Source organism: Ascaphus truei, chromosome 2, assembly GCF_040206685.1.
Source record: "Ascaphus truei isolate aAscTru1 chromosome 2, aAscTru1.hap1, whole genome shotgun sequence".
NCBI lineage: Eukaryota > Metazoa > Chordata > Amphibia > Anura > Ascaphidae > Ascaphus > Ascaphus truei.
In genome coordinates, this window is record NC_134484.1 from 128155461 (window position 1) to 128299639 (window position 144179).

Genomic DNA, 144179 nt, shown 5'->3' on the forward strand with positions numbered 1-144179 from the left:
GAGGAGAGGAAAACTCTCAAAAGCTTGTCCTATTACATACATTGTTAGTCCAAATAAAAAAGGTATCACCTAATACTGAAGAACTCATTTATTCTGCACTATCGCAACTGGACTAACACGGCTATTTCTGTTATATATATATCGGTATATATACTCACACACCTTAGTATATACATGTATCTTTTAAAAACACATACACACAGTCTCTGCAAGTTCCAAACACAAACCGACTGTACAACATACTGTATATACGGGTGGCATTATCTGAGAAATGGCCTACATTCCCGAAACGTAATAATTCTGTTTGCTTGAAGCATGGAGTAAAAGTTCAGCATCTTTTTGGAAACTAAATCTATGTGCCTTTATCTTTTCTTGCTATACTGTATATTTGCATCAATAGGAGTGCTATTGCAAGTATACAACAAAAGACAAAGAATTCCCAATGCTACATCCAACATGACACATTATTAAGTTAATAATTAAGTTAACAACAACAGATAGTATTTAACGTAATAATTTGTCATATTGGATGTAGCATTGGGGCTTCTTTTTCATTCGTTGTAACAAGAGTTTTAATACTTAAGGGTCTATGCACTAAGCAGCGATGAGCCACATATCACCAGCTTATCGCCAAAAAAGCTACAGCGATTCAGTAAGCCCTGATAAGTCGGCAATAATAGAGCTTTTCATCCAATTTTTTTGCCAAAGGAAATCGAAAAATGCGTGGCGATAAACCACGTATCGCCAGCTTGTCAAACTTGTGCTATTCTAGTAGCCCCGATTAGCTTATCGAGGCTAATCTCCGCTCTAGAATTGCGATTTCTTCTCCAAATTGTCTTGCCAGGAAAAGTTGGCAAGAGGGTAGTGAGAAGCTGCCGATAAGCAGCGAGAGAGGGACATAGAAAAAAAATGATTTTTTCCTGCATCGATTTGATGCAGAGAGACTCAGGAGCTGATATCCATTAATATCCACACTGGAGACCCCTGGCATAAATCCGATACAATAAAAATGCATTTATAGGCAACTTCATTACCTTAGCGGCTAGCCGCTAAGGCAATGAACGGGATAAGGGACAACAGCAGCTTTATTGGGGGAGAGGGGTGAGTGAAGGGGGTACTTGGCCTTTCACTCACCCCCTCTCCCCCCAATAAAAATTACAATATGTAATAAGAACCAATACATAACCCACCTCCTGTACCTCCACCTAAAACCATTTGTATTTATTTTAACACAGGATTGATAACATAGGCCAGCGAGTATCCCAGGGTGGTCCCCACGGATGGCTGGGGGTCTTCAGGTGGTCCCCACGGGTGTCTGTAGGCCACGAGTGGTCCCCAAGGAGGTGCGGTGGTCCTCTGGAAGTCCCTGTGGGTGTCTGTGGGCCCTCGGGTGTCCGAGGTGTCCGAGGGCCCCACAAGATGACATACATTTCAATAAATATAACCCCCCCCCCAAACACATACAGTACAGTAATGGGCAAAATATCTATTATCCAGATATGAATAATAGCTAATTTGCCCATTATTAAATCAAACATTAGCCAGGCAGCATAAATAAAGTAAATTAGTGCAGAGAAGAGCCACCAAATTAATAAATGGGATGGATAATCTCATTTATGAGGAGAGGCTAGCTAAATTAGATTTGTTTACATTAGAAAAGAGGCATCTAAGATGGGATATGATAACTATATAGAAATATATTCAGGGATAATACAAGGAGTTTTCAAAAGATCTATTCAGCCCATGGGCAGTACAAAAAACACAGGGTCATACCTTCAGGTTGGAGGAAAGGAGATTTCGCCAGCAACGAAGGAAAGGGTTCTTTACAGTAAGGGCAGTTAAAATGTGGAATTCATTGCCCATGTAGACTGTGATGGCAGATACAATTGATATGTTAAAAAAAAGTTGATAATTTTTTAGAAAGAAAAGGTATACAGGGATTTACTGTACCAAGTGATAAACATGGGAAGGATGTTGATCCAGGGTGTAATCTGATTGCCAATATTTAGAGTCAGGAAGGATTTTATTTTTACCTTAATGAGATATCATTAGATGATATTTCACTGGGGTTTATGTTTGCCTTCCTCTGGATCAAAATACAGTAAGTACAAATATAGGATAAAGTATATCTTGTCTAAATTTGGCATAGGTTGAACTTGATGTACGTATGTCTTTTTTCAACTTCCTCTACCATGCATGTACAGTATACAGTAATTTACCTACAGTTGGTAGCTACAGTACATTGTAACTTGATCATGGCAACACACAATGCATTGATGAAGTTACATATAATGATAAACAATGTTATTGTAACGGTGTTTGCCCGGGCCAATCTCATATTGCCCCCCCCCCCCCCCCTATGTGGACATTGACCCCTGTTACATGAAGTGTAGTGTGGTGCACCTGCTGGCTTACAGAATCCCTGAGTCTCCTGCGGTGGTATGGGGGATGGCATCAGGACTGGCTTATGAGGTAATGCTGAGTTATACTCACTCATGGGACAGCGCCTCCATCTCTTCCAGACCCCTAGCGTAGTAGGGAGGAGTCTCTGAAAGAGAGGAGTCTCTATGTGCACCTTCTTCCCAAGTGACTCCACAATCAGGACAGAAGCGATCTCTTTCTTTGGCATCCTTTAATGTCACCATACATGGACAGCCGCCCATCATAGCGGCCGGTCTCCTAGCCGCTCATCTCAGGTTGCCAACCAAAAGGAAGTCCCTGACCATACACTCCCAGGAAAGGGCACTGAAAGCAGGTCTAGCTCTTTCCTTACTCCCTGGTGGAGTAAGAGGAATACTGTAGTCTTCCACACCACTCCTTGAGGGAGGGCCACAAACACTGCCAGAGCCCTGACAGGTTGCTGGACAGACTCACCTCACTCAGGTGGTGAGGCACACTGACTAAATTCAGGAAGTTCTTCATAATATATAGATTCAGTAGGCACCACCCCTGTGTCACTGTAAGTGGACACAGAGCCTGATGTCACTTCCTTCACTGAATAATACACAGCACAGGAGGTGAGGGCAAACCCCATGATTACTCCTTGCAAACCTGCCCTTAACAGGGATTATTGCACAGGAGGAGTGTAGACGGACGTTCACAGAGGTACACAATTAGGAGGCTTTATAATGTGAAATTATAATAGGCTTTATTGTGCCTGTTCCTTTTCATCAGGAAATTATCCAAACACAGGGGGGGGACAAAGCTTCCATTCACTTGGGAGTATTTCTAGTGAAATCCTATGCAATTAGTTCACATCTCCATTAGTTAAGCATTTCTCCCAACCCCAAACACATAGCATGAAAATAAGCAGATATAAGCAGTCTCTTAATAATGAAAGTCTTATCTGTTAGCTTCTGTAGATTAAGCTTCTCTGCTCTCCTGGAACAGCACCCGTGCGTGCACAGAAAATATCAGCATCCAGGTTTAGAAGTCTTATTTGGTGTCTTGCAATCAGCTATGCTGGGCAGAGCTCAAGATATGTGCTGTCTCCAAAGGTCAGCTCTCAGTCAGAGCTATAGAGTCACTTCCTGTCTCAAAGGCAGGCTTGTGTAAGCAATCTAATCAGGCAGGTGGTGTTTAGTAATTAACTACCACACTACTAGATTAAAGGCACATTACTGAACATGGATAAGTCCCCTGTTACATACCTTTTTGTTTGTGGGAAGCTCGGGCTTACCACGGCCAAAGCCCATCCTTCCACTCTCATTCTAGATATCTCTGTGACTTGAATGAGAGTGGATGGAGGAAGAGAACCCTCTGTCCCGCTGGGATTGGAGCCCTTTCTCCAGTTTATTTTTGTCTCCCCCCGAAGATGCTTGAGATCAGCACTCCTCAGTCGCTCGAGGAGGACTTTTTCCACGTAAAGTCTTTTTATCGCGTGCGCGGTCTTGAGATTTCTGTTGCGTCGGGCACTCCTCTTTTTGTAGACAAAGTGTATGGCAACAGTTGTAGAGCAGTTAGGACTAGCCCTTAGAGTTTTCTGCTCTTGAAGTGGTCTTTCTGCAGCTTCTCCATACCACGGAGTCGCCAGTTCAGCTTCTTCAGCTAAGGATTCTTCTGGCTTTGATTCTGCACTCCTACCTCTGTTTGTTGCCTGTTGGGCAGCTGTAGGTTTGGCTACTGCTTTCTTTGGTGGCTCAAACTTCGTAATTTTGTTTTGAAGTTGCGTGGAGTCCCCAACTCTCACTGTACCCTTGTCCTTACGGGCATTAGTTACTGTGGGATACGGGTGCTTGGGCAGAGCCAATACTTTTTTCCGTATTGGAGGAATCTGTATCAGAGTCTCCTTCATATTCTGGAGCTCTGTAATTTTTGTCGTCAAGGTTGCCTCTACGTCTGTTTTCTCCTTGGTGTACTGACTCAAGGGAATGGAACAGTCTCTCTGTCTCTCCAGCTCTTGCTCCAGTTTCTGAGCCTTCTCACGCTCCCTCTCATACAGAGTCACCTGGTATCGAAGCTCTGCTTCCAACGATGCTCTGAAGACATGCAGCGTGGCCTTTAGCTCCTCATACTGCTCTGTGGGGACGTACTGGGTATTCAGACGTTCCTGCAGCGCTTGTACCTCTTTAGCAGGCTGCAGTTTTTCTTCCTGCAGCGTTTGCTGCTTCTCCTCAGCATACTGGAGGTGTGTACGCAGACCTTGCAGTTGGTTCTGCAGTCGGTGCTCTGCATCAAACTTTTCCTTGACTTCTTCTGTTAACTGAAAATTTTCTTCTTTCAGTTTTAAGTTTTCTCTTTTTAATCTTGAATTTTCTCCTTTTTCAGTCTCTGTATTCTTCAGGGCCTCTTTGCAGTCCTCCTTCCATTTACGCACATCTGCTTTTAGAATGACAATCTCCTGGCGTGAGACTTCCTTCTCTAGTTTGAGGGTCTGAAGCTCCTTCTGAGAGACTTTGAGATCTGTTTCAAGATTACCAATAGTTTCTTTAGCAATGTCCAGCTCCTCAGTGAGACTGTGTAGCTCCTTTCTGGAAACTTCCAGGTCTGTGCGGCAGCTGTTGGTCTCATGATGTGAGTCATCCAGTGCTCTGGGGAGTGTCTGAACCTCTTTCTGAGATATGTCCACCTCTCCGGACACTGTTGACCTCCTGTTGGGAGGCATTCAGCTCTATGCGAAGAGTGTGAACCTCTTGCTGGAAGACTGTCATCTGCTTCAGTGCCTCCTCATACTTCCGCTTTAGCGTAGCCACCATTTTATCAGATTGGCTCTGCTATTCCTCCATGGTGGAAATAGTAGCCTTTGCAGTATCTAACTCAGTCTTGAGATCCTCCAATTCGGTCTTGGCCACAGAGTAAATTGCGAGCACAGTCTTCTGTAGCTCAGCATTATTTTTTCTCTCCCTTTCCAATTCTTCACAGAGTAGATCACAGTCATGCCTGGCAGCTTGCAGTGCATCTTCAGGGCTGGTCAAGGGATCGTCACTCACTGGCTCCGACTCCACTTCCCTGGGATGGTTGGCCGAGGGTTCCTCACTGTTGGCACCGGACAGTCACTTCTTAGGGGTACACGACTTCTGCCTTGGGCCCTCTGGATATTCGGTTACCCGCGGGACGAATTCTTCATTTTCTCTAGGCTGCAGGGCAACTCGGTCCCCCTTTTCTTACGCAGGATCTGTGGACGTGTCTGTTCCTTCCATGTTAAGTGAAGAACTGCTTTTCTTTTTCTTTTTCCGCCTTTTTGATTTGGATGACACCGTCCCTTCAGGGATATTGGGGTCTCCATCTTCATTTGAAATTTTAGCAGCTTCATTATATACGCCAGGCTTTTCTTGCAGCTGCTTTAGTTGACAGAAATATTCAGTGATCCACTGCTCCCGCTCTGTCTCCTGCTGATCATATTCGTCATCAAAGGGAGCGTTTTTTTCTGTTCGTGCCGAGTTCAGGCACCCCCACCATTCTTGGGGTGTTTTGTGGGTGTGACACGGTTCGGGTTCCCCGTAAGAGATGTCTTCTTCTTTATTGGACTGGAAGGGCCACTCTTCCGTGGGGTAGGGTTCATTACAGGAACGCTGCATCTTGTCCTCCATTTTTAGGCTATCAGGTGTAATTTTCTTCCTGACCTCAGGAGGCGCTATTGCAGCTGTTGCCACTTTATTTGCTAGAACCCCCAATTGTGGTAGTCCTATAGATGGGCACATTTTGCTTGTAGAGGTCGTAGCTCTCACAGGCATCTCTGTAGACTTTTCTTTCTTGGGTAATTTTTTTTTTCAATATCAGCAGTACTGTGCATGCATTTTCTTTTATCAGGTATACAAGATGTGCAGTTGCTAGGTAAAAAAGTATATTTGCTATACACCATTTACTTGCTAGGTGAAATGCCTCCGCTTCAGCAACAGAATTTGGTTTTCTGCCTGAGTTCAGTAATTTTCAGTCTCATCTTTGGGTATTATGGCATTCACACTTCACCCTTTGGGTGTCTGTTTTGCTCCCAAGATAATAGGCATACTTTTTTACTTGCAGAAAAAAAAATATTCTTTGCAGTGGACTCAACACTCAGCAATTGGCTTTGAAAAACCTTTTCCTTTATAGGGCAATTTTACACTCAGCATTGGTTTGCTAAAAATTCCCCTGCTTCAGCACAGTCTTGTATCAATTTTCACACTTTTCTGCATATACTCCATTCACAGCTGGTAGCCCTATGCGGTGTGGCAACCTTTATTTGCAAAATCATTACCACTCGTGGGTCACCATCTGTATTCACTGCTTCAGCGAAGCTTTTGAAAACAACAAACACCTATCCCTTTTAAGGGCTGACTCACTTCTTGAACCCTGACTATGGCTGGAAGACAACACCCCTATTTCAATGACCATATCACGCTTTGTGATAGGCAAATAAAGTTTTAGCTGCTTCAGCAGTCTCTCTCCTTTTGGGATTGGGGCAAAGAGTCCATCTGTGGTTTTGTAAGTTTCAATGCAGTGTAAGTTTCAGTGGTGTGTCCCTTTAACTCTGATCTCTGCTGCATGAGGTTTTTTTTTTTTTTTCTCAGACTGTTTGTAGGTAAAAAGCATCAAAAAAAAAATTTCACATAAAAATCTCCGGTCCTTTTTAACTACAAGGACACCTCTTGTCCCACCTCGGACACCATATGTAGACGGACGTTCACAGAGGTACACAATTAGGAGGCTATATAATGTGAAATTATGATAGGCTTTATTGTGCCTGTTCCTTTTCATCAGGAAATTATCCAAACACAGGGGGGGAGGGGGGGGACAAAGCTTCCATTCACTTGGGAGTATTTCTAGTGAAATCCTATGCAATTAGTTCACATCTCCATTAGTTAAGCATTTCTCCCAACCCCAAACACATAGCATGAAAATAAGCAGATATAAGCAGTCTCTTAATAATGAAAGTCTTATCTGTTAGCTTCTGTAGAGTAAGCTTCTCTGCTCTCCTGGAACAGCACCCGTGCATGCACAGAAAATATCAGCATCCAGGTTTAGAAGTCTTATTTGGTGTCTTGCAATCAGCTATGCTGGGCAGAGCTCAAGACATGTGCTGTCTCCAAAGGTCAGTTCTCAGTAAGAGCTAAGGAGTCACTTCCTGTCTCAAAGGCAGGCTTTTGAAAGCAATCTAATCAGGCAGGTGTGTTTAGTAATTAACTACCACACTGCTAGATTAAAGGCACATTACTGAACAGGGATAAGTCCCCTGTTACAAGGAGAAAGACATGTAACCCCAAAACTACACAAGGCTACAATCTCCCTCTGGTGGATCCAATGGTCCCCACTTGATTCTAAATTTGCTGGCTCTTCCTTGAAATGAACAACCTGCAAACATCTCAATACAACAATACAAAATTACATCAATACAAAATACAGATACATTACAAGTGCATTACTGTACACAGAACATCCTTTAATGCAACCCTCCCATCGCTAGGACTACTCCCTAGGAGAATCACTTTAGTAATAGGTCAGGGGTCAGGTTTCTTTACTTTTCGCCCATTGTGATCGATAATAGTAATACAATATGATCTGGACGGCCCGCTCTCTGGTCTGTATTCTAACTTGTGCTTGTAAGTGTTCCAGCCTACACTCCAAATACGCATAAGATAACACACCCTCTCCTCTGTGCGGTACTCAGAGCGACTAGACTTGGATTTAAGATAGTCTTCCACCGCTTCTCTTAACCAGTTATCCTGATTGTCCTCAATTTCCTGCATTATGGGTTCAGGAACATATGTGTACTCAAATCCGTGAGATTGTTTATATCTAGCCACTATGGCTCTCACAGCCCTGCTTACTCTCACCAGCTTTTTGTTCCCTGCTTTACCTGGCATTACCCAGGACAGTGGTTCTACAGGGGCAATGACGTTGTACAATATAGAGTACCCTTTCGGTGTATCCACCTTTGGATCTCATCCCACCTCCTCACGAGCTCCTCTTGGCCTTCCTCAGCTGAGTACTCACCCACATCCCACCAGTGGTCAACCACATCTCCTCGCATCAGGAATAATCTAGTACGGTCAAACCAATCTGAATAACCCTCATATAACGGAGCCCACCACTTGGTACTATGCCCCCGTAATTGGTTTCGCACCACCAGGGCAGTCTCATGCCCTTCTGAGTCCCCTCCTGACGAGACCCCAGATGTGACACTAGAATGGGTAGAGGTCCCATAACGCTTAGGCCTCCCTCTAACAATGTGGGTATAAATGGTAGGATTCATCTTGGGTGGTTTTACATATGGTATTACCTCCTTCCCCGATCCCTCATCCAAAGGAAAACAGTCCCCCCAGTCCATGGCCAACACAGGCCGCTCCTCCGATGTGTCCCGTGACTCCCCAGACCACCCTTGGCTCGAACGTGACCCCACAGGTGACTTGGCAGAGATAGGGGCAGGAGCATTGGCCTTGGCACTGGGCAAGGGGAATGGGGAAGTGTTCTTACTCTTTGGCAGGTAAATCAGCAGTTTGGCGATGCCACGACCCGTCGTACAGAGGCGGCACACTTTATTAGCACTTGGCTAGTGCCGCAAGCCGGGAGGTGTCCCGGCTTGCTTGTTGCTTTCCCTCAGCATGCTGCGCGTCATCGATGCGTGGTCACACTTCATCAGGAGCGTGCGCGCACGGCGTGCATGCCCAGGGCTCCCAGAGGGAGCCCTGGGTTGCTCCTAATGTGGGGGATGGGGTGGGGGGCTACGGGGGACCCGGCGGACCCGGAGAGGGGAAGGGGAAAGCCACGATCGGAGGGCCGATCCTCCGAGGCTCCGGCGCGCACCCGGGACACCTCGGTGCGCGCCCGGTTTCTGTTGCGGCCGAGACCGGGAAAAGGTCATAATAAACTCGGCCGCAACAGTAGCTCTGGGTGTAGCCGAATCACCAACCCGCTGTCCTCCATGGCCTCACATAGCCTGCCGATATCTATCCACATCCTGTTGTTATAGACGGTTGCTGCTCAGCGCCGCTGCCGGATGCTCCCGGTCGGTTCCGCTGCTAAACCCGGAAGTGATGTCATCTTCTTCTTGCGAGGTGGCGCCATCTTGGGTGGAGTCGTACCACCCCGGGACTTCCTCCTCTATCTCGACATCCGGCACTGGATGTCCCGCGATGCTTCTTGGCTCCGCTTAGGCCTTGTTTGGGGCCTTCACTACGGCTGCCTCCATTGGAGCCTGTGGGGAGTAAGGAGGTTCCTCACCCCTCCGCCAGCTTGCAATGGTCTCCTCTTCCTCCGGTTCTGTCTCCGGATGTCCCTCCGCCGCACTGTGAGTTGTCACGGACGTGCTCCGGTCGCACCAGCGCTTGTTGTCGAGGGGTGTCGATTTGTAGCGGGCCCAAATCACAGGTGAGCCGCTCTTCCTCCACAGCACCGCTGCAGTGGTCCGCCGGTAGGCGCATCACCACCAATGTACTGCTCCCATGATCATCGTCCGATGAGGGTAATGGTACCCCCATATGGGGATCGACAGCGAGGCTCTGGTTTCCCACCACGGTCACAGGTCTCTGTGCCCACTTTCTCTAAGCCACCCTCAGTAGCGATCCCCATTCTCCGGGATCACTCTTCTCTTTCTTGATTTTTGGCATTTCTACTGCTGTCAGCATGGCTGCAGTTCCTCCTGCCTCTGCGTGCTCAGGTACGAATGGCTCCACGGCCCACCATTAGTGGATTCCGCATTGAGGGCATCTTGCCGTCGTACTGGCTTCTACACTGCATGCATAGACACCGGAGGACTTCTCGATCACCCATCTTCACTATCAGGAAGCCTCCTGGAAGTTGGTAGGGGTGGATATCCAAGTCCGCCATGGCACAGTCAGTAGTTGCGCTGGCTAAGGGAGACACACGACACAACAGTCTCTCTTGCTCACCAGCTCTTCGCAACTGAAGGAGAGGAAGCTCACATCGGCTCCTCCTTCACTCAGGTTAACTTTCCATTGGTGGGTGCAGTGACTCCTCCCTCTGGTGGAGATTAGAGGAGGGTCGCTCAGCTGCACGTCATGACTCAGAATCGGCTCTGAGCCTATCACAGTATAGAGGGGCATGGCCACAGCTTTCGCGCCACTTCCCGGCCAAGTCCCTGCAGAATTTCTCTCTGCACACTGCGGTTTCCCAGGTTGGCGTGAACCGCCATCTTGGATTACTCTGCAGTCCACACTCACTGCAGCTTTGACTTGCGTGGTAATCACCGACTGGCAATCAGGTATGTCATTCGACATTTCACACGTAATTGCAATGTCCTCACTGATCTCCTCCTCTGATGCACCCAGAGAATTCAGGAAGAACAAAAAGGCCATTGCTTTTGCGCCACTCCACAGCCTACTCATTATAGGCATCTCCGCACACGATTCCCCCGTTGTCCACACAGCACGTGCGCTTCTCAAACCTGGCGCGGACCACCATTTTGGGTTCTCTGCACCGCGCGGGACCATATCACATAAAGCCGCCATCTTTACTTCTTTGCTGAAATCGCACATGGTGCTCCTCTGCTGGGCAGCCGCCATGCTGGTGCAATAAAGTAAGTCAGCTTGCACATCTACATGAATCTCAAGTGTATATATGCCTCAGTTGTAATGCAATACCTCAGGCTAGGCTAAACTCTTCCTTGTGTATGCTGCCCACAGTTTTAGTCCAGTGTAAGTGCTCTGTGGTGTATAATCTGGTTACTGGCTAGAAGTAGCAAGAAAATAACCAGGGTTGGCACTCAAGAGGAGATAGTGCCACAAAGAAATAATCCAAATTAAAACAGTGAAATAGTGATACCCACTACAAGAAATGAACCCAAAAAAGTGCGATAAACATAAATAATAAAACTAAAATGAATAAACAAAGTATACCCACTCAACCTAGACAAGATGGGAAAGTCTTCGTTTCCCCTGGGACGCAGTGGGTGGAGGTGACAAGGGAGCGGCACACCATGCACATGTAAATGAGGAGAGATCACAAAAATAGTACAATACAGTACTGTAAAGCACAAAAATGATATTCCTATGAAATTCTGCAAAGATTACAGTGGCGGCCGCCTTCAGCCTCGTGCGGCCGTTTCAGCACGACTTTTAAAACCGTGGCAGATGCAGTGTTTGATGCGGCATGTTCCGGTATTTCTAGGCGCCGTGGGCGGTTTCATTGTATTGGCGCTATTAGCGCTGTCTCGCCATGAACGCGGCAAAGTGCGTGACATTCGGAAAACATCCCCGAAAAAATTCGGGGATGTAGGAGAATAAAAGGGGGCGCAACAGCATACTCACAAGCAGACAGTGAGTAAAGGCATTTTGCACATAAAGTGTACACGAACAGTAGTCCCACGTAGAGGGGCGTCTGGGGACCAGGATGGAATGGATAGGGTGCACTACAGCAGAGGACAAGAACTGTGCAACAATTTAATGAATTAAAAAACACTTCACAAGTGCTCACTTACAAAGTATAAGAAAATATCAGGCAATAAGGAATCAGAGGTACAGGCATATGATGATCTCACCGCCCCTTCCTCTCCAGGAATCGCGATTAGGTTTGGAATGGAGACGCTCCGCCACAGGTCACTGTAAGTGGACACAGAGCCTGATGTCCCTTCCTTCACTGAATAATACACAGCACAGGAGGTGAGGGCAAACCCCATGATTACTCCTGGCAAACCTGCCCTTAACAGGGATTATTGCACAGGAGGAGAAAGACATGTAACCCCAAAACTACACAGAGCTACATTATCAAAATAAAAATGTTTCTATAGCTACTGTAAATTGATGGGTTATTTCCTTTGCATTGCAAATGTAATAAGAGCAACTTGTATGTTGACATTTGTTTCACACATTTTCTCAAGTCTGGAAAACTACTCTTCAAATAGCTTAAAACAAATCCCTGCATGTTGCCAACATTATGTGCTATCCAATACACATTTCTTTTGGCTAGAACACTTTTGAACCATATATTACAAAAAAAATCAAAAAATCACACCTTGTCAGATTATTTTAGCACATTTGGTGTTTTCAAGCTGCTACATGTGTTAAATATGGTAATCCCACATAACCTCTTTCATTTGCCTTTTCCATGTCTTCTCACTCTTTGGAGACACTATAAATATGTCTCAGCTCTTTATCTCAAAAGCTGAACAGTCTTCGTGCCATCTGTCTTGTGTTTGAACACATTCTTAGAATACAAAAATGGTACAATTTTGGTTATGCATTTTGAGACCTACACACACAAAACTATATGACATAGGAAACTAAGGTCCGGATTCATCAAATTTTGATAACCTAATGCAAATGTATCTAAAAAAAAGTTAGTTATTTTTATGGTGCAATACATCAATGTTGTATCACCAACAATATTGCACTTTATTTTGGGTGCGTTAAAAAATATATATATATATATATTTTAAAAACTAGACAAAATATCGCACATTTAAGTAAACATTATAGATTTATTTTTTTTAAACAGGGAGAATACAGCAAGTTTATGTAAAAAATAGTAATCATCAAATCTTGATATTCTTAGGAACGCTATTAATACTTGTTTTGGATTCACTTTTTAATCACTTACTTATGGCTGGTGGTCAACAGACCTTTCCTATGTATATAATGTAGAATCAATTTTAAAATGTATACATAGCAATTATAATTAAAAACAGCATGGAGTAGGCTATGAAGCAAGTTGTGCGGCTCCGCGGCATGCGATACTTGCTCCGTCTGAATGTATTTAGTGGTCAGACGGAATTATTATTTGTGTTGTTGCAATTTAGTGCGTGTCCAGCAGATGGCACACTGAATATCTTTGCCTATGGGACTCTGAATGTGACAGTGCATTTCGATGTCTGAAGCAGGTGAATGTATGTATGTGTCTTTGTTTAATGACCTTGTACTGTCATTACTGTATCTAATGTCCATGTTTCACATTGTATTAAAAAGCAGTGTGTATTTAATTAAATCTGTGTCAGACATTAACTTAAGTTCTGAGTGTGGCATGATGGCAACTAAGAGCAGCAAAAGACCAGCTTGTAGCTATGCATAAATTATATATTTCGCAATTGAAGTCAGACAGATAAGATAAGAGAGCAACTCTGTCTGAGATCTATGAGTATATCATTGATAAGTACGCATACTTAAAAAATTCACCACAAGGGGGGAAGAATGCTATAAGACACAACTTAAGTTTCAATGATTGCTTTATTTGACCCCCTCTTTGTCCCAGCAAGAAAAGAGGTTGCTGGTCGCTGCACCCGTTTTGGGCAGTTATATGTTGGATCATGACAACTTCCGAAGGAGAAAGATGTTGATCGGAACCAAGAGATTGAATAATTGAACTTCCCGAGCCGGTCCTTCCAATGGGCCACCACCCGCTAATTAGCTCCAGCCTGATTGTCTGCCTCAAAACCAATACAAGTATGGGCCAAACAACACTGACAACCAGATGAACCTACATCCCAGATACCTGCCCCAACCTGAGTACCTGCCTCAACCTGATTATATGTCTCCATCTGTCTACCTGTCCCAATATCATTATCAGAAGGACCAAACAACTCCACCAATGAGATAAACCTGCATCCCAACTACATGATCAACTCGAGCATCTATGCACATCAAACCCCTTGATATCAACATTATAATTAAGGTAAATATACTGTAACTGTGTAAGGAATTGGGGAAAACGTACTTTGCGACGTGTTCCCTCCTTACCTAGTGCTGCTGCTGCCTCTACTCCACTTTCCACTCATGCGCACTACCCCGCTCTGATTACAGAGCGCGCGCACCCTCAGCCCCCGCCACGGAGCTTGGCTCTGCCACCCAGATGCGCGACGTGATGACATGCAACGATCCCCAGCTGCTTGTCAAGCATCATTTGTGCCTCCTGTCTCCGGCAGCCTATCCCAGCTTCCGCTGGGGCCGCGCCTCCACTCCACCCCCGGTTCCATTGGTTCTGTCTGCCTACTTATACCCTGTTCCTGCTCTCAGTCAGTGCTCAGCATAATTTGGAGTAGCCTTGCTGCTTCCTACAGTTGTGCCTTGCCTTGTTCCAGTCTTGTCTTTCAGATTAACCTCTTGTGTACCGACCCGGCTTGTAAGTGAACCCCTCTGGATATTGACCTCGGCTTACCCTCGACTACGGCGACTTCTCCAATCCCTGATCACGGCTAGCAGACCTGGACTATCCTACCATCTATAATCCCAGACAACGGCTAACGGACTTCTACGATTCTACTCTCTCCAATCCCAGGACCTGCAAGTATACTGATTAACCCTCTCTCTCCAACCCAGAGCAGGCAACGCTAGACAATCCGCATTCCAGGCACGCTTCTGCTGCTGTGGGTGCGTACCTTTCCACCTCATTACTGGGGACTTATCTTGTTTGTGGGTAGCGCGAGCATTACAAACTGTCATTCCCAATGACATGCATACTGTATGCGTGCCATAGCCTGTAGATACATTCACGCATGCACATATATTCATGCTTTCACGCATGCATAATGTACTTAAAGCAGCTCATTTTTGTTTATTCATACTGTAGTAAATTATTTACAAATTAGTTTACAGAAAGAAAACGTCAAATTGTCAGCCAGAAGATGTCGATGGAAGTCTAAATCCATTACAATGTGGACACTTTTATACTATGTTTGTTACTTTAATTTGCTTTCATTTTCTAGTTTTATACTACCATTTTTTGTAGAGAAATCATATATAAATAACAAAGGCATATACTGTACATTATTTACACACTTTTCTACTCAGAGAAAATTCACTGACTTAAAGGTGCCACCCAACATGCCACTGTATGCATGTTTGGCTAATATTTTTTTACTTGTGTACATAAGTTTGACTATATCATGAACATTTAATTACCTGCTCCCTCATCAGGCATTGGTAGGCCAGTGTCTCTGAGCCCTGGGATTCCACGATAATTTTGGGGTGCATTATTGCCTTGAAGCCATTTTCATAGGAGGTGTAGAGAATATTCAGAGTCTGTCCTTCACCCGTTTCCCGTGAATGTTTGCTTTCCAGTGACATTTTTATTTTATTTGGCCTTAATGTCGGTGTAATGTTTTGGATTATTCGTGGGATGCTGTCAATGCTGTTACGGCAGCTGTGATACGCTTCCATTTCTAATTTTTAATGGACATGGACGTTTTAGATGCCATTTTGACCAATATGATGTCATACGACACAACAATTTTCTCTATTGAACATAAAATTCTTCTCATCAGAGAATTATAAATTGTACAGACGCTGCCTCTCTGCTGCATCATTGCCATGTTCAGGTTTGGGAGGTTGTACAATTGCCTCCCCTGTGCCTTGGTGCTGTGCTCTCCAGCACTAATCCTCCTGCAGCCTTCTGATCTGTATCTCTCTCCTCTCCCCTCCTCCCCCATCCTCCTTACCTGATCTCCTGCTACAATCACCTCTGTATCAGACCTTCCAGTTTCCTCCCCACCACTCCTCCGCCGCTCCTCAATCCACACTCCCTCCTCTCCTCCTCACATTCCTTCAGCTCCTCACTCCTCCTGACCCTCCCTCAGCGCCTCCTCACACTCCCTCTGCACACTCCCTCCACTTACAACTCCTCCTCACAATCCCTCCACTCATCACTCCTCCTCACACTCCCTCCACATACTCACACTAAACCGAACTTAATACAATCACATAAATATAAATACACAGACAAAAGACAAACTAATTGCAAACTACAGCACAAAATCATACAGTCAATCACAGAAGCACCCACACAGACAGACAGTCAAGAAAATGCACAGGACAACTGAAGAAGATTTCAAAAGCACAATAAGATTCACAAAAACCTCCAACTCCCTGCAGCAAATTAGTCTTCCCTACCTCCCAACAGCACTGGCAACGTGTAGCATGGAATCCGTGGTTTATATAGGCTGCAGCTCAGGAGAGTCTGGCGATGCCTCTCTGCCATTTTAGTTAAGGTCCACGACTTTGTCTCCATTTTACCATTATCGCAACTTTATAGACAAAATAAGTCAACTTAAAATTCCACTTCGTGCCTTATTTAGGATGAAATAAATATTAGTTATTCACAACTTATTCTTTGGCTATTAACGCACCCTAAAGATATTTCTACCAATTCGATAATATCTGCACTTTATGGAAATTTGATGAATCTAGCCCTGAAAGCACAAAAACAGAGTTACAGTACACACCAGGTTTATTTGCACAAAGAAGGTTTTGTTTATTCATCCATCTTCCAAGATGTATAAGACCTTATCAAGGTCCACCTTTTGAACAAAATGTTTGATGATGTATGAATAAACCAACCTTTGTGCAAGTAAACCTGGTGTGCAACTCTGTTTTTGTGGTATATTGCCCTTTTGTCATCTGATCAGTAGTGGTGAGTTTTCTGCACCCACTATTTAGTTATTTTGCATATCTTAATTATACTGTGTGTGTGGATGTATCTTATTCATTTTGCTCAAAGTATACTGCAGAATACTGGGAAGTTTGGTTCTCAAGAGAAAAAGAGCGAGTATAGAGATGGGACTTTGGTGCTTTTAAAAGTCTGTGCTGCCAATCAGGAGTAAGATTCATCATGCAGTAGAAAGATTCATCGTGCGGGACAAAGATTATAACAAACTCCAGAAATCTGGAATAGGGAAGCATGCTTTAAACTGGTTTCAGTCCTACCTATCAGGTAGATCCCAACATGTGTCCACCTCAGGCTCTAAATCCAACCCCCTGGATATCACCTGTTGTGTCCCGTAAGGCTCTGTTCTGTGGCCACTACTCTTCTCAGTGTTCATCAATGATCTTCCCACAGCTTGTAAGGAAGCTTCAATACACATGTATGCAGATGACACAATCCTATATGCACACAGCCCTAGCCTCTCTGACCTTGAACACATACTTCAGTCTGACGTTTTGAGACGCGAAAACTCGATATCCCAAAACAAACTGTTTTTAAACACTGACAAGACTGTAACAATGGTATTTGGGACCAAGACTGCATTTTTAAAGCTTCCAGGGACTGAGCTCCAGATCAGAACCAACGCTAACACCACCCTAACTCCTGTTACTAGTTTTAAATACCTGGGCATATGGTTTGACATCCACTTAACATTCGGGATGCACATTGATACCCTGACATCCAAAACCTATGCCAAACTAGGTGTACTTTACAGGAACAAATCACCCCTATGTCTGCTGGTCAGAAAGCGTATCGCACAGCAGATGCTAATGCCAATTATCGACTATGGAGACATAGTATATGGCTCGGCACCCCAAACCCACCATAGCAAACTGGACACCCTCTACAATTCAATATGCCGTTTTGTTCTCCAATGCAACTAGAACACACATCACTGCGAAATACTCAAAGAACTAGATTGGTCATCCCTTGAGTCTAGGCGCAAAGTTCATCTTTTATGTCTTGCCTTCAAATACTCCTACCACATGAAGCACTTATCATCTGAGATCTGACTGCAAAAGACTGTTCATGGTCCCAAGGCTCAACAAAGTATCCGTCCACTCCTCCTTCTCTTACAGTGCACCACAAAACTGGAACAACCTACCGGAGACTCTCACATCCACCACCAGTTTAAGTTCTTTCAAAAATAAGGCTGTCTCACATTTTAAACTGGTCTGTAACTGTTACATACGCCTATAATATATATTTTCCTTAACTGTGCATGCAATGTCTTGTATATAATGTATACCTTAAAAGAAAGCACAGGAGCGCACCAAGTTAAGAATATAATAATGTGTATTAAACAACAAAAAATGTAGAAACTTACATATAATTAAAAGTTAGTACGTGTCCAGGTCAAGCGAAATCCTCATCACATCGGCTTCACTGCTCATCAGGCAAAGGGGCGATTTGAAATCCTCTCATGTGGCTGTCCCGCTCGCTGGGACTAGCTCTGTGGCACTCACTGCAGGGTTGCCTCCGCGTGTATGCGGCTGTTGGAGTGGTGTGCAGTCTAAGTGCGCATGTGTGGAAAAAGGCCCCCTAAAGCCGTCTGCAGATGCCAGTTAGGTTTGGGAATCACGACCGGAATAGGTACACAAGAGTGTATGCAGCCCCCAAGGGATAGGGAAGCTGGTTACACAATTTGCGACGCATTTCGTATAATCAATATACTTCATCAGGCACCTCTCACATCCACCACCAGTTTAAGTTCCTTCAAAACTAAGGCTGTCTCATATTTTAATCTGGTCTGTAACTGTTACATACGCCTATAATATATATTTTCTTTAACTCTGCATGCAATGTCTTGTATATAATGTATACCTTGTTCACTTATGCAACTGTATTTGTAACCATGTATTATTTGTCTTAACTCTATGCCCAGGACATACTTGAAAACGAGAGGTAACTCTCAATGTATTACTTCCTGGTGAAATATTTGATAAATAATACTAAACATATACTTTGTGCTTCTTTTAAGCCTTTTTGATGCATTTTAATGTTATTTTAGCATTTTTTTACCTTATTGTGAATGTTTCCATATTTTTCGTAAAATAATAAAACTAATACATTAGTTACAGAAAAAACAAAACACTAAAACATTTTAGGACCAAAACATTGGTGACAATGAAGAACCAACCTTTACTTATTTTAGACAATTTGCCATAGATTTATATTGACATAACATAAAATCCATCAATCACATAAGCTTGTAAAAAAGATTTTAAAAAAGCCATAAAAGAAGGAAAGAAACATTCTCAAATATAGAAGTAAATTTGGCTAGTCTTATTGAGCATACTTGTAGAAAAATACCTTTTCCTCTGCTCAGCAGTTAATAAAAATAAGGATCATGTAAAATGTTCCAATCATTGACAACTTGCTAAAATCTCATTACAACTGGTCTATAATTAGAGATAGGAGAAACTGTCAAATTCTGTTTCGGGGAATTTCTCTAGCTTTCCATTCAAAATCTTTTACGCCGTGCAAAATCCATTAACAGATTGTTCCCATTTCAATTTGTGCAGATTAATTTAAAAACTATTGGATACAATACGCTGGTGGATTTTACCAATACACAGATTTCGCAATCCGCGGGTGGTTTTTAACAATCCTATCCTCGGATTTAATAATACATAAAGGTCCAGCCGCTCAACCTTATTATCGACAATGAATAAAGTTAATGAAAAACTGGAGGTGCATAAGGGAATAGGAGACATATACAAAACATAATGTGAATCCCCACAGAGGGTCACAAAAAGAGTGCCCAATTGTTTTCACTCACACAGTGATATTGTATAGTGGGTATAATTGACCCAGAGTAAATAACTCAATACTGGGTGTTCATAAGAGCTATATAAACACAGAAAATGACTAACCGCTCAACCTTAATAAACAAGTAACAGTGAAGTATCTAAATCTATGGAGTGAATGGGGTAATAGAATACTGATATTTACACAGGGATCCAAGAGGGATCAAAAAATATTACCCATATCTGCACACAAAAACTACAGTATGTGGTCACAACAAAATGTCTAAATACATTTAAAAAAATGTTATTAACCAAATGGACTCACTAAGTGCAACATATATACACGCAGTGTCAATTGTTAAAAAATCTCAGGTTGTGGGGTAGAAAGATATATTGAAACAATGTCAGTATACAGATATATACATGGAAATCATCTGTTTTGTTACAATATTCCCTGTGAGTAATTGTCACAAACTGATTGGTTTGTATCAAGGTAAGCAGATAAATAATCTTATGAATCCAAATGATGTCAGTATGGATGTCTCAAATAGAGCAAAATATGATGTCATAGCAGTGATTAGTAGCATATTCAGTGTTCGTAACCATTAGTTATTGGAAATATATCCTTATGTCCCTGGTTGTTACCGAAGGGGGTTAATCACAATAGACTGTAGTGATTAATTCAGCTATGTCAGCATACATCTCTAACATAGCAGAGCAGATCGATACAATATGGTATAATTCCAAACTCTTTTTACACCCTAGGTGTTTTCTATATTCAGCATGTGTAATGTCTGATCAGAAGGTACAATTTAACCCACAAAAAATCCCCTGTATTTATTAAAACAGGGATAAAACGCATGTCACAATATAGTACTTAGATATATTTTCAGTTGCATAGTATTTGCGCAAATATGAATGAATTAATTAGAGGGGAGGAATGATGACCAGTTCAGGTATCTAACCTTAAATAGCCCTGTTTGTAGGGGTAGGAGTGTGTCTAGAAGCTTAATTGCTCAGTCTTGCATAAACCCACTCCCTGCAAGATTCATGTTTAGTATCAAAACGTTGAAGAGGTGATTATTAGTACAGTATAACATTTCTTTAGTTTGAAACAGAACAATATATATCCCCTCCATATGTACATGGGTATTGTGTGTTGTGTGTTATTCACATCATATGTGTGTATATCACATAATTACTGTATATGCATTAATCTAACAAGAGGAGATGAGGAGATGAGGAATATAGATATGTAGCCGAGCTCCCCGCTAACCTCCGCTATGGGCGGGGGAGCTGCGGCTCCCGGCTTGCCAGGGAGCCGCTCCATGGCCGACGCCGGCACAGGGCACTGCCTTTTTGGAATATCGTGCATTCGCGATAGGACTCTCACAAATGCGCAGAGGTAACATGCAGCGACCATCTTACCCACGGCTCCACTACAAGTCTCCTGAGCCTTAAGGGTGCATGCAGGGAACAGGCAGATAGATACATTTCGGCACAAAGGACAAAGTCAGAAGAGGGACAACAACGGAGCAGGTAGTGTCCAGGGAGCATTGCCTGTAACTCGGAAAGTAGGGGGTCCCTGGACCTGAAATTTAATGCAGTTAAGCTCTGAAGACCCCCTGCTACAATACTGTAGCGCTAAAATTTAAATAAAACCCCTGTGATCGCCTGTTAGAGGCACGCAGGTAGAGTGACTGATTCAGCCTCTCTCCTACTCTGCGTCTCTTACAGACAGGTAGACCCTGGTAGGGTTAAAACAGCAGGGTCACCTGCAGTGTTAATCTGATGGGCCATTTATTCTGCAGAGGACCATCTAAGACCATGATGCACTACAGTGCATCATTCAAACTGATTAATGGTCGGATAACGGCCGCTTCATCTGTAAACAGATAAATAATCTTATGTATCCAAATTATGTCAGTATGGATGGCTCAAATAGTGTAAAATATGTTGTCATAGTGTTGATTAGTAGCATATTCAGTGTTGGTAACCATTTAGTGTTGGAAATATATCCTTATGTCCCTGGTTGTTATCTTACCTTAGAAGCACATATTGCTCATACGCCATAATCTTTACCTCACTGTGGGGATTTTATTCACATATGTATATAGTATTTAAAAGAACAAAAAGCGCTACAATCTACAATCACTCACAATGTGTTATTACAAAATAATTATACACAATATGCAAAATACACAATATAATGGAGAGAGGTGATCTCTGTGATATAGATACTTTCCCTGTTCTGTGCTGAGAGAATTCACACGATGTAGGAAATGACCTAGGCACACAAGAAAGGAGAAAAAAGAGGGCGGGGGGGGAGCACACATAGAGTAGTGTAGCCATGTGTAAAATTGATGTACATATCTCTTTCATGCTAGCAGTAATCCTGGTAAGTATGCATGGTTGCCAGTAACAATCATGGAGGTTTGCCCTCAAACCCTGGTGAGTTGTCATATGTCCCAAAGGAAGTGACAACATGCTGTGTGTCCACGATTAGTGACACAGAGGGTGTCTGTTTTCTGGAGGTGATATAAGACACAGTACTGCCAAAAGTTAGCAGTTCAGTTCAGTTCAGTTGGTGTTTTGACTCTGTTCAGGAGAGTCATGTGGAGGTGTGCAACAGTGTTGCAGAGGCTGATGCAATAGCTGTTTGTCTGGGCATCTCAAGAGAGACAAGCTGGTGAATGTCCCTGAGGGGAGAGGTGGAAAGCAACTCCATTAGGAGAAGGAGGAACCTTCCAGATTGAGTGCAGCAGAGAGATGAGCGGCTGAGCTGTCTGCTGCGAGGGGCAGTCTGCCTATACCATCATCAATAAAGATGCCCTGTTTCACAAGAATCCCAATGTGTGAGTGTGAAGTTACTCCACAGCGGAAGGCACCACCAAGAAGGAGTTCCTCATCAGATCCATCTCCTTGCGGACGCAGAGATCCTGATGAGGTGGAGGCGCTGAACTGTATGTAGGTAGGACTCTAACACACTACCTCAGCTGCCTGTCTGGGTTGACATTCCCCACACAACATCATGCGGGAGACTCAGGAGTCCTGTTGCCAACAGGTGCACCACCAGACACGACCATGTAATGGGGACTGGTTAGACCACAGGGGCCAATGTGAGATTGGGTGGGTCAGGTGGGTCCAGAAACTCCGTTACAGTAGTAGGTCTGTGTAATTGAGAATAGGAGGCTTAGATTGCACTTACACAAGGATGAGGATATTAGAACATTTATCCAACATTTACCGACTGAAAGTTTTCTTACTTAGGAGTACACAAATACACAGGTATACATTGAGAGCAGAGGCTCAGAATGAGCAACGGGCATGCTGACCACGCTGACCACGCTGACCACAAGTGAAACAACGGACACAATCTCCCCCAGGATCGCAGGTAACTACCCCTCAGAGAAAACCAAATTGGTGAGATTACACCAGCTTCCCTATATGGGATTGCTGCATAACTTTACGAACTGTTTGTGAAGCTCTAGTTAACACACCCAACACGAGTTAGGAGTGTCAAATAACCAATAAGAGATTCCGGGACATCCTCCAATTGCAATTGTTCAATAATATATAACTGTGTTACTTAAGGGTAAATTCAATGTGTTACATTTACCTTGCTTCGTTTCATATTCACTGAATAGTGAGTTTTTTATTATATCTATATAGGTGTTTTTTATTATATTAAATAGTATGAAACTATCCATTTTGTCCATTAATCTAATTGGAAGACTTATTAAGACTAGGAAGATTTAAAAAGTACCAGTACTTTAAGGATCCAGACCAACCCTGTGGAAGATTCAGGAGAAGGAGATTGGGCATATAAAGACCTTTAGGAATAATATTCCTGAGTGTTCCTGATCCTAAATGTAAGATAAATGTTCTAATATCCTCATCCTTGTGTAAGTGCAATCTAAGCATCCTATTCTCAATTACACAGACATACTACTCTATGTGTGTCCCCCCTCCCCTCTTTTTTCTCCTTTCTTGTGTGGTAGGTCATTTTCTACATCACATGTATGTAGTAGTTCACAATTTGTCTTTCATTTTTAATATATGTTAATAAAATGTTATTGTTTTATTTTCTGTGAGCCACTGGTAGCTCTTATGAACAACCAGTTTTGAGTTATTTACTCTGGGCCAATTGTACCCACTATCCAATATCACCATCATTGCGTGAGTGCAAACAAGAGGGCACTCTTTTTGTGACCCCCTGTGAGGATTCAAATTATGTTTTGTGTATCCACGGATTTAGCAATCTGCACGCGGATTGCTGAATTCGTGGATTGGATTGTTAAAACGGATTGCAGAAACCATGAATTGGATTATTAATGGGGGGAAAAAAACAGAGAAGGCGAATCACCCTTTTTAAATGTGATCCGCGGAAAACCATTGACTAAAAGGAACCACCAAAGGAACCAAACTTTAGTTAATTTAGAGGGTTATTCTCTTTTTCGGAAGGATCAAACAAATAGAAGGGGAGGTGGAGTATGTTTATATGTTAAACCGAATCTAAAACCTATTATAAGGGATGATGTCTATGAAGGGAATGATGAAAATGTAGAGACTTTTTGGATAGAAATTAGCAGTGGAGATAAAAGTATAAAGAAAATGTTTGTGGGAATATGCTATAAACTACCAAATATCTGTGAGATTGAGGAAGCTAAAATAATTTTGCAAATGGAGAAGGCATCAAAACTGAGTCATGTTTGCATAATGGGGGATTTTAATTATCCAGACATAGACTGGGGCAATGAGATTAGCATTACAACAAAAGGAAACAGTTTTTCTGGGGTGCTTAAAGACAATTATATGACCCAAATTATTGAGGAACCAACCAAGAGAGGGTCAGTTCTGGATTTGGTCATATCAAACAATGTAGAAGTAATAACAAATATTCAAGTCCTCGAACATTTGGGTAACAGTGATCATAACATGGTCTCATTTGAAATAAATTATCAAAAAACAGATTACTTGGGTTCATCAAAGACCTTAAACTTTAGAAAGGCAGATTTTAATAAACTGAGGTCTAATCTAGTAGTAATACAATGGGATGAGGTTTTTGCAGGGAAAAATGTAGAAGAAAAATGGGCAGTCTTTAAAACATTGTTCGAAAAGCACACTTATCAGTGTATACCCTTTGGTAATAAGTATAAAAGAAATAAGTCAAAACCAATGTGGCTAAATAAACAGGTAGGGGAGGAAATGGACAAGAAGAGGAAGGCATTTAGATTCTTTAAGTCAGAAGGGACAGAGACATCGTATCAGAATGATAAGGAATGTTACAAAAATTGCAAAAGGGCAATAAAATTAGCAAAAATGGATAATGAAAAAAGGATTGCAATAGAAAGTAAGGTCAACCCTAAAAAGTTCTTTAAGTACCTTAATAACAAAAAAATGAGAAAAGAAAATATAGGACCCTTTCAGTGTGAGATGGGTAGGCAGCTTATTGGAGATAAGGAAAAAGCTGAGGTATTAAACAAATTCTTTGCCTCTGTGTTTACCAGGGAAGAATCAAGTTAAATAGTAGTGCCGTAGGAGGAAGCCACAACCTCCATATTAATGAACAATTGGTTAACTGAGGAAGAAGTTCATAAGCGACTTGAAAAAATTAAAGTAAATAAGGCACCTGGCCCCGATGGCATACATCCAAGAGTTCTCAAGGAGTTAAGCTCAGTAATAGCAAAACCATTATATTTAATATTCAAGGACTCCATTTCCACAGGCTCAATACCACAAGATTGGCGTAAAGCAGATGTGGTGCCTATATTTAAAAAGGGAGCTAGATCACAACCGGGAAATTACAAACCTGTAAGCCTGACTTCAATAGTAGGGAAACTACTGGAAGGTTTAATACGGGATAATATTCAGGAATACCTAATGGAAAACAAAATTATTAGTAATGGTCAGCATGGATTTATGAAGGATAGATCTTGCCAGACTAACCTTATTTGTTTCTTTGAGGAGTTAAGGTGGAATTTAGACCAGGGTAATGCAGTTGATGTGGTCTACTTAGATTTGCAAAGGCTTTTGATACGGTTTCACACAAGAGGTTGGTGTACAAAATAAAGAAAATTTGACTCAGTAATAATATATGCACCTGGATTGAAAACTGGTTAAAGGACAGACAACAGAGGGATGTCATAAATGGAACTTTTTCAGGTTGGGCTAAAGTCGTGAGTGGAGTACCTCAGGGATCAGTACTGGGACCTCTGCTTTTTAACTTGTTTATTAATGACCTTGAGGTTTGGATCGAGAGCAAAGTCTCCAACTTTGCTGATGATACTAAATTGTGTAAGTTAATAGAATCAGAGCAGGATGTAATTTCTCTTCAGAAGGACTTGGAGAGACTGGAAACGTGGGCAGGTAAATGGCAGATGAGGTTTAATACAGATAAATGTAAGGTTATGAATTTGGGATGACAGAATAAAAAGGCGACTTACAAATTAAATAGAGATATATTGGGGGAATCCTTGATAGAGAAGGATTTAGGAGTGCTTGTAGACAGCAGGCTTAGCAATAGTGCCCAATGTCATGCAGTAGCTGCAAAGGCAAACATGATCTTATCTTGCATCAAACGGGCAATGGATGGAAGGGAAGTAAACATAATTATGCCCCTTTACAAAGCATTAGTAAGACCACACCTTGAATATGGAGTACAATTTTGGGCACCAATCCTAAGAAAAGACATTATGGAACTAGAGAGAGTGCAGAGAAGAGCCACCAACTTAATAAAGGGGATGGACATTCTAACTTATGAGGAGAGGCTAGCTAAATTAGATTTATTTACATTAGAAAAGTGGCATCTAAGAGGGCATATGATAACTATATACAAATATATTCAGGGACAATACAAGGAGCTTTCAAAAAAACTATTCATCCCACGGGCAGTACAAAGGACTCGGGGCCATCCCTTAAGGTTGGAGGAAAGGAAATTTCAGCAGCAACAAAGGAAAGGGTTCTTTACAGTAAGGGCAGTTAAAATGTGGAATTCATTACCCATGGAGACTGTGATGGCAGATACAATAGATTTGTTCAAAAAAAGGTTGGACATGTTTTTAGATAGGAAAGGTATACAGGGATATACCAAATAAGTATACATGGAAAGGATGTTGATCCAGGGATTAATCCGATTGCCAATTCTTGGAGTAATTAAGGAATTAATTTTTCCCCTTAAATGGGGTTTTTGTTTGCCTTCCTCTGGATCAATAAGTAAGTATAGATATAGGATAAAGTATCTGTTGTCTAAATTTAGCATAGGTTGAACTTGATGACCTATGTCTTTTTTCAACCTCATCTACTATGTAACTTTGTAACTATGTAACTGATCTGCACCGGATCCAAATTTGCCCCTCTCTACCTATAATAAGAAAGATTTAGCTCAACAAGAAGCAGAAATGATAGTTTGGCATAACAGTCCAGTCTAAGATATGACTTTTGCCTGGACTATCACATCTCTAATATATTAAACAAGAGTGATATCGAGGGCGCATGCGCGAGGACTAGGTGCATGGAAGCCTAGAGTGTGAGCTCCGCACCCCTCGACGACTATTTAAACACTCAAACGCGTTAATATCAGTCAAATCCACGCAAAACACAGAGATTGCAGCAGGGGAAGCACTCGCAATGCCAACCAAACCAAAATCAGGCCGTACATCCACGGTACTCACCAAGTACTTCAATAAACCTGATGGCCCGCAAAGATGGAACGGTTTCCCCGACGCCACCCACAGGCTCAGACTCCGAGGAAGATCAGGTACCGGAGGACTGCACGACCCCAAAAGATACAGAATCGATCACCCGCAGAGTGATGTGAGAATTCTGCAACGAAATGAAGACATATATGCACAATGAACTTGCAGAGCTGCGACGCGATATTAACAACATTGGCGCCAGAACAGACGAAATGGAGACAAAATTAGATTCCACAATAAAAGCTGTGCGCAGACAAGATAAAACCTCGGCCAATCTCCAAGAGCAAATAAACGAGATAGCCAGTAGGCAAGAGGACGCCGAGAACAGAGACCGTCGTAATAACATAAGGATACGAGGTGTCCCTGAGGAGATTGCAGACCACGAGGAGTTTGTCACAAAATGGCTGACCAGCATCTTCCCGGACAAATCTGAAGCAGAGTTACATTTGGACAGGTGCCATAGAGCCCTGAGGTCTAAGCCGCAGCCTAATGATCCCCCACGAGACATTATCACCCGTCTTCATTATTTTCGAATAAAATAATCGGTTTGTCAAATAGCCAGAGCAGCAGGCACAGTGGAATTCGAGGGAATTAAAATGTTAATATTTCAGGATCTGGCCCCCACTACCCTGGCGAAGCGAAGGACCCTTCTGCCTATAACCAGGATGCTGAAAACAAAGGGGTACGTTATCGTTGGATTTTCCCTTTGGTATAATGGTCCTCAGGAATGGTGCTGCCGTTACCCTGCGATCGATTGAAGAAAAGGGCCAATTTCTGAAAAAATTGGGCCTACGGGGCGAAAACACTGAACTGGAGGGAGCTGCTGCGTCCACGTCCTCCCCTGAGCTGGAGCAAATTGACAACTTCGGCGTGAAAAGCCCAAGAAATGACACACAATTGATACCAATTAAGGATCAATTAAGGCTTAAAAGGGCAATACCTGTAGACTGTCCGTTTGTTCGCAAAATGGTGGAATAAAGTTGGTCAATTCAAGCTGACACCCAGACGCGGCGGCCATCTTGGTACACCCAGCCGGATTTCCTGATACCAGCTATAAGCCACGTAGACTTACCCCAGGAGGCAGGAGAGCCTACAGCATAACGAAGATAAGATACAAGAGCACCCCCTCATCCCCCTCAGCTAACAGCCGAGAATATGTTGGTGGATCGTCGGAAAGCTGCGTTACAGACCGAAACCCAGCAGGACAGATACCGCGTCATTGAAATATGGACAATCAGACAATAAAATATAGCAAAGATATACAGGTCCCCCAATTCAGGACTATAATGTGAATGTAGCTGTTATATATAGATTCCTATTTTGTCAGGGTAATAAAAAGGTAGGAGTTGAAGATAATGCAGATTTAGGCCCCGCAGTCAAATGTATTATGATTTATAAGTAATGTGGGAAGACACATAGAGGAAAGAGGGATTATGCCCCAACTTTGATACCACTTCTACTTCTTATTATAAAGCTATGGGGTAATACTTGTAGGTAATAGCCGAACGGAGGCCAGGATACATAGTGCTAGCCCTGTAACCTGGATGATCAGAGCTGACCAAGACAGTCTACAATAAGGGACATACCTGTTTTAGGGACACATTCTGCCACGTATATAGCCTTAGTTATGTTATGTTAGTAAAGTTAACCATGTTGGTTTCAAAATAGTCTTACCCACCTAGAAAGTTATTAATAATGAGGTAACTATTTCTCTGTGAATGTTCTATGAGTGTTATTTAATGTTTTTAAATTAAGCAAAGTCGAGGGAGGCCGGCTCCCATCCCCGGCCCTCGCTATGTTGCCGAAAGAGAATGTCCTGGATAGGAACAGGACACTCAACAAAGTCCTTTGTGGTGAAAAAAACTGGACCTTCCCGGTCACCCTTGCGCCAGTTATAGGAATCGGGGCTGCAAACTTTCACCCAAAGGCAAGAGATCCGACGGGGACGTTGATCCCAAAAGGATCTCCCAAGTTTTTGTATTTTTTGTCTTACCTTGTGTTTTCTTTCCCTACCCCTCCCTATCCCAGTTGGCCATGTGACTCACAATACTACAAAGGACACCTCAGCCGTCCATCTCCAAATCGGTGGGTCGACGAGAAGGTAATACATAAACACCCACCCCTCACACTCAAAGATATGGTTAGGACAGTTCAGACAGAGATATTAGAATGGGACTGATAATCTTATCACATAACGTAAAGGGACTAAGTAGCCCCGGAAAAGTCACATTGCTTTTGCCGACTATCAACGTAAACAAGCAGATATTGTACTCCTACAGGAGACTCATTTTAGTTCCACTAGCGCCCCAAAATTCTTAGATTAAAGATTGCACCAATTCTATCTCTCATCATCCACAAAAAAGACAAAGGGCGTAGCAATTATGTTTCATAATAAATGTCCATTTAAAGCAGATAAAATAGTCAGAGACACAGAAGGCAGATACATAATCTTAATCGGTTCGATAAATGGACAGATGCTTACAATAGCATCCATATATGCACCGGGAGATACTGAACCTAAATTCTTCACTTTAGTATTCAACAAATTGAGCAAAGTCGCTAAAGGTCCACTGATAGTAGCAGGAGACTTTAATACAACCCTCAATCCCAAGCTAGACAGATCGGGCTCACAGCTTCGCAATACGAAAACCGCCTCCCGCACACTTTGCTCGGGCCTAAAAGAGAACAGTCTCATAGATATATGGCGGGAACAACATCCCTATGAAAGAGATTATACCTTTTACTCGCACCCTCATTCTTCCTATAGCAGAATCGATTACTTCTTTGTTTCTAGTAGACTGGTCCCGAAGATCTCCCATACTGGGATCCATGATATTTCATGGTCGGATCACGCGCCTATAGAGCTAAGGTGCTCCCAGCTAACCCTAGACAGACCTAGAGCAAATTGGAAACTAAATGAATCCCTAATAAAAAACCCTGAGACAGCCCAGGTAGTAGCCGAGGAAATTGATCAGTAATTCAGCCTAAACAAGGGTTCTGTTAACTCCAGCCTCTCATTGTGGGAAGCCCATAAGGCAACGCTAAGGGGCGTTTTAATTAGTATCGCCTCAAGACGGAAAAAGGAACGAGAGGCAAAGATCAAGCTCCTACAATCCAAGTTAAAAAACCTCTCGGACTCCCACAAACAGTCTAACGACCCGGGCTTACTCAAACCAATTAAAGACGCCACAATTGAACTTAACTTACTGTTGACCTCCCAGGCTGATATCTCAATGAGTTGGTCAAAGAGGAAATTTTTTGATAAAGCAAACAAGCCAGATACTATGCTCGCAAACAAATTAAGAAATAGACCCCCTAATTATAGCATACAAGCCATCAGAAGATCATCTGGAGTCATTTCCGGTAATCCTTCCGTAATTGTCGAGGAGTTTAAGGCATATTACGAGAAATTATATAATGAGATAAAACATTACAAAATAAGGCTACGGAGCAAGCACGTGCCTCCTTTCTCGCGAGCTCAAATTTACCAAGGTTGACGAGGTAAGAGAGAGAGGGATTGAACTGCGATTTCTCCATGGAGGAACTTACTAGCGTCATCGATAATCTAAAACCCTCAAAGGCCCCAGGTTCAGACGGCTTTACAGGCCTTTACTATAAGAAATTTAGCGAATCCTTGGCCCCACACCTGCTTACCATGTTTAACGCGGTATTAGCAGGAGATCCATTCCCAGAAAACATGCTCCAAGCGTCGATCTCTATAATTCACAAACCTGGCAAAGACCCATTAGATTGTAAAAGTTACAGACCCATCTCGCTTATTAACACAGACATAAAGATCTACGCTAAATTGATTGCCAATAGATTAAGTCGGATCCTACCTAGACTGATACACCCAGATCAAGTCGGTTTTATTAAAGATAGACAAGCGGGAGACAACATCTGACGAATCATTGATCTGCTAGAAATAGCCAATTCACAAAAAGTACAAATTATGGTGTTAAGTCTAGATGCAGAAAAAGCTTTCGATAGGATCGACTGGGCATACCTACGGGCCACACTTGGAGCATTTGGTTTCGAGAATAAACTACTGCACCGACACACTTTATTCGAGCAAATACCCAGTATGTACCTGGCAGATACCTGGAATGCGCCGCTCCTCACCTCTGACAAGCCCCGTTGCATTTGCCTTCCCAGCCTGGGTTCATGCCTGGCTGACGGGCGGCTAATCTGTTAAATGATAATGATAAGGATTTAATAGGCTGCAATGCTTCGCGTGTCTACCAGATGGCATAAATTCATGAATTGTAATGCAGTATATATATATATATATACTGTGCAGTATTGCAGCCAGCGGGAATAAAATGCTTAAATCCCTGCATGGAAAATACCTCAATGCACTCGGGCAGAAAACAGTCACAAACCTCAATACACCCGGGTATACCCGAATTCGTGGGACTAGCCAAGCTCGAATAAAGTGTGTCGCCAGTGTAATACACGCTATCATGGCGCTGTATGCAGGGCCGACAGCCAAAGTCATACACCAAGGCTTTCCTTCAGAGCTATTTAAGTTTAAGAGTGGGACGAGACAGGGCTGCCCCCTCTCGCCCCTACTCTTTGCCATGTGCATGGAGCCGTTAGCAACCAAAGTTAGGGACAATCCTGATATTTCAGGACTCCAAATTGATAACCAATCACATAAAATAGCATTATACGCGGACGACGTCCTGCTGGTTTTGTCGAGGCCACTCACCTCTCTCCCTAACCTCTTTAGCCTTTTAGACCAATTTAATAAAACATCCGGGTTTAAAATAAACCAGACAAAATCCGAGGCCCTAAATGTAACTATACCAAAAGCAGACGAAAAATTAATCTCCCTAAATTTTAACTTTCGCTGGCAACGCACAGCAATCAAATATCTAGGAGTATTAATCACAGACAACTATAGATCTCTATATAAAGCAAACTACCCTAAACTAATCAAAATATTGAAGGAAGATATAAGGCTCTGGGCGAGATTCAAGATCTCATGGATCGGCAAAATATTTAGCGTAAAAATGAATCTCCTCCCACGCATCTTATACTTGTTCCAAACCCTCCCGATACCACTGAATCTGAAGGATATTAGCGAGTTACAGGCCTCCATCCTTAACTTCATTTGGGGGGGCAAAAAAGCCTGAGTTAAAAAACAGACCCTACTGAGACAACCATCAGAGGGAGGCCTAGCAGTACCTTGCTTGTTATCATACTATCAAGCGGCCCAATTATGCCAACTCTCCCAATGGCAGACACACCCAGAATTGAAAAGATGGGTTGCATTGGAGAACAAAACTTGCTCCCCACTGGAGCTAAGCAACTTATTATGGACCCCAAAAATAGCAAGGAAAAATGCTGTACACCCACCGCTATCCTCAATGACCAATTCCTTAGCAATCTGGGATGCCACTAAATTCAAATGTGGACTTACAAACAAAAATACCTTAATGACACCACTATGGGGAAACCCCCATTTTGCTCCAGGGATGCTTAGCTCAAATTTTCAAATTTGGAAACACAATAATATAACAAGATTAAAGGATCTGGAGGACGACAACAAAATTATAACATTTGAACAAATTAAAGAGGATAAAAATATCCCACACTCAGAATTCTATAGATACCTCCAGGTTAGAGCCTTTTACAACAACTCTAAACCACATTCACCGTTGACAAAATTCGAAAAGCTCTGTCTCAGAAAGACAAATACAAAAGGACTTACATCGCAGTTGTACAGAGAAGTAATCGGTTCTAGCATTAAAGTAACACACAAACTAGGATATATGTTACAATGGGAGGCAGACTTAGGAGAGAACATAGCTATGGAAGACTGGACCCAAATCGCAACCTCTGCGGCAAAAAGTTCGATCTGCACAACATTAAAGGAGAACGCATATAAAGTCCTTATGAGGTGGTATCTCACCCCGCTTAGATTATCTAAATTTGTAAAGGGAAGCTCCCCATTGTGCCCTAGACAATGTGGAGAACCCGCAGATCTGTTACATATGCTGTGGTCTTGCCCCCGGTTAACCCCGTTGTGGGAAAAGATCAAAGATTGGCTGCAAAGGATATTGGACATAGAAATTCCATTTGATCCCAGACTCTTCTTATTAGGCAGAGCAATACGGAGTATCACAAAATCAGAACTCAAATTAATAGCTCATTTTGCTACAGCCGTGAGGTGCGAGATTGCAGCTTTATGGAAACAGAATGAAATTCCTATAATCCCCAAGATTCGGAACAGAATTTGGTTTGTATGCCAGATGGAAAAATTTACGAGTTTAGTTAATGACACTGGCGAAAATTTCCTAAAAGTCTGGACTCCTTGGCTGGAACAGACAGACATCCCAGGGGTGGATAGATCCACGATACTGCATTAATAATCAGTAGATGCGTTCTCCTATAATGCGGTTGATAACGAAAGTCCACAGTCTGGAGGGCTACTAGAGCTTACGGATCAATATACTAGCATTACACTACTCTCGGTCTCCACCAACGCGGATTGATAAACTTAGGAACCACAGATTTAGTAGGAGTTCACGGCCCCCTCTTCCCTCCCCCACCCCTCCCTGTCTTCCCCCTACCCTCTCTCCATTGTCTTATATTATTTAATATATATTATGTAATACTTGTCGTATATGTTCATTGTTTATACCACCCTGTTAAACTTCGCTTAATGTTTGCATCCTGCTAAGATGCACATATGTTATTGATATTGCATGACGCAGTAATGTTCATAAGCTGTATCTTGGCTGTGCCTTCAAAAATAATAAAAAATTACAAGTGGAAAAAAAATTCAAGAGTGATATCAACACAGAACATCTGCATTCAAATTTGTATGTACTGTAGTCTATCAGAGCAGAAGTCGTAATATGATGCAGCAACAAAAAACTAATTGTACTGCACAATCTATCTATTATTGAAAGTTATAATGTGTATATGAGGCAACATCTCATTAACCCCTCCTACTGATAGGCCTTACCGAGCAATGCCTATATGGTGCATAATGTTGAGCATGATGCCAGAGTACTAAAAATAAAATATAATCCTTTTGCACCGGTTTTACTCCAAAGTTTCCCTGATACCATCAGAAATATATTTTAAGGTGAGAACATTTGTGACTGACACAGAATTTGATACAGCCCATTAAAATTGCTTCCCCAAATAACTCATCCTACAGTCAACTCCAAAGTGCATGTGCATCTGCTTAAGTAGTCAAAAACAATGTGAGTACCTAAATTCATTGATTTATTGATTCATGTAAAAAAATCTTTTTTAGTATCAACTTAATGGCAAAAGTTAATTTTTTTGTTTGATATGGTAAATGACCCTTCCATTGAAGTGTGTTCAATGGAAGGGACAGATTTTACATTTGTGAAGTGTGAAGAATACCTGAGTTTAAAATCACCGGCATGCAGGATTGAGATTTTTACTGAGACATTATATTAAAACATTGATATATAACTGGGAAACTGATATTCACAAATGTCTACATTCATAAATCAAGGAAGTATTTCACTGTCATAATACACTATCAAGGTTTCTATGATTTTTTTTTATGTAAAATGTCAATTTAAAAGATCAAATCTTCAAAAGTTTAAATCAGTACATTACAGATTTAAAAAAGCATTTGTATTGTTTGGTATCTTAACAATTATAATCCATATGTAATTGAGTTAAACTTTGACAGTAAATTATTTTATGGTGAAAAAGCCTTCAAATAAAAAAAAAGACAAACCTAAAGTACTAGGTTTTTAAATCTAACTAACCTTTAAATATTATGTCCTTTTAATGCTGAACTTCACTACTTTTAGTTTTATTAAATAAATGGTGGCATAAATATTGTGATAGAATGCTTGCTAAAACATTCATAATCCTTTTATTTCAAACATACTGCTTAGGAAAACAGAGTCGCATGCAAATATAATTGTATTCTTTGCATCGTTGGGTACAGTAATAAAAATATCCCTTGTGGTGCATTTGCATGTCTCAGACAGGTCTGCAACCCTGTCTTTCCCCATTATCGACTAGCAAACAGTGCTTCCACTGCAGCTGAGGATTCTGGGTAATTACATGTAAATGAGCACAATGTGTCACTCTTTAATTCTTATTCCTTTTAACGTTAGGTAAAAATGTTTTCCTTTTTTCAATTGCAGATGGAAAAATAATCACAAAATCCAAATAACATAGAAAATAGAAACTAATATTTACTGTAAATCATAAATGTATGAGCTTGAAGGAGTATGATGGATGTAGGCGCCAAATCTTTTTTTTAAATCTGTAATTGAAGTAGAGTGATTGCCATTTACTTGGGTCAAACATAATTTTCAAATAGGGCACAGTTTAGGATTGACATATGGTACAGTACTGTATGTCTTTTTATAACATTAAAAACTGTACTTTAATCAATCCTACATATTTACACATCTGTACAAGTGACTTTCTGTAGCTTTGCTGGTTTAAAACCGTTAACACAGTAAGTACAACCAAGGAATCAAATGACCACCATATTACTCAACCATTCATCTTCTTTAGAGAAGGATGCAATCAAACTAAAGCTGTCTCACATTTGAATCTGGTCTGTAACTGTTAAATACACCTAGATAACATATATTATCTTTAACTGTGCATGCAATATCTTGTATATAATGTATAACCTTGTACACTTAATGTAACTATGCATTTGCAACCATGTTTTTGTCATCATAACTCTGTGCCCAAGAAATACTTGAAAATGAGAGGTAAGTCTCAATATACTGTATTACATCCTGGTAAAACATGTTATAAATAAATAATCAAACTGAGGGAGTACTGCAAGACAATTCACTCAACAATGTTTCGAGAATGCTGGGTGCACATTATTATTCAGTTGTGTAGATAACAGCTTGCTTAAAACATTTTCTCATCTATGCATGAAGTTTAGATTTCATAAACGCATTGCAGTAAATTGCCAGTGTTATCAAATAAATGCTTAACAGATTGATTGCTTATAACATAAAATTATTACCGTTTACAAAGCTGTATTTAGTAAATTGAAAGAGTAGTAGAATTTTTTAGTTTTTAAGAAATGCAGAAAGATCTTATGTTGACAGCAGCATGCTGTAGCTTTGGCAAAGATCTGCAATTATCTATCTAATCACACTTCAGCTTTATCTGAAACACTTAATCATAGTTTGTTTTCTTAATTAATATGCTCATATTGTATCATAATATTTTATAACAAAAGCAATGAGTTTTTATGAACTGATAACAAGTTCCCAAAAAATCTCTACAATTCTGTAGACTACCAGCCATCAGTCACTGCATATTGTGAAACATGGATGGATCATACTAAATAAATACTTCTTAAATCATTTATGAAATACATTATGATGTTATTTTATTTAGAGACATATAAATACTTTGTAGAATTGAGAAACATAATTTCTTTCAAGTCTTAAAAAAACGTGTATTATGGTGTCACTCTGATCAAGAACATGCCAATGCTTAAAGGGGCACTCCTTCCTGCAGTAGGACCAAAGTTAACTAATTTCAATGACATGTTTAAGGGGTCACCTCTGGAAATTAATACCCTTTTTACCTAAATTAGATACCTAAAAGTATTTATCATTTAATTTTTTAAGTTAGGCTTAATTTCCTCTGGCTTATTTTGGCTGATGTTACTGTGTGATGTTTATGTTCAGCAAATTCTTGTACAGCCAGAGTCACCCTTCCCCAAATCTTCTTAACTTTATTAGTTCTCTGGTAAGTACAGGGTGGGATAAGGTAAAGAAAACATTTAACTGACAAACACCTTCCTATACAGACGCCCATATGACTTGCCATTGGCTAACTATGTAAGATTGCACACTTAAAATAATTGTGTTTGACTTCTCTACAATGTTTGGTATATGCTATACAGAAAAGGGATCAAGTACATGTAATAAAATTTCATTCCAAACTAGAACTATTTTTTGTAAGCAAAATAGTACATAATAAAATCCTTGAGGTCTCTTTGAAGGCGAAAAGAGCCTGATGCTTTCTGAATTAATGTTGGATCAAGTTAAAGAGGTGTATATATAGTGTATGTATAGTGATAGAGATTCAATCTGTCAGCAGAAGGTTATAACTTGATTTGTTTCCAGCATGATGGGGTTAATTTCTGCTGACAGCAGATGCCAGTAGACAGTAATAAACCTGAGGTATGAGAATAGGAAGAGAAGATTGATGTCGCAGCCATCCAGACACAGGGGCTCACCAGGAAAAATTTAAATAGTATGTTTATTGGAGTTACATTAAAAAAGAGAAGACACTCAGGACGGACAAAAATAGAAAGATACTTTCTGAGGTATGAGAAGGCTGTGCACCTGTAGTCCTCGGACACAGCATATATACCTTGGAAAGGACTGTGCTGATTGTATTACTTTACCTGTGAGGGTAAGGTCAACACATACAACTTCTGATACACTTTTATGTTTGACTGGAGACCAGCTTAGCTGGTCAATGATGATAGTTAGAAAAGCTATTTTCTTTAGTTAGCCTCTTGAGTGGAGTATGTTTTCTTTAGTTACAGATGCAGGGGCCTAGATTCAACCATTTCTCGCAAAAAAAAATCAAGATTTTGGTGAAAAACCTTGTGAAGTAGCCGAAAACTGACCTAATGGCCCATCGGATAAACACAGCAGGTTCCCTGCATTTGAATGGGACTTGCGCTGTGTGAATCTGTCTCTGGGTTCTACCTGTCTCTAAGTGTAACACCGTGCTCACCACAAACAAGGCGGGACCCCGGTACTGAGGTGGGGATGGGTATAACGCCACCCACAGCCACAGGGGCAAGTCTGGAGTGCGGATGGTCGGGCAGCCGGTTCAGGATTGGAGAGAGTAGAATTGTTAGGTACTTGCTAAGGTCAGAGGTAGAAGCCAGTAGAATGGTCAGTGTCCTTAAGCCGTGGTCAGGGGTTGGAGCCAGTTGGAGAATAGAGGTCCGTTTGCTGTGGTCAGGATTGGAGAGATGTGGAAGGTCAGAGGTAAGCCGGGTCGATAAGCCAGAAGAGTGGATTCCTGGGAGATAGCCAGGTCGGTACACCGGAGATCAATCTGAAAGCAAGCAGCAGGGAACAAGACAAGGCAGGACAAGGAACCAGGAAGTGGGAGTACAGCGCTAACTGGAACTATGCTCAGCCAAAGTGCAAGTGGCACAGCTGAGCATATATGGGAGAGCATGATCAATGAGAGAGGGGAGTGGAGGCGCGGCCTCCACAGAGACATGAATAGGCGGAGAGACACAGGAGACAGGTGGGCATAAGGAGAGTTGACAAGCAGCTTGGGAGCAGTGCGTGTGTGCGCCATGCGACATTGATGCGCCTCGCAAGTGGGGGGCGGAGCCAGACTCCGTGATGTCAGAAAAGCTCCTCGGGAGTGCGCACGCACTGAAAAGACATTGGGGTTGCGCGAGACATCAGGCAAGGAGGGAGTGCGCCATGGGGGACGCACTCCCCGCTTCTTACAGTAAGAAACGCGCAGTAAGAGATAGATTTATTCAGTCACTCTACCTGTGCGCCTGTAGCAGGCGATCACGATGCTTTAATTTTATTTTAATAATACAGTATTGTAGGAGGGGGTCTCCAGAGCTGAACCACGTTGGGGGACCGCCTACTTTCCAAGATACCGGCTCCAGTATGGGGTGCCGGCCCCAGCAATGTTAAAATCCTCCGCATCATGTGACAGGGGGATTTAAATCTTGCAGGGGGATTCTGTCACCCCATACCTGGGATGTATCTTGGGAAGTAGGGGGTCGCCGAGAGTGAGGTTCAGCTCAGGAGACCTAACAGTTAGGTAGCTTCATTGCCTTAGTGGCTAACCGCTAAGGAAATGAAGGGGTAAAGGCAGACTACTAGGTTTATTGGGGGCAGAGGGGGTGAATGAAGGGGGTAATTGCCCCAGGGTGGGTGGTTAGGCCTCTCGGGTGGGCAGTGGGATGGGGTTAAACCCTTCATTACCTTAGCGGTAGTAACCATATGGAGATGAAAGGGTTAACCCCCACACTGCCCACCCGAGAGGCCTAACTACCCACACTTGAGCAACTACCTCCTTCAATTAATCCCTCTACCCCCAGTAAACAATTAAATACCTACTACTATACCTACTACTATACCTACCAATACACAACCCACCCCGTTTACCCCCAACAACTCCCCTAACACATACAGTACATTAATGGGCAAAATTACTATTATCCACATATGGATAATAATGTATTTGCCCCTTTAAAATAAAACATTACCTAGCCAGCATAAAGTAAATAAAGCTTGCACTTAACCTTGCCAGACTGAAAGCTGTCCTCATCCTCATCACCATCCTTGCCCTCTGTTGTCAGCAACAGAAGGTCAACTTCTGGAAGGTTATCAACAATATATTCCAGCTTTCTAGCCATCAACAACCATGTAATATCATTGAGGAGGATATTACCCTGGCAAATCCCACTGACTGCAAATGCATTCAATGAATACTTTGTGCGGTGTGCTACTAATTTATTAGCGAAACGCACCCTGAACTACATACATGAACCTCATTCTGGCAGTAACTCTATAGCCCCACCCTCTCCCAACACTGCCCACAGTTTTCAATTTGTCCCAGTATCTTAACAGGAGATTACACGAGCGCTCCTCAAATTAAAACTAACCAGCAACTGTGGACCTGACCTACTGCATTCTAAGTTCCTAAGGCTTGGTGCCCCAGCCATTGCCAAACTGCTTGCTTCCCTAATCAACTCTATCTTGTCTTCAGGCCCCTAAGACCTGGAAAACTGCCAAAGGTGTCTCAATCTTCAAATGTGGGGACAAAAACAGTCAAACTACAGGCCACTCTCTCTTCTCCCAATACTATCCAAAGTCACTCTCAATTAAGCGTTTACTATACCAAGACAAATTTCCTTAGCAAATTTCAATCTTGCTTTCACCCCAAACACTCCACGTTAACTACCCTCCTAAAAGTTTGCAATGAGATCCACTGTGGAATGGAACTGGGACAACTTACTGGTGCAATATTCCTAGATTTTGCAGAGGCTTTTGATTCTGTTGATCATGTTATCTTGCTACACAAACTCCAGTGCTCTGGAATAGGGAAGAATGCTTTAAACTGGTTTAATTTCTACCTATCAAGTAGATCCCAACATGTGTCTATCTCGGGCACTAACTCCAACCCCTTGGATAACACCTGTGGAGTAACACCTGGGGGACAACCTGCTTCCCTAGTTACAGGCCCTGTTATGTGGTGCTGGTATCCCTCTGCTTGGTTTAAATCCCCCAACCATGTGGGCCGTAACGCGGGAGAATTTAAACATGGCCGCCGGTATACTGGCACCCCATAACAGGGCCTTTGACTTGGGAAGCAGGGGTTCCCAGGACCTAAAATAAATGCCGTTGAGCTCCGGAGACCCCTGCTAAAATACTGTAATATTAAAATAAAATAAAACCCCGCGATTGCCTGTTAGATTCGCGCAGGTAGAGTTACTGATTCTGTCTATCTCTTACTGCGCGTATTTTACAGACAGGTAGAACCCGGTAGGATTCACAGAGCAGGGACCCGCGTTCTGTTAATCCGATGGGCCATCAGTATATTTTGGACTATATAGCGGGGTTTTTGGTGTATTTGCCAAGAGATATCGACGTGAAGTGGTTGAATCTTGGTGGCAGCATCTGTACTTTGACTTAAAGGGACAGTGTACCCACACGTGATGGTTTTAAATCTGTAGACAAAACAAACCACAGGGAATTTCACTCCTGCGGCAAACTCTGTCTGTTTCTCACTGATCACTGGTCATGCTGCCACAAGTGGTGTTTCAAGTGGGATGTTACTGCAGTGAGCCCAGTAACAGCATGGACAATGTTTTAAGAGCCCTAATGTACTGTCCCGGCCAGCTTTATTCTAAAGCTTGCCGGGTGTATTGCGGACTAACCACGGGGCTTTTCTCCATTTAAAATGGAGTTTCCCGCGCGGCGGCCGCTTCAATAGATAAGCGCTAATATCGCTTATTATTGAAAGTGCCGAGGCGTGGGAAAACCGTCCGAAAATGGCCGAAGATTGCAGCGCGCCGCCCGCAGCTATTTTTAAGCCGCGGGGGCAGCCGCATTAGCTTAAAGCTGGCCGGGACAGTAAGCCACTGCTGTACCTGATGCAATCAGGAAACTAAACTTAAGTCCACAAATGAAAGCTTGCATAGTGTTTCCATTTAAAAAAAGCAAAAATCAAATAGCACACCAGTCTTTATGAAGAAATTCAAGAATTTATTGTAGCATCAATGTTTTGGTGAAAAATTATACCTTCATTAGGACATAACATACAGACAGTGTTAGTGAAAAGATATACTGTACTGTTCTCAAATCACAAAACCATAAGCCCCTCTCACCAGAACCACTTTATGACCTCATTGACATAGGTCAAGCTAAGAGAAAACACTCTATACTCTGGTTATGATATCTGAAAGTGACTATGGGACTACTTAACAAGTGCACAAAGCAAACATTTTATACCACCTCCAATCAAATGGGAAGGGCCAAAAGAGGAGAACAGGTGACCCGTGTTGTATGTACTAGAGTTGTACAAAAAAAGTGTTGAAACAATTACAGTACATAATTACAATTATTGTGCCGGGATGTCATAAACACATAATCAATCCAGACCAGAGTATACACACAAACCAGCTAAGGCAAAACTAGTGAAGCTGGTTTCTGGCTGCCATTCTGCCCTCACTGGCATGCAAGTCCTGGTAAGTAAAGGCAGTGCCAGTACCAATAATGGGGTTTCCCACTTCCTTGAGTGACAGGGGAGGAGGTGGCCGGCGGTTGTAATAAACACTCCGGTACCGGGATTTAGAATGTGTGCCGTGCACTTCCCCTTCCGGTCTCTCTACTGACAGATGCTCATCCTCGGCTGTCAGGACTTCCAACTGCTCATACCATCACGGGGCTCTCCGGATCAGCTGTATAATCTCCTGGCATGAAATCACTGCTGTTGTTGACCTCCCAGGTGGAAAAGGGCTACGTGTTCCCGTTTGTGTGTTCGTGCTTGCAGTATAATAAAAACTGGCAATATTTGCACTCCAAAACCACACCCTATGCGTTTCGTCTTTAGAACTTCTGATGGCGCGCACATTTTACATCCGGTACATGGAGTGTTTGTTACAACCGCCGCCCCCCTTAACACAGGAACGAGACATCGGATCTGCACCGGAGGCTCTGCTGGGACCCTGCTGCTATTTTTGGCGATTGAGTAACTATCTCATACATGCTATTAATCCTGATTTGTTTGTAAGTGCGCAGTTTATATTTTATCCAGTACCATAAACATTTTTGTAACTATACTACACTATGAGTGCGCCTGTTTTTTGTTTGTCTTTTCTCTAGATATCTTCAAGGGAGTTTTGATCCCTCCAAACAGGCTGCAAAGACTCTGGAGGACAGTGTATTGGGACTGGTTTTCTATTTGTATCACAATTGTTTTGTATATTGTATTTTTTAGCTTTTTATACATATGATATTAGTTTGAAGCATTTGTTCAATTATATGGCAATATAAAATTTGCACTTACCTATAACATATATGGTCTAGATTTATCATTAGCTTTACAGACACATATAAGTATGAAATCTGTGTAGGTTTAGACTTTTGTAGGCGCTACTTCATTTTTTTCTTTGTATATAAATATATATATATGTATATTATATGTATATATATATATAGCAACTGTAAATATTTCTGTATATTCACTTGCATGTCTTAGACAGGTCTGCAACCCTGTCTTTCCCCATTATCACCCAGCAAACAGCACTTCCACTGCAGCAAGGGATTCTGGGAAATGACATGCAAATGAACACACAGTGCCACTTTTTATCTCATGTTCACATTACATGAGCAACCCTTAGCCAATGCATGCTGCTTTAAACACAGCTTTTATATATATATATATATATATATATATATATATATATATATATATATATATATATATATATGTGTGTGTGTGTGTGTGTGTTTATTTTTAATTTTTTTGGGGGGGGTTGTACTCCCCCCTATTATGAGGATTTGTGTCTAATGTCCATGGCAGACTAAAAGACTTGTAGGCCCTGGAAGAAGGGTATGTTAGGTATTGTGGGATGGGAGTATGGGCGTGGGAGAATGGTTATGGGTGTAGGAATGGGTAGATGCAGTGGGGTGTCTCTCAAAAAGAGGTTTTCAATCTCAGTACTGATCTGGAAGTTTCTCAGAAGGAGCTTCATGCTCTCAAAAGAGAGCTAAAAGTCTCGAACGAGGAAAAAGGATGGATGACCATGAAAACATCCTGAGTGTTATAGAGACTGTAAAGAGTGTGAACAGAAATCTGACAGAGGAGGTTTCATATCTGACTCTTCAAGTCAGTGGAGAAAATGAGAAACTACCCAAAGTAAGAAAGATGAAGAAACAAGTGAAGCAAGAAAAGTTGGAAGTGCAGTTAGCACTGAAAGAAACAAAGGGTGCATTGGAGCGGAAAGAGGCCAATTGCTTTGTTTCCAGTTAGAACTTTCTTAGATCAGAGATAACTCTGAAATCAAGAAGAGAAGCATTCTAAAACTCCAGAAATACTGCAGAGCTCTTATCCAAGGAAGGTTGGAGAGAGAAAGGTATCTTTGCAAATGCTCTGCGGGAGTCGTCATACAGGCTGCCAATGAAGGAATGAAAGCTCACCAGCTTTTTCATAAGAATAAAGCAGCCTGCCTTCTCCAATCAATGTTTATTTATTTATAAAATATTTTACCAGGAAGTAATACATTGAGAGTTACCTCTCGTTTTCAAGTATGTCCTGGGCACAGAGTAAAACAAATAGTACATGGTTACAAGTACAGTTACATAAATGAACAGGGTATACATTATATACAAGACATTGCGTGCACTGTTAAAGAAAATATATATTATGAGCGTATGAAACAGTTACAGACCAGGTTAAAATGTGAGACAGCCTTAGATTTGAAAGAACTTAAACTGGTGGTGGATGTGAAAGTCTCTGGTAGGTTGTTCCAGTTTTGGGGTGCAAGGAAGGAGAAGGAGGAACGTCCGGATACTTTGTTGAGCCTTGGGACCATGAATAGTCTTTTGGAGTCTGACCTCAGGTGATAAGTGCTGCAGGTGGTAGGGGTGAGGAGCTTGTTCAGGTAGCTGGGTAGCTTTCCCATGAAGAATTTAAAGGCAAGTCAGGAAAGGTGAACTTTGCGCCTAGACTCTAGTGTTGACCAAACTAGTTATTTGAGCATTTCGCAGTGATGTGTGTTGTAGTTGCATTGGAGAACAAAACGACAAATTGAATTGTAGAGGGTGTCAAGTTTGCTAAGGTGGGTTTGAGGAGCCGAGCCATATACTATGTCTCCATAGTCAATAATTGGCATTAGCATCTGCTGTGCGATACGCTTTCTGACCAGGAGACTTAGGGAGGATTTGTTCCTGTAAAGTACCCCTAGTTTGGCATAGGTCTTGGTTGTCAGGGTATCAATTTGCATCCCGAATGTTAAGTGGGAGTCAAACCATAAGCCCAGGTATTTAAAACTAGTGACAGGTGTTAGGGTGGTGTTAGCGTTGGTTCTAATCAGGAGCTCAGTCACTGGAAGCTTTACAAATTTAGTCTTGGTCCCAAATACCATTGTTACAGTCTTGTCAGTGTTTAAAAACAGTTTGTTTTGGGAAATCCAGTTTTCGTGTCTCAAAAAGTCAGACTGAAGTATGTGTTGAAGGTCAGAGAGGCTATGACTGTGTGCATATAGGATTGTGTCATCTGCATACATGTGTATTGAGGCTTCCTTACAAGCTGTGGGAAGATCATTAATGAACACTGAGAAGAGTAGGGGTCCCAGAACAGAGCCTTGCGGGACATCACAGGTGATATCCAGGGGGTTGGAGTTAGAGCCTGAGATGGACACATGTTGGGATATTCCTGATAGGTAGGACTGAAACCAGTTTAAAGCATGTTTCCCTATTCCAGAGCTCTGGAGTTTGTTAAGCAGAATAGCATGATTGACTGTGTCAAAAGCCTTTGCAAAATCTAGGAATACTGCACCAGTGAGTTGTCCCCGTTTCATTCCACACTTGATTTCATTGCAAACTTTTAGCAGGGTAGTTACGGTGGAGTGTTTGGGGCGAAATCCAGATTGGAATTGGCTAGGGAAATTTGTCTTGGTGTAGAAATCACTTAATTGGGAGTGGACACATTTTTCCATGACTTTGGATAGAATTGGGAGAAGTGAGATTGGCCTGTAGTTTGAGACAGTGTTTTTGTCCCCACTTTTGAAGATTGGGACAACTCTGGCACTTTTCCAGGTCTTAGGGATATGGCCTGCAGACAGGATAGAGTTGACTATGGATGCAATTGGTTTGGCAATGGCTGGGGCACCAAGTCGTAGGAACCTAGATTGTAGTAGGTCGGGTCCACATTGGCTGCTTAGTTTTAGTTTGAGGAGCGCTTGTATAATCTCCTCTTCAGATACTTGGCCAAATTGAAAATTGTGGGCAGTGTTGGGAGGGGGAGGGAATGTACGGATACTCCCAGGATGAAATTCATGTTTGGGGTTTGTGCTGCGTTTTGCTAATAAGTTAGTGGCACACCCCACAAAGTAATCATTGAATGCATTTGCGATGTCAGTGGGGTTTGTCAGAGTAATATCCCCCTTAGTGATATTACTTGGTTGTTGATGGTTAGGAGGCTGGAATATATGGTTGATAACCTTCCAGAAGTTAGCTGGGTTTGATGTATTCTGGTGGAGATTGTCAGAGTAATATTGTGCTTTTGCATGCCTTGTTTGCCTTGTGCACATGTTCCGCATGCATCTGTAGTGATTGAGATCCTTGGTAGTGCCAGTTACTTTGTAGCTTTTCCACAAGGCATCCCTGAACTGGTAGAGTGCTATAAGGTCAGGTGTAACCCATGGAAGGTGGGCCCCCCGTACCCTTATTTTGCGTAGTGGAGCATGGGTATCGCAGAGTTTTAAGAACTCGGATTGGAAATAGTCGAGCGCAGAATCAGGGTCGGGAATTAAATCGATTCTGTGCCATGGGCAGTTGGTAAGGTCACCCAGAACTGTTGTGGGTTAAAGTTTTTAAATGTTCTAGTGAGGAGAACTTTAGGGCCTGAATGGGGCGGTTTAATTTTCCTTACACAGTACACTATTGCATGGTCACTGAAAATATCAGGAAGGATGCCAGAGGATTGGATTCTGCTGGGATTTGAGGAGAGAATCCAGTTTAGCAAGGAATGGTTATGCGATTTCAGGTTTATCCGTGTGGGTTGGGAAATGAGTTGCGATAGGTTAAGGGACTTGAGTTGTATCTGGATTTTGTGGTTTTTAGGGTCAAGCCAATTGAAGTTGAAATCCCCAAGAACTAGCAGCTCACTCTTCTCATTCAGAGAGGAAATGGAGCCAAGAAATTGGGTGATATCAGTCAAGGATTGTAGAGGGGCTTTAGGGGGGCGGTAGATGCCAGCAAGCAAGATGGGCTAAGAAAAGGGGAGGCAGATTTTGCCAACTAGAATTTCAAAAGAGGGTGGGCTTGGTGGGCAATTTAACAGTGTAAATTGTAATGTGTCTGCAATATAAAATAACACCCCTCCTCCTCTCTTTGATCTATCTCTCCTAAAAATTGAGTATCCCTGAATGGCAATATTTGCATCAGGGGTTTTAGGGGATAGCCATGTTTCTGTAAGAACGATGGCTTTGGGTTTATGCATAAGGCACCATGCCCTTAGTTCGTCCAGTTTGGGCAGCAGGCTCCAGATGTTTATATGGGCGACAGATAGCCCTTTTTGGAATTTAAAGGTTGAATTCTCAGGGGCATGGGACAGAGCTGAAATGGGAGGACCTGGGTTTGGTTCAATATCATCTGCTAAAGAGAGTAATAGTATGAGTAGAAATGTGGTTAGTTGTTTGCAAGTTGTAGATTTGTGGTGTTTGCTATTTGAGTGAACAGTGGTTGGTGTGCTGGTTTTTAGAGTTCTCCACCAACATTCAGTAGATAGTGCAAGGCTTTTGAGTAGTCCAGGGTGTATGGTGATGTTGGGGGTGGGCCAGGATGGAGGAGTTTGTAGTGGATAGAGGGAGTAACATCTCCATGAGGCCAGGAGAAAGAAAAAAGTTAAAATACATAGCAGGTTAATGATGCCAGAGGTAGGCAGTGCTGCAAGGAGCTGTTGTGAGCAGAGTGAGTGTGAGCAGACTAAACAGCAGGTGTGTGCCTGTTCCTTGTGAAATGTTTAGCTGTATTGCAATGCTAGAGTCAGTTCAGGGTTTCAGTGTATTGTGCAGTCAGTTTTGGGAGAGTCTGCAGTAAATAAGTTGTGAAGTGGTGGGGGGTTGAAATAGGCAGGTAAGCAAGCATGGGATCATAGTGTGAACTGAATAGCTTACCGTTTGTTGTCTTGAGTAAAAGTGTGTGCAGAATGTGGAGAATGCATTGAAAAGAAAGAATTATGAACATTTAAAGCAATGTGTAATTGTGGTCCAGTCAAATGTTAGGAAGTATCTGCAGCAAAGATAATACAGGAAAATGAAGGAAGCTGCTTGTATGATTCAGGCTGGATATATGTCCCGCATCACAATCAAGCAAGCTGTGTATTGTTATATGCGCACCCACAATGCTGACTCAGTGCTACAATCATCTCTCCACAAAATTCAAGGGGAAAAAACAAATTACGACTGAGAAGTGCAATACAAATCCAGTCATACCACCGTGCCCACATGGCCCGAACCATATGCCTCAAGATGAAAGTACAGGTGCAACTGCCGGTTTTGAACCGCTTGCCTTAAGAATTCTGCACTTAAACCCATCCCATACTGCAAGATTCCAGCGGATTCAAATATGGGGTTTTACCTAGATTGTTACAAGATGCATTTACTAATAAACACATCAAGGGGTGATTGGAGACAGGATTCAAGTATGGGTTTTTACATTAAGGGATGATTGGAGACAGGATTCAAGTATGGGTTTTTACCTAGATTGTTACAAGATGCATTTACTAAAATACACACATCAAGGGGTGATTTATGTAAAACCCCATTTTTGAATCCTGTCTTCAATCACCCCTTGATGTGTGTATTTTAGTAAATGCGTCTTGTAACAATCTAGGTAAAAACCCATATTTGAATCCTGTCTCCAATCACCCTTTGATGTAAACACCATTTTTGAATCCTGTCTCCATCTACTGTCCCTGATTCCTGAATTTGATCTACGCTGGAAAGGAGGATATTATCTATCCCAGACTGCACATCTCAGCACTTTACTGTTGCTGTGATGCCGCCTTTATATTTATATTTGCTATGGCCTCACTTCTTTTCAAATTATGCACTTCTTTCTACCAGCCTCATTATGTCTCCAACTCTATTCATATATCTCCATCTCTCCTTTCTTTGCCACTTCTCAGTTCACATGAACTACAGATGCAGCCAGCAGTATCCGATCACTTTCCTTGGTAAACCTAAGGCATCTCACAGTAAATGCCTCAACATTTCTGTGAGATTCCTAATGGCCCATTGGATTAACACAGCAGGGGTCCCTGCTGTCCCATACAGTTTGTGTTAATCAAATGAGCCATTAGTAAACAGAGCTCCTCATACTTCCTCCCAAATCTGACCCTTCTACTTCCTTCCACAATACTGTTGGAAGTACTATTATAAATCCAGTAGCCCAAGCAAGCTGTCTAGGGATCACATTCGACTCCTCTCTCAAAACATATCTAAAACCTGTTGCTTTTTCCTCCGCAATATAACAAAAATACGCCCTTTTCTCTGTTGCTCGACTGCTAAAACTCAGACTCAGGCCCTAATTCTCTCCCGTCTCAATTACTGTAACGTCTTGCTGTCCGGCCTTCCTGCCTCTCACCTGTCTTCTCTACAATCTATCTTAAATGCTGCTGCCAGAATCACTCCATTCTTTCCTGAATCTCTCAGTGTATCCTCTATTGAAATCACTCTCCTGGCTTCCTATCAAATCCTGCATCTTGCACTCAATTCTCCACCTAACTTTTAAAGCTTTACATCCTTCTGCCCATCCTTACATCTCAAGCCTAATTTCTCGCTATGCACCATCCCATCTCTTGCATTCTGCTCAAGGATGTCTTCTCTCTGCCCCCTTTGTATCTAAAGCCCTCTCCCGCCTTAAACCTTTCTCACTGACTGCTCACACCTCTGGAATGCCCTTCCTCTCAATATCCGACTAGCACCCTCTCTATCCACCTTTAAGACCCACCTTAAGACACACTTTCTTAAAGAAGCATATGAATAGCACCGTGACTAATACTATATACATGATACATAAAGCTTGGCCCCCTGCAGACGCACTTACAGAAATGCCCTCCTACTGTCTCTGTACATTCTTCCAAACCTACCAATTAGATTGTAAGCTCTTCGGAGCAGGGACTCCTCTTCCGATCTGTTATTTGTATTATTTGTTATTTATACAATTGACACGTGTATTACTACTGTGAAGCGCTATGTACATTAATCACGCTATATAAATAAAGACATACATACACAACAGAGCATGCAGAAGTTAACACTTCGGTCTATTGACATACAGTATACTGTATGTTTATTTATTTATTTATAAAAATGTTTTACCAGGAAGTAATACATTGAGAGATACCTCTCGTTTTCAAGTATGTCCTGGGCACAGAGTTATAAAAAATACATGGTTACTTTAAAAGAACAGAGGTTATACAGTGAATTCACAGACATTTCATAGGACAGATAGAGTTGGAAATGTGGGTACAGGGGATAAAGGGCATATGAGTTTCAGATAGAAATTGAACAGCTTTAACATCAACCAACAGCAGCGAACGGCAGCAAACGGTTCACACACTTTGGCTGCCCTTCGGCTGCGCCAAAGGCTGTGCGCCTTTGGGGCAAAGCAGATGCATAATAGGGTGGGTGGGTGGCTGAAATACAATGCAGCTGTGAACAAAAGCTCTTTGTGTTCTCATGGCTCGTTAACATTCCAGTGGGTGGGGTTGACGTTCCACAGAGAACAAGCAAATGTTAACCCTTAGCACGCTGGTCCTTTGCAGAGGGGTGCCGCTCTTGGGGAGCCCCATCAGGCTGTGTGCCTTTGGGGCAAAGCAGATGCACAGTGGGGTGGGTGGCTGAGATGCAATGCAGCTGTGAACAAAAGCTCTTTGTGTCCTCATGGCTCGTTAACATTCCAGTGGGTGGGGTTAACGTTCCACAGAGAACAAGCAAATGTTAACCCTTAGCACGCTGGTCCTTTGCAGAGGGGTGCCACTCTTGGGGAGCCCCATCAGGCTGTGCGCCTTTGGGGCAAAGCAGATGCACAGCATTGGCTGAGATGCAATGCAGCAGTGAACAAAAGCTCTTTGTGTCCTCATGTGAATGTGAATTGACTACTCTTACTAAACAAAAGCCCAAAGTGGGTTTCTGTGCATCCCACTAGTGACAGACAGATATCATATATATTTTTAATATTGTACGTAGACATCTAGTTAATTATTTGAGTTTTCCAAAATTAAATTTGAATGTGTTAATATTGCACACCATTAGGGGAGTGAAAAAACAAAAAATAACCGTGCGCTACTATCTAACTAGTACTTATATATGGGAACAGTGCAGTGACTAAACCATATAAATAGTGAAATAAACCACAATAACCACAGTGACAATATGTGTTTAAATAATAAAAATATATATCACATAACCGTGTGGCTGATAAAGGCGTCTGCTGCTATAAACACTGGGGGTTGGCTCAGCACCCCATACACTCTAGGAAATGGAAACAAAAAGAAAACAGCGCACAACGCCAAATAGTGAAGCAAATAATATTATGTAATTAATAATTAATAGGTAATATATCTGCGTACATCAAATTGATAAAATTAGTGCATTTAGTGTATACCACACTTGTTACCGCTCAGTAGCTGTTAACAGGAAGGTCTGATGCTTGTCTTTTCTCTGCAGGAGCCTCTGCAATGGTTCTGGGGCTGAATTGTTTCCTGCACTCCTCAGCTAGCAGGACGTCACTCCCAGAGGGGGTTTCCTTTAAGCAGCCAAGCTTCGCTGCAGATTCAGATACTCAGTGGGACCGCTCCTCATCCGATGATGTGCCGCCTCCAGGGGGATTTCCCCTTGAGTGATCCGTCTCTCCTGCAGCTGATCACTGCTCGATAAGGCCACTCAGACTTACAAGCAGTCTGGGGCCGTTGGAGTGGCTCGGCACACAGTCCCGCTAAGCGGACGCCAAACCGCAGCTTGCAGGGGCACTCTCAGCGTGCCACGATGCCGCTCCGTCACGTGGTACTGCGTGATGACAAATGGGTTTGACAAACATAGTGTTTCAAGGCACTTTTAATTACATCATAATAAAGACCCGTCCAGTCTCACTTTTAAGGGGATTCAGTTTATTCCTGTGAATAGAAGAGGTGGGGATAGAGTTAAAGTATTATCTTCTAAAGAGACTTATTGGATACACAAGTTAGATACCATGTCCCCTAAGGGGTTAAATGAGGATGTAGATATTTGGGCATTGTATTGAACCCTCAGTCCATACTAACATCGGACCCATGGGATATGTTATTTATCTGTGTTTCCTGCTCTCCCTGCTCTGTCACACTTTTTTTTATCTCTAGTTGTATCTTTTGTATGAAGTATATGAGGATATCAATTTTAATATATTAATATTGTGTTTCTTTTTATTCCAGCATGTTTTTAAGTATTTATGCTAGGTTTAGTTTATATGTTGTGTTTTTTATATGTCCTTTTAGATTTTGTCAATAAAGTTGTTGTTTTAAAAGTAAACATCACATCTTCCCTATCACTTTGACCATTACTTAGTTTAGATGATTGGTCTAAAAGTTTAATTGCTTGACCAATGAGGCATCTCTGAGAGGTATTTAAGACCTCTGGGTAATGGCCAAATTATTCCCTGAAGAAGTAGTTAGCTCTACGAAACGCGTTGGATGTTATTATTCTATGCCATATATCTGCTATTATTCATATACTGGATTCGCTCTGCTATTCACATCACATTTTATGCTAGTTTGGTGTTATTTGGACTATTAAGAGACTCTAAGGGACTTGTTTCCTCCTTCCCGCCGATCCCATCACCGCTGCGGAGACTGTGACGTCATCACGCGACGTGACGGAGCGGCATCGTGGCACGCTGAGAGTGCCCCTGCAAGCTGCGGTTTGGCGTCCGCTTAGCGGGACTGCTTGTAAGTCTGAGTGGCCTTATCGAGCAGTGATCAGCTGCAGGAGAGACGGGTCACTCAAGGGGAAATCCCCCTGGAGGCGGCACATCATCGGATGAGGTGCGGTCCCACTGAGTATCTGAATCTGCAGCGAAGCTTGGCTGCTTAAAGGAAACCCCCTCTGGGAGTGACGTCCTGCTAGCTGAGGAGTGCAGGAAACAATTCAGCCCCAGAACCATTGCAGAGGCTCCTGCAGAGAAAAGACAAGCATCAGACCTTCCTGTTAACAGCTACTGAGCGGTAACAAGTGTGGTATACACTAAATGCACTAATTTTATCAATTTGATGTACGCAGATATATTACCTACTAATTATTAATTACATAATATTATTTGCTTCACTATTTGGCGTTGTGCGCTGTTTTCTTTTTGTTTCCACACCATTAGGGGACATGCTGTAAACGTTCATAAAAAAAAGTCGCCGGGTATTTAAATCAGCTGTTTTTTTAGTGTTGCTATCACGGTATTCAGAAAGCCTTGATTAACTGTGATAGCAAAATTCCCAAAACGGGCGAGTAGCCGGCGACGTGAAGATCGCCTCTTTGAAAAGGTCTTACCCGGCGATTTCTTTCAGCTGCAGAGAAAGCGGCTCAGAGAGAGCCGCCTCTCCCTGCGCAAATCTTGCCCAAATTTCATGTTTTTTAATAAAAGTGTTAATACTAGTGTTGATGAGGAGGGGATCTAGGGAGCAGAACCACGTTGATTTCGGGTCCGGGGACACCTGCTTTACGAGATACAGACCCTGTTATGGGGTGTCGCTATCTCCTATGCATTTATTCCCATGGTCACGTTACACAGGGCATTTAAATGCACAAGAGATACCAGCACCTCATTACAGAGCATGTAACTCGGGAAGCAAGGGGTCCCCGGACCTAAAATCAATGTGGTTCTTCTGCAGAGACCCGTGGTTCCCCACTGACCTGCGGTACAAATCCTGTGGCAAAAAAAATGTGCAATACTGTACATTGAAATAAATACACACACACACACACACACACTACAGTAATGGGCAAAATAACTATTATCCAGATTATAAAATAAAACATTGGCCTGCCAGCATAAATAAAGCAAATAAATCTTTCAACTTACCCCTGTCATCTTTGGTAAAGTGCAGGCATCTGCGTGAAACACATAAGAGGATCATCCCTTGCTGTATTCCATGTGCCAATAAATATTTTTTGGCCCCTTACCCAACGGCAGTCCAGTTCTACATTTTTTCCCTTTGCAGCTGTACCGCCTTACAACAAAGCCTCTTTAGTTACCCCTGACATCATGAAGGGCATCCTCGTTAGCATACTGCAGGTCCATGTCCTCCGATGCCAGCAAGAATACATGAAAATATACAATCTAATGGCTCCTAACCCCTTAATCACCTTAGTAGTTAATAACCGCTATAGTAATTAAGGGGTTACCACACCCTCCCCCGCTACCCACCCCGCTACCCACCCGCTACCCACCCCGCTACCCACCCTACCCACCCTATACCCATTGATTGGAATAGTGGTACATCGTACCCATAAAATATGGGCATGATAAGGAACTATGGGCTTCATGCAGTAAGCGTTGATAAGGATTTTTTCGGCATTTTATAGCCAAAATTGGGTTTGAGATTCAGTAAGCGCCGATAAGTGCTTGATTTCGGCAGGTTTCGTAGCCGATAATTTTGTTATGGCCGGTCGGCTGCCGATAAGCCTGTTTTTGCCACTGATCGCCACTTTTTTAAATCGGCTAGATTCAAGTACCAAAATCAGCTTATCGGGGTTGATCGGCACTAGGAAATTGAGATGTTATGGCCAATTTCTCCCGCCAACTAAAGTTGGCAGGTTGAAGGGGAGAACGATCGCTAAGGCTGGCGGAACGGCACTTAGAAAAAAAAACTCTTCTGTACATCAATGGAGTCAATGGAGCGGGCACGTATAACAGTATAGTACTGTTTACGTTTCATTGCTCACAATACAAACGTGATTTGCATTACAGTGTGGGGGGCATTCCCTGCATTGTGTCACAGCTGACGTGTATTATTTGCATAACATTGTACTTTTACATGTTTTCATCATTTGCGGGTCACATTACTCATCATGTGATGATGTGTCAAGGGAAAATACTATACTTAACTCTTAAAGGAGAACCTCACATCATATCACAAATTTTACTGAACTGAGCGACAATTATTTACATGATGTTACACATGTCACACATGTCACACATACACCGTATATTCATGTTCCTTTACATTACACAATGCTTGTAATGTGTGACGCATCTTTAAACGTTCATGTACATCTTTCTTCTCATGTTTACATCTAGTTTTGGTCCTCCCTATTTTCATGACGTCACTTATTGGACGCTCAATCACATTGCATGTTTACATTGTAACCGTTGCATTACAAGCACTTCAACCTAACTTCTACACACATGTACAGTAATTAATCATTGTGACACCTTGTAAACTCATTCTATAGCAACTATCCTCATTACAGAAATGCATGCATATGCACACGACAATTCATTGTTGTCAACATGTGACAATAACATGGCTAATTACACATGTTACAGCAAACTTTTCCCACGTCAATCTCAGCCTTTTTGTCTAATTACATGACTGACTGTTGCGTTCAGAAGCACATATATAATGTGTTGCATTGCACATTAAACTATTTATTTTCAAGCAATGTTTGTACAAAGCTTCACGTGACATCATTGTCAAATATCATCATTCCCTGCAGAATACACACAACAAATACTTCTAAGATCAACTGCACACAGCTTGGCACAGAAGTACTTTATTATGTTAATGTAACACCTTGCATTTTACTATGTCACCTGACATCATCACATACCTATTTAAAGGACGCCCATTACCTGCTCATTCACAGCTACTCATTTCAAAATGTTGCGATTGTTTAGGAGACGGAGGAACATTCTTTTTCATGACATGCTTGCTGATCAAGAGAATGATATAGGGCAAGGGAGGGACAGACCGAGGGACAGTGACAGGGACAGGCATGCGGATACGACAGGGACAGGGAGAGGGACAGGCCGAGGGACAGGTAGAGGGACAGGAGATCAGAGGAGAAGACAGAGGAGACAAGTTGTGCCTCGTCCGCGTGTGTACAGGGAGAGAACCCTGTTAGATGGGATGAGTGAGGAGGAGATAGTAAGTCGCTATCGTTTGAGTTCAGCAGCAATCTTATCTCTTTATGAGGAGATAAGGGGAGATTTAGATTTTTTGACAGCCAGAGGTCGTGCAGTCCCTGGGCTTGTTAAAATGCTGTGCTCATTACATTATCTTGCCTCCGCGTCATTCCAGACAACTGTGGGCATAGTGGGCGGGGTCTCGCAATCTACATTCTCGCAGGCCTTTACCCAGTTTCTCTATGCACTCAATAGACGCGCTAGGAATTATATTCATTTTCCTACAGAGGCAACAGAGTGGCTGGAAGTCAGGAATGCCTTTTATAATATAGCAGGGATACCATGTGTGCTGGGTGCAATCGATTGCACACATGTTGCTTTGATTGCACCTAGTCAGAGTGAGCATGTTTACCGCAATCGTAAGCACTACCATTCACTCAATGTACAGGTGGTATGTGATGCCACGATGAGGATAATGCATGTGGTACCCAAATTCCCTGGTTCCAGTCACGATTCCTCTATCCTGAGGAACTCTTCAGTCTTCCATGCGTTCGAAGAGGGACATTTTGAACATGATTGGCTGCTGGGTGAGTACAGATTTAGATGTTCTAACACAAAACACATTTTTCTTTAGGAATGTTGGCATTGTAGAATCTTATCAGTAATGTAAGCTTATGTGTGCTCCATTCATTATAGTTGACTGAGGATACGGAATTAGGCCGTGGCTCTTGACTCCGGTGCTAAACCCTCAAACTGAAGCAGAGGAGAGGTACAATGCAGCCCATATCTCTACAAGATCTGTTATAGAGAGGACATTTGGCCTACTCAAGACCAGATTTAGGTGTCTGGACAGAACTGGTGGGGCTCTTCTATACAAGCCTCAAAAAGTGTCTGATATTATCCTTGCCTGTTGCATTTTGCACAATGTTGCACTCAGGCACAATGTACAATCAGACCTAGCTGAGCCTTTGGTAGACAAGCATCCCACCCATGTAGCTGCTGAAAATGAACAAACAGCCAGTGGTGGCCAGACACGCCAGAATCTCATCAATTCATTTTTTTCTTGTAAGTAAAAACATATATGTTCCTAGTACTACTTTTATAGTTAAATTATGTTATATTAACAATAATGTTTTTTTATATAACCTTCTGTTAGGACACAGATGAATATGGGTTGCACACCTTTCTTTTCTCTGCTGTGTGCACAAAGGGATGTGGCACCGGTATGTTATTGTTGCACAGGTTATATAATCCCTCTTCAATTGTACATTAGTTGTGTGTATGTGAATACAACTGGGGTAACAAAGCAGTAATATTTTAGCATTGTGTTGTTCCTTATGCAAACACAATACACATAGTATGCCCATAGTCATTCATTCTTCTAGTATGCTTACATACAATGTTATTGGTGCAGTGTAACATGTACATCCATATGATGTGTACACCAGGCTGCTTTACATTTTGAATGTCATGAAATATACATGGTGTTGCACATTTAACACCAAATACACACTTTGCTGTGTTGCTTACGGTACTGAAGATGGCATGTCAATGTTTGCAATTTATATATTGTTCCATTGCATTATAGGTATATCTCCAGTATGACTGATCATGGTATGTATATTTGCTGACATCTGTCATAAGATGTGCCTACCTCAATATTCGTATAAGTATTTGAAGTAAAAACCCAACATATTGGTTTAAATAAAAATGTAACATACATGTACTTTCTGTATCATGTACATGCATTTAGCTACTATTGAGGTTTCATGTGCATTGTATTAGAAAATGATTGCTCCCATTTCATCACATTTTATGTATGTTCCCTTATAAATTCCATTAATGTAATATAGAGGTGTTTGGAGAAAAGGGGATAACTGTACTTATTTGTTTACTTACGGGAGCTCATTCATCACGGATGCAATTGACTGATCATAAAACTCCATGCATGAATGCCTGTAATCACAACAATGCGTAGTACATCTTATATTTAGCAATGTAGGTGATTATTAATGCTACAAATTAATAGTCAACATTAATTAAAATTTGTGACATGTGTATGTATAAGTCACACGTGTGTGGATGTGACCTACATGTATCAAGTGTCAAAGTGTAAACAAAAACACAATTTTGTCGCAAATGTTATTGTAATTTTGCATTTCTAATTTCCCACAATGACAATGTTGGTAATATATTTGGAATGTCATTCACGTCACTTCATTATTATCATGATGATAATTATCAAGTATTCTGTAAATATACACGTCAATCACGTGCATATTAGCATAGGCACACTTTTTAAGACAACTGTTTGTGTCTGTATCAATTTGTGTAGGATCCATGTATAACATCGACAAATGATAACAGCAGGTTTATTATGGTAGCTTATATCATCATATTGACTGTACTATTTATTTATAGAACGTTTAATAAACACAGTAAACTATAGTTAATTAGGTAAATGAAATATACACAGAAACGTACTTCATGTTGATGTAATATTCAGAACATCATGCATTGTAGGGGACCACAACATCTAGCCAATAACATTATTTGCTACAGTCCCAAACCATTTTATCAACATACCCATGTAACAAGAGATTTTTAACAATAAATGGCTATTTGGTTGTAAGTGTCCTTTACATTTGGAGAAGGAGTGGCTCAGTGAGTAAAGACACACACTGGCACTGAGAGTTTGAAGCAGGGGAGTCTGGTTCAATTCCCGGTGTCGGCTCCTTGTGACCTTGTGACCTTGGGCAAGTCACATTATCTACCTGTGGCTCAGGCGGCAAAAAATAAATTGTAAGCTCCACGGGCCAGGGACCTCAGCCTGAAAAATGTGACTGTAAAGCGCTGCGTACAACTAGCAGTGAGCATGAACATACATGAACATGCTCATATTATTATTATTATTATTGTTACATAGTTTCGACAGTCATACGTTCCATTACACAATAGAATACACAAATGTGTTAGCAGAGTGGGAATGGTTGTTATATATAAAACACACCATGCCATAAAATGTTAGTAGTAATTAAAGAACACTCCAGAAAAAGTCATGAGGCACTCTTTTGCAACATCATTATGTTAATTAAGTGCTTATGCAATATAGGCATAAGGGTATCACATTTTTAATTGTTTGTTAATAAGCGCTGCAAGCAATATAAAATTAGTTCCATATGTAGTATAGTAGTCGGTGGCTCCTCCTCACAATCATCTCATATAAAGGTAGACTCTTCTGAAATCATACATTGATCCGATTGTATCTTCCCCGACATCTCTGAAATACAGCAAACACATGATGGTCAAAGATGGCACCTTACTATATATGTATCCGTGACAATGCGTTACACAGCTCTATATGATTGTGTACATACACACGACAGTCACTTATATGTTAGAACTACAAGTGTACATCATTATGTAATCTTTCATTAAATTAGTAGCAGGCATAACTATGTATATGAAGTTAACGTTGCCTGTATACTGAAAAATGTGCGCGCACATCTTAGTGTGCGCACGCACTTCACGCTTGGGTCGACTAACTGTTAGCGCATGCGCAAAACAATGCGTACGTTGTGCGTTCAATACATGTTGAAAATACCATTAACCATAAAATATTTATTTCAAATACAATGAAGGCGAAACTACATTCGTTCTAAACGAGTACATCTGTATTCTTTTTAAACAGACGTGTGTGGACAGAAAGCACGGCCGATAACACAATGCGCAAATGCAATACGTGTGACGTCATGTTAAGCCAGCGTGAAGCGCACGCAAACACTCCTCCCACTCAATTAACATTCGGCTAACGCCCAGTGTACGCCCACAAACACTGAGCCGCACGCATGACACAGTGCAGTTACCGTAACTATAACAAAACAACACAGCCAATAGGCTTTGACGCGCGCACGTCGCTTGGGGGCGGGACTTACATCCGTAATCCTTTTTAAGGACGCCTTGGCACATGACAAGGGTCCCACGTCATACGTGGTGGACCCGTTTTTTTATTTTGTAGATGTTGCATGATAACAAAACAGGTATGTGTTAGAGTTATGGTAACATGTTGCTAATATGTTTAGAGGGATAGGAAAGTACGTATATTTATTCCGTCAGCAATGTGTACTACTCTTTCAGGTTCTACTATATTGTAATAGGAAACAATTTGTTTGTGTTCGCTACATGTTATGCAGTCTGCAATGTTACGCTGTATCCACGCATTTAAAGTGAAAATGGTGGTTAGAAAAAAAAAAAAAATTTAAACGCTGAGTCAACGCATAACGATTGTTATATTTACCATTCTTGTAGAATTAACACTTCGTCTGCCTGCAACTGGTCGCTCCAGAAAACCAAGGCATTTGCATCCACGCTTGACCCAAACGCTGAATCCTGTATGACACACATCTCCTCCATGAAGCGCTCATAGAATCGCCACAGCTTTCTTCAAACAATTGGTCCGGAGGTAGGTTCATTTCTTCGGGTACCCATTCCAATGCCTTTTCAGTTGAAAGGCTTGGTACATAATCATAGTAGTTATGTTCTTGTACAATGTGGGTTTCAGGAATGGAGGGTGCAGATATTGCAGCAGGTATCGATTCACACGGAACAGTAGTAGCGGATCCATTGCTATTGGCATTAGGAATAAATATGCCATTTAGCACAATATGTGTGCCCTCTTCCACGGTGAAATGTTTTTCCTTAGCAATCTTCCAAAAACCATACCTGTCTTGTAGCTTATCCTGCACACGTTCAAAACAGTCATTAGTTGATAAAGTGAATCTTACTGAGGATTTAAAATTTCGCGCATGCCCAGGGTCTTGGTAATAAGGATACTTGGCTCTAATCAAATCATAGATTTGTCCCGTGTTGGCTTTGTGTCCCGAAGCGGACAAAATCGCTTCTGCTATCATGAATTTGTAGCCTCTGTGCGGATGCATATTTTTTAATAATTCATCAGCCATTGCAGATTAACAGAAAAGATGTCTGCAGTTCTCTGTTCTTTGCTCATAAGAATGAAACTGTTCAAATGATAACTATTTGCTGTCTTTCCTTTTCAAGGTCATAAAAAGTTTCAACTTGTACTCCTTGTTTGAAGCACCAATTGGATGTGTAGAAATAATTGGTTTCACATTTGTGGTTTGTGATAGCCATCTTTCTGACCAACATGTAGCAAATGTTATCTACTTTCTCAAAACATTGGTAGACTTTTAATTAGGAAACATTGTGGGTTGAGGAAAAATAACAGTGACCACTGTCTGAAAATAGTGCTTACACAGCCATATAATGAAATACACACACACCAGCAAAAGTAAATGTTTTTTTTCCTCATAAATTTCTGTGTGTATTTGAAAGTCTGGTTAACTCCCTGTCTGCATCAGTTTAAGTACGTGTGTATATGTAGATATATATATATCTCTCATAAAAATATATATATATATAAATATATATATATATATATATATATATATATATATATATATATATATATATATATATATATATATATATATATATATATATATATATATAATGTGTATATGTATATTGTAGTATATGTATATGTATATGTATATTGTAGTATATATATGTAGATATATATATATATATATATATATATAGTAATATATATATATAGTTATATATATTACAATATGTATCTAAAACCAAACTTTACATGTCTGTGTGTGTATATTACAACTTTTAAAGGCTTATATGTAAAGAGGGATTTTTATATTGTTGTGATTTATTTAAAGGTTAACATAATAGAGGCGTAAACTTTTATGGCCTATTGCATTGACCTGTCTGGTAAATGTGATTTACCATCAAAAAAGTTTTTTTTTTAATTTAGAAGGGCTGTAGTGTTAAAACCAATAATATATATAATGCAGGAGTACACACAACATATTGATGGCAGTAAGTAGGCCTTGTATGAAACCTATTTAAATGGTGATAAACATGAGTGAATTAAGTAATAAACATTTTTGTTTTAGGCCAATACTGTTATAGGCTCACAGTTAGTATAGTTCACAAACATTAGGCCTGTATTAGTAAAATACTGTGTTTTCACAAGGAAGCATGAAGTGTATGTTTTTTGTTAATACGTCTATACCAGTTTAGATAGTCCAAAATATATATATATATATATATATATATACATACATACATACACACACACACTGTGTGTGTGTGTGTGTGTACATATATCCATACATACTACATATATATTAGTATACATTCACAAATGTTCTTGAAACAAGAACACATAAATGATTAAAGGACAACATAACAATGGCCAAGCAAGGCGAAGGTAAGTAATATTTTACACATAATCCTGCTGTACACGGACAAGAAAGATGTTTGCAGTTAAATAGATGTGTGTTTTTAATTGCATGTGAATAATATGCACATGCAATGATTACATCAAGTAACACACCCAAATACAATGTTTTGCAGGTAAGTCAATGGCAGCTTCTCTAAACATAGCAACTGGCTCCTGGTGGACCATTACTGAACAGACGATTAATACATCAATATTAATAACACTATTCATTAATTAGGACTGTTAACATTTCCAAAACTTCACGTGTACAAGAACATACTTGAAAGTTTGGAAACAACACAGTCTTCAGCATACATACAATATTAATTACATAATCTGAAGTCAACAAAACAAGGCCAAAGACATATTTAGTGAATTATAACATTTATTTATTTTTTTCCTTTTGAGAGCGAGTAACAGGCCTGCTTGTTGTCTCTTGGATTTTCCTTTTTCGTTTTGCAACAACTTTAGCCACAACAGAGCCACTTTGAGTGGCCTCTGGCACTTCAAGGGCTTGTGGCCAGTGACTCACCTACAGGGCTTTTGGGCAGCGACTGTTCACCGACAGGGCTTTTGGGCAGTGACTCACCTACAGGGCTTTTGGGCAGTGACTCACCGACAGGGCTTTTGGGCAGTGACTGTTCACTGACAGGGCTTGTGGGCAGTGACTCACCAACAGGGCTTGTGGCCAGTGACTCACCGACAGGGTTTTTGGGCAGTGACTGTTCACCGACAGGGCTTGTGGGTAGTGACACATGTGAGCAAGTTGGTACACCGTGCACAACACATGGTTGGTCCGTTTCATCTTTCCTGGTCAGTAGTAACTGCTTGTGCTGTTTTGTTTTTGTCGCCTCCTTTGTAGGTGTCAGCTCCTGATTTTCTACAGATGGCAGCGGTAGGATGTCGTCAGGAACCTGCACAGAAATGTCTGCTACTTGACCGGTAACATTCGGACCTGGGGAATGAAGATCAGATGCATGTGGTGAAAAATTACCAGCATGTAAAGATCCTGCCTGTGAGGTGTTGAAGTTGAAATTGGGTACAGTAGTCATTCTCAAGTAATTAGCTTGTGTTTGCTGCACAACCATTGCTTCTAATGAAGTGTTTATTGTTTGCATCTGTTTAGGCACTTCAATGAAGACTCTGTGGAGATGTGCCAATTGAGTTATCGTTTGTTCCTGCAGTGAAATCATCCTTTGGAGCACTGTCATCAGATCAGAATGGCGACGATTTTCAGCTTCCACAATTTTTCCCTCTGAAGCTACTATTGCATCGTATGTGTTACTTGATGGACGAATTGGCTGTGTAACTCTTTCAATGGGAACCTCGTCATGGTCACTTGATTGTATTTCTGTGTCTATGGCGGCGTCATCATCATCATCATCATCATCATCATCATCATCATCATCATCATCATCATCATCATCATCATCATCATCATCATCATCATCATCATCATCATCATCATCATCATCATGTGCTATAAATAAATGTACACATTATGAAATGGCATGTTAATCTCTGCTGTTTTACTATGTAATTCTACTGTGTGATAAGTAACACCTAACATGTTTCCATACGTTTAATAACGTCACATTAAAAACTACCTTGACTTACGAATACTGTTTGGACTCAGTATGAAATAAGAATGAATGAAAAGTTGCTCAAAACTCTCAACTCCTACATGATACTTAACTTCACAAACACAATACATGTTGTGTTTAAAAACTTCATTTTCACTGACACTAAGTAATCCTATTTAAAGAACATGTGCAAAACAAATAATGAACATGACAACATAACATTTAGAAGTGAACATATTATATGTCCACCACCTCATACACTTACCTTCCAGGTGTGTTGAGCTGCATGACCCAGGTGAAGACACTTGTTCCACCTCAGGTGACACATGTCCTCCAGGGGCAACTATATAACAATAACATAAGTTGTAAATTTACATGTGTAAATATTGAACATACAGTTATTGTATGTTCTGTATTTATGACTAACTAACAGCATCATTTCCTTAAGCGATAATGTGTGTGTGAAAGTGAAAATAAATAGTTGTACTAACAATGTACATGGCTGTGTACTTAGAACTTTTGAGTTCAGTAACATACAACATACTATGTTGCTGCAGTAATGCGTTAGGATAAAATGATTAAATTTGTACATACAAATCATATATTGTGTAGTCATATCAGGATAATAATGTACATAACTATCATGAGATGAACATTCACAATGGTTATCATGAAGGTGGTCATATTGCAATAATAATCTTTTTTGTTAGAGGATATGTGTGGTACATTAATAGAAGCTGTGGCACGGCTGAATGTGGCTGCCACTGACCAGCACAACACATGCAGTGTGTGATAATGTGGTGTTGATATCAGTTAAACTATAGATGTGAGTGAACTAATGTGTGACGTACGGTTTCATAACTAATGACTTTTTGGGGGATTTAGTACCTAGACTTAACCTTTCACATGAGTGAGATTAACTTCAGTTGTGCTAGTCAGGTTGTAAGAACGGTATTCCCTTCCCCAAAAACCCTAATCAGCCAGACCTTTCAATTACTTCAAACAGGTGAAAATGGTGTGAACTAAGTTGACCCTAAGATGACCCTGTAATTTGTGTGTGTGCTGAACCCCACCCCCTCTGTTGACGTGTATGCTGTGATGACATTTTCATTGCAGCTGCTTTAACACAATGGTAGAGGAGCTAAATAGTCGTCTGCAGTGTTTAAGTTATGAACACAATGACATAACATATGCTACGTGTGCCTCATTATGCTGTCTGTATATGACATAAAGCAAAAATGGACCTTTTAATAAACAACTAGACATTTGTTAGTGCAATTGATGTTTGTAGGCCGTTGCATGCAATATATTCGATGCATGATTATAATAGCCAGTAATGTCGTGTTTGTATGAGTGAAATAAATAAAATACACATTAATATTAATCATATTTATGTTCTGTAACAGTAGCTAGTAATAATTTCTCATTAGCATGTGTTACACATGTGTGCTACCCTGTTGTTCCCCATCTTCACCCACCATAAATTGCTTCCAATGCAGCAAAGCATTGTGGGAATTCACATGCAAATGAGCACGCAATGCAACGTGGTATATTAATTACTGCTTTTAGTAGGACTACAACATATATGTCTAATTTGACACACATATATATATATATATATATATATATATATATATATATATATATATATATATATATATATATAGAGAGAGAGAGAGAGAGAGAGAGAGAGAGAGAGAAACAGACATATACATATATAGATGTAGGTATGCTTATATTGGGAAGACACTATAAAAAGCAGCGGAAATGTTTAAAAGAACTGTAAGCAACGACACACCTAGTACAGTAATATTTCTCACCTGGTGGAAATTGTGAGGGATAAATTCCGATGTCCCTGTCACCGGGCAAACCCTCCACGACGACGGGAAGTAATTTTCCCCGAAGCAGCTCCTCCAATGGAGTTAATATCAGACGCTGTGGTGGCGGGCCACCTCCAGTGCCAGTAGCATGCACGCGTTGGTCTTGTATTTTCTGTTTTAATTTTGACCTAATATCGTCAAATTTCTTGCGACAATTCCGCTTGTCCCTGACACGATTCCCACACGCATTGACACCAATGACTATTGTGTCCCACATTTATTTTTTGCTTGATGAACTTGTCCGCCCTTGAAAAACATACAAAATATATGAGGTTAATTAATAATAATACAAGCACCAGTTTCCTACACTGCTAGCTGTTCCAAGAGAAAGCAAACATGCTGTTTTATGTGTAATATGTGAAGCACATGAGCATTCACTACTAAACCTATACATGTAAGCAAGGTTGCATTAATATTGTATGCAGTTATTGCAAATTGTACGCCTGAGTTTTGTTGTCCTTGTAACGCATGATAAAAAGCTGTGTTACCACACTAATTAACATAGAAAGATATTCTGTACCCATATTTGCATATGAACAAAACTCACATGACCTAGGATCACATGTATTTGAAGAATAAATGGAAAGGTACACTTACCTACTAAATGTCCATAGAGACTGTCATAGTGCTCCAGAATCCCAGTGACAAGAGCCCTATTTTCTTGGTCATTGAAGCGAGGATTACGTGGCTTCTCCACACGTTTCTTCCGAGCAGGTTTAGGCTCAGAGCTTGGCTGGTGCTGACTGGACTATCCTTCTTCCAATGGAAGAGACTCCAAAAGCTGGCCACCAGCAAGCACGCCACCACCAGACACCCCATCAGCAACTGAGCCACCAGCAGCACTCCCACTCCCAGCAACAGCACTCCCACTCCCAGCAACAGCACTCCCAGCAACAGCACTCCCATAGACTGTCATAGGGAGACAAGTATTTATCATTGCCTCGCATGCACGCCAGCGCTTAGTGTGATAGCCTATAGCATGATGAATTAAAGAGCATACTGGAGGAGACACTAGTTATGCACACAGCTACAAGGACTTTGTCATTGGTGTCCTATTCAAGTGCAGCCACATATCTTAGTTAAGAAATTACGGATAGGTAGCAAGCCTCTCTGCCTCATCTCAGCTAACTGGCCCAAAGGCAAAAAGCAAGATTGCTGGTACAGTAGTAGTCAGGATCGCCTTAATAGAAGACATAGGGGGCTATGCACTAAGCTCAAGGCTTTTGCGTCCGGATGAAAACAAAAAGCACGTCCGTTAAAAAGTGAAGCCGGAGACGCGATTCACTAAGGCCTTGATCCCATTTTCTAACGTACGGGCTCAAAACAGTCACAGCGTACGGGTTGATTTTTTCCCCTGCTAGCGTTCTTAAACTTTACGTACGCTAGCTGATACAAAAAAAGCCGCTTGTAACAGTTGCATGGGGGTTTGGCATCTCCATGCAAGGCTGTTACAGGAGATCGGACACTAAATAAATACATTTTAATAATAGTGTACATGAGCAGGGGGTCTCTGGACCTGAACCGCATTGGTTTCAGCCTCGGGGACCCCCTACTTCAGGAGATACAGGCCCCGTTATGGGGTGCCGGTATCTCCTGCACTTTCAAGCTCCCGCATCACGTGACCAGGATATTTACATACTGCAGGGGATACTGGCACCCCATAACGGGGCCTGTATCTCCTGAAGTAGGGGGTCCCCGAGGCTGAAACCAATGCGGTTCAGCTCCGGAGACCCCCTACACATCTACACTTCTGTCAAAATACACATATCAATAAACAATAATTCCTTACCGTAGCGGCTATCTGCAATGGTAATGATGCTGCATTAATGTACATTTTAATAATGGTGTGTCGGAGCAGGGGGTCCCCTGAGCTGAACCGCATTGATTTCTGCCTCAGAGGCACCCTGCTTCCCGAGTTACAGGGCAAGGTATGGGGCATCGCTGCCAGTGTCGCCGCCATCTTTATAGCGTCCCATACGCGACGTGGACGCTATAAACATGGCGGCAACACTGGCACCGATGCCCCAAACCGGGGCTTTTAATTCGGGAAGCAGGGGGTCTCTGAGTCAGAAATCAATGCGGTTCTGCTCAGGGGACCCCCTGCTCCCGCACACTATTAATAAAATTACATTAATGCAGATTCATTACCTTAGCAGGTAACCACTAAGGCAAGAAGGGGTTGAGGCACAATAGCATAACATAGCAATATACAACACACATCCCCCACCCCCTAACACATATAATACAGTAATGGGCAAAATAACTCTTATCCACATATGGATAATAGATTATTTGCCCATTATTAAACACATAAATCAGCATAAATAAATTGTGTTCTACTTACCCCCTGGCAATGATGGGCATCCGGTCACCCACCCTGCCCCCATTCATTTGTACAGTGGGATATATATATATATATATATATATATATATATATATATATATATATATATATAAAAAATCAAAAAATAAATAGATGATACCGTTCTGTGGCTAACGAAATGCTTTTATTTGTGCGAGCTTTTGAGATACACTGATCTCTTCTTCCGGCGATGTTACAATGAATGAAGCAAGGATAACTTAAAAACAGTGTCTCTTGGAATGTTATCTGTGCTTGTCCTTCCCCCGGTGTGGATGTGTTTTATGGCTAGAGGTGTCAAAGGGTAACTGAAAGCAAGTGAAGAAAGAGTGTGTATGTGTATCAGTGTGAATAAAAATGAATGGAGAGCCCACAGTATAAACAGTGCTCTACACAAGGTGTGTGTGGAGTGAGAGGGATATAAATTGTGTGGGTGGGTGTGGAAATGTGAGAGTTTTTAGCACAACTAAAAGTGTGTGTGGATACTATGTGGTCCCTATTGGTGTAAAGGGATGGAAAAATAAGGAGTATTAGTACACTACCGACACACTTTATTGAAGTGTGGTCGGTACCGCAAGCCGGGAAATCTCCCGGCTTGCTAGTGGCCGCCCCTCGGCGTGCCGCGCGTCATAGACGCGCGGTCACGCGTCATCGGGAGCGTGCGCCCCCTGCACGCGTGTCCAGGGGCTCCCCGAGGGAGCCCTGGTGTCCCGCGATCGCGGGACAGCGGCAGGGGGTTCCGGGGGACCCGGCGGACCCGGCAGCGGTAGGGAGAGCGCCCCGATCGGAGGGCGCTCTTCCGCTGCTTCGGCGTGCGCCCGTCACACTCGGGCGCGCGCCAGGCTACTGCTGCGGCACAGAACGGGCAAATGCTCGAATAAACTGTGCCGCAGCAGTATGTGTGAGAGACAGCTGTGTGTGCATATATATATACACATATATATATATATATGCACACACAGCTGTCTCTCACACATACTAATACTCCTTATTTTTCCATCCCTATACACCAATAGGGACCACATAGTATCCACACACACTTTTAGTTGTGCTAAAAACTCTCACATTTCCACACCCACCCACACCATTTATATCCCTCTCACTCCACACACACCTTGTGTAGAGCACTGTTTATACTGTGGGCTCTCCATTCATTTTTATTCACACTGATACACATACACACTCTTTCTTCACTTGCTTTCAGTTACCCTTTGACACCTCTAGCCATAAAACACATCCACACGGGGAAGGACAAGCACAGATAACATTCCAAGAGACACTTTTTTTAAGTTATCCTTGCTTCATTCATTGTAACATCGCTGGAAGAAGAGATCAGTGTATTTCGAAAGCTCGCACAAATAAAAGCATTTCGTTAGCCACAGAACGGTATCATCTATTTATTTTTTGATTATTGAAGCTCGGCTAACACGGTACTGATACCTCTATATATATATATATATATATATATATATATATAAATATATATATATATATATATATATATATATATATATATAGTGCAGAATAAATGAGTTCTTCAGTATTCGGTGATGCCTTTTTTATTGGACTAACAATTTATGTCATAGGACAAGCTTTCAAGAGTTATCCTCTCTTCTTCAGGTCAGCAATACTGATATACAAATGAATCTATGGCTAAAACAGTGTGAAGAGAGGAAAAAAAAAAACAACAGATATTTACTGTAGATAAGGTAGGGTGTTAAGTGTTTGAAGCCAGGGGACAGTGTCAAAGAAAGGTGGGGAGGGGGAGAGATACTGGGGGGGGGGAGAAAGTGTGGATAAGAATAGAGGCAAGCAGAATGATTACAAGCAATTTTGATAGGGTGTGAGAAAACCCATGTCCGCATTAAGGGCCTCATGCAGAGAGCAGCGCTATTTAGAATTGGAGAGGGGAATTTTTTTTAGCTTTATTGGAGTTTTTTTCTCCATATGCAGAAAGGGCATAAAACTGCATTTACAATCCTTTCTGCATATGGAGAGTTTCAAACAGCGCTATGAGCGCTGTTGAAACTAGTGGGAAAGAAATCGATTTATTTTTTTTCTCCTCCACCGGCCGCGGAGCGCCAGCTGCTTGGTGGAGAGGAAAAATGTTGAAAATCGCGCCATTTTTTGGCCGCGAACAGCCACTAGATGGCGTTCGCTGCTCTCTGCATACGGCCGTTTTCAAGACTGGAGAGATTTCTGTTCTCTCCAGCCGCGCGGCGAGATTCTGAGAAAAAAAAATGGCGCTTTTTTTAAAACTCCCCATTATCTGCCTTTCTAAAGGCAGATTTCGCCAATACATGCCGCTTTCCCTGTTAGCGCTGCTCTCTGCATGAGGCCCTAAGTCCTTTGGTTTTAGTGTCAAAGAGTCTTATCATTCTGAGTTACAAATGTTTTCCGTTCTTGGGTGCTTTTAAACATTCCATTGAGGATTTAGATTTTTAGATCATTTATGGAATGATCTGGTTGTGAGAATTAAACTCAAAATGGATTATTCAGCAAACCTAGTAAACTTTCTAGATACTACAGTAACACTGAAAGATGGCAATCTACACACATCTGTATACAAGAAACCTACTGACAGATGCAATTACCTCCACAACTCCAGCTTCCATCCCACTCATACAAAACAAGGTATCATACACAGCCAGGCTATAAGATATCACCGCATATGCTCTGACACTGAAGACAGAAACAGGCATCTCACAACCCTGACTGAATCGTTCAGACAGAAGGGATACAAACCAAAGACCATTGCCAAAACTATTACATCTGCAATAAAAGCCCCACGAGAACACCTGCTACAATACAGACAGAAAGAACCTACCACACGCATACCATTAGTGACCACATTCAACCCTACCCTAGAGGGTATACGAAAAATAATAAAAGATCTGCAACCCATGCTGACAGAGGATGCGACATTAAAAGAAATCTTTCCCAAACCTCCCATTCTTGCATTCCGGCTACCACCAAACCTCAAACAGAAATTAATGGCACAACACCGTGCAGCAACAAACGCTGCAAACTCTGCAAACATATTTGCCAGGATCCTACAGCCAGTCACAACCATAGAACATTCAATGTTAAAGGATCATACAGCTGCACATCCAGGAATTTAGTGTATATGATTCAGTGCAACAAATGTGACCAAGGTTGCTACATTGGGGAAACCAGCCAAAAACTACAAGGAAGAATGAATATGCACAGACACTCTATACTCCATCACGAAGAAGGAAGATACTGCTCACCTGTGGGACATCACTTCTCACAACCAGATAATTCCATAAATGATCTAAAAATCAAAATCCTCAATGGAATGTTTAAAAGCACCCAAGAACGGAAAACATTTGAACTCAGAATGATAAGACTCTTTGACACCAAAACCAAAGGACTTAATGCGGACATGGGTTTTCTCACACCCTATCTAAATTGCTTGTAATCATCCTGCTTGCCTCTATTCTTATCCACACTTTCTCCCCCCCCAGTATCCCTCCCCCTCCCCACCTTTCTTTGACACTGTCCCCCCCTTCAAACACTTAACACCCTACCTTATCTACAGTAAATATCTGTTGTTTTTTTTTCCCTCTCTCCACACTGTTTTAGCCATAGATTCATTTGTATATCAGTATTGCTGACCTGAAGAAGAGAGGATAACTCTCGAAAGCTTGTCCTATGACATAAATTGTTAGTACAATAAAAAAGGTATCACCGAATACTGAAGAACTCATTTATTCTGCATATATATATAGTTGCATGATGAAGCCACTGTACAAATGAATGGGTGAAGGGTGGGTATCGGTCCAGGGTGGCTTAACCCCTTAATTACCTTTGCGGTTATTATCCGATAAGGTGATTAAGGGGTTCATTGATATCAGAATGTAATTGCAATGTATTGGCTATGTATTTTGTTGGCAACGGAGGACACGGATTTTGCTGTCAAGGGGGCTTCTTATTGATGAGGTCAGTAGAATTTTATTTATTTTATTATGCTAGTTAATGTGTTTAATAATGGGCAAATAATCTATTATCCCTATCTGGATAATAGTTATTTTGCACATTATTGTACTGTATGTTGGGGCGGGGTGGATTGATGTATTTAATATATAGGACAGGTTTTTTTTTTACATACAGGGTTGGTTCCATTTGGTCTGCGGGGGTCCTATGGAGACCACCTGCAGTCTCTTCGGGCTTCTCACGGGTAAACGGCTGCCGGGTCCACAGGGGACACCTGCGGGGAAGAACTGGTGGCCACACATCTGTGGGGGCACAGCAGACCCATAGGGACCAACCGAGGGTCCCCCGTGGGAACCACCCGAGGCCCCTCAGACACCTGTGGGTCTGACCCGGGGCCACCCCGACAGCCGCAGGCCTACCCGTGGGGACCCCATTGTGGCCCACGGTGACCCACGGAGACCACCTGGTGGACCATGCCTGGTGGGGACCACCCATAGGCTTCCAGACCCTGTTTTAAACATGGTGCTGGGCTACTGTAGGTCTGTGAGGTGACCCCTCAGGCCCACCGGGGTATTAACCCTGTATGTAAAATAATAAATCATGTATTTATGGGTGGGCACAGGGGGTGGGTTATGTATGGAATAAATATAATGATGTTATTGTGGGGCTGTGTATTGTTTTTCTTGTGGGTACTGGGGGTGGGGGAAGGGGGTATTGTCCCCAAGGGTATGTGGGTAGGTCTCCCGCCTGTGTTAGTGGGTGAAAAAGGTTAGGCCTCACGGTATGGGTAGTGGGGGAGGGTATTTAGGCCTCCTGAGTGGTGGGTGAGGGTGGGTTAACCCCTTAATGACTGTAGCGGTTAATGACCACTAAGGTGATTAAGGGGTTAGGGGCTATTTTTATTCTTGTGTATGTTTTGCAGCACCGGAGGGACATGGGCAGGATGAAGATGAGGATGAAGACGGCCTTCATCGTGGGTGCCTTTAAAAGGTAAGTGTAATATGTACTTACTGTATTTAATGTCATTTATATGTATTTAAAATGGGCAAATGCATTAGTATCCATATGTGGATAATAGTAATTTTGCCCATTACTGTATTGTATGTGTTAGGGGGGTGTATTTAGTTATAAATATTGTTTATTATTTTTGGAGGCGCAACATTGGTACCGCAGGCCCGCGGGTACCCTGGGACTCCCGCGGGGACCCCGGGACGGCCGGGGGGACCCCGGGACTCCCGGGGGGACCCCGGGACTCCCGTGGGGAACCCCGCTTGGTGAGCCGGGGACCCCCAGATCCCCGCGGGGTCAGCCGGGGACACCCGCGACCCCCGGCCTCCCTTGGGGACCCCCGCGGGGTAAGCCGGGGACACCCGCCGGCATGTTGTATAGGTTTTGCGCATGCAAAAATGTAAACAAAGAAATTTTTCTAAGTCCAGCTTTTTTTGCGGCTACCTTGAGCTGACGTGTTTTATTGAACGCAACTTTCGCGTACGCTAAAGTTGCGTAGCTTAGTGCATCCCGCATAAGGACAGAATTGAACGCAAACAGGTTAACGAACGTGCAAAGTTGGACTTAGAAAATTTTCCACAAAAAAGTCAGTTTTAGAACGCAAAGTGCCTATTTGCGTGTCTCTGTGCATCGCGTTCAGCGCAACATCACGTCTGAAGAGCACTTTGCGTTCTAAAACGACTTATCGGAGCTTAGTACATGACCCCCTTAGCTCTTTGGAAAACGCCAGGCTAAATAGGTGGTCTCTCTCCCTCCAACGATGCTCCCTCGATCTAGGCCTGTGGCTCAAGAGAGAGTGGAGGGATGGGGCTTCTGCTTTGGCTAACTAGGGGAGGTATGTGACAGGGTCTTTCCCCTGTCTGAAGTATATATAAGAAAAGCCTGTCTCTAGCTGTTTAGTCCAGCGGGAGCTTTCACCTGGCTCATTAACAGACTTTAAAAGTTTGCTTGAAAGCAGTCTAAGGTTCCTTCCTAAGGGTCCAGACAGGCACACTGGACCGCTTTAGAGATCACTGTAAAAGTAGTAGGACTGTTACCGGCCCCCAAGTCCGGTGCTCAACAAAACAGCACAAATTTCAAACTGGAAAAAAGCTGTACATTATAATGAACAAGTCTTTAATGTCTTCCCCACCTCCTGTTTGTCCATGAGTGTCCCAATTCAGTAACAGTCATAAGAAGTAGACGTAATAGTTGTATTTGTTTATACCAAACACTGTCAATTAAAGCCACTAATAGTGGAAGGTCAGCATGGTCTTTGTAGTAACTGGCTAAACATTAAAAGTACAATAGTGTTGCTACCATTACTCACGGTCACCAAAAGGGAATCTGACATCTGCAGCACAGCACAGCTTCCCGTAGAGTCCACTGCTTCACGCAGGAGGACCCAAAGGTAAGTGTCGGAATGTAAATATTGAGCCTGATCACCGAAGGGGAATCCGACGGCTCCAGCCCGACACAGCTCCCTGTTAAGCCCACCGTTTAACCCAAGAGGACGAGAAGGTAAGCGTTGTAGTGTACTCACTGGAGACTCATCAGAATGTATCCAGCGCAGCATGCATCCAGGCGGATTAATCAGCATCAAAAATAATTAAAAGAAGAAAACTGGAGCACAGCTGAAGAAAGTGTAACATAGGACAGTGGAATGTTTCAAAAATGTATTGGTTTAAAAAAAACATGTGAACAAAGTCCTGACAGATCGATCAGTCAGGACTTTATTCACATGTTTTTTAAACCAATACATTTTTTAAATGTCCACTGTCCTCTGTTACACTTTCTTCAGCTGTGCTCCAGTTTACTTCTTTGAACAATTTTTGACGCTATAGAGAGAAGGCTGCTCTGAAGTAGGATTTTCAGACCTCTTTCCCCATCAGAAGGTAAGTGACCTCCGCCCTATTTTATAATTTTCTGTTGGTAAGGGGGTTAGCCCCCAAGCTCCTAAACAGGGGGTATGCTGTTATTATTTAGCACTCCATGTACGAGTTAGGTCTGTTTGCTTTCCTTTATCCCTGTTTTGCTGATCCCAAGCTGTATATGTTTTGAAGGTTCCGGCTAATAAAAGCCTATTTTGATTTGCCCTTAAAATGGCCTCCTGTTTTAAACACTTCTGCGCGCATCTTTGTTCCCTTATTTTTTATACTGAGTGCCCAATATTGTACGTTTGTTAAATTATTAAACTGTGGTAACTGCATGGCTAAGTTTTTACATAATATTTAAATTCATTTACTGTGTATGTGACTTACAGTAGTGTGACTGCAGAGTGAAAGAAAAAATAGATTTTAATAACAATAATACATTTTAAGCCAGTGCTAATATTTTTTCATAGGAACTTACATATTATTTGAGGTTAACAGCATGTAAAAATACTGCATTTATTCTGTGATATTTAAGTGTATAACACAATGAGAACTATTTATTTGATTGATCCTCAATACATAATAGACGATTTTGAGTAAAAAGGTAACTACATTTCAAAAGCCTTGAACAGAATTTAAGAGCCCGAAAATTATATTAAGATTCCCAAGAGAACTATTACCTGTTTCTGAATTGCAGTACTAATAGAAATGTTTTCTTCGTATCCAATACTGCAGTTCAAGCATGCAGTTTAAGTACAATATATTACTCAGAAAATATGTTCTGCTAAGTTTTAACCAAGTAGATCAATCAGTTGATATAAACTATTAAAATGCTCAAAGAGACACCACACAGCAGAGCCAAAGGTGAAGGTCCCTCCCATTACAATGATCCACAGGAGAAATAGAGAATATGAAAACTGTCATGCACTAAAATGTCATCCATGGTATAGATAAGGTCATAGACACGGGAAGAAGAAAGAAGAAGAAGAAAGAGAGAAGAAGAAGAAAACTGGTAAGATCACAATATAAAATTAGCCCTTTCATATTAATAAACCTGAATAGGTTTAAATCATGTTACAAAAAAATTAAATATATAAAGGTAGTATATGTATTCATTATGTATAATAATTATTTATGTCATTGATATATACTGAAAATATTTTGTTTAAAAGAAAAGGAGTTCACCTGACTCCGTTCTTCCAGCAGAGCAAGCAGATAATCCCGGTCTCAAAAATTACATGAATGCAACAGAAATAAATGGATCTGTTTCAGAATGTTGGATTAAAAAAAGTAGAAATCTTTATTTAAGTATAGGTTTCATGCAGCACAGCATTTCAGAAGAGCATTGATGAGGAAGCTGAAAATCATTAATCTCAGAATTGTCTAATTGGATAATAGTTCATACTGCAGCTGGAAAAGTTAGATACAAAATCTAAAATCTAAAATGAACTACAAATGCAAACAGAAAATGTCATCATCCTAAAATTGCAAATGCAAGATGGAGCAAAATCTACTTTACTGCTACAGCAACACATTGCAATTGATACCAAAATTGCTAACAATTTGCAGCAAAAAACAGGGCACTAGTCTACAACTGCTAATTCGTACCAACCTTTTGGTATACTCCAGTATGTAACTGAATTTTTTTTACTTACCTTGTCAATGTTTAATTGAATCAATATCTTTCAGCAACAATAATAATTAGGTTAGTCATAACAAATATTATCTTTAATAGCAGCAAAAGTTAAATGAATGGCTTTTGCTGATATTTCTGCCACCACAGTATATGCAATGATATTTGTGCAAATTTGCATTTTTGAAATAGTTATGCCAGGCGCATGCACGGTGCGAATCAAGATAACAGCCTGATCCATGATCTCGGGTATTAATAGAAGCGTTTAGCATCAAATCTATCTCCAAACTACCCCCAAACAAGCAGTTAGTAGCCCCCTGCAACATGCTTCCCAAGGTCGACAAAAGGAAGAAGAAAAAAACCAGCAAAGCAAACTGGTTGAGTCCGTTGCAAAACATGCAGCCTATGACCATTCTCTACCGTCCAACCGTCAATCTCGAGCCCAATTCGACATGGATTAAGAAGCAGAACCAGACACACAGCCTTCTACTAAAAAAGATATAAGTGATGTCTATGGAAATCTCAAACTCCTGGTAGAGAACGCAATGTCTAAGATGAGGAGATATACTGTATTTCAACACAGGGTGAACAGACAACATCCTTAAAAAAAATGGATAACACAATAATACACCAAAATCATACAGGAGCAGGCCTAAAAGAGGTGAAAGCTCAGATTTCGGACATTCTTGAATGGCAGGAAGAGGCAGAGAACAGGGACTGCAGGAACAATGTCAGTATACGAGGCATCCATAAGACCATAACTGATGTGGAGGGATTCGTGGGATGTTAGCTAACTGCAGCACTGCTAGACCCATCTGAGGAATCCTAGTAACTTGATAGACGCCGCAGATCTCAGAGATCGAGGCCCTAGCCGGACGTAGTGACTAGATTCCATTATTACAAAACCAAAAGCATTCAGCGCTGAAACCAGAGGCACAGAAGATCTGACCTTTGAGAATGTCCCCCTTAAGATTTTCGTGGATCTCTCACCATCAACCTTAAAGCACATGCAAAATCTAAGAGTGATGACAACTAAACTGTGAGCCAGCAACATTAAATATCGCTGGGCCTTCCTATTCAGGTTATGGTGATTTGGGAAGGAAACATACTGTATTCGACATGAGTCCCCCGGATTTGCACCCAGTTTGAACCACACAAAAGCCAATGAGAGACAGCAGTCCTCAGACATCAGTCCCAAGAGATAACCAGCCATTCTAGGCACTGCATCATGGATTATTCCTGCCAGGGCTGTCCAGGGCCAAGATCCAAGCACCCCAAGCTTGTTTTGAGGAGGGATGGTGATCAGTTATTGCTGCTCTGATGGATGTTGCCCACCTCACTCAGTTAGTTTAAACTCACCTCTGGCACATGGAAATCAACGGACAACATGGCGAGTTTTCTGGGGGAGGCACCAAAGTAGTTCAATCAGACACTTGACCATGAAGGGTCCACATAGTCCTGATTAATTGTACGTAGTATTTGATATTCCACCCCCACTTACTGTCTTGTCCCCTCCTGGGGTCTTTTCACGCCCAGGCTGATCAAGCTGACATAAACCTAAATCATATATACACTATGAAGATATAAGGTTTGCCTTTCATCATAGTGCATCTCGGATGTGGTTGGGGGGAGGAAGAACTCTGCTGGGCCGCCTCTGGGGCTACCGGATGGCTCTGATGAGTGCCCGTGACTCGGAGGAAATCCAGAAGCACAGAAGACGCCAGACCCGCAACTGACAACGGGGATTGCAGATGTGGCCCACACCTTTGATATGGAACATATTTGTTTACCGATATGATCGAACTACAGGGACGGCTCACCCTCCTCCCTCTACCTCATTCAGAGGTCATTTCGGCTTTGCTGGACCTGTTAACCATAAGGTCATTTTGTTTTTTCCTGAGAAACCACCCATCTGCACTTAAGGCCTGGGAATCAAACAATTCAAGGCCACGAAGTTCCGAACTATTAGTTTATTATTGTGAGGATCAGACGCAAGCTACGGCCCCGTCAAGCTCCGGTCACCTGATTGGCTCCTGCCTTATTCCTGCCTGCTGTGCAGCCCTGCGCCTGATTGGACAGTCCTGATATTTAGGCTCAGCCTCTTCCACAAGGAAGTTGACTGAGCATAATCCTTGATACGTTTGCTGGTAACAAGCACTTTGTCTTGCCTCACCTTGCCTTGTTTACATTGAACTATGCTGCTGTCTCCGACCCTCGACCCGGCTTACCCACGGCCATTCTGCTGTCTCCTAACCTTGACCCAGCTAAAGTGACCCCTACAATCTGTATCTCTCCAACCCTCGACCTCGGCTTGTCTCCTATGATCCTACATTCTCCTACCCAGACCAGGCTATCCACTACTACAAACCTGCACACTGGACACAACCTCGCATCTCTAGGACGGTGTTTTCTAGTCCCCACCTTGGCCTTGCGGTCCTGTCCAGTTTGTGGTGAGCGTCCATTACAATTATTGTATGCTACAATATGTGAAGTTTATAGTTACCCATTGAGCACAATCAGGTGCCTCCCTCGGCTCCAGTGATGGAATGGAGGCCCTGCTGGGTCCACCTGTTTCCCAGGAACCATAGTTATGCTATTTTGGATTCAGAGTCTGGGCTGTTGACACATTAGTATTGAATTATGGTGTGTTGTTGTTATTGCTTATACTAAACCCTAATCATCTAGACTAAAGCTAGTCCTAAAATGTATTTCACAATTGCCCAGAAATGAGAAATGGGTCTATGCTGTCAGGGTCATTTCTTTTGTGCCATAACATGCATTCATGCCCTTACCCCCTGTCATGATGGACGCCAACTTTATCAACACATTTATATTTCTGGGTACTTGATTGAACAGAACAAGTTGCAAAATAAATTGTGATTTATTTCCTTAAAAGACAAACACACGACATCTGCAGAATACACTTAAAACAACACTTACTGGGATAAGGGAGTAAAATAGATTGTCCTTGGAACTAAATAAATTGTCCTTTGCTTGCAGGTGCAAGAAAAGCAGCCTTGGTTTAAAGGTTCTGTGGCCAGATAACAAGTTGCCGATCTGATATCTCAGCCACCTCAAAGTATTTTGTGGAACTTCTTTAGAATTCATTCCAAAGTCAACAGGGCTAACGAATTCCGAAGTTTGGGGCAAATCCTTGGTTACGTTGTTATTAACCCCTTCACTCCTGGACCAGTTGCCGCTGTGCTGGAACAAAGTCTTGCATCTTTACATCATGGATCAAAATTCAGGAATCACACTGGGGACACCTTGGGAGCCACAGTTATAGACTGGCCAAAGCTATCTTTAACATGTGGATCCAATCACCCTCATGGGAACAATCAAACCCACCAATAACCAGGTTGCCCACAGTTCATAAGACCGGTCAAAAAGGCTGTCCGATATGCAAAGCGCATGGGTCAGGTTGACACCCATGCCACTTAGCATACCTGGGATACACCCATATCTTGGCACCACTGAGTCTGATATTTGACCCATAGATGTCACTAGCCTGGCATCTGTCATGCATCTGTATGCCAGTTTTGTATAAACTGTGGGTCTCTGGGTCTTTTCATGACTGGCACTCTTTTAGACAGGGGGACGCTAAATCAGCGAGACTCCTTTGAGGCTCAGTCATAAAAATAGCCCCAGCTCATTCACCCACCTCACAGCTGTATGTCCGAGGAATTCCTCCTCGGACTTACAAAAATACCTCCTGCCTTACATTTTATAATCTGCAGCTTTTGCTCACTTTACCAATCAGGGCTAGTGTTGGGCTCTCCTACCCCATCATGTGTCGGTTAGAGAGTATGGCAAGCAATGCATTTTGACTTTTGACATAGTAAGAAGGGAATGGCTTGCAAATGGGGGACAAAAACATCTGGGACAGGGCAAACATGGTAATGCATAGCAAATCAGTTTAACCCCTTCCTCCCCCCGTCACACCCCCTTACCCCCTTATCCCGTACTCCTTATACAAGGGCACAGGAGTCCCATGGGTATATTTCCCCATGTCTTCTCATTTCCCCCCCTCTCCCCCACTAACCTTCCTCCCCTCCCTCTCTCTGTGCATGCTCACAGAGCAGACCAATGTCAAGTTTAAAGCTGGACCACATATACACTCCTTATTAACAGATCCCATACCTGCCCACCTGCTTTACAATGACCCTTAGGATTATCTCCCAAAATGTAAAGGCGTATGGTAATGATTGTGGGAGGTTGTGTCCATATGGATTTCCATGTAACAGCTCTTTAAGGAGGCAGGAGCAGCAGATCCTGGAGAGACTGGAACTTTGCAAGGCAGCTGCAGTCACATCCAACTTTCACCCTCTCACTGATTTGTCAACTGATCCCTCCTTAAATTGTATTAGACACCTGGTTCATTCTAGGACCAAAGCAAGGTTATCCAAATACACAGAAGAGTCTGCATTAATTCACGAGCGTGACACACACGCGCCCATAGACCGGCGGCTGGTAGATGGCCCACGTGACGTGGAGCATGAGGCGGGGGACGTGGAGCACCCGATAGTGGGCAGAGGTAAGCAGGAAGCGCGCAGAGGGTAGTGAGACTCACGGATCCTTACAAACATGAACATATATGTTAGAAGTTGAGGAACTGGAAAAACTGCGTCACACCACCAAATTGAAATGGAGGATGACTTAGAGTATAAAAAGCTTTATTGGATCTTTGACAAATAGACCAACATGTTTCGCGCATGATGCACTTTCTCAATGTCCCTTCTGAGTTAGCCTCCGTCGGTACTTTTAAATGCCTCACTTTCCCGGCAAAAAAAGCCAGTATTTGTGTCATCACACAACAGCTGGTGCGCTGCTGTGCCATCACGCTGGGTATTCAGAATGATAGAAAACATATTAAAACAACTTTATTAGCAACAAACATTTTAATAAAAGAACAAGGGTTACCACAATCTCCCATACAGCTTCTGCTATCTTGATGTTAAAATAAATGGGGTAGAAAGTAGCAACACAATGTCCCAGAGAATAATACAAAGAAGATATCAAAAAAATGGGCAGAGCTTCTTTAGAATGATTGCCTTTCAACACACATGTTGTATTTAAGGATGACAAAAATGAATAAAGCATTACAGAATCAGAATAGAGAGATGTATTAGTCATAAATTCACTCTAGTAAGTGTATAATATATTATGAAAAATATAGACGAGAAAAAAAATGAATGAAGTAATATGAAAAAAAATTAATTAACAAAAGAAATGAGGGGGGGAAGGGGCGGAGAGGGGGGAAAAAGAGGGAGAGGAAAAAATAAGAAATGTATATATAATATAAAGAATGTGTATAAAATTCAAATAATATTCAAATAATGAAACTTCAAATCATAAAAAATTACTGAGATCCCAGTCTGAGTTGAATCTACTGGGCATTCTGGTTAGCAAAGTTAAGATCTAGTACATTTCCCTGCGGTCAAGTCTGTTAAGCCTGTTTGCACCGTTACTTAATGGTGGGACCATTTAATGCCCCTGCACATCAATTTCTTAAGGTTAACCTGGGGACATTGTGGCACATGCTTAGATACCGGGTGATTTAAATCACCCTTCTTGATAAGCCTAACGTGTTCCTGTATCCTTTGTTTCAAATGTCTTATCGTCCTCTCAACGCATTGCTTCCCACAGTCAAAGTTCAGAAGGTATACCACAAATTTGGTATCGCAATTAATGAATGATCTAATGTGAAAACTTATGCCCGTGACTGTGGAAGCAAAACATGGGGAGGCTTGCATATTAATACAAATATTGCAATGACCACAAAGAAAAAAAAAACATCTGGTTTATCAATACAACTTTTCACTTGGTCGGGTTTCAGCCCTTCTGAACATGAACTTAGGGCCCTCATCAACTATAGTTATTACAGATTAATCTAGTTGAAGTATCCACCAATGTTTTTTGACTATTTTCTTAATTAATTGTGCTTGTGCACTGAACTGTGTAATAAATAAGGAGGACTTATTTCTTGTATTGACTCTCTTCATTCTAATCAAGGTGGAAGCTCTTGACACTCTTCACTTCCTCCATAGATTTATCAAAATCAGTGGAATTGTAACCCCTGTTCACAAATTGTTGGTGCAGTTCATGGGATCCTTTCAAACAATCCTCCTCATTGGAGCAATTCCTCTTAATTTGGAGGAACTGCCCCTTAGGGATTCCTCTTAATAATATCTTTGGGTGGCAGCTACCCACTCGCAAAAAAGTGTTGCATGCATTAATCTTGATGTGAATGTCCATTTGAATTTTTAAGTATAGGGACACATAAAGAATCAAATCAATATAATTTTTATGACAAATACGAGGACAGTCCTTGGCGCACTACCAGATCAATGAACCTGGATAAAGAGTCCAAAACCTCTGAATAATGTCCGTATGTCACACTGATGTTAATCTTGGACTCTCTTGGAAGTGAATCAGTATCTGAAAGAAAATGAGCCAGGAAAAACCATTGCGCAGTATCCCTGGTTTTGGAGTTCACAAAAAAATAGAAGCTAACTACTTACATAAAAGCAGAAAGCACAGACCTGGAAAGGTATCTTTGTCTTGTGCTTCAGTGTATGGGACTGGACAGCAGTCTATTTGCCTTTAAAATGACGTCACTAAATCCAACATGGCCGGCGTCCCATGGTATTTCAGCCAATCAGATCGTGGGAACTAAATCCCCCAATTTGATTGGTTCTTGTACACCATGTGACGGAGTAATTATAGGTCAAGTACGTGACGTCATCAAAAGGGAGTCACATGGTGTACAATAACCAATCAGATTGGGGGATTGGTTCCCACGATCTGATTGGCTGAAATACCATGTGACGCCGGCCATCTTGGATTTAGTGACGTCATCTTAAAGACAAATGAAGCACAGCCATTCTGATTGGCTGGCATCATTCCCTTTAAGTGATGGCTGTTAATTAGCAGCGCACCAGCTGTTGCATGATGACACGGATGACACCTTTTTTGCCGGGAAAGTGGGGTATTTAAAAGACCCGATAGAGGCTAGCTCAGAAGGGATCTTGAGAAAGCACATCACGCACGAAACATGTCGGTCTATTTGTCAAAGATCCAATAAAGCTTTTTTACACTCTAAGTAATCCTCCGTTTTCAATTTGATGGTGAAACACAGTTTTTCCAGTTCCTGATCTATCTATCATCGCGGACGGCACAAAGGAGGACAACGATCAGGCCCTGAATATAAGGAGGAATCAAGAAACATCTGACTCTGTGCTGCAGCAGTCATTACCTTATCCGGTGAGAGACGAGGTTTATGGATGTTCAGGGGGGATATGCCAAGTGTCATAAGGATACATAAGACAACTGGGTGCCTGTTAATCAATTTCCTGGATGCTGCATGCTCTTATTAGAGTGAGGCCAGGTAAGTGTTATCTTATTATATTTCCCGTTATTGGATATCCCCGCATTTATACTCCATACAAATACTTATGGGCCTGATCATATCCTTATATTTATTACATCATATTCAAGGTTTAAGGAGACCTCAACAGTCTCTTTTTGTTTGAACACTTTGAACACTTTGAGCCCCAGAGTTTCCTATTGGACTTCTACTGTTTACCATTTCTCTGGGCAGCACAAGTCTTCTTACGAATTCATTTTGAAGATATATGAAAATATATATTAGAAGAAGGTGACTTATATACAACTTTTATTATACACAATTGTTGTGTTTCAAATATAACAGTTTGTTGGATCATGGATACACTCAACTCCACACAAGCAACTTTGGCACATAGCAGTTCCAGTTATGTTTTCAGTTGTTCTGACAACTCTCAAAGAAGTAGGAGAGTGGAACAAGCATTTGATAACCTCATTGAGGAACAATGTGAAGACATTACTGACTTGCAAACCCACTTTTCCAGGCTGGAAAAACACTTCTCGCAAGATGTTAGATTATGGTAGGACATTGTTACGCTTGCAAATTATATTAAAGCTAAACGTATCCTGAGAGGACTGAGAGTCACTAAGACACCCACGTTTGGATTCCTAGATCCTGATTTTGAAAAAGACTAGAAAACTGTTTTGGATGACTGCTCCTTTAATCTTATGGGTCTAATAATTAAGTTTAAAGCAAGGGAAAAGTAAGTTTGGAAAAAGATATCAAGCAACATCAAATTAAACTCAAAAGTACACAAGTATGGAAGGTTTTAAAGATTTGGAACTGACTATCAGCAAAAATCAATAAGATGGAGAAAGAAATGATGCTAAAAAAGCAGGAAAAATATGAAAGGAGCCGCCAGGATTATAAAAAAAAAAAACATTTATTCCTGGCAGAGGCCCCAATAGGCAAGGAGATTTAAATCCTCCACCCTGGCCAAAGGAGGAAATAAAACCTCTCAGAATTTTTTAGCTAATAAGTCTATCTTAAAAAAGAAAAATCTTATAGAGTCAGCCAGCGGGGAATCAGACTATTCCGATACGGATCTATTTTCCCACTCTGTGTCCTTTCGAAGCCATAGTGGTTCTGAGGATGAACGCCCCAACACTGATCAAATTCGTGGTTTAAGAGCTTTTTAGGGATAAAACCCCAGAGATGGAGAGATGTCCACTACTGACTCTCAATTACAGTCAAAAAAACAAAGAGGACTAGAAGGGGAGGGGGCGGGGGTTTGGATAACAGCCGTAAAAAAGAAAGAAGCATTCAAAAACAGTGTCTCATGAGTTATTAACATCTCTGATATAACATTATCTGATTCTGAACTTTCTCTCCTTAATAAAGTTTTAAAATTTGTCTCACAATGAACTTTAAACTTTTTGATACAGTGATTGATCTTCATAAATTTGTAAGAAAGATCACACTCAAAATGTTTTTTAGTTCAATACAAAAGTTAAAAGGTGATTTGGAGGGTGTAGATGTTAAGCTTATGGAATATTCTGGGGATGTTATTGAGTGTGTTGATGAAACATTCAATTTTTCTGATTCATGCAAAATACAGGATTTGAACAAGCTACTTAATGAACAATCAGAAGAGTTTGACCTTTCTGAGGTTTGTGGTAGAAAGGGCTCTGGTCTTAAAAGTAGATAATTTTTTATCCTACATTTGTCACGGGTCATTATACAGTATCTCGACTTTTGAGAAACTTGTGGAGAGAGATCTGCTTGTACTGGCAGGTGAATACAACTTTGACATCTTCCCTCTTCGGAAGTGTTATACAATTTGTAATCTTACACCTGCCGAGAAATTGACCTTGGTATTCGTACGTGCCAATAAAGATCTAATTATTAAAAGTGCAGATTAGGGTGGGGCGATAGCGGTGCAACATAGGACGGATTATTACGGGGAGGCTCTGCGCCAACTCACTGATGCTTCCTCCTATGCTATGCTATGATCTGACCCCACCCGTCACTTTTCAAGGGACCTCCAGAACCTGCTTGAGGAAGGAAAGTTGGTGGGGTTATTGAGTGAAAAGGAGTGTTATTTACTCTTCAAACCATATCCTATTGTCCCCATTTTCACCATCTCACAATGATCCACAAGATTTATCACTTTGTCAGAGCACATTTATTTTGGATTCCATTCACTTTTTTTATCACACAATTACTTTCTTTTTGATGAGGTTTTCTATCTCCAAACACGCAGAACAGCAATGGGCACAAGTTTTGCCACATCTTTCACCAACCTATTCATGGGTTGGTGGGAGCAGTTCCACGTGTTTGGAGATGGAAATCCCTATAGGCACAATATCATTATTTATCGTTGTTTTATAGATGACCTGATTTTGGTGTGGGATGGAGATATCACTTCACTTATTTCATTTATTGATTTATTAAACACTAAGAATTTTAATATAAAATTAATTTATTATCACAATTATCAAAATATAAATGATCTTGATTTGATTCTTTATGCTGCCCTAAACTTAAAAATTCAAACGGACATTCATATCAAGATTAATGCATGCAACACTTTTTTGCAGCAGACAGCTGTCACCCAAAGATGTTAATAAGAGGAATCCCCAAGGGGCAGTTCCTCCGAATTAAGAGGAATTGCTCCAATGAGGAGGACTGTTTGAAACGATCCCATGAACTGCACCAAAAATTTGTGAACACTGGTTACAATTCCATTGATTTAGATAAATCTATGGAGGAAGTGAAGAGTGTCGAGAGAGCTTCCACCTTGATTAGATAGAAGAGAGTCCATACAAGAATGAGTCCCCCTTGTTATTACATCATTCAGTGCACAAGCACAATTAATTAAGAAAATAGTCAAAAAACATAGGGAATACTTCTACTAGATTCATGTAACTATAGTTAATGAGGGCCCTAAGTTCATGTTCAGAAGGGCTGAAACCTGACCAAGTGAAAAGTTGTATTGATAGACCAGATGTTTTTTTTTTTCTTTGTGGTCATTGCAATACTTGTATTAATATGCAAGCGTCCCCATGTTTTGCTTCCACAGTTACGGGCAGAAGTTTTCACATTAGATCATTCATTAATTGTGATACCAAATTTGTGGTATACCTTCTGACCTGTGACTGTGGCACTACCCCATTAACTGATTAAGAGCAGGGACACAGCTGCAACACTGCGCAGCCCTGTGGAGAGTGGTCTGGGCTTAGATCACCCTGCGAGGTATAAAGACTATCTGTATGTGGGACTCTCCAGCTGGATATCACCAATGTGGAGGCGGACTAATCGCTGGAGAAGCGCATCCCGTCGTTCATCCAGTCGGCGCGCCCGGGTGCTGGAGCTATACCCTACATCACTAAGTGCACCAACCAAGTAACACACACCATAGTGGCAGTGCTGACCACATATAGGGGAGGGGGTAGGACTCTTGTGGACACCGGGGTGGTCAGGTGCCCGAGGATCCCATCAGGTACTGTGGACACTGTGTGGGGCGACATGGTAGTGGGTAACGCCGTGTGAGGCTGGATGGGTAATAGTAGGGAGCCATAAATTATGTCAAACTTTTTTTGACAGGTGCCCCACCCCCTTTTGGCCTTACCCCCACCCCCTTTGGCCAAAACCCCACCCACGTGTTCTGCCTCTTCCGTATTCGGTCCCGTCTCTTCCGTATCCAGCTTCGCCACCTGCGCCAATTTTTATTTTTTTATTCTTTTTTGTGATTGGTGCATACTGTTGACGGAGACAGAAGGGGGCGTATACATATGAGGGGCATGCCCGGCAACATGTTTATTCTGAAAATAAAGCAGTGCGCATGTCAAAAAAGTTCAAAAGACTATGAAAAGAGGCCATAGCAGTTTTTATTTTTTTTAATTCACACAGACAACTGCAATAAGAGATAAACCGCAGCCATTTAGAGGCAATATAGGTTGTACTATAGACAAAAGAGTGGGACAGAAGACAAGTGGCAGGGTGGCCGAGTGGTTTACGGCGTTAGACTCAAGATCCGATGTATGTCTTCGTGGTTTCGAATCCCACTCCAGACAATATATTTTTATGCCACCCGGAGCTCCGATGTTTTTTTGTTAGTAGATTTAAGAGCCACGACCCCTGATGAGTACCGTTTAAGAACCAGTATCTTCCTGCCTGCCCGCTCCACCATCTATGTTTTTAAAAAAAAAACAGTTCTAAAAAGAGATCATTATTTGTAAATTGTCATTACTTGTAGTCGCGGCCCTTTGTAAACATATCTAACTGACTATGCCGCAATTGGCATACCTTAAAAGCATTAATAAGGGCATCACCAAAGCAAAGAAAAGGTATTCTGTGTTTGGCGTCTAATGATTTAGTCAGAGCCATATGCGAGATAGACCTCAATGCTCTAAAAGGTAAAATACCTTTAACAAAGCGGCAAATTGGCATACTTAAAAAGTGGCGTAAAATTATAAAACGCTGAGCAATAAAAAATTTACAATTGTAAAAAAGAAATGTCTGGTGAAGCCGTCCGGCGGCTTTATTGGCTCTCTTTTAGGTTTTGCTATACCGCTGCTGACTGGCCTTCTGACTAACCGCTAATGGAATATGCTGAGAAAATGTACCTGGTCCCTAAACAAGATATAGACCGTTTGCAGCGTACACCCCAGCGAGAGGCCAACATACGTGAATCTGTCATGCAGCACCTAGATACAGAAATTAATGATCTCCTACATAGCAATAATTTAACAGAGGATGAAAAATAAAAAGATACACTATTGTCCTGCAGAATTACTTGGTGCATGCTAAACAGAGTGAAAGGGAGAAGACCAGCATAGCTCTTTTAATGTCTACTCATGAAACAGCCTCTCTCCCTTTACACTTCCAGGATAATGTCTCAACAGATAACGCTGATAATCTGATTTGTGAGGTTGTTACTAATGTGAATGACCGCTTCAAGAAAAATGCAGAGTTATTGCTCAGCAAAATGTTACAGTCTAAACATTTTACAAGCTGGAATGACAAAGGGGAATTTATTTATAAAAAACAGGTTGTAAGCAGTGTTACACAAAGTCACACTGTTACACAGCGTAAAATACCCCAGTGATGGAGCCCTTTTCTGTCTGCGATGGCTGAGCTGAATATCCCCTCAAAGGTTGTAGGTAATGCGACTAATAGAGAATACCTGGATCGCTTAAAAATACCCACGATACAGCGACCCCTCCTTCATCGCCCCATTTACCCCTTCAGAAAAGAACCTCTGCACGATGTGAGAGACTGATAAACTCATACAGAAAATGATTACTTCAAGTTATTGCTGCTAAAGTTGGTTCTACAAGCTATTGAATCATAAGGTATACTTCGTTTTTCACACATAGCTTCTCCAGTTTGGCTTTATTTTTGTTAAATAAATCATGACACGGTGTAGTATGTCATGTGTTCTTGTTCATCTAAGGTTGTATTTATCTAATTTTAAGACCTGCTAAGGAACAGATGATTGGTATTATGTCCTGATATGTAAAACCATGGAATTCAAAGAGGGTGTACTTTCTTTTTCACGTGACTGTATGTACCATGCGTCGGACCGAAATTTTGGCTGCCTTGTATCTACAATACATATTTCTTGGATTGTACCTGCGGTGTGCTGTCTTTTTTTTCATCAGAATCCCCCTGGTTACTGCATACATATATATATATATGACAGAAAACACAGAGTATACCGCATCAACACAGTACGTAACTGTTGCCCAAAAAACTGTCTTAATATATGTCTATATATGTCAATAGACAGTGGTGCTTAAGGATAATAAATGTGTAACGCAACAAAAAAGCATCCTTGTAGTAAAGCACACGGGCATTCCAAGAGAATGATAACAAAACAAAATGTATAGTATAGAGAAAAAAACAAGGGGAGACGGATAAAAAGAAGAGGGGGCTCACAACTACCAATACATGTATTCCATGAGGCAAAGGCACATAAAATGGTCAAGATAATCACCAATGGTTGTCAACATAAACAGCCAGAATATACAGGAACACAAAAAATGGTGGCTCTATAACAGGCATGCATCTATCTAGTTACACAAACTGGAGACTTGTGCACAAGACATGAAAAATTACTTATGTTGAAGCAATGAATGCAAAGTAAAGGCAATAGTGCCTAAGATGATTGCAAAGTAAGGAATAGGAACATTGCATCACAATATTTAAAGATGCAGATACATCACCAAAAGAGCGTAGATGTTAAGGATCAAAATACAAATAGCAAGAGCCTCTTGTAATGGAAAGAGGCAGGGGTCCCCCTCCACAGACTCCCACTCCAGCGCGTTTTGACTAAAATGGTCTTCTTCGTGGAGTCTTGTGCACCCATGTAGTAGAGGTGCTACATTAAGTGTATATATTTATATACATGTAATGTGTCCCCCCCCCCCCAGATAGGGGCCATTACAGTGTGTATGGTGCATATACCTGCTGGCAAAAGGAGGGCCAAGTCATCCGCGATGACTTGGGGAACACAGGAACAGGCTTCTGGGGTTCATACCCCACATAATACTTAGTAGTGCATCGCCTCCATCTGCCGTAGGCTCCAGGGAAATGACATAATCTCCCACGGTAGAACTGATGATCTCTCCCCCAGTTAGATCACACACCAGGCCGGAAGTATATTGGAAAACAGGAAAGGTTTATTACTACGATCTGCAGTAACACAACATGTACTCAGCAGTCAACTGCCGGATACAGTCTCTCAGAGCAGCGATCACTGAAGATGTTCCCTGTACCGCCACTACAGGCCAAGGGCACCCGCAGCCATCCTAGCTCTTCCCCACCTCCATAGCGGAGGTAGAGGTATTGGTCCACACTCACTCCTCCCCGTAGGGAAGAGCACATGGAAAGGCCCCAATCTCAGGCTCACAGTCATGTGATCTGCTTTCCTCAGAGGGAAAGAACAACAACTTAACTTTAGGGCGGTCCTGCCCTTAAGTACAGCCAGAAGGTGGGCACCCTATTGTCCCAGCTACAACAGGATGTACCACCCCCAGCTGTCACTCAAGTGCAGTACCAAAGGTGAAGGGGAAAACCCCATGATAAACTACTGGCAACCTAATAGTACCAGGGTTTACTGCCAGACCATTTGGTAGAATAGTAGCCAGTGGGTACCCCGCTATACTCTCCCTCTGGTGGATTCCCAATGACCCCACTTGGGTCCTAAATATTCGGGTACCATCTCTGATGAAACCTGAACAAACAAAATAACATTTCACATGATCATCCATTACTATGCATGATATGCATATTCTATTGGGAAAACAGCACATGTCGTGTATTTACTAAACACAAATAAAATGCTGTAATATTAACTCAGGTTCCACCAACATGGAAGAACCCTTTCTTCAGTAATAGTAATGGTGCTCAGGATCAGGCTTTCGCACTAATGCTCCTGACTCATCAGTGACTGTAAAAACAGTGATCGCCCAACCTTCCAAACTTGCACTAGATATGCTATCCGCTCATGTATGTTGTGAAAATTAATTCTGTTGTGCTCTAGTACGTAAACTTTTACAGCTTCCACTAACCATTGTTCCTGGTTGGCATCAATTTCCCACATTATCGGCTCAGGGACGTATGGATACTCAAACCCATGAGAACTCTTGTACTTCTGTACTATATGCCGCTCAGCTTGGCTAATCTTAGAGAGCCAACGTCCTTTAGCTTAACCTGGCAATACCGAGTACAATGGTTCTTGAACCGGAGGTACATAATTTGCAGCAAAATTACCTGTAGGCTTTATATGACCTGCTATAATGTCTGCTTCCACTCTCCTCATCTCTCGTGCAGTCTCGTCAGGACTAAAGATTCCTTCCGCCCACCAATCATGAACTATGGTCTCGGTTTCGAGTGTGAACCTTGTGTGGTTCATAAAGTGTACATATCCCTGAAACCTATAATGTCACCATGGTAGGGAACTAGCAGACTTTGCTACAGCAAGCCCTGTCTGTGAGATGTTGGTGGAAGTGGAAATATCGGATGTGACAGACACAGCATTATGACTAAATCCACTATTTACACTGCATACATCTACATCATCAACAATATTACTATCATCAACAATATTTTTATCATCAGTCAACATAGTATTCCCATAAGACCAGTCCTTCAAATCTGACGAAGGAATATGATTCTTAGAAGCCCTCAGGCTCCTCTTTATAGATTAATGTTCTCTCGCGGTCTATCAGCTTCCCCAGGTTGTAACCCACCCTTAGACAATTGGGTAGCAGGGGTTTCCTGGTCAGAAGAACAGCAAGAGTCCCGAAAACCAGCCGCACTGGTCGAGATCAAAGGGGCCTTGATCGTATCCAAGTCCTGGACAGTTACATCCCCAGGTCCCGACACTAAATTATGCTCAATATCTGTTGGGCAGCAATGGGTTTTGGCCTTGGTGTGGAACTTTGCAAATAGTCCCATACTGGGCCAAAAACACAAGGGTAGGCACATCCGGACATACCGGAGGTGGATCATCTTCTTGGGCCACTTTCAGGCTAGCCCTGCGTTCACTCATAGAGCAAATGAACGCAATCGGAGCAACAGAAGGGACTCACCGGAGCGGGGATCGAAGGCTTCTCATCCACCCCAGCAGTTGCTATCAGCAGGACGTCATCTCCGGCAAGTGACAGGATCCTGGCGCTTGTCCAGATCCTTTACCGGAAGGCCATCGACATTTGGTCGTTGAGTAGAGGTGGGGTCTTGGTCTTTATCGACCTCCGTAACGTGGACGTCAGCACCGGAAGGTACCTCCATCGGCACCGGAGAATCACTGATTAGGCCTTTGGTCACCTCCACTACGGGTAGGCTCATCCGCCTCTTAGGTCTCACTGTCACTGTCATCAGCAAAGGGTTCCGTTCTCGTACACCATTCGGGTCATCTCCACTCTCGGCTGGCATAATCATCAGTAGCCAAAACACCACAGAAGATCAGTGCCTACTGGTGCAGGAAGAAGGTAGGGACATATTCGCAGTGGAGAGGCACCAGATTATTTCCGCGTTATCAGCAACTATCAGCAAGGCCGGTCCCGGCTCCTGCAACTCTGAGAACAGCAGTGCCTCTTCACCCAAGCAGTCACCTTATCGGACATCTTGTGGGCTGGCTCAGAGTCACCGACCGTCTCTGGTTCCTCTGCAGAGACAGGGTCTGGAACTGTCACAGCTTGCTGTGTGGTCATCGTCAGGATACTCGAATCCCCTTGAGCCTCATCTCTGGTGCACGGACCCTCCGAAGCCACCATGGGTGAGGTAAATTGTTGCGTATCAGCAGCAGAATCGACCACCCAAGTATTGGGGTCGTCGCTTCTTTCTTGGCAAACTCCGTAGGCCGCATCAGCATAGGCCTCATGAATGGTGCTCCGCAGCGGGCCCACTGCGCCTGCTCCCCGGCTAGTTCACCACCTGGAAAGTCACACTTGGGACAGAGGCATCGCAGGTACCTCTTCCCTTTCACGGTGACCACCAAGAGTTCTTTTGGTAGTGAGAAATGAGTAAAGTCCATGTCGCTGGACATATTCAGTGTTCGCTGAACACTAGTGCACAAGAGTAAAGGGTAGCTCACTCCTTTTACTCGCCAGACTCCGAAGAGCTGAGGGTGCGGTCCGCTGCATCCAGTACCTCCCTTATTTTCCAAAGTCTTTAAGCATTGGCTGTCACAGTGTCCCCTCCCTCTGGTGGAGATTAGAGGAGGGACACTTGATGACGTAGACGGGGCGTGGCTCTGGCTATTGGCTGAGCCAGTCACATCGCTTGGGTGGGGTTCTGGCTTTCGCGCCAAACCCATGCAGAACTTTGCAGCAAGGCATACAGTTCTTTTGCAAACAGCACATGCTCTCTCCAGCTTTGGCAGGAGATGTCATTTTAGCTCATGTAACTCACATGGCAGATTGCCGGGCAAGGTAACCTCCATTTTGGGTACAGTTCTTTCACAGACCACGCCGTGACCACGATTCCGGCAGAAATCCGTTCCTTGTGGTTCCTCACAGCACATAGATTAACAGTCTACCAAGAGTAGGTTGTACCCCAGGCTAGCAAAGCTCCATCTCGATACGCTGTACACGATTTTATTCCATTACAAGTACTCTGTGACTCCCTGTGCATTCACGACTAGTAGCACTGTGGTGGGTCAGAGGTTCAGGCAACTGAGCCCCTCCGCAGCCCACTTTAACAGCACCTTACGCCGCCCTGCTCTAGCACTGACACTGTAGACCCCTTCAGGGATTTTTGGGCCATGTTAACCATCTATCCCCTCCAGATCTCCACAGCTATCAATAACCAGGGTGACTCAGAACAGCAATAGCCCTCTGCTTCAGCACAGTTTGTCCATTAGGGCAGTCTAAGTCATAGTTTCATGGCGGGGAAAGTGGTCCCTGGTTATGGTATGCCGGTGTTCTCTGAACACTATACCTAGCCTCCATTCTTCTTTAGTAGTTGCTCTGGATACGTACCTTGTTACAGTGGAGGCTAATCTAAATATAAAGCGGCTGCCTCAGCGTAAGTAAAACGCTTCCCGTTCAGACGTGGGCTTTTTTTTTTTTGGCGCCGCAGGCGCCTCTATTGTTCAGCGCATTAGCGCTGAATGGAGAAACGGGGCCGCACGCGGCCGCAAGATGCGGCTGGCACGCGGCCAATTCCGGCGCCAAAATTGAAATGGCCGGGACAAATGCGGTCTAGCTTTAGATTAGGCTTGGCCGCAGCAGTACTTCCAGCTTTGTTTTGCTGTAAGCCTGTCCTTTTACAGCTCTCATCAGTGCCTCCAAATGTAACAGTGTCCCACCCCCATCCCCCCCAATCGCAGGTATATGCACCAAACACCATTACAGGGTGTTTGGTGCATATACCTGCTGGCAACAGAAGGGCTGAGTCGTCCGAGATATATATATATGTATGATTTTTTAATATCAGAGAGTATTATGCTACGTTCTCTATGTTTATCTCTTTCAGTGTGTTGTGACCATCATCCGTTTACTTTTCTCTATTGGAACAGCCAGAATGAAAAAATCTGGGGCCTCTAACTCGGGAAGTATTAGCAACATTTTTGTTTTAGATTCACATGTGGATTGATATAGTGTATTCACTAGACGCCATTACAGTTAAATTTGTTACTTAGGGGGCTATGCACTAAGCTCCGTAAAGACACTTTTACTTTGTTACTTAGGGGGCTATGCACTAAGCTCCGTAAAGACACTTTTAGACTGCAAAGTGCTCTTCGAACATGATTTTTTGCTCAACCCGAAGCACTAAGCAACGCAAACAGGCACTTTGCGCTCTAAAAATGACATTTTCCCGGAATTTTTTCTAAGTACAACTTTGCTCGTTCGCAACCCTGTTTGCGTTAAATTCTGCCCTTAAGAGGGATGCACTAAGCAACGCAACCTTAGCGTACGCGAAAGTTGCGTTGATCAGAACACGTCAGGTCAGAGTAGACGCAAAGAAATCTGGACATAGAAAAAAATTCTAGCTTTTCATTTTTGCATGCGCAAAACCCATAAACAGACCGGTGGGTGTCCCCGGCTGACCCCGCGGGTGTCCAGGGGTCCCCGGCTCACCAAGCGGGGGTCCCCATGGGAGTGCGGGGGTCCCTGCGGGAGTCTGGGGGTACCCGTGGCCATCCTGGGGTCCCCACGGGAGTCCTGGGGTTCCCGCGGGCCTGCGGTACCGATGTTGCACCTCCAAAAATAATAAACAAGAATTATAACTAAATACACCCCCCTAACACATACTATACAGTAATGGCCACAATTACTATTATCCACATATGGTTAGTAATGCATTTGGCCATTTTAAATGCATATAACATTCAATAAATACAGTCAAAATATATTACACTTACCTTTTACAGGCACCCACGATGAAGGCCGTCTTCATCCTCATCTTCATCCTGCCCATGCCCCTCCGGTGCTGCAAAACATGCACAACAATCACAATAGCCAGTAATGTCCCCTAACCCCTTAATCACCATAGCGGTTATTAATCGCTACAGTCATTAAGGGGTTAACCCAAACTCACCCACCACTCAGGAGGCCTACATACCCTCCCCCACTAAACCCCCACCCCGTGAGGCCTAACCTCCCTTACCCACTACCCACAAGGGAGGCTTTAATATAATATATTATTTCCCCATTATTAAACGCATACAACATGCATAAATCAAAACATGAATTTTTAATCTTAAAATCACCACATTGCATGTTACAATAAATCCAGCATCTATTGTAAATATAAGCCAACAAATCAGCAGCTCCACAAATGTATATGAAATGTCACACAATTGCATTGAGTGTGTACATGATGCAATTAATCTGTGCATCATGTAACACTATGCAAAATATATGTAACAATAAAATACACTAAATACAAATTACATTATTCACATTATTAGTGAGGGTGGGTTAACCCCTTAATGACTGTAGCGGTTAATAATCGCTGTGGTGATTGAGGGGTTAGGGGACATTACATTGGCTATTGTGATTGTTGTGCATGTTTTGCAGCACCGGAGGGGCATGGGCAGAATGAAGATGAGGATGAAGACGGCCTTCATCATGGGTGCCTGTAAAACATAAGTGTAAAATGTTTTGACTGTATTTATTGTAATTTATATGTATTTAAATTGGGCAAAGGCATAATTATCCTTATGTGTGTAGCCCTTTTTCTGAACCCTCCCAAAGGAACTACTGCTCACTGTATGACACCTGCGGCTCCAGGAGATCTGAGCCTCCGCTAGCTGGGAGCCTGGGGTAACACTTATACATATACTTAGCTCAGCGCCTCCACTTACCCAGGATCCCGTGACGTAAGATTACCCTGGGCAAGAAACATACAACACCTTATGATTGTAACTGGTTTTAACTGTAATAATGCAAAGTAGCAATAACACATAACATGTACTTATACTCTAACGGTATAACCTTAGTGGCTGCCCACTCATCAGGAGCAACGTCTCCGTCCCCTCACCGCGTGCCTACACACCGTGTCCATGTATTGTACTATTGGTATAGGCTCAGTTTTTTAACCACTCGCTCGGTGTAGAGGGAGAAAGGGGGTGGCCCGGTATTAAAGGGGTTGCACCCCATATGGCCATCCCCTGACCTCACCAGAGAGACAAGGGGTTAACTGGACTGCGGTCCAGGGATGAGGTTTGCACCTTGTTGTACCTTGAAAATGTATGTTCCCCTGTTCCCATGTTTCATTATAAGCATGTATTTTAATGTTTTAAAGTGCATTTCTGTATCTCCAGTTCTGGAGGTCGCAGAGAGTTCATATTTGGCCAATATGTGGAGTCACTGTAGGCATTAAAAACTGGCAACGGTCGACCCACTGAGCCCACCAGAATGGAACTTAATAATATGTGTAGATATTAAAGTGTATATGTATTTTATTTTGGATCTGTTCTGAAAATGCAGACGCCATTTGCTAGGCTAATAAGTCATGAAGGGCAGACGGCTGAGTAGCCTAAGCACGGTGATCAAAAATTAACTGCCTTGATTGTTACCCAATGTCTAGGGATTAAGTATTAGTCAATCAACAAACTCTGCCAGTCTAATTGTTACCTGAGGGCATGGGTTAGTCTGTTAGTCTGTGTCTCCACATTAGAGAGTGGATACAGATAATTGTTCACCAATAGGCTGTGTTCAATGTTAAGAATAGGGTTGCACAGGTATATAAACTGTGTCAACCCTACAGTTTTTAGTTGTGCTGGATTTCTGGAGTTGTGCTTCTGATTCCACCTGGAATGTCACTGGATTGATGGAGAATTGCTAGCTGATACTTCTCAATTCCCCAAACCTAAGTAAGTGTTACCTTCTTGTCTGTTAATTGTACTATATTGCTGTGTTCACATTATTTAAGGAATAAATTATATATTATTATATCTAAGCCTCGTTCAGTTCAACCCAGATATTTGGTGTTCATTATATCTTGTCATAAGCTACCGTGACAAGCTCTATAATTATCTGGTGGCAGCGGCGGGATTGAACTGGACCTGTGTTACTGTATACTGCGGGATACTGTAACATAGTAGGAACTTGATGGTAATTGCGATTTCCTGGGACTAAAGATATTGAACACACAGTAGTGCAACAGTTAACACAAGTTGTAACACCACCTCACTGCTGCGACTGAACCATGAGCGAGGCTGAAGGCTCATCCAACATGTGGACCCGAGCTCAGCTGAAGGACAAGTGCCGTGAATATGGACTGCCCTATGAGAACCAGGAGGTCGCAGATATGGTTGATGCAATCGGTGACTATGAAGCCCGGCTTGCAGAGCCTCAGGATACGGCTCAGCTTGCCCTTTTACAGCCACTTGGAGATCAGGGAAGGAGCCCAGTGCCGGGGCGGCAGAATCTCGGGGAGGGAACGAGTGCACCTTCCGGGAGCAGTGCAACAGGAGGGGTACTGGTTGCTGCAGCTACCAGTCCGTTCACCCCTGAAATGTTGGCACTAATTACTGCATGGGGAGACAGAGGGACACCGGAGGAGCGGCTGCAGTTTATCACTATGGCAGTGAACAGACCCGCTTATTGCCCCCCTGTCCAACCCAACACAGATGAACTAAAGCTGGACCAGCACAGTCTCACCAAGTTCGTGGAAGGCACGGACCAGATTGACAGTTTCTTAAAGAACTTTGAAACGCAGTGCCTGCGGTACAAAGTGCTTCCCCAGCATAGGGTTCCACGTTTGGACCCCTTACTGTCCGGCTTGGCTAAGCAGACAATGATGGCGCTTCCAGATGAGTATGCGGATGACTACGAACACCTGAAAGAACTGTTATTGTTTCAGTACGGTTTTACCCCTGAAGCCTACCGGGGTAAATTCTGGCAGGAAGAGAGGCAGCCACAGGAGTCCTACGTTACCTACGTGACCCGCATGGCTCTATACGGGATACGCTGGGTGGAGGGCTATGAGGCACGGACTTACCAACGCCTGCTGGACCTCATCTTCCAGGAGCAGCTCATGGAGCAGTGCCCGCCGGCGGTGAGGGCTTGGGTGTACGACAAGAAGCCCAAGACTTACCAGGAGGCAGCGAGGCTTGCAGATGACTATGTGGCCAGCCGAGCCCTGATGACCGCCAAAACAGTAGCCAAGGTGGCGGTGGCGACGGCACCGGCCAGAAAGTCTGCCAATACCCCCCAATGGACTCAGAGGCCGCCTGCGGGCAGCAGTCCACCGAAGGCGGGGGAGCTCCGGCACGAGCGCCGATGCTACAACTGCAACCGCCCTGGTCACATCAGACCAGATTGCCCGGAACCCCTGCTTTCCGGCGGACCCCATCAGGGGCAACGCACCCCAGCTGCGAAGCCAGTAGCCCGCGTGAGGGTAGCTTCCACCAAAGACACCGGACCGGTCCTGGAGACAACTCCCAGCGAGACGTCCCATGCCACACATGTCCCGGTTTCATCGGTGCCTACAGCCAGGAGCGGAGGACATCTCAGCGCGGACCTGCAGCAGACGGATGGCCGGAGAAGACATCTCATCCCGGTCACAGTCGGTGACCGGCAAGCAGTCGGCTTGTTGGATTCAGGAGCTGCAGTGACGCTGGTCCGACCTGATATGGTCCGGCCAGAGGAATTGATCCCAGGCCCTGGGATACAGATCACTGTGGCCGACGGAGAGCCACGTTTCCTGCAAGTGGCCAGAATCTTTTTGGATTGGGGGAGGGCCAGGGTGTGCGGGAAGTGGGGGTTTTACCCGGTTTGGATGCCGATGTTCTTCTTGGCAATGATCTGGGACCGATGACCTGCACCTATGACCGAGTGCCCAAGCCCACTGCAGTGGCGGCGGTTACCCGGAGCCAGACAGCGGCAATGGCGGTGGCGCCAGACCCCCAGCCTTTGGGACCAATGTTAGCGGAGGGCACAGAGGAGCCCGGGGAGGTAAGCCAGGATCAGTTGCAACCACAGACTGACTTACTGTTCCACCTCACCCTTCCCCATTCTCCGGACAATGATCTGACTGGGGTGTGGCCAGAATTAGGAGCCCAGTTTAGGGAGACAGTGAAGACAGACCCTACCCTGGCCGGCGTGAGACTTCGGGCGTCCGAATCTCAGGCAGGGGAAGGCTGTCTATGGTATAAGGGACTCCTGTATAGAGAAGAAGGGTACCCAGGGATAGAGGTGGGATTGACTGGTAAGCGACAGCTAGTAGTGCCCCAGGGGTACCGACAGCAACTGTTACGGGTAGCTCACTCTATTCCGTTAGCGGGATATCAGTGGGTCAACAGAACGTGAGCCCGGTTATTACAGCGTTACTACTGGCCGGGGGCATCTCGAGATGTGGGCAATTTCTGACGCTCTTGTGATGCCTGCCAGCGAGTGGGTAAGGCGGGCGACCGTGTGAAGGCACCCCTGAAACTCCTACCGATAATAGGGGAACCCTTCCAGAAAGTAGCGATGGATCTTGTAGGACCCCTTATGATTTCTAGCAGGCAGGGAAACACTGTGGAGCAGGTAGAGATAGGGGCACAGTTGAGTGCTAGGCAGAAGGGAGAAGCCAGGGACATGCTAGCTAAGTATAGGGCCCTCTTCACTGACATGCCAGGGACCACACATCCCACAAAACACCCAGTGCTCACAGGGGACCTGCGGCCTCTGCATAAGCACGCTTATAGAGTGTCAGCAGAGGTCAAGACCAGTATGGAGAGGGAGATAGAGGAGATGCTGACCCTATGGGTTATTACACCATCCCAGAGTCCTTGGGCAAGTCCGGTAGTCCTAGTTCCTAAGAAGGACAAGACCACCCGGTTTTGTGTGGACTACCGCTTGCTCAATGCTGGGACGGTGTCAGATGCCTATCCCATGCCCCGCATGGATGAGTTACTAGATGAACTCGTGGGGGCAAAGTATCTGACCACGCAAAGGCTATTGGCAAATCCCACTGGCCCTGGAGGCTAGGGAGAAGTCAGCATTCATCACTCCAAGTGGCCTCTATGAGTTTTTAGTGATGCCATTTGGGATGAAGAATGCCCCGGCTACCTTCCAACGCCTGGTCAATAGGTTACTGAAAGGGATGCAGAGCTATGCCAGGGCTTACTTAGATGACATTGCTGTCTTTAGTAATTCCTGGGACTCCTATTTAGGACATGTAGCTGTGGTGCTGGATAGGATCAGGGAGGCTGGGCTTACCTTGAAAGCCACTAAGTGTATGGTAGGGATGGCAGAGGTCCTGTACTTAGGGCACAGGGTGGGTGGAGGACACCTCAAACCAGAGCCAGCCAAGGTAGAAGCCATAGTTCAGTGGCCTGTTCCAACGACCAAGAAACAGGTCATGGCATTTTTGGGCACCACAGGGTACTATAGGAAGTTTGTCCCACAGTACAGCGCCGTGGCCAAACCCCTGACTGATTTGACTAAGAAGCAACTGCCTGTGCTTATCACCTGGACTCCTGCCTGTGAAACTGCTTTCCAGGCACTGAAAACTGCGCTTTCTGGGGCCCCCATACTGGCTGCCCCAGACTATACCAAACATTTCCTCATACAGACTGATGCCTCGGACTATGGCATTGGGGCTGTGTTGAGCCAAGTGGGTGACGACGGTAGAGAGCAACCTGTGGTGTACCTCAGCCGAAAACTACTTCCCAGAGAGGTGGCCTATGCCACCATTGAGAAAGAGTGCTTGGCCATTGTGTGGGCACTCAAAAAACTCCAGCCCTATGTGTATGGAAGGGCTTTCACGGTCCTCACAGACCACAACCCCCTGAGTTGGCTGCAGAGGGCATCAGGGGAGAATGCCAAGTTGCTAAGGTGGAGCTTGGCCTTGCAAGAGTTTGAGCTTACGATTCAGCACAAAAAATGCTGATGGACTTTCACGTCAGGACTATCTCTCTGAGACTTAGTTCGTTAAGGGTGCCAGCAGTGCCCTACTCCCCGTTAGGGCCATTGGGCCACAGGTCACCCATTATTGAAGGGGAGGTGTAGAGGGAGAAAGGGGGTGGCCCGGTATTAAAGGGGTTGCACCCCATATGGCCATCCCCTGACCTCAACAGAGAGACAAGGGGTTAACTGGACTGCGGTCCAGGGATGAGGTTTGCACCTTGTTGTACCTTGAAAATGTATGTTCCCCTGTTCCCATGTTTCATTATAAGCATGTATTTTAATGTTTTAAAGTGCATTTCTGTATCTCCAGTTCTGGAGGTCGCAGAGAGTTCATATTTGGCCAATATGTGGAGTCACTGGCAAAAACTGGCAAAGGTCGACCCACTGAGCCCACCAGAATGGAACTTATTAATATGTGTAGATATTAAAGTGTATATGTATTTTATTTTGGATCTGTTCTGAAAATGCAGACGCCATTTACTAGGCTAATAAGTCATGAAGGGCAGACGGCTGAGTAGCCTAAGCACGGTGATCAAAAAGTAACTGCCTTGATTGTTACCCAATGTCTAGGGATTAAGTATTAGTCAATCAACAAACTCTGCCAGTCTAATTGTTACCTGAGGGCATGGGTTAGTCTGTTAGTCTGTGTCTCCACATTAGAGAGTGGATACAGATAATTGTTCACCAATAGGCTGTGTTCAATGTTAAGAATAGGGTTGCACAGGTATATAAACTGTGTCAACCCTACAGTTTTTAGTTGTGCTGGATTGCTGGAGTTGTGCTTCTGATTCCACCTGGAATGTCACTGGATTGATGGAGAATTGCTAGCGGATACTTCTCCATTCCCCAACCCTAAGTAAGTGTTACCCTCTTGTCTGTTAATTGTACTATATTGCTGTGTTCACCTTATTTAAGGAATGACCGGTACCTCTTTGCAAAGGGTCAGATGAATCAGCGGTCTGCCTCCTGGGTCTCAATGTCCAGCTGTCTGGTCCCAGACGACTCGCCAGCAAGCTTGCTCCGCACGCTCGTCCCTTTGTCCCTAGCTGGTACGCAGTAAGGTGATGTTCGATACTACTATAGGCCGTCCCTGCAGCACAGCAACCTTTGGTGTCTTCAGGGAACACTCCTAGGGGCCTACGGGGTAGCCTGTCCTATGCAGGTGGGTCACTGACCCCCTGCACCCACACTACCTCTCTCTTCACCACCCGGGTCCCCTCTGACTACTTCTCCCTAACCTCTGCAGCAAACGCACTGCACTCACACTGAACCTGCAGCAACCCACTGCACTCACTCTGAACCTGCAAAAACCCACTGCACTCACTCTGAACCTGCAGCAACCGACTGCACTCACACGGTACCTGCAGCAACCGCACTGCACACACACTGAACCTGCAGCAACCGCACTGCACACACACTGAACCAGCAGCAACCCTCTGCACTCGCACGGCACCTGCAGCAACCGCACTGCACTCAACCGGTACCTGCAGCAACCCACTGCACTCACACGGTACCTGCAGCTGCACTGCACTCACACGGTACCTGCAGCTACACTGCACTGCACACTCACACTGTGCCTACTTTTCAGCGCTCACAGCACTACCAGCCATGACACTGACAAGACTGCACACTGACACCTAAGGGCAGAGTCCCTAACCTAGGGGCCATCCCTCAGTACTTACCCCGTGCCCTGGTGGGGATTGGGGCCTGCCTGGGATCTGGGGAACTATCTTACCTGGTGTAGGAGCCACTTGCTCCCTACACCCTTCCTTCCCCTTCCTGCTCCCAGCTCCAACTGCCAAACGTGGTCCCCGCAACATTGTAGCCTTCCTCCACAGGAGAAGCTGCAAAACCCTATTTGCTGGCTGGCTGCACGTGATGTGGGTGAAAGGGCAATCCCTAGAGGCTGCTGGGAATTGTAGTCCACTCAGCACCTCTTTAGCATTGGTACCGCGTGCGCTACCCTTACTGCACCTGCGCGACCAACGCGCACGCTCGCGCAACCTGTCATGGCGGCCCCCGCTAGCCGAGTGTGCCGCAGAGCCTCGGAGCGCTACATGGGGGGTCTCTGGGGCTGAAAAGTGACCGGGATTACATGTGGATAATAGTAATTTTGCCAATTACAGTACTGTATGTGTTAGGGGGTGGGGGGGATGTGTGTTGTTTATTGGGGGCAATTGTCCCAATAAACATGCTAATGTGCCTTAACCCCTTGTGACAGAAACCAGGGGATGGTAATAAATTCCGTATATAGGGCTCCCAGGATACTAGACAGTTTCTATCCTGTTTGGCCTGGGAGTGCAGCCTTATAATACATACACTCCATCCCACAGTTTGGCAAGCGCTGGAACTGAGGGATGAGAGATCCAGACCAGAGTTTGTCTGCTGCCTGATTTCTGTCACCTGTCATGCTAATTAGGAATCAGGTATGAAAGACTGATTTCCTGTTTGCTCTGGTCTCCCCACAAGAGCCAGGAGGCTGGAAGGCTGCTGAACTACAGAGGGGAGACGCCTCTTCCCCAAACAGGTTCAATCTTTCTGTTCATTTGTGTAAGACTGCAAAAGTACCGTGTTTTGATGTTGGAAGTGGAAAAGCCACTTCCAACCCTGAGTCAGGGATATCTAAGTTAAGTTATCGCTCAGGTGAGCAGCTTTTGTTTTGATCTGTTTTCTGTTGTATGCACTGTGGCAGTCTCAGTGCCTGGGACTGAATAAACCAGGCATAGCCTGTTTAAAGGAACAGTACGTGACGCCTCATCATTTAACCTACCCTAAAAGACCGTGTTCTAAACAGTCCCGGACAAACGACGGAGCCCCGGAGTAAGCCGTTTGTCACATATGGTGGAGAATGCGGGCAGAACACTAGGGGGTCTGCGGGTTGAAGAACTTTGAAAAAAAAAAAAAAAAAAAAGTTTTTTTCATCCTCTGCAAACAAGATGGAAGACGTGGTGGGTGCGCTGGTAGGCAATGTCGCTGCCCAGAAAGACGCAAATGAAACCCAGCAACAGCTGTTAATAGCCCAGCAAGAAACTAATGCAAACCAGCAGCGGACGAATGCAGCCCAGCAACAGCTGCTAATAGCCCAGCAAGAGATTAATGCCAACCAGCAACAGGCGAATGCCAACCAGCAACAGGCGAATGCAAACCAGCAACAGACGAATGAAGCCCTGCAAAACGCGAATGCAAACCAGCAAGAGACAAACCGCTTGCTGAGAGAGGAGCAACAGCGGTTCGCTCAGGGCTTTCAGCAGGAACTCGAGATCCTGAGGGGGACTATCAGTAACCTTCCACTGGCAGCGGCAGCCCCAGTTCCGAAAATGACCAGGGCAAGCCACTACCTTCAGAAGATGGGACCCTCGGATGATGTGGAAGCCTATCTTCTCACGTTTGAACGCACGGCACAGAGAGAGGGATGGCCAGAAGCTGAGTGGGCTGGTCTAATCGCACCCTTCCTAAGCGGCGAACCCCAGAAGGCTTACTTTGATCTAGAGCCAGCCGAAGCTAACGTCTATGCAAAATTGAAGTTCGAGATCCTCGCCCGCCTCGGCGTAACCACGGCTGTTCGCGCCCAAAGGTTTCACGCATGGTCCTTCACGATGGATAAAGCCACCCGAAGCCAGATGTATGACCTCATCCACCTCGCCCGGAAGTGGCTACAACCCGAGATCAACTCAGCCAGCCACATCGTGGAACGGTTGGTCATGGACCAGTTCTTGAGGAAACTTCCCTCTGCCTTACGCCGTTGGGTCAGTCGGAGTGACCCCCACAATGCGGATGAGCTTGTGGCCCTCGTAGAAAGGTACAATGCAGCAGAAGAGCACCCGCAACCCACAGTCGTGGAGCAACCCCACTACCCGAGGTTCCAGGACTCTTCCAGAGACGGTAAAAGGGTACCGGGGTTAAGGGGCGCTGAAGAGCGGCGACCACCTTCACGCAGCACCAGCAACAGTGGTTCGCACACTAAGGGCAATAGCCAACATGGGGAGCCGGGAAAAGGCTCTAAGTGGGACACAGACTATGTACCTAAATGTGTAAATTGTCATGAGAGGGGCCACACAGCAAAAATCTGCCCACTAAATGATGAGCCCATGCAATGCAACAGCGTGGAACCTTATTCGCTGTTGTCCCAATGTATGGGCCCTAGCCCAGAGGACCCCTTGAATAACCATCTGTGGGCATTTGTAAAGGTTAATGGTAAGAGGGTTCGGGCACTTCTTGACTCTGGGAGCATGGTCACACTAGTGTCCGAATACCTCTTGCCCATTAAGAAGAAACAGGGAAACAGTTCACAAAGAGTGGCAATTTGTTGTATACATGGGGATAATCATGAATATTCCACTGTTGATGTTTTTTTTGAAACAGAGTTTGGTTCTTTAGATTTCAAGGTGGGTATTGTACCCAAACTGGCACATGATGTGTTAATAGGGACCGACTTTCCCCATTTTCTAAAAATGTGGTCCCCAGCTCAGAATAGCGCCCAGAGTTCAATAGCGGACCATAACGAAGTATTAGAAGAAACAAATCCTTTCCCTTTTTCAGAAATGGAGGTTGACGAGGGCCCAAATAAGAAGGGGGAAAAGGAGGAGTGCTGTAAAATTCCCTTCCCCATCACTACTTTGGTAGGGAATACCCCAAATCAAGATGTTGAGCAGACACTTACCACCCCAGAACCGGATAAGACCCTCGCTGACCTAGAGGTCAGTCCTGGGAGTTTTAAGAAGGCCCAGTGGGAGGACCCCACATTAGCGGTAGCAAGGGGAAATATACGGGACCAGAATAGTACTCCTGGCCAACCAGATAGGTCACTTGCTTACCCCTACTTCGAGGTAGAGAACGACCTAGTATATCGGGTTGATAAAAGGAAATCAGTTACAACTAAACAATTGTTGGTACCACGGACATTCCGTAACGTAGTATTACACCTCGCACATAGTCATCCATTGGGGGGACACCTAGGGGTGGAAAAGACAAAAGAAAAGGTTCTCCGAAGCTTCTATTGGCCTGGGGTTCTGGCAGAAATTACGAATTATTGTTCCTCATGCCCAGAATGTCAGATCACCGCCCCGTTCAAGGCGTACCGCAGCCCATTGGTACCCCTTCCCATAATAGAGGTACCATTTGACCGGATTGCTATGGATCTAGTAGGACCCCTAATAAAGTCTGCTAGGGGACATCAGCATATATTGGTAATATTAGATTATGCCACCCGATATCCGGAGGCAGTTCCCCTACGTAGCACCTCAGCTAAAAACATAGCAAAAGAGTTAGTAGTTCTGTTTTCCCGGGTCGGGATTCCTAAAGAGATTCTATCTGACCAGGGAACACCATTTATGTCCCAAGTAACGAAAGAGCTATGTAAACTCCTAAAAATCAAGCATCTCAGAACCTCAGTCTATCATCCACAAACAGATGGTTTAGTGGAAAGGTTCAATAAAACCTTAAAGAGCATGTTACGGCGGGCGGTTGATAAAGATGGGAAAAACTGGGATTGTTTGTTACCGTACCTGTTATTTGCCATTAGGGAAGTTCCCCAATCATCCACAGGCTTCTCCCCGTTTGAACTATTGTATGGCCGACACCCAAGGGGCTTACTGGATATAGCCAAAGAGACTTGGGAACACGAGGTTACCCCTTACAGAAGTGTAATAGAGCATGTTGCCCAGATGCAGGACCGCATTGCTGCAGTCCTACCCATAGTGAGGGAACACATGGAGAAAGCTCAAGAAGCACAGAGGAATACATATAATAAGGGTGCTAGGGTCAGAATTTTTTCTCCAGGTGATAGGGTACTAGTTCTGGTTCCCACCGTGGAGAGTAAATTCCTTGCTAAATGGCATGGGCCATATGAGGTCTTGGAAAGAGTGGGAGAAGTAAATTATAAGGTAAGACAGCCAGGTAGGAGGAAACCTGAGCAAATTTACCATATAAACCTACTCAAGCCCTGGAAAGATAGAGAAGTCTTGTTAACCCTAGTACCCCCAGGTCCGTCAGAGAATCAAGAAACTGACCCAGAGGTTAGCATAGCTGAAACCCTGTCTGTTCATCAGAAACGAGAGGTTCAGAATTTAGTGAAAAGAAACAAAGAAATCTTCTCTATACGGCCAGGTAGAACTAGCGTAATTGAACATGACCTAGTCTCTGAACCGGGGGTCCGAGTTAACCTTAAACCGTACCGAATCCCAGAGGCCAAAAGAAAGGCTATAAGTTTAGAGGTTAAAAAAATGCTAAAACTAGGTGTAATTGAGGAATCCCAAAGTGGGTGGAACAGCCCTATAGTCTTAGTCCCAAAGCCAGATGGTACAACAAGGTTTTGTAATGACTACCGGAAACTAAACGCGGTGTCAAAATTTGATACTTATCCTATGCCCAGGGTAGATGAACTTGTAGAGAGACTGGGCAAAGCCCGATATCTCACAACCCTAGACCTAACAAAAGGGTACTGGCAGGTTCCCCTCACAGAAAGGGCAAAAGAAAAGACAGCCTTCTCAACCCCAGACGGCCTCTTTCAGTATAAGGTGTTGCCTTTTGGCTTACATGGAGCTCCCGCCACATTCCAAAGAATGATGGATAAAATTTTAAAACCACATGCTCGGTATGCTGCCGCCTACCTGGATGATGTGGTAATCCATAGTGAAGATTGGCAATCCCACCTTCCAAAGGTCCAAGCTGTGCTTGACGCAGTCCGGTCTGCTGGACTAACTGCTAACCCCGCTAAATGCACTATTGGTCTGGAGGAGGCCAAGTATCTGGGATATTCTATTGGCAGAGGTTTACTCAAACCCCAAACACTCAAAGTGGAGGCGATACAAAATTGGCCAAGGCCAGTTACAAAAAAACAAGTAAGGACCTTTTTGGGCTTAATTGGGTACTATAGAAGGTTTATTCCCAATTTTGCAACTAAGGCAACCCCACTAACTGACCTCACAAAAGCAAGAGGACCGCTAATGGTAAAGTGGTCCCCCGAAACCGAACAGGCCTTTAGAAGCCTGAAAGAAGCTCTCTGTGCCCAACCAGTGTTGGTCACACCTGACTTCTCCAAAGAGTTCGTAGTCCAAACCGACGCATCTGAGGTAGGGCTGGGGGCGGTACTCTCCCAGGAGTCTCAAGGTGAGGAGCACCCCATCCTTTATTTAAGTAGGAAACTAAATCCCCAGGAGAAAAATTACTCCATAGTAGAGAAAGAGTGTCTCGCAATAAAGTGGGCTGTAGAGACGCTCAAATACTACCTGTTGGGGAGAAAATTCCGGTTGGTCACAGATCATGCACCCCTTACTTGGATGTGTCAAAACAGGGAAAAGAATGCTAGAGTGACCAGGTGGTTCCTAAGCCTACAACCCTTTAAATTTTCTGTGGAACACAGGTCAGGGCACAAACATGGCAATGCTGACGGGTTGTCAAGGATGCACTCCCTAATATCCATGGTCGCTCATCCCTCGAGGTCTGAGCTGGGGGGGAGGATATGTGACAGAAACCAGGGGATGGTAATAAATTCCGTATATAGGGCTCCCAGGATACTAGACAGTTTCTATCCTGTTTGGCCTGGGAGTGCAGCCTTATAATACATACACTCCATCCCACAGTTTGGCAAGCGCTGGAACTGAGGGATGAGAGATCCAGACCAGAGTTTGTCTGCTGCCTGATTTCTGTCACCTGTCATGCTAATTAGGAATCAGGTATGAAAGACTGATTTCCTGTTTGCTCTGGTCTCCCCACAAGAGCCAGGAGGCTGGAAGGCTGCTGAACTACAGAGGGGAGACGCCTCTTCCCCAAACAGGTTCAATCTTTCTGTTCATTTGTGTAAGACTGCAAAAGTACCGTGTTTTGATGTTGGAAGTGGAAAAGCCACTTCCAACCCTGAGTCAGGGATATCTAAGTTAAGTTATCGCTCAGGTGAGCAGCTTTTGTTTTGATCTGTTTTCTGTTGTATGCACTGTGGCAGTCTCAGTGCCTGGGACTGAATAAACCAGGCATAGCCTGTTTAAAGGAACAGTACGTGACGCCTCATCATTTAACCTACCCTAAAAGACCGTGTTCTAAACAGTCCCGGACAAACGACGGAGCCCCGGAGTAAGCCGTTTGTCACACCCTTCATTGCCTTAGCGGCTATCCGCTAAGGTAATGAAGCTGCATTAATGTATTTTTATTAATAGTGTGCAGGAGCAGGGGGTACCCTGAGCTGAACCGCATTGATTTCTGCCTCAGAGACCCCCTGCTTCCCCAGTTACAGGCCCCGGTTTGGGGCATCGGTGCCAGTGCGGACGCCATCTTTATAGAGCCCACGTCGCGTCTTGGACGCTATAAAGATGGCGATGACATTGGCCTCCGATGCCCCATACCGGGGCCTGTAACTCGGGAAGCAGGGGGTCTCTGAGGCAGAAATCAATGCAGTTCAGCTCAGGGGACCCCCTGCTCCCGCACACTATTATTACAAATACATTAAAGCAGCTTCATTACCATAGCATATAGCCGCTATGGTAATGAATGATTGTTTATTGCTATGTGTGTTTTAATACTAGTGTTGATGTGCAGGCGGTCTCCTGAGCTGAACCGCATTGGTTTCAGGTCCAAGGACACCCTACTTCAGGACATATAGGCCCCTTTATTGGGTGCCGGTATCCCCTGCAGAATGTAAATAACCCGGTCACGTGACGCGGGAGCTTTAAACTGCAGGGTATACCGGCACCCCAGAACGGGGCCTATATTTTCTGAAGTAGGGGGTCCTCGGACCTGAAACCAATGCGGGTCAGCTCCGGACACCACCTGCTCATGTACACTATTATTAAAATGTTTTTATTTAGTGTACGATCGCCTGTAACAGCCTTGCATGGAGATGGCAAATATCCATGCACATGTTACAAGCGGCTTTTTTTTCTATCAACTAGCGTACGTAAAGGTTCAGAACGCTAGCAGAGGGAAAAAAAGCATCATGTACGCTGTGGCTGTTTTGAGCTCTTTTGAGCAGGTACGTTAAAAAATGGCCTCAAGGCCTTAGTGCATCGCGTCCCCGGCTTCACTTTTTAACGAACCTGCTTTTTGGCCAAATCAGAACGCAAAGCCATTGAGCTTAGTGCATAGCCCCCATAGTCTTTTCCTTTTCTGACAAGGATAGTCAGTCAATCTTTCTCTTGATCACAATTAACTTATTAGTAGTGCAGCACATCTTTTCCTTTCACAGCCCTGTTTTATGCTGGGGAAAAAATAAGCATACCCCATAATGACTTTTTGCTAGTGCAAAAACTATGCAAATCGATGCAGATCTTTATTTTTCATAATTTAGTATTAGTATAATATTCCATATTAGAGCTGGCTAGGGTTTTAATGTCAACAGTTGTACAATGTTATAATGTATGCAACTTTTCACATACAGTACAACCTTCAGTAATTGTGTGAATAATTATAATTCATTTTAACAATTCTTTTCTATGCTAAGGGTGTAGCCTAGTGGTCAAATATTGTTTGCAATGCCTGACTGGAAAGATGTAATTCCATGCTGAACTTCTGTTGCAACGTTAACCACACAATTAAAATCTACTGTAAATTGGTTAGACATTATTTTCAACTGTGTTCTTTGTTAACCACAGGAGCCTAAGAAATCATAAACAAGCCAGTTTTATTGTTGTTGCTGTTGCGTATTATCTGCATTTCTATCTAAGCAATATATCTGTGATTTTTTAAATCGATTCTACAAATGTATGTGAGCAACAAGAAATACACAGATAAACACTTCTGTACTAAATGCTTTCTACTGACCTTTTTAAAAATCCATAGGATAATTTAAACATTTAATGATTAACTTGTTATGCTCAATAATGTAGTAGGTCCTTTTTTTTTTAATTACTAACACATTATGCAACTAACACCATTTGACAGTCTGGCAAATATTTGTTTATTTAATTGTTGCTGGTACAGTAGGTACAGTATTTTCATGATGTATTAGTATATATAGTTTATATATATATATATTTGCATATTTGCTTTCCTGTGGAGGGTTTTTGTCACTTTTTTTACTCACCATAACTCAGTATTATATATATATATATATATATATATATATATATATATATATATATATATATATATATATATATATATATATATATATATATATATATATGTATATATATATATATTAAATTAATATTTACCAGATGTTGGTCCGGGAAAAAGAGACAGCACACAGCCAGGTAAGTACAAAAAACTGTATTCACATAAGGAGTACACGGCACCGCATCCATCCGATGGATGTATGCAAATACAGTTTTTTGTACTTACCTGTCTGTGTGCTGATTCTTTTTCCCGGACCAACATCTGGTAAATATAAATTTTATGTGTGCATATGGGATAAGCATCAGTGGATCAGTAGTTTACAGTGTGCCAATTGCCCTTGTTTTATATATATATATATATATATATATATATATATATATATATATCTCAAAGCTGTGACCATGCAGCAAGCTTAAGCCTATAGGGAACCATGTTAAAAATGTCAAAAAGTGGCACTGTGTGCTTATTTGCATGTCATTTCCCAGAATCCCTTGCTGCAGTGGAAGTGCTGTGTGCTGGGTGATAATGGGGAAAGGCGGGGTTGCAGACCTGCCTAAGACATGCAGATGAGCATACAGTTGTATTTACATTTATATATATATATATGTAACCAGGTCCCCTCTGCCCCGTGACCCCCCCCCCTCGTTACCTCCACTGCCGGGGGTCACTCGATAGACCCGCCGGCACTTCTGGAGGGTGGGGGCCATGCAGGGAGCGCTTCAGCGTTCCGGCGGCTCCCATGCAGGGCGCCGCCATCTTGCCAGAGTTCACGCATGCGCAGTGGGTGCTCGGGTGGCCGGACCAGTTGCGCATGCGCGAGGACAAGCGCGCGAACACTAGCCTACCAGGAGAGGGCTCTAAGCAGGGACTATGAGTCCCATAAGCCGTAGGGGACCCCACGTGATGTCAGGGAGCCAATAGGGCTGTAGGATCTCCCTGCAGAGGAGATTTAGAAACATTTCACTCGCTGGAGACCACGCTAGTCAGTCAGGACCAGGAAGAGCTAGGGGAAGGAGGTGAGTGCAGGGGTCAGTGACCCACTGCATTAGGCCAGCAGCCCCCTAGGCCCCAGTTAGGTTCCGAGCCCCTCACAGCTTGTGGTGCTACAGGGACAGGCCCTAGGTTAGGGACCCTGCCACATTAGTATCAGTGTTAGTTAGGGACACAGCGGACGCTGCGCTCCCCGAGAAGAGGATTGGGCTCAAGCCTACACCCCAAAGAGACAAGGACTATCTCCAGGGTCTGATCACCTCTGGCGGACCCTCGAGCAAGGAAGGGCCGGATCACAGATGGGATCACCAAGCGGCGGATCCTTTTCAAAGTTGCTTGCAGGCCCGAGTGCAGGAGCACTCGGCAGGTACCTTCCTAAGTGCACCAACAAATCACCATATATATATATATTCTCACATAGTGGCAGCGCTGACCACGGGACAAAGGGGTTAGACTGTGGACACGGTGTGGGGGTACACGGTGGTGGGTACAAGGTACACTCCTAGTGGAGGGAATGACATTGGGACTACGGTCCATGGTGTGGAGTTGCCCCCTGGGGGGAGTAGAGTTACAAGTACGCAGTAGTGGTTACTGATAAATGTGTTACGTGTATGATTATCCTGCATATATATAAACTGGTATATACATCTCAGTGTATGTACTTATTGCATATGTGGGTTCTGTATAGGCAACCTCCTGACTCCGGCCCCAGTGAGCTGATGGTGCTTATTTCTGGGACTTTGCTGTTTCGTGCCAATCCATTTTTTGTTTATATCATCTTTAGTGGGGATCTGGTCCAAGGTGAGTTAGCACTGCAGCCTGGATGGAGCCGGATATTCCTTTACACGTTTCGTTGTGTCTATGCAACTTCTTCAGAGGTTGAGGCTGTCCTGGATATGCCCATATTTAAATATTAAAAAGTCCAGCTGTAGCTACTCAAGTGCCAATAAGCATCTCAGTACTTCCTATTGATCTCAATTACTAAAATGACAATACTAACATTTACAGAATAATAACAAAAACAGCCCCAAAGGAATGCACTACATGGATGTCTATGTAGCCAGGGCCCCCCTGCCTGTCAAGCCCCCCTCACCTTGCTGGCGATCGCAGGTGCCGCCGAGCCCAATGGTGGTCCCGTCGGCCTATCGCAAGAGTGGGGGCGGTCAGGATCCTGCTCGGGGGTTGCCGGGGACGCGTGCGGCCGGTTGCCAGGGCCACGATCGCGTTGTTAGGGCTCCCGGTGCTCCCGAAGCAGGGCGGCGAGGGCGCCGCCATCTTCTAATTGTTGGAGCATGCGCAGTGAAGATCTCAGTGCGGTGGCCAGCAGGGAAGTTTGCGCATGCGCAGGAGACGCGCGCGAACGAGGGCCAATCAGGATAGGGACTACATCTCCCATGAGCCTCAGGAGCGCCCCACGTGACCCCAGGGAGCCAATAGGGCTACAGCATCTCCTGCAGAGGAGAATAGATACTTTTTGCGGGGTTTTGGAGCACGTTAGTTGGCGTCAGGAGCAGCTAGGGGAAAGAGGTAAGGTGCAGGAGTCAGTGACTCCCTGCACTAGGCCAGCAGCCCCCTAGGCCCCAGATAGCCCTGAGCCACCAGTAGCATTGAGTGTTGCAGGGACAGGCCCCAGGTTAGGGACCCTTCCCCTTACTACCCAGAGTCAGTTAGGGACACAGCGGACGCTGCGCGTCCATCCAGAGGTTTGGGCTCAGACTTTCGTTGCCGCTGCAGCAGCCATCCGGGTGGGATCGCCCCGGACGGTAGTTCCTGTATTCGTCAGCCTTCGGATCCTTTGTGAAGCTCCTTGGCAGGCCCGGGCACTGGAGTGCCCGGCAGGTAACCATCACCAAGTGCACCAACGATCCTACATATATTATATTCATACGGGACTAGTGGCTGCGCAGTCACACATATCATCTCCCTTTAAGGGTGCGGGACATATTGTGTGGGTCCTGTGTAGGCAACCTTCTACATTCCTAGAACCCTACACAGATGGAGGCGCTGCAAACCAGATCGATCCGAAGGACTCACCCCAGGTTCCCAACAAGCGGAGGCTCAGGCCTCTTGTGAACCTACAGGTATATGCACCACACCTGGTAACACATAGGTTCCCCCTCACACACTATATCTGTGCTTGGGGTAAGAGGAATACCCGTTAAATTTGTAGGCGCTGCTGAGATCACACCTGGGGTGCCCTATTCAATTCAGTATCATAAGAGATCAGCAACATGTTAATTCCCTCAAGTCAAGATCTCCATGCTTGGGCCATCGCTACCTGGGAACCACCTAGTTACGTAGTGGCATTAGGGAACGTTCCAGCGTTAGTGGCGGAAAGTGACATCCAGGACTCTCTGAGGAAGCTCCGGGGCTTAGATAAAGTATGGTACCGGGGCAGAGTGTTCGACTCTACTTTTCATTGGAGCGCCATACTATTCACTGTGGGGTGGGACATATGCCAAGAAATGGCCCCGGACACCCTGCTATCCCTGAGGCCCCGCCAGAAGGCTACCCCCTTATATACTCGGACTTACCCAAAATACGGGTGATGTTTTCATCAAGGGATACTACCCAAGTTCCAGATGAACCGTCCACCAGTACTTGGCCACCTACTGTACCGGTGTCAAGTACCCCAAACCAGGTAGACCATCCCCCACCCAAAGTCTCCTTTACTCCAAGCGCTCTCAAGGGAGCCACTAGTTGGGCTGACAGTCCGCCCCCTTCACCAGCACCCGCTCCCCATGGGATGAACTCCTGGCCTATCAGAGACAGTAGGGTAACTAATGAAGGTTACGTAATGGGGGTTATGCTACCACAATTTGTAGAGGCCATCACCATGGCCTCCCAGTCACAAAACTTCCAGAAACTCAAAGCCTTCACTGGAGTACTTCCGACACCACAGGGGGAAGAAGGGATAGAATCTTGGACGGAGAATGCGTTAAAAGTCGTAGAGGAATGGTCGTGCAATGACGCAGTGAAAAGGCAGCGCATCATGGAGTGTCTTAGGCCCCCAGCTTCTACCATTGTAACCATCCACAGGGACCAACACCCAGAGTTGACGTCGTTGGAGATGGTGGAATTCCTGCTGGAAGCATACGGGCTAGCAGAAGATGAAGGAGCAATCTGGACGAGGTACTATAATCTCTATCAGAAGGAGGGGGAAGACTTGTCGGCCTTTATACTGTACACCACCTGCAACTGGTCTTAGGAATCCTACTCAATCATAAGTTGATTCCCGCCTCGGGGATGGATGTGGCGCTTCGTAAGCAGTACCTGCGGGGATCAAGCCCCATTCACCCCATAGCCAATATGATCCGCAGCAAACTAATGGAAGGGAGACCACCTACGTTCACCGGATTGCTGCGCCAGGTGAAAATTCATGAAGCACATGCCCTGTTACACTCTCCCGCAAAACCCAAGGGCCCCTCCGTATCAAAGGGAAAGGGGTCTATGGAGAAGAAGGAAGAATCCGCCGCACCGTCCAAGGGGTACAAGCCAAAATCCTCCGACAAACCATCTTCCCAGTACAAGGTTCATCCAGAACGTAGCAAAGTAGTTTGCTATAACTGCGGTAAGAAGGGCCACTTCTCCAGTGACTGTCCAGAAATGGAGGACCCCCCAGAGGAAAAACCTCCCAATAGAGGAAATTCAGCCTGGTCAATGGTCTGCCGCGTACAGACGGTGGAGTTTGACACAGAAACACCTACTGGACCCGAAGAGGCTCCTCGACTCCGGCCCCAGTGAGCTGATGGTGTTATTTCTGGGACTTTGCTGTCTCGTGCCAATCCATTTTTTGTTTATATCATCTTTAATGGGGATCTGGTCCAAGGTGAGTTAGCACTGCAGCCTGGATGGAGCCGGATATTCCTTTACACGTTTCGTTGTGTCTATGCAACTTCTTCAGAGGTTGAGGCTGTCCTGGATATGCCCATATTTAAATATTAAAAAGTCCAGCTGTAGCTACTCAAGTGCCAATCAGCATCTCAGTACTTCCTATTGATCTCAATTATTAAAATGACAATACTAACATTTACAGAATAATAACCAAAAACAGCCCCAAAGGAATGCACTACATGGATGTCTATGTAGCCAGGTCCCCCCTGCCTGTCAAGCCCCCCTCACCTTGCTGGCGATCGCAGGTGCCGCCGAGCCCAATGGTGGTCCCGTCGGCCTATCGCAAGAGTGGGGGCGGTCAGGATGCTGCTCGGGGGTTGCCGGGGACGCGTGCGGCCGGTTGCCAGGGCCACGATCGCGTTGTTAGGGCTCCCGGCACTCCCGAAGCAGGGCGGTGAGGGCGCCGCCATCTTATAATTGTTGGCGCATGCGCAGTGAAGATCTCGGTGCGGTGGCCAGCAGGGAAGTTCGCGCATGCGCAGAAGACGCGCGCGAAAGAGGGCCAATCAGGATAGGGCTCGCAGAAGGGACTACATCTCCCATGAGCATCAGGAGCGCCCCACGTGACCCCAGGGAGCCAATAGGGCTACAGCATCTCCTGCAGAGGAGAATAGATACTTTTTGCGGGGTTTTGGAGCACGTTAGTTGGCGTCAGGAGCAGCTAGGGGAAAGAGGTAGGGTGCAGGAGTCAGTGACTCCCTGCACTAGGCCAGCAGCCCCCTAGGCCCCAGATAGCCCTGAGCCACCAGTAGCATTGAGTGTTGCAGGGACAGGCCCCAGGTTAGGGACCCTGCCCCTTACTACCCAGAGTCAGGTAGGGACACAGCGGACGCTGCGCGTCCATCCAGAGGTTTGGGCTCAGACTTCCGTTGCCGCTGCAGCAGCCATCCGGGTGGGATCGCCCCGGACGGTAGTTCCTGTATTCGGCAGCCTTCGGATCCTTTGTGAAGCTCCTTGGCAGGCCCGGGCACTGGAGTGCCCGGCAGGTAACCATCACCAAGTGCTCCAACGATCCTACATATATATTATATTCATACGGGACTAGTGGCTGCGCAGTCACACATATCATCTCCCTTTAAGGGTGCGGGACATATTGTGTGGGGTTACTGGACACAGGGTGGGATCACCCGGTGTAGGTGGGAGAGTCCTGCAAGACACAGTAGTTAGTGTCTCCTCTAGAGAGGGACACCTGTTGATATATGAATAAGTATTGCTACAGTAAAGTCATTGGTTATTTTACATGCGGTGTGTGGAGTGATATATTTGTCCTGCGAGGAACCACTCCTCCTCTGGCAGGAGCCATCGCAGGTGGAGGCGTTGCACCACGAGATTGTGTTGTATGTATGTACCCCAGGCTCCCCGAGTGGAGGTTTAGGCTCCTGAGAGCCACACAGGTATACACAGCAGGTAGTAGCATCTGTATTCACAGGGAATACCCGTTACATTTGGAGGTGCTGCTGAGATTCAGCTCTGCGGTGCCCTACTCAGTAGTTCACGTAGTATCCTATCAGCCAATATGTCTGCGCTCACGCCCCAACAAGTGGCTGACTGGGCCGAAAGGCTAGGAGAGCTCCTGCGACACGTCGTCGCCGTAGACAGGGTACCTGCTGATGTACCCATGTTTACTGTCTGCAGCACAGTAAGGACATTACCTGGTCTGGCGGGCGCCCTCCTCATCAGCAAGCACTACAACCTTGACCGACAAGAGAACACCCTATTGCTGGACACCGAACAAGCTATACTCCCTGATTGAGGCCCACAAGTATTGTATCTACCAGAGACTTTACCGCAAGGGTGCCCTCTAATTTACCCTGGAACAGTTTCCGGTCACGTAACTTCCCTTACCAGACATGCGGGTTGGGAAGACAAAGATATGGCCGCCAGTACACCCATCCGATCAGACATATCCCTACCCCGAGTGACCTTCTCGTCTGATGCTAGGCAAGGGGCCACCAGCTGGGCCAGTAGCCCGCCAACATCACCGGTCCCTAACCGGTTAGTGAAAAGCTTCACCCCAACCTCTAACAGTCAGGGAGCGGGGATCGCAAGTTCCTCAGACAGTGGCGGCTCCATGCTAGGCGTGACATTCCCACAGCTTGTGGAAGCGATAACTACGTCCGCCCAAGCCCAAAATTACAGGAAGTTGAAGGCGTTTTCAGGAATGGTTCCTGTCCCCGCAGGCGAGGAAAGCATCGAGTCTTGGAAGGAACACACCCTCAAGGTGATCGATGAATGGCCCTGCTCTGAAACGTCAGACGTCAGTGAATCCTGGAAAGCCTCTGACCCCCAGCAGCCACCCTGGTAAGTGCACAGCGCGACAAAAACCCTGATCTCTCTGCTCATCAGATGGTAGACTCCGACAGAATGAGAAGGAAGACCTGTCAGATTTCCTTCAACGAATCCAGCTAGTCCTGTGGAAATTGCAAACTTGCAGCCTCATTCCAGCCTCAGAGATGGATGAATACCGGCGCAAGCAGTTCCTCTGAGGGGCCATTCCCACGCATCACATAGTGATCATGATCAGATCCTCACTAATGGAGGGGCCTCCCCCTACCTTCATGGACATTTTGGGGATCGTCAAAGGGCATGAAGCCTATACCAAGCTGCATACAGGCACCAAGGTCAAAGATCCCCCTGCGAGTGACATTCTGGGAGCCTCCGCTCGCCGGATCAAGAAACCTGTCAAAGAGGAAGAGGAGCCACCCAAGTCACCCTCAACGAAAGGCCGGACTTCGGGGAGATCTTCCCCCACTTAACCAAGACGACTAGATCCTTGTCACGGTTGTGCTCGCCACAAACCTGGGTCAGACCGCGTGGCTGAGGTGGGGTTGTAAAAGCACCGACCTTAGACGGCGCAGGCTGATCCAGATTGCGCAGTTCGTAGTCATACGTAGCAGGATCAGGATAGGAGAAGACAGCATCGTCGTTGTACAAGCCAGGGTCAAGACAGGAGACATCAGGATAAACTTTGTTCAAGCAAGAGTTCGGCAACAGGTAGTCAGGAAAGCCCCGCTTCAGCTTAGGAGTGCGGGGGTGGCCTCTGCGCGTGCGGCGACCATGGCCCATGGTACTGGTCTCAGGAGGTGGTTGGCAGACCAGAGTAGCACACCGCCTAGCTGCACGGGTAAACCAGTGCACAGCGCCAGAGTCCTGAGCGGGCTGGGAAATCCTCCGTCTCAGCGCAGGAACCAGGACACGGCTTCTCTAGATTAGGGAAAGAGTAGGCCCCAGGAACAAGGAAGCTGAAGATACACAGGGAAACCTCCGCTTCAGTGCAGGAAACCAGGAGGCTGAAGGACGCAGGGGCGAAATCTCTGCTTCAGCACAGGAGAACAGGAAGCTGAAGGATGCAGGGCGAAACCTCCGCTTCAGCACAGGAGAACAGGAAGCCGAAGGATGCAGGGCGAAACCTCCGCTTCAGCACAGGAGAACAGGAAGCCGAAGGACGCAGGGCGAAACCTCCGCTTCAGCACAGGAGAACAGGAAGCTGAAGGACGCAGGGCGAAACCTCCGCTTCAGCACAGGAGAACAGGAAGCTGAAGGACGCAGGGCGAAACCTCCGCTTCAGCACAGGAGAACAGGAAGCTGAAGGATGCAGGGCGAAACCTCCGCTTCAGCACAGGAGAACAAGCGAGAGCTTGTGGCAGAACAGTTAGTGACATCCGGAAAGGACTATGCTCGGCAGGGAGCATTGTGGGAAAGCAGTACTTAAAGGCCAGCGGGCCAATCCCCGGAGGGGGGTGTGAAGGTACTGCTCCAATGAGTGAATGCAAGTCTAGGTTGCAGTGATAGGCTGCACAGCTGCGGTAGATACCAGAGGGAGTGTGTGGCAGTATTGCTTTGGTGAGTGAATCCAGGCTGCAGTAAATATCAGAGGAAGTGTGTGGCAGTATTGCTTTGTTGAGTGAATCCAGGCTGCAGTAAATCACAGGAGAAGTGTTCCAGGACTGCACAGGTCTGCTTGGTGAGGCAAACTGTAAACCGTGGAGCGGATTCCGTACATTACCCCCCCCCCCTTCACGTGAGACCTCCGGCCGAAGAGGATCACCCATAGAGTTGGGGAACCAGGAATTGTTCCTGAACCGTCTAGAATTAGGGACAGAGTCGTGGTCCAGAGACCTGTGGTTACTCCTTAGTGTACCCCCACCCCCCTGTGAGAACTGCGGCCAGACAGGGCCATCCATGGGTCTCGGGGACATCGAGTTGTTCCTAAAGTTTTTTAGGTGGAAAGGGGATCCGTAAACGAGCAGTTCCTTGTTGAGTACTGTTCTAGGACATGAGAGTGGTGGTAGAGACATAATTGGTACGTGGCTCGCCCCGCAAAATGTCTTGAAAATCCAGGGCTGTGAAGAACGAGAGGGTTCCAGAGCAGAAACGGCAGACGAACCCCCACTGGAAGCCCAGTCTTTAATAAAGGAACCGGAATCTAGGATAAGCGGCCCTGATAGTTGATCGAGTACGTCAGGAGGAACTTTGGAACAGAAAAAGTCTTGGCTGACCACTGCATGTTGGAATTTGCGAGGGATTTTTCCTCTAGAAGTCTCCCAGGTAATGGTTAGTAAGGGTATAGGCTGGGTGGAAGCATCTCCCGGTATTGGTATGGAAGGTGACAAAGCAAGCAGTAAACCAGGCATAGAGACCGAAATCTTGGGATACGTACAGAGTATTTCCAACTGAGAGGAAATAACAGGGGCAACCGAAAATTCCAAGGGAAAAAACTATGGTTTAGCAGGAGCAGAGAAGCAAACAACAGTAGAGCTCTCCAATACTGGGAAATCCTCAGTGGGAGATAGTATTGTCAGGGAATCAGGAATAGTCCTTGGGATTTTCATATCAGTAGCTTGAGAAAAAGGCAGAGCCCGGGTAGTGGCGGGAGGGAAGCTAACATCAGAAGCTGAAGTCTGTACCTCAGTGACAGGGACCTGAGAGCCAACAAGCAGCAAGTATGAACTATGAAAACTCTTAATGACAGGCACCTTAGGAGTACAAAGAGTCTTTTCCGAAACTGCAAGGGCCCTAACCACAGGGGTACCTAACCTGACAAAAACATGAATAGGTGTGTTTTCTAGTGCAAAATTTCTGATCACAGGACTCCTAACCGGTAGTGAGGGTGTCTGGGTTTGATTAGTGAAAAAATCAGATGTATTGATAAGTGACTTAGAATCAATTACTGAGGTTCTAGATTTGCTGGACATGTGAGAAAAAATACCCTTTAAGACAGGAGCTTTAATTTCTTCCCAGAGTAACCCCATGGTTGCTGGGGCATATTTAGACACAGTACTGATGGACTGAGTTTCAGCAAAGGCAGGACAGCTAAATAGCTCAGATTTAAACCCCAGGACTTGTAATATAGGCATGGTGGTCTCAGACAGTACAAAGGGAGTGACCACAGATATGCTGATCCCTGGAGAATTAGCCTGGACAGAGAAATCAGGGGGACCCCCAGCCAGGATAACCATTGTAGGAAGAGATTCAGAATCTGAAGGAGAATCATTACCTCTCAGAGTCTCAAAACCAGTAAGACACAATTCAGCGAAAAGGGAAACAGTGTGCAGGCTTTTTACTAATCTATATGAAAAAGCGTCACTTTTGAGAGAAAACCGTGTGTCAGCAGACTTTCCTGGGAACACAACATGAACCCCAGGAGGGACATACAGACTACTGTATGCTTTTAACCCTAAGCTTAAAGAAGAGGAGAACTCAGACAGTACATGGGAGTTAATCATAACTGTACTGGTCTCTGAAGTAGGTATTTGGTAAGGAATCTCTGGGAAACCAGAAATGACTGCAGATTCCATAATGGGGGGACTATGCGCTGAAGCAGGGATTACCGCTCTCTGGGCGACAGGCTGGTTCAGTGAAATACCCGGGAGAAGGAACTCTGCGACCAAGCTTAGGGAAAAACCTGACTCCTGAATACATTTAACAGGAACCAGAACTTTAGCCGAAGTCTCCGGAGGCGAAATTGCGGAAACTTGAGCTGAAGCAGGGGATTTATAGCAAAGAATTTCTAAGGACTCCGTAAGGATAGGGGAATCCTTCAATGCAACCTCTGCTGTCTGACTTGGGGACTCATTCTCTGAGGCTAAAACGAAGGCATTAACTTGGAGGCAGCAAGAGTTTACAGGGGTTAATGCAGACAGTGCCTGAGAGTAGAACATAGGTAATCTTCTCTCTGTATTAGGAGAGACAAGGAATCTCTCCTCTGGAGCTAGGGGCGTAACCATGGCTGGCAGAGAACAGGGAATTATCAAAGGAAACTCAGAGAGCTGCCCCACAGGAGTTAATACAGAAATGACCCTGGGAACAGAACTTAGGGATTCTTTCTCTGACGGGGAAAGCGCACAGGACTGCCTAGCAGAGGTTAAAGCTGGAAAACCCTCAAGACCTAAAGAGAGGGATTCAGAGTTAGAAATAGGAGAACTAAGGGACTTATTCTCTGATACTGGAACCTTAGTGTTGGTTAGCGAAACATACGTATACTCCAGGGGAGCTTCACAGGCCTGATTGGTAGGGGTTAATGTAGACGTATCATTGGAGTCAGGGGACCCGGGCATACAATCAGGTCTAGGGACCGTGGCAGTTACTACGTTTGGAGATATTGCTAATGGGTCCGTTTCGTCATCTCCCGGAGAGGGAGATACGTCCCCCTGTTTAGCGACAGGACTGGCAGCAGAAGGGAACTGCCAAATGGCGGCGTAGGTGGCCAGGAGGCGATCCTGTTTTAACAAGCAAACGTCCAATGCCGAGGAAAGTAAATGCAGCGTGTCCTGAGCGTGAGCCACCATGACGAAAGGGTCCTCTTGTACTACGTGAATGTTCAATGACAAAGCCAGGGCATTGAGAGTAATACGGGCGTTGGCCAATTTCACAGGATTCACCTTATCCCAGGGAGAAGGGGAATCAGGGGAGAGAACACAAGTGGCAAAATACTGTTTTAAGTCTCTGAGGCAAGAAGCCTTACTAATGAGATCATTACGGCATTTCTTTTGCAAAGGGGTTAATCCTTCAAACATAAACGGATCTTCCATCAGGGGTAGTATATCGCACAGATACCAGTCTTGATACTGGGACAGGTCTAAAGGTCGGGACAGGATTTCAGAAAAAAATGTACCAACCCTCACCTCAGCGGGGTCCGAGTTTGTGGGGCCGAGCATACTGTCACGGTTGTGCTCGCCACAAACCTGGGTCGGACCGCGTGGCTGAGGTGGGGTTGTAAAAGCACCGACCTTAGACCGCGCAGGCTGATCCGGATTGCGCAGTTCGTAGTTATACGTAGCAGGATCAGGATAGGAGAAGACAGCATCGTCGTTGTACAAGCCAGGGTCAGGACAGGAGACATCAGGATAAACTTTGTTCAAGCAAGAGTTCGGCAACAGGTAGTCAGGAAAGCCCCGCTTCAACTTAGGAGCGCGGGTGTGGCCTCTGTGTGTGTGGCGACCATGGCCCATAGTACTGGTCTCAGGAGGTGGTTGGCAGAGCAGAGTAGCACACCGCCTAGCTGCATGGGTAAACCAGTGCACAGCGTAGGAGTCCTGAGCGGGCTGGGAAATCCTTCGTCTCAGCGCAGGAACCAGGACACGGCCTCTCTAGATTAGGGAAAGAGTAGGCCCCAGGAACCAGGAAGCTGAAGATACACAGGGAAACCTCCGCTTCAGTGCAGGAAACCAGGAGGCTGAAGGACGCAGGGGCGAAAACTCCGCTTCAGCACAGGAGAACAGGAAGCTGAAGGACGCAGGGCGAAACCTCCGCTTCAGCACAGGAGAACAGGAAGCCGAAGGACGCAGGGCGAAACCTCCGCTTCAGCACAGGAGAACAGGAAGCTGAAGGACGCAGGGCGAAACCTCCGCTTCAGCACAGGAGAACAGGAAGCTGAAGGACGCAGTGCGAAACCTCCGCTTCAGCACAGGAGAACAGGAAGCTGAAGGACGAAGGGTGAAACCTCCGCTTCAGCACAGGAGAACAAGCGAGAGCTTGTGGCAGAACAGTTAGTGACCCCGGAAAGGACTATGCTCGGCAGGGAGCATTGTGGGAAAGCAGTACTTAAAGGCCAGCGGGCCAATCCCGGGAGGGGGGTGTGAAGGTACTGCTCCAATGAGTGAATGCAAGTCCAGGTTGCAGTGATAGGCTGCACAGCTGCGGTAGATACCAGAGGGAGTGTATGGCAGTATTGCTTTGGTGAGTGAATCCAGGCTGCAGTAAATATCAGAGGAAGTGTGTGGCAGTATTGCTTTGTTGAGTGAATCCAGGCTGCAGTAAATCACAGGAGAAGTGTTCCAGGACTGCACAAGTCTGCAAGGTGAGGCAAACCGTAAACAGCGGATCGGATTCCTTACAATCCTAAAGATATCGTCTGTTTCAAGAGAGAGGGGATTTGGCCCGGGATTAAAGGGGTTACACCCCATTTGGCCACCCTCTATTCTCACCTGGGAAGCAAGGGGTTAACTGGACTGGGGTCCAGTAATGTGTATTTGCCTTGCTTCAGCCATCCAACTGTTTATTCCCCTGTATAAATGTATTGTTTCTGTGCCAGTGTCTGCACCACACACACACTGGGGCTTAAGGGGTTAATGAGCTACAGTTTAGGAAAATACAAATGTGGTGTGTCTTTTCAGAAATATCTGGGCTTCAAAAGCTTTATTGAAGTTGGGTGTGAAAAGTACAGAGGGGGTTTGGTGTATGTTAACACATATTGCTGGTAGAGACAGCTAGGCCCATGTCTGGGGCATTGGGTGTGAAATCTAGCACCTTTGACAAATGTTCTCTACACACGAGTCCCTGCTTCAAAAGATTTATTGACCAGGGGTTATGGGGACCAGGGGTGCGGTTACCCAAGGAGATATCAGAATGAGTGACCTTATTAAATATAAGAATATTATGAGCTGTCCTCGGCTGAACGTGCTAAATGCTACATATGTGTATTCGTGGGACTGATTCGCACATAACGATTACAGACACATGATGTCTAGCAGGTACTAAGAGACAGATATTAATATCTCTCTTAATTTTAATATTACACGGTAATATTTAGTCTTATTGGGAGCGTCATGCGTGCCGGAATGTATTAATATGTCTTGCGTGCCAGTAAGTATCGAGTATAGTATTACTGGAATAAATGGAGAAACAAAGCGCACAAGCAAAAACGGATCAGGAAGGACGCAGAATCAAAAATAGAATAAAAGGGCACTTTAATGTGACAAAAGACCCATCCAACGCGTTTCGAACGTCACAGCGTTCTTTTTCAAGGATAAAACATAGTGTAGTAACATCCATTAAATACCCTCTTACCTGCAAGCAGATTCGCGCCAAAAACGGAAGCACGATGACGTCATGACGCAATGCGCATCATCGCGCATGCGCAGAACAATCCGGCGCCGTCTAAGGGCAAAACTGTCCATGTAGGCAGTGTGGTGTATTATTATTAAGGGCAATGCATAGGATAACACAGTGATTCTAATAGTATAATAAGCAGGCAAATACATACCCAAAACAGACAAACAATGACGTCATGACGCAATGCGCGTCACCGCGCATGCGCAGAACGACACGGCGCCGTCTGAGGGCAAAATAGTCCCTGCAGGAAATTGAAGCAATACAAGTAAGGGCAATAATACGGCAACCATAATGGGACAAAAATACATGTCAAAGGACAAAAACAATGAGCAGACCACTGAATCTCTTCAACTAATCAAAAAGCGATCAGAAATAAAATATGTTTAAAAATGCATATAACAACAAAATATATTAAAATGTATAATACAAAAGGATTAGAGTAATTAAAAACAAAACAACCAATAATTGAAATAAGGAACGAAAACAATACTGATTTGGAGTGAAATAACAGGGGAATAATAATGATAATACACATAAAATAAAGGATAATAACAATATGTATATATATGTAAAGTGAACACAAAGGAATCTAATATAAGCAAAAGAAGGGGAATCAAGTGTATAATATAACCAAATAATAATACATTGATAAACCAAATTTTTAATAACTATAGAGAAAATAAAAAAAATGAAAGAATAATGAAAGAATAATATTTATGTTACAGAAAATGGGCTAATTGCCAATCAATATTCAAACCCATAGGAAAGCGCATTTGGAGAATAAAAATCCAATACGCTTCCCTACGGTTCAATAGATTGATACGATCACCTCCTCTAGGCCTATTATTAATTAATTCAATGCCCAGGAAGGAGAAATTCCTGGTACCTCCCTGACCACATTCGGAGAAGTGCAAACAGGATGATTAGTGTCTTTCAATCTTATAAGTCTTAAATGCTCTAATATCCTGACCTTAAGAGCTCTTATCGTTCTTCCCACATATCTTTTGCCGCAGCCACATGTTATGAGGTATACAACAAATTGACTTTTACAATTTATGAAATTATTAATATAAAATTCCTTAATATGACTAATGTCGTCATCATGTGACTGCGGCAAACTATTCTGAAAAAAACTTTTGGCTGGCTTCATATGTTTACAAACGCTACAGGAACCACATTTGAAAGAACCCCTGGTGATAAAGGATTTATCAATCCTAGAAGTAGTTAGGTCACTTGGGGAAACATACGATCCGATGGTTCTCGCCCTACGGTACACAAATGCAGGACCAGAATCAGTATACTTTTTAAGCACAGGGTCCATAGATAAAACGTTCCAATATTTGGAAATAATGGATTTAATTTTCCCACTTTGTTTATTAAACTGTGAGATAAATAATGGACATTTATTATTGGATTTTGCAGATCTATTTGTACCGTGCTTGTTCACATATTTCTCTGTATGAGAACCAAGGCGAGAATCACCCATATCCCGAGTGGGCAACAATGACGCCCACTCTGTATTGAGGGCAATATCAAAAGCAACCTTAATGTGGGATTGAGAATAACCTCTATCTGAGAACCGTTTACCAAGATCCTCAGACTGAGAAAGAAAATCACTAGGTGTAGAGCAGTTCCTTCTCAGTCTGAGGAACTGTCCTTTAGGAATAGCTCTAATCACATGAGATGGATGGCAGCTGTCCGCCCTAAGAAAAGTATTCCTTGAATTTAATTTCCTATATACATCCGTTTGAATCAATTTATCAATGTCCACAAACAATTGTAGATCCAGAAATTCAATGTGATGTGAATGAAAATTGAGTGTGAATCTAAGATTGTATTTATTATTATTAAGGTAAGAAACAAAAGAGTGAAGTGTAGTGACATCCCCTTTCCAAATAATAATGAAGTCATCCACAAATCTTTTATAAAAAACAATATTATTTCGAAATGTGTTGGTGCTAGAAAATATAAATAGTGCTTCCCACCACCCCATAAAGAGATTTGCATAAGAAGGAGCAAATCTCGTGCCCATAGCAGTGCCAATTAACTGTAAATAAAACTTGTGATCAAAAGTGAAAAAATTATGTGTGAGAAGAAAGAAAATAGCGTCCAAAATAAATGCCGACTGAAAGATTGAAATTTCTGGTATCTCAATAAATTGGCGAACAGCTGCCATTCCGTGATCATGTTGTATAACTGAATAAAGAGATGTAACATCAAGTGTTACCTACAGATAATGATTATCCCAAGTGACACATTTAATTTGACTGAGAAGATCACCAGAGTCCAATATAAAGGAGGGTAATTTCCTAACAAAGGGTTGAAGAAAATTATTAACATATCTTGACAGACCATCTCCCAAAGATCCAATACTAGAGACAATTGGCCGACCAGGAAGGTCGACCAATGTCTTATGGATCTTTGGGAGATGGTGGAAGACAGGAATAATAGGCTGTGAAGGAACAATATATTTAACCTCATCACTGGAAAGAACTTCCATAATGACACCTGAGTCAACCAGTTCAATAAGGGCTTCTAAAAGTGCGGAGTGGGATCGGCGGGTAACAGCACCCCTTTTTTTTACTGTTAGGAGTGCTTTAGCCTATTTTCTCTATCTTGCAATAGTATTTCAGGTTGGAGCTGCACATGCAAAAGGTTTTTTTGGGAGCTTATTATACATTTATTAGAGGAAGGACCCTTTATGGAAATATATGATCATATAATTTTTAAATCTCACTCTTTTTTGTGACTTGAGCACCCCTTTTTTTACTGTAGTATTGCTATTATTCAGGGGAACGTGCCAATGAGACTGATTGTGGGTGGGCTTGTACCATCTACCACCTGTCTTCAGGAGGATAGTACACATACTAGTGGTTATTATGTACTAATACCATTACTCATTTTTTATACCTTGGATTAGTGGTTTTGGCTTACAATATTCTTTTATTCCTGGCATTGTAGCGCTTTAGCCTATTTTCTCTATCTTGAAGTAAGTATTACTGAACTGAAGTTATGAAGTTATTTAGATAGGAGAAGAAGTTTTTTAAACGTCCTTGGGTGGGAGGAGTTTTACTCTGTGGAAAACTGTCAACCTCACCACTGATTTATGAGAGGGGCTGGGTTTAGGTTGTGTTCAATGGGAAATAATTGTATAAGAACCAGGCTCAGCCTATGGCTATTGTCTTTCGTGTATGAAAGATTGCTGTATGAACTGCTAATCACGATTTTTGACTATTTCATCATTTCCATCTTAAGTAAGTGCATATTTTGTCTGTTATTTGTATATCTCGTGTGTTCACCTTTTTCAAGGAATAAATTATATTTTATCATATCTAAGCCTCGTTCAGTTCAACCCAGTTATATTTGGTGAGTATTATTAATAGCCTGTTACAAAGTCACACAGTCTGCTATGGTTGTGGACAGAAAGGCCATTTCTCCAGAGAGTGCCCTGATGGGGGCACCCAAGAAAAGAAAACGCCCAGTAAAGGAAGCTCGGCTAGGTCCATGATCTGTCGGATACAGACCACAGAAGCCAAGACATCCGAGGCCACCCCTGCGTCTCCCAAAGCTCCTACTAACCTAAGCCCAGACGATGGAATTCCGGCCGGGGATGGTTACTGTCAGGTAGGCCCCTCTGCCATCGTGCGTGTGGTAGTAGAAGGAGTCTATGCCTCTGCTTTACTGGACACCGGGTCCCAAGTGACCATAATCTACCGACAATTCTACGACCAACACCTTAAGCACTGTCCCCTGCGGTCGGCGGAACATATGCAGGTGAGGGGGTTGAACAATGAAGATTACCCCATCGATGGGATTATGAGAATTCAACTGGAGATACTTCAATTGAATACCAGTAAGAAACATCCCATGCATGAGGATGGCAATGGTATGCCCGAAGCCTCATGGACAGTGTCAGTACCCGGTCATCTTGGGAACAAATACGGATATAGTGCAAGCCGTATTCAGAGCGTACCTGAAAGAGACCAATGAATTGCCACTGGCCAATCCACTCCTTGACCCTGTACTGAGAGAGGAGTGCAACCGAGTATATGCCTTAGAGCGTCACGGGGACCTCTATAATCGTCAATGCGGACTGACGACCATTTTACCAGGGGGAGTGCAACGCATGGCCGTCTGGTGCTGTTATCCAGATCGAGATGAGACCGATCACCTGTTCTCTCTGGAGAGTACCCCTGAGGAAGAGACCCAGAGAGGGTATAGGGTAATACCCAAAGTAAGAGAGTGGACAACCAAAATTCCTCTACGAACCTACGTGTATGTTCAAAATATCTCTCCATTCCCGATGGACATTGATGCAGGACAAAGTTTGGGCAGCATATACCCCATCAGCCCGGTAGAAACAGTGCCTCAGGCTAACGCCGCTGCAGTGGGTGAGCAGCTAGTCGATCTGGACTTCAACTTCGGAGACTCGACGCTGCCAACTGAGTGGAAGGAGCGACTGACGGCCAAGCTGAATGAAAGAAGGACAGTATTTTCCACCAGCGAGATGGATGTGGGCTTGAGTCGCAGCGCCCAACACACTATTAGGTTGAGTGACGCCACTCCGTTCCGTGAACGCTCTCGTCGCATCGCCCCCAGGGTTGTGGACGATATAAGGAACGTCCTGAAGGAAATGGAGACCGCTGGGATATTGACAGAGTCTCAGAGTCCTTATGCATCACCCATAGTGGTGGTAAGGAAGAAGAATGGATCTGAAAGATTGTGTGAAGAAATCCTGAATGCTCTAACCCGGAGCCAATGGTTTAGTGTGCTCGAATTACGATCTGGGTACTACCAGGTACCTATGAGTGAAGAGGACCAGGAAAATACAGCCTTCGTCTGCCCCCTGGGCTTCTACCAATTTACACGTATGCCCCAAGGTATATGTGGAGCTCCTGCTACCTTCCAGCGACTGATGGAGAAAACAATCGGGGACATGAACCATCGGGAGTGTCTTGTCTACCTGGACAACATCATTGTCTTCGGGAAGACCCTGGAAGAGCACGAAGAGAGGCTGCTGAAGGTGATAGACCGTCTTGGAAAAGAAGGATTGAAGTTATCCCTCGACAAGTGTCGGTTTTGTCACACCTCGGTGACCTACGTGGGACACATCGTGTCTGCTCAAGGAATTGCTACCGATCCAGCCAAAGTAGAAGCGGTAGTGAACTGGCCGCGTCCTGAGAATGTCACGGAACTGCGATCATTCCTGGGTGTCTGTGGGTTTTACCGTCGCTTCGTGGAAGGGTACTCTAGTTGAGCTAAACCCCTGAACAATCTGTTGAAGATATACCCCGAAGATACCGGAAGGAAGGCCACTTCGGTCCGTCAACCGTTTGGTGATAAGTGGACGTCCGAGTGTGAGCGGGCCTTCCTGAACTTGAAGAAAAGCCTGCCGATCCAGAACAACCTGCATGTGGATGCCAGTCTCAATGGACTGGGCGCTGTCTTACATCAGAAGCACCCAGAGGGTCTTCGGCCTGTAGCCTACATCAGCCGCAGTCTGACAGCCAGTGAACAGAAATACCCTGTACACAAGCTAGAGTTCCTGGCTCTCAAATGGGCGATCACAGAGAAACTTCATGACTACCTCTATGGTGTTACGTTTGAGGTAAGGACGGATAAGGACGGATAACAATCCCCTCACGTACATCAATACTTCAGCCAATACTTCAGCCAAGTTGGATGCAGCAGGGCACCGATGGCTGGCATCCCTATGTAACTACAGATTCTCTCTGAAGTACAAGCCAGGGCCTTTGAACATTGGAGCTGACGCTATGTCACGACGACCAGGGTTAAGTGCTACTCCCGATGATGATGAATGGGAAGAGATCCCCGGGCCAGCGATGCGAGCAATGTGTAGCATAGCGGCCATCATCAATGATCATGTGGCCTTCTTCGAACTACGAGTTGCAGATTCGTTAAGATGCCAGTCGCAGGCTATACCCGCCACCTACTGCGATCCCAAGGGAATGAACATAACCCTTGACAAAGTCATAAGATGGAAAGACTTAGTGGACTATCAAGTGAAAGATCCAGTAATCAGCATCATTCGGCAAGCTGTTCAAAGAAAGAATCCAGCTCTACTGAAAAGTGATCCCCGAGACCTGATCGCGTTGCTAATGCGTGAGGGGGACAAGTTCGAGATAGACAATTGCTTGCTCTATAGTGTAGTCCAATATCACAACCACCCTGATAGGCGACAACTGGTTCTACCCCAAAACTTGAGATATATGGTGTTGAAGTCTCTACATGATGAGTATGGGCACCTCAGTGTAGAGAAGACTTTTGGGTTAGTCCGAGACCGTTTCTTCTGGCCCAAGATGCGGGAAGCGGTGGAACAACGCTGCCGCCATTGTTCCCGGTGCGTTCAACGCAAGACTTTGCCTACCAGAGCAGCACCAATGGCCCATCTCAAGAGTTCTGGTCCCATAGCCCTGGTGTGTATGGACTTTTTGTGTATTGAACCCGATAACCGAGGAATCTGTAACATGCTGGTCATCACGGACCATTGCACCCGGTATGCTCAGGCCTTCCCCACGAAAGACCAGAAGGCCATCACAGTAGCAAAAATACTATGGGAGAAGTACTTCGTTCACTACCGTCTTCCAAACCGACTTCACTCAGACCAAGTGCGAGATTTTGAGAGCACTCTGATCCGAGAATTACTCAAAATTCTGAACATTGCCAAATCACGAACGACTCCATACCACCCCGAAGGAGACGCTCTGCCAGAACGATTCAACAGGACCGTGTTGGATATGCTCGGAACCCTGAAGGGTGAGCAGAAAACGGAATGGAGTCAACACGTAGAAGCTTTGATACTCGCGTACAACTGTACTCGCCATGAGTCCACTGGGTTCTCGCCATACTTCCTCATGTTTGGGCAGGAGGCAAGACTCCCAGTAGATGTGCATCTTCGAGTATCAATGGATGGGATACACAATGCTACCCATTTCAAGTATGTGCAACGACTAAAGGACAGTTTGCAGCAAGCTTACCAACAGGCTGAGAAGTCTACAGATAAACTGAATGCTGGCAATAAGAGACGCTATGACAATAAAGTCAAGTATCGGGAGCTACGTCCTGGGGATGCTGTGTTGCTTCGTATGTCCGGGAGTCCCCGGAAAACATAAACTGGCGGACCGATGGAGAGACGGCGTATATGAGGTAGAGTCACAGATGCCCGGCCTCCCGGTCTATCGCATCAAAGACACTGATGGCCGGGTAAAGGTTTGGCATCGTAATCACCTTCTCCCCATCCCCCAAGTGGGAGACGAAGAAGCAGAAATACTGGCCACACCGCTCAACGGTGAGTCCGACTTATCAGAGATGGGTCAAGAGACTGTAAAGACCCTATGGAAGGACCCTCTCAAAGGGACTATTCCACAGAAGGGGCATCTCCCGGAGGAGCTATGGGTAAAGGGCCCCATTGGCCAACGCCTACTAAGGTGGCACCAACAGGCCAGCCTTTGGATCCACAGAGCCCGAGCTTTGTACCCAACAGAGACTGTTCCGAGACATTTCTCCCCAGAGGGAGTTGCTGAAGAACAGCTCCGAAGAAGCCAAAGAGTCAGGTACACTCCAAATCGGGTAACCTATGATCAAATTGGGGCACCCCATTATGAGGCTCAGCAGTGGTCTCGGAGCAAAATCCAATCTGTGATTGTGATGCTCACCGAATCGTGCAACATCGTATAAAGTCAATGCGAATGTGCTAAGTTATATAATTGAACTGCATTTTAATTATATAACTGATGTATATAGTTTTGAAGTTATGTGTCCCAAGCGAGGACGTTGGGATTTTTTACCAGGGGGAGGATGTAGCCATGTCCCTTTTGCCTGTCAAGCCCCCCTCACCCTGCTGGCGATCGCGGGTGCCACCGAGCCCAATGGCGGTCCCGACGGCCGATCGCAAGAGCGGGGGCGGTCAGGATCCTGCTCGGGGGTTGCCGGGGATGCGTGCGGCCGGTTGCCAGGGCCGCGATCGCGTTGTTAGGACTCCCGGCGCTCTTGAAGCAGGGCGGCGAGGGCGCCGCCATCTTCTAATTGTTGGCACATGCGCAGTGAAGATCTCGGTGCGGTGGTCAGCAGGGAAGTTCGCGCATGCGCAGGAGACGCGCGCGAACGAGGGCCAATCAGGATAGGGCTCACAGAAGGGACTACATCTCCCATGAGCCTCAAGAGCACCCCACATGACCCCAGGGAGCCAATAGGGCTACAGCATCTCCTGCAGAGGAGAATAGATTCTTTTCGCGGGGTTTTGGAGCACGTTAGTTGGCGTCAGGAGCAGCTAGGGGAAAGAGGTAGGGTGCAGGAGTCAGTGACTCCCTGCACTAGGCCAGCAGCCCCCTAGGCCCCAGATAGCCCTGAGCCACCAGTAGCATTGAGTGTTGCAGGGACAGGCCCCAGGTTAGGGACCCTGCCCCTTACTACCCAGAGTCAGTTAGGGACACAGCGGATGCTGCACGTCCATCCAGAGGTTTGGGCTCAGACCTCTTTTGCCGCTGCAGCAGCCATCCGGGCGGGATCGCCCCAGACGGTAGTTCCTGTATTCGTCAGCCTTCGGATCCTTTGTGAAGCTCCTTGGCAGGCCCGGGCACTGGAGTGCCCGGCAGGTAACCATCACCAAGTGCATCAACGATCCTACATATATATTATATTCATACGGGACATGGGGCTGCGCAGTCACACATATCATCTCCCTTTAAGGGTGCGGGACATATTGTGTGGGGTTACTGGACACGGGGTGGGATCACCCGGTGTAGGTGGGAGCGTCCTGCGAGACACAGTAGTTAGTGTCTCCTCTAGAGAGGGACACCTGTTGATATATGAATAAGTATTGCTACAGTAAAGTCATTGGTTATTTTACATGCGGTGTGTGGAGTGATATATATATATTTGTCCTGCGAGGAACCACTTCTCCTCTGGTGGGAGCCACCGCAGGTGGTGGCGTTGCACCACGAGATTGTGTTATATGTATGTACCCCAGGCTCCCCGAGCAGAGGCTTAGGCTCCTGAGAGCCACACAGGTATACACAGCAGGTAGTAGCGTCTGTATTCACAGGGAATACCCGTTACATCTATAACAAGAATTTATAAACAAAGATACTTAATAATAAATCAGTATCACTTGATACAACTAGTAGAAACAATGATTACAAATATCAAGTAGAATTTCATATCATTAGAATGACTTGGATTATAATAACACAACCAATTTGGAGTAACAAACACTAATGAACAGTACTCTGAAAATAAATGTCATTAGAATGAGCACAACATAAAAGGGATAAATCTTTCATAATGCCCTTTTATAGTGTCAAGTTGGACAGCACATGCAAAATTAGGAAACCAACAAAACGAAGAAAATGACAGCCTGCCCAGCAGGCTTTACAAGAATGGAGAAGGCCAGCGGAGCAAGAATATAAACAATCTATAATGAAACTAAAATGAAACTAATAAAATTGCGCAACTATCTATTAAATCATAAATCTGAACTAAATCTAAAATATTATAATGGATGATGAATATATTAACATACCAATAAATAAAAAACTAAAAAAATGAATAGAAATATGACTGTAAAAATGGATGTATATAACACAAAGGAAGGGAGCAATGACTGCTCAACCCAGACCTCTCTAGAGGAGTCACCCCTACATAGAGGTAGAGGGACTCTGCAAAGGTATAAACAATGGTACAGTACTTGCATCAGTGCACTCATTAAACCCTTTTGGGGACAAAGTCCCCAGTGTATAAATCCAAAAGGTTTCTTTGCACACAGCCTCTTAAATCTATCACCCCCTAATAGTGAGGGGGAAATTGCTTCCAAGCACATAATGGTCATAGACTGAAAATCTTTCTGATGTATTTGTAAAAAGTGCCTAGATAAACTGTGCATTTGAAAAACCCTTACTACATTCCTACGATGTTCAAGGAATCTTGTTCCTAAAGTGCGTGTCGTCCTCCCAATATACTGTGGTCCACAGCTAAATGAAATTACAAATATCACATACTTTATGTGGACAAACAGTTAATGTGGCCTATCACAGAATGTTCTGAAAGATCACTGTGTGAAACCACTTTCTGTGCTGTTTTAAGGTGCTTGCCATAACGAAAGTTTCCATACACAAGGGTCTTATTGACTAGACTATTTGATTTTAATTTACTAGGCGCCAAGATGGTCTTCATGTTCCTTGCTTTTTTGAACACCATAGGAATTTGTTTAGGTAATCTTGAACCAATAAAGGGATCACTTTTTACAATTCTCCAATGTTTATTGAGTAGTTGTTTAATCTTTTGTGCTTACATATGGATTTTATTTAGTAATAAATTTGGGGAGTTCATAGGGTTAGTCAACTGGATATTTAATATTGTTTATATCCCAAAATTTGCCTCTTTTGTTCCGAGATTGTTCCAGAAGAAAATCCATGTCTATTTGTTTCACAGACTCCAAAATCTTTAATACCTGTCAACTACCATATCCCTTTGCCAAAAATCTATTGACTAATACTTGACTCTGTATGTCAAAATCTGACTCTAAAGAACAATTCTTGCTGATCCTCAGAAACTGGCCCTTTGGGGTGTTATCTAGCAATTTTTTGCAATGATTACACGATTAATGTATGTAACCATTAGTGGAAACAGGTTTGAAATTAGTTTTGGTTTCAATTTTACCATCACCACCCACAGAGAGTTCCAGATCCCAAAAAATTATTTGGTGAGGATCAATGTGATAAGTACATTTTAGATCCATGTCATTGTTCACGAATGCGGAGAGTATAGTTTATAATTCCATCACAGACAATGACCAGATCATCTATGTACTGCCATAATATACCAGACCCACCCCCAGATGAGCATCCCCCCACACATGAAGGCTCTCCTATAGCCCCATGTAAAGGTTAGCATAGCTGGGAGTGAATCTGGGGCCCATGGCCGTTCCACACCTCTATAAATAATAATTGTCTTCAAATAAAAAATAATTATGTTCCAGTACAAAGGATATACTAGACAAAAGGAACTCTCTCTGGGTGGGACACAGTGTAACATCAGTTTCAAAAAAGTGTCTGACTGCACCTAAACCCTTGTGATGCCTTATACAAGTATAAAGTGAAGCCACGTCACACGTGGCCAAAGGTAGGTGCTTTTCCAAACAATGTCGGAGGTGGAGTCGATGACATGCAAACTGTCCCTCAAATAAGATCTTAATTTGATGACATAGGGTTTAAGATAATGGTCAAAATATTGGGACATCTTAGATGTCATCAACTCCACCCCCCGAGACTATCGTTCGACAAGAAGGATTGTCTAGAGTCTTGTGGATTTTAAGGATATGATAGAAGACGGGCATTCTAGGGTGAAGCACAAACAAATAGCTGAACTCCAAGGGACTAATAATTCCCTTTCCTTGTGCACACATAAGAAATTCTTGCAGAACCAATTGATACTGTTCCACTGGATCTTGCTTAAGGGGCAAATAGGAGGCTTTTTTCTGCACTAATCGATAGGCCTCTGTAAGATAATCGGACCTATCTTGCAGGACAATGCCCCCCCCCCCCCCGTAGCCGCTTGCCTAACAATAACATTATCAAGATTCCTAAGATCTCTCAAGGCTATGGTTTCAAATTGAAATACATTTTTATGCTCATTAAGAGACTGTGCATTGTAGTAACACAAAATCTCCAAATCTTGGAGTAACAGTGTATAGAATGTGTCTATAAACCATCTATTAGACTGATAAGGGAAGTACTTAGACCATGGCTTGAATGTGAATGAATAATATCCACTGGTATTAAAAGTGTTAGAAATCCCCATCTCATGCCTGCTGAGATCATTCGGACCTGATTCTGGAGCTGTATCCAATGTCCCAGGATGAGCACATACCACATCCCTGAAGAAGCCAATAATGGCTCAACATTTTGTGGAGACCCTAAAGATGGATCCTGTGAGTAAATAGGTAAATGTACTCGAACAGATCCAGTGGAAGATACCCAAGACTGATTTTGTGAGTATAAGGTACCCGAATTGCATGTCTAGTACATCCACTACAGAATTTACTTGATTTAAAGATGTCAATTGGTTGGATAAAGTACTAACATTAAGATCCTGTGACTTCAATAGATTGGAAGCTATCTCCAATTTACCATCCGTTCAACTAACATTGAAGTTATAGCATCAATACACCTTTGTTCTTGGGTATTAAAAGTAGCCTCATTCTGATCCCTCTGACCCCGCATAGATAAATGTCTCATCAGGGTCAATTTCCTGAAATATCTCTTAAGATCAACAAATAAATCAAAACTGGTTGGTGAATTATCTGGACAAAAAGATAATCTTTTAGCTAATAACCAAATTTCATGTGGTTTATGTATATGTCCAGGTAGATTGTAAATACCGTGTTCCGCCGGCCTATCTACTACTCGTTTGTTGTTTTTCTTCCTTTGCATGCGCTGGCCTCCTCTTGATTCTCTACATTTTTTCCCCCCTTATTGGGTTATTTGGGCCTGGAATCTGTTGTCTCCCTGTAAAGCTCACCACAAACGAAGCGCGACCGCGGTGCTGAGGTAGGGGATTAGATAACGCTGACCCACAGCCACATGGGCACGCCTAGGATATAGAGTAGTTGTTCAAGCCAGGGTTATAGATTGGAAAATGGTTAAGGTACTTGCCAAGTTCAGGAGCAGAGAGTTTCGGATCATCGTAGTTCGTAGCCAGGTTCAGGATTGGAGAGTATCGGATAGTCGGGGTACGTAGCCAGGTTCAGGAAAGGAGAATGTTGGATCATTGGAGTACTTAGCCAAGGTCAGGACTGGAGACAGGAAAATAGTCGTACAAGCCAGATCAGGAGTGGAGAGAAGCGGAGTCCAAGGAGCTAGCAGGGTTCAGGCAACAAGAGGTTAATCAGCATTCAAGGCAAGGCAAGGATTCAGGAACAAGGATGTGGCGTCACAATGACTATGCTCAACAATGAATGATTGTAGACTGAGGGTATAAATAGGAGGAGCCTCCAGTAGCAAGCCAGGGCAGAACCAGGAAGTGAGAATCGATTGGCTGCTGGTGCACACAGGTGTGCCCTATGATGCAGCCTAATCGGGGTTGAGGGTCGAACTGCTCGCGCACCGTCCGACGCGCGTCACAGAGGCCAGGGGGTGGAGTTTAGAGCACGTGTCACTCCCACGCCGATTCCTGGGACCAGAGGGGGCAGGACCAGTCGCGCACCAACCCACGCGCGTCACGGAGGTCAGGGGCTGGTCGAACATCCACGTTGTGTGATAGCGATGGGAGCGGGGTCTGAATCTGCGGGCAGTTGAACAGAGTGCGCAAGGTCTGCGTGCGTGTACTGGGACCATGAAACCGCACATCCGGTTATCCGTCACGGAAGGCTTGTTGGGGTGAGGAGACGATCTGCGACTGCCAGGATGGCGAATCCTCACACTCCCCCACAATGGGTAATGTTCCCCCTTGTCCTGGATTTCTTGTTGTAAGGGTTTCCCTAAAAATGAAGAAGAGGTCAAGGAAGTGGCATTAGAGATAGGCATAGATACCAGAGATTTTGGCATACATGTTTCTATTAGATGGTGTAACAGGGGAGTAATCCCTGTTCAAGTAATGTGCCTTTAATCTAGCAGTGTGGTGGTTAACTGCAGGTAGTCAATTAATAAACACCACCTGCCTGATCTAGATTGCTTACAAAATCCTGTCTGTTGAGACAGGAAGTGACACCTTAGCTCACTTGTGGGCTGAACTTTGGAGACAGAGCAGGGTTCTTGAGCTCTGCCAAGAAGAAACAGCAGAGCTGCTTACAAGACACAGGGAAGACTTCTAAACCTGGATGCTGACATTTTCTGTGCACGCACGGGTGCGGTTCTAGGAGAGCAGAGAAGCTTACTCTACAGCAGCTAACAGATAAGACTTTCATTATTAAGAGACTGCTTATATATGCTATTTCATGCTCTATGTTTTGGGGCTGCGAGACATGCTTGACTTAGGGAGTTGTGAATTAATTGCATGGTATTTTCACTAGAGATACTCCCAAGTGAATAGAAGCTTTGTTCCCCCCCCTGTGTTTGGATGATTTCCTGATAAAAAGGAAAAGGCACAATAAAGCCTTATTATAATTTCACCTTATAAAAGTCTCCAATGGTGTACCTCTGTGAACGTCAGTCTACATATGGTGTCCGAAGTGAGATGAGAGGTGTCTTTGAAGTTAAAAAGGACCAGAGATTTTTATGTGAAATTTTTTTGTTATGCTTTTTGCCTACAAACAGTCTGAGCAACTTAGAAAAAAAAAAAAACCTCATGCAGCAGAGATCAGAGTTAATGGGACACACCACTGAAACTTACACTGCACTGAAACTTACAAAACCACAGATGGACTCTTTGCCCCAATCCCAAGAGGAGAGAGACTGCTGAAACAGCTAATCCTTTTTTGCCAAGTGTAATATGGTCATTGAAATAGGGGTTTTACCTTCCAGCCATAGTCAGGGTTCAAGAAGTGAGCCAGCCCTTAAAAAGGGATAGGTGTTTGTTGTTTTCAAAAGTTTCGCTGAAGCAGTGAATACAGATGGTGACCCACGAGTGGTACTGATTTTGCAAATAAAGGTTGCCACACCGCATAGGACTACCAGCTGTGAATGGAGTATATGCAGAAAAGTGTGAAAGGGAAAAAGGGATTTCTGAACTGTGTAAAGGTTTTTCAAAACCAATTGCTGAATGTTGAGTCACCCTACCGGGAATAAAAGAAATAGTCCACTGCAAAGAATGTTTTTTTTCTGCAAGTAAAAAAGTCTGCCTATATATATCTTGGGAGTAAAACAGACACAAAAAGTGTGAAGTGTGAATGTCATAATACCCAAAGATGAGACTGAAAATTACTGAACTCAGGCAGAAAACCAAATTCTGTTGCTGAAGCGGAGAGATTGGACCTAGCAAGTAAATGGTGTAAAGCAAACAGCAGTTTTTTCCTAGCAACTACACATTCAGCATACCTAATGAGAGATTATACGTAGCAAGTAAACGGTGTATAGCAAATAGACTTTTTTACCTAGCAACTGCACATCTTGTATACCTGATAAGAGAAAATGCATGCACAGTACTGCTGATATTGAAAAAAATTACCCAAGAAAGAAAAGTCTACAGAGATGCCTGTGAGAGCTATGACCTCTACAAGCAAAATATGCCCATCTGTAGGACTACCACAATTAGGGGTTCTAGCAAATACAGTGGCAACAGTTGCAATAGTGCCTCCTGAGGTCAGGAAGAAAATTACACCTGATAGCCTAAAAATGGAGGACAAGATACAGCGTTCCTGTAATGAACCCTACCCCACGGAAGAGTGGCCCTTCCAGTCCAATAAAGAGGAAGACATCTCTTACGGGGAACCCGAACTGAGTCACACCCACAAAACACCCCAAGAATGGTTGGGGTGCCTGAACTTGGCACGAACAGAAAAGACCGCCCTCTATGATGACGAATATGGTCGACAAGAGAAAGAGCGGGAACAGCAGATCACCCAATATTTCTGTCAGCTAAAGCAACTGCAAGAAAAGCCTGGCATATATAATGAAGCTGCTAAAGTATGAAATAAAGATGGAGACCCCAATATCCCTGAAGGGACGGTGTCATCCAAATCACAAAGGCGGAAAAAGAAAAAGAAAAGCGGTTCTTCACTTACCGTGGAAGGAACAGACACGTCCGCAGATCCTGTGGAGGAAAAGGGGGACCGAGTTGCCCTGCAGCCTAGAGAAAATGGAGAATTTGTCCCGCGGGTAACCGAATATCCAGAGGGCCCAAGGCAGAAGTCGTGTACCCCAAAGAAGTGTCTGTCTGGTGCCAACAGTGAGGAACCCTCAACCAACCATCCCAGGGAAGTGGAGCCGGAACCAGTGAGTGACGATCCCTTGACCAGCCCTGAAGATGCCCTGAAAAATGCCAGGCATGACTGTGATATGCTCCGTGAACAATTGAAACAAAAGGAAGATGGTTACACAGAGCTACAGAAAAATAACGTGAAGCTACAGGAATATGTGCTCGCAATTTACTCTGCAGCCAGGACAGAATTGGATGATCTCAAGACTGAGCTAGATACTGCAAAGGCTACTATTTCCGCCATGGAAGAAAAGCAGAGCCAATCTGATAAAATGTTGGCTACGCTAAAGCGGAAGTATGAAGAGGCACTGAAGCAGATGACAGTCTTCCAGCAAGAGGTTCACACTCTTCGCATAGTTCGAATGCCTCACAACAGGAGGTCAACAGTGTCCAGATAGAGGTGGACGTATCTCAGAAAGAGGTTCAGACACTCCGCAGAGCACTGAATGCCTCACATCATGAGACCAACAGCTGCCGCACAGACCTGGAAGTTTCCAGAAAGGAACTGCACAGTCTCACTGAGGAGCTGGACATTGCTAAAGAAACTATTGGTAATCTTGATACAGATCTCAAAGTCTCTCAGAAGGAGCTTCAGACCCCTAACCTAGAGAAGGAAGTCTCACGCCAGGAGATTGTCATTCTCAAAGCAGATGTGCGTAAATGGAAGGAGGACTGAAAAGAGGCCCTGAAGAATACAGAGACTGAAAAAGGAGAACATTCAAGATTAAAAAGAGAAAACTTAAAACGGAAAGAAGAAAATTTTCAGTTGACAGAAAAAGTCAAGGAAAAGTTTGAAGCAGAGCACCGACTGCAGAACCAACTGCAAGGTCTGCGTACGCACCTCAGGAAGGCAGAAGAGAAGAAGCGAACTCTGCAGGATTACAATCTGCAGGCTGTTAAAGAAATTCAAGTGCTGCAGGAACGTCTGATGACCCAGTATGTCCCCGCAAAGCAGTATGAGAAACTGAAGGCTACCCTGAACATCACCAAAGCAATGCTAAAAGCCAAGCTTAGAACCCAGGTGACGCGGCACATAGGGAGCACAAGAAGGTCCAGAAACTGAAACAAGTAACTGTGGCCCAAGCAAAGAAGTTCATAGTGCTTCACAATGCAATAAAAATGTGGAAGCAAGCTCAGAGAAAGCAAAGCAGGCAGATAAATTCCCTGAGAAGAGACTTGCAAGATGCACTCAAAAAACAGGGATCTCTCGCGGATGAGATTACAGTCCTACAAGGACAAGTATTGACCCTGACTAAGCGTCAGTATCCCACAGCCTCAAAAACCCATGAAGACAAGGGTACAGTGAGAGCTGGGAATACCACTCATCTGAAAGACAAGGTTGCAAAATTTGAACCACCTAAACAAGCACTAGCAAAACCTTCAGCCACCCAGCAGGCAACAAAAGAAGGTACACGTGCTGAATTAAAACCAGAAGAATCCTTAGCTGATGAAGCTGAAAAGATGGGACATTCTCTGGAAGTGGGTGTGGAATTGCAACTTAATCTAAAAGGGGCTGAACTAGCAACCCCATTGAGTGGGAAAAGGGCAGAGAGACAGCTTCAAGAGCGAAAAACTCAAAGGGCTGTTTTTAAACGCTCTGCAACTGCTGCCATACAGTATGCCTACAATAAGACGAGCACCCGACGCGAGGGAAATCTCATGACCGCGCACGTAGAAAAAAGACTATACTTGGAAAAAGTCCTCCTCGAACGACTGAGGGGTGCTGATCTCAAGCACCTCCAGCAAGAGACACGAATAAACTGGAGAAAGGGCTCCAATCCCAGCAGGACTGAGGGTTCTCTTCCTCCATCCACTCTCATTCAAGTCACAGAGATATCTAGAATGAGAGTGGAAGGATGGGCTTTGGCCGTGGCAAGCCCGTGCTTCCCACAAACAGGGGTGGTATCTAACAGGGGAGTAATCCCTGTTCAAGTAATGTGCCTTTAATCAAGCAGTGTGGTGGTTAACTGCAGGTAGTCAATTAATAAACACCACCTGCCTGATCTAGATTGCTTACAAAAGCCTGTCTGTTGAGACAGGAAGTGACTCCTTAGCTCACTTGTGGGCTGCACTTTGGAGACAGAGCAGGGTTCTGGGAGCTGACATTTTCTGTGCACGCACGGGTGCGGTTCCAGGAGAGCAGAGAAGCTTCCTCTACAGCAGCTAACAGATAAGACTTTCATTATTAAGAGACTGCTTATATCTGCTTATTTCATGCTATATGTTTTGGGGCTGCGAGACATGCTTGACTTAAGGAGTTGTGAATTAATTGCATGGTATTTTCACTAGAGATACTCCCAAGTGAATAGAAGCTTTGTTCCCCCCCCCCCCCCCTGTGTTTGGATGATTTCCTGATAAAAAGGAAAAGGCACAATAAAGCCTTATTATAATTTCACCTTATAAAAGTCTCCAATTGTGTACCTCTGTGAACGTCTGTCTACAGATGGGTTTTGGGTCTGGCCCCACGTATATGTTCATGATCTATTTTACTTTCTTCATGAGGGTCCTTAAAGGGTCCCCCTAACCCAGAAGACAGGTAGAGAACACCTCCCCTCCAACTTATAACATTGCAGGAATGAGGTACC